This window comes from Heptranchias perlo, chromosome 26 (genome assembly GCF_035084215.1).
Source record: "Heptranchias perlo isolate sHepPer1 chromosome 26, sHepPer1.hap1, whole genome shotgun sequence".
Lineage (NCBI taxonomy): Eukaryota > Metazoa > Chordata > Chondrichthyes > Hexanchiformes > Hexanchidae > Heptranchias > Heptranchias perlo.
In genome coordinates this window covers 24,328,302-24,440,534 of record NC_090350.1, presented here as the reverse complement: position 1 = coordinate 24,440,534, position 112,233 = coordinate 24,328,302, and the positions used below count along the sequence as shown (strand labels likewise).

The 112,233-nt window shown below is 42.3% G+C and overlaps 1 protein-coding gene across 5 annotated transcripts; it reads right to left on the bottom strand.

The window, feature by feature from the left end:
* Positions 1–11,416: 11,416 nt before the first annotated feature.
* adprs (ADP-ribosylserine hydrolase) lies at positions 11,417–92,191 on the bottom strand. Of its 5 annotated transcripts, XM_068006556.1 has the most exons (9): positions 81,172–81,402; positions 79,583–79,854; positions 77,393–77,457; positions 74,387–74,425; positions 36,018–36,114; positions 29,036–29,243; positions 23,195–23,379; positions 15,091–15,185; positions 11,417–14,113 (listed from the first exon to the last, which is right to left on the bottom strand). In XM_068006556.1, the coding sequence occupies exons 5-9, from the start codon at positions 36,083–36,085 to the stop codon at positions 13,800–13,802; spliced, it is 870 nt and encodes a 289-aa protein (XP_067862657.1). In that variant the 5' UTR covers positions 36,086–36,114; positions 74,387–74,425; positions 77,393–77,457; positions 79,583–79,854; positions 81,172–81,402; the 3' UTR covers positions 11,417–13,799. The 5 variants fall into 5 exon arrangements, with proteins under 5 accessions (XP_067862657.1, XP_067862658.1, XP_067862656.1 ...); XM_068006557.1 differs by lacking the exon at positions 79,583–79,854 and having other exon boundaries at positions 74,377–74,425; XM_068006555.1 differs by lacking the exon at positions 79,583–79,854.
* Positions 92,192–112,233: the final 20,042 nt, after the last annotated feature.

Below are 112,233 nucleotides of genomic sequence, written 5' to 3'. Positions count from 1 at the left end.
GGTCAGTGACAGGCAGTTTGAAAACTTCAAGGGTTCAGCCACTTGAACTCGAGCTGCCCATTTCCCCAATGGATTTAGGAGCGCCTAATGTGAATGAATCACAGTATGAGTAATTCAGATCCCAAATCCCACCACTTGACTTAACCGATGGATCAAAAGTTCTTTGATAAAGTAGAGGGTTGATGAGGGTAATATGGTTGATGTGTATTTGGACTTTTAAAAAGGCATTTGATAAAGTACCACATAATAGACTTGTTAGCAAAATTGAAGCCCATGAGATTAAAGGGGCAGTGGCTGCGTGGATATGAAATTGGCTAAGAGACAGAAAGCAGAGAGTAGTGGTGAATGATTGTTTTTGACTGGAGGGAAGTGTGCAGTGGTATCCCACAAGGGTCAGTGTTGGGACCACTGCTCTTTTTAATATATATTAATGACCGGTACTTGGGTATAGAGGGCATAATTTCAAAGTTTGCAGATGACACAAATCTTGGAAATGTAGTAAACAATGGAAGATAGTAACAGACTTCAGGACATAGACAAATTGGTGAAATGAGCAGACCCATGGCAGATGAAATTTAACACAGAGAAGTGTGAAGTGATTCATTTTGGTAGAAAGAATAAGAGGCAATATAAACTAAATGGTACAATTTTAAAGGTTATGCAGGAACAGAGACCTGGGGATGTATGTACATAAGTCTTTGAAGATGGCAGGGCAAGTTGAGAAGGCTGTTAAAAAGGCTTACAGGATCCTTTGCTTTATAAACAGAGGCATAGAGCACAAATGCAAGGTAGTTATGCTCAACATTTATAAAACACTGGTTAGGCCTCAACTATAGTATTGCAGCCAATTCTGGGCACCACACTTTAGGAAGGATGTCAAGGCCTTGGAGAGGGTGCAGAGGAGATTTACTAGAATGGTAACAGGGATAAAAGACTTCAGTTACGTGGAAAGATTAGAGAAACTGGGGTTGTTCTCCTTATAGCAAAGAAGGTTAAGGGGAGATTTGATAGAGGTGTTCAAAGTCACGGTTTCGATAGGGTAAATAAAGAGAAACGGTTTCCAGTGACAGAAGGGTTGGTAACCAGAGGACAAAGATTTAAGGTAATTGGCAAAAGAAAGAGGCGACATGAGGAAAAAATATTTTACGCAGTGAATTATGATGATCTGGAATGCACTGCCTGAAAAGGTGGTGGAAGCGGATTCAATAATAACTTACAAAAGGGAATTGGATAAATACTTGAAGTGGAAAAATTTGCAGGGCTACAGGGAAAGAGCAGGGGAGTGGAATAGCTCTTTCAAAGCATGGCATAGGCACGATGGGCCAAATGATCTCCTTCTGTGCTGTATCATTCTATAATGTTCAGCTGAGAGTTTAGTCACACAGTTGAAACTGCAATGATGGCACCAGTCTTACTACAGCTAGGAAAGTAATGAATATCACAGTAGAAAGGTAAGCAAGAGCATATGACATAGATATGACCCAATAAGATTACTGGCATTTTACCTTTAGCATTAAGTGGCAGGTTGTGCTTCTTTATACATTTTATAATGTTTAACAACAACTTGCATTTTTATATAGCGCCTTTAACATAGTAAAACATCCCAAGGCACTTCACTGGAGCATTATCAAACAAAATTTGCCACCGAGTCACATAAGGAGATATTAAGACAAGTGAGGTAGGTTTTAAGGAGCGTCTTAAAGGAGGAGAGAGAGGTAGTAAGGCGGAGAGGTTTAGGGAGGGAATTCTAGAGCTTAGGGCTTAGGCAGCTGAAGGCATGGCCGCCAACAGTGGAGCGATTAAAATCGGGGATGCACAAGAGACCAGAATTGGAGGAGCGCAGAGATCTGAGGGTTGTAAGGCTGGAGGAGGTTACACAGATAGGGAGGGGTGAGGCCATGAAGAGATTTGAAAACAAGGATGAGAATTTTAAAAATCGAGGCCTGCCGGACCGGGAACCAATGTAGGTCATTAAGCACAGAGGTGATGGGTGAACGGGTCTTGATGCAAGTTAAGATACGGACAGCAGAGTTTTGGATGAGCTCAAGTTTATGGAGTGAAAGGTGGGAAGCTGGCCAGGGGAGCATTGGAATAGTCAAGTCTAGAGGTAACAAAGGCACGAATGAGAGTTTCAGCAGCAGGTGAGCTGAGGTGGGGCAGGGAGGGGCAATGTTATGGAGGTGGAAGTAGGCGGTCTTGGTGATGGAGTGGATATGGGGTCGGAAGCTTGTCTCAGGGTCAAATAGGACACCAAGGTTGCAAACAATCTGGTTCAGCCTCAGACAGTGGCCAGAGAGGGGGATGGAATCGGTGGCCAGGCTTAAATAAAAATATAATTCATTGCAGCACCTTGCCACACAATGCAATGCTTTTCCCCCATTGAGAAAGATCACATCAGCAAGGAAATCAGAAATTGATATGATCTTTTCACTGCTCCTGTAAAAGAAAGTAAGTTTTGTGTCATCTATGCCTTCACATTCCGCTGCTCTCTTCATTTAGAAACTGGAATAAGCAGTACTGTGGAGGTAAAACCCTCACAGTGAAACCCTGTTTCCAGGCTGCTCAAGAAACAATATTGAGGGCGATAGCACTATGGAGTGGAAACTGATTTCCCCACCCCCACCCCCCTCCTCCTCCTCCTGAGCACAGAACACCAAAGTCAATTGTTGTGGTCTTGCTGAATTAGCAAATTCAACACAGCAGGAATCAAATTCGGGGTCTTCCTGGTCGATGTGCTTCTTTGTGATACCATATGGTGCATTTAGCAACTGAGCCCAACACCACTGTTTTCTAGCTAGAAAAAAAGGTATTAGAAGACTTTTTACAACATATAAACGAGGGCTAAAAAAGTCATTGATCTTACATAGTGATGTAGGGCAAGCTGATATTACATCCAGTCATCTCTCGATTTTTTTTCCATTGAAAGGCCTTGTCTGATTGTATCACGATTGTATCTGGTTCAAGAACAGATCCTTGCAAATTAGGAATTAATTCAATAAGGTTGAGCTGTGTGGGTATTGAAGGATATTGTTGGAAGGACGCAACAAGAACGTGCATTTCATATGGATTGTGTCAGAGCACTTGGTACTCTCTTCGTAAAAATTGAGAAAAAAATGCCGTTTGCCAACTTTGTTTCTCTTCACCCATTTAAAAAAAAGTTTAATGTCAATCCCTGAAACTAAAGTCTTCAAGCTGTTTTTCTTTTTAAAAAATACATCATATTTACCTTTCTCCTTTCAGATGATTGTGGAAGATTCTATTCAGACAATGTGACTCCACATCCTCAATCCTCACTGTACTCTATCATCTGTAGGAGAACAGCAAGTACAAACTTCATGTTAATAAATAATCAGAGGATTAGTTCTAAAAGCAAATCTGCATCAGGGTACCTCTATTTAGTAGTATTGGGATAGGTGTTCTTTGTACCTCAGTAAAATATTAATCCAAAATAGAATTTGTGACTGACCTATCACCCTCATAATGTACATATTACATGGGGAGAAAATATCCTCTAATTGCTATGTGTTAGCAACATTGTAAACATAGGAAGATTTTTATCTGTGCTATTTCTAATGCAGTAATAGAAGAGAACACGTTTACGATTTTACTTCAAATGCAATGAAAAAAATCTTCCTACAATGTCGCTGGGATCTAAATTCTTTCAACTGATCTGGAATGGGATTTCAGGTACTTGATTTTATAAAAACATTTCCAAAGGCTTCATTAATAAGGCATGGATTATAATAAAACGGCAACAGAGGGCTAGAAGTGAGCTAAGGTAACCCAGTGAGCCAAAGCTTCATCTTTGGAAGAAAATGGATAGCAGATAGTCAGTAGAAATGTAAACTTTAGTGTTGAGAGCAGCTGGAGTGTTGGATAGGATCAGCTGTATGTGCAGCTTGCTGCTCTGCGACATCACCTTTCCAACTAACATAGTACTTCCAGTGGGTTACAGCTGATCCCAGCATTCAAATTTCTACCATCTTAAAAAGCATAATTTAAGCAGAATTTTTAAAACTCCTAATTGGGTAATTGAGAGATTCTTGCCAGCAAAAGTGCGCATCATTCGATACAATTTTCCTGACTTGACCTGCAACTGCTCCATGATTTTTGAGCACATTTTCAGTGATCAGAGATAAACATAAGAAATAGGAGCAGGAGTAGGCCATACGGCCCCTTGAGCCTACTCCACCATTCAATAAGTTCATGGCTGATGATCGACCTCAACTCTGCTTTCCCGCCCTATCCCCATATCCCTTGGTTCCTTTAGTGTCCAAAAATCTATCGATCTTAATCTTGAATATACTCAACAGCTGAGCATCCACAGCCCTCTGGGGTAGAGGATTCCAAAGATTCAAAACCCTCCGAGCGAAGACATTTTTCCTCATCTCGTTCATAAATGACCAACCCCTTAACTTGAGACTGTGACCCCGAGTTCGAAACTCTCCATCCAGGGGAACCAGCCTCTCAGCATCTACCCTGTCAAGCCCTCTAAGAATTTTATACATTTCAATGAGATCACCTCTCATTCTTCTAAACTCCAGAGAATATAGGTAGGCCCATTCTACTCTACTCCTTATAGGACAACCCTCTCATTCCAGGAATCAGGGAAAAATGCTAAGAAAAAAATTGCTGTTTAGAAGTGATTTGAGTACTATAAATGGAGGGAACACATCTTTACACGACCCAACCTGTGCATCATTCAATTCTGTTGTTTTTTGTAATTCATCAGTCTTCAGCTATGCTAGAGGGTAGCATCACTCTGAAGTGAATTGTTCCAACCTAAAACCAATGCCATAAGTTTATGCACCTCGACTGATCCCTTTTGAAAACCAGTGTTTCACCTAGAGAATAATAATTGGTGCATTTCCTCTATTAATGAAGAGACATGGAGACTGCATCCGTCTGAGGTAGAAACATGATAAGGAGAAAAGATAGATATTTTATCCCCCCCCCCCCCCGAGTGAGAAATGTCACTGCTCAAAAATAGTACGTTCAAAATAAAATGCAGAGTTATGCTGGTCAAGGGTTAATTTTTCTTTTTGTATCTTCTTCAAATACAAGGCTAAGAGAGCTGGCATCTCCTTATTAAAGAAGTCAAAGGGAGTCCAAGGTCTTTTAAGGAATGTTGTAAAGCTCCAGGAAGAGAACATCATGTCCTCAGTAGAACAGATTCAAGCTGTTCCTAGCTACAGAGTAACAATTATGAATGGAGCCAGCCCCTCGACAGTCGCTCCATTTCTGAGGCCATTTTTAACGACAAACTTATTTTGCAACTTTAAACTGAACTAGAAATGCAGTTCAGTGCTCTTACTAATAACCTACGATTAAGACGATTGTATTTAATGTTAATGACCTCCGATTACTGGATTAAGTTTGTATTTTCTTGTTGATTGCCACAATTTTAGTTGCTTTTACTATCACATACAATCTCTCATCATCTTCTCAATACTCCCTTAGTAAGTTTACATTTTCAATTAACTATGAATCTAGGAAAAAAAATCATTATCACATCAAAAATCAAATGAATCTTAGATGGTCTGTAGGGTTTGAAAATATTTTGAGCCCTTAATTTGCTCTTTTTCCCTGTAGACCTCCACAAATTGTACTACAGTATAACATGGTTAATCTAGTCATTATCAAAACACACATGAAAAATGGCACTAGGGTGAGGTACCAGAGACTCCCAGAACCCACGGAACTGTAACTCAGCTAGGAATCCTCAGAAAAGGAAAAAGGGGAAAAATTGAGAAAGTCATAATGTATGAACATTTTTCGATCATTTCTATGACTCTTCCCTTACCTCCCCCCTGCCCTGTTAAGATATTTTGTGGTGGAGGGGAAGAAGAGTGAACTCTGTTCACGACTAGGTCTTTTAGCAGGACAGCATAAGTGCTCGCAGGCCAGGTGTAGCACGGGTTAGATGCAGGGTCAAGTTCAGATGGATGAATGACACTAAATCTATGTGTTACAAAATTGTAAACACACTCTTTGAATGCATTTACACATAAGAACATAAGAAATAGGAGCAGGAGTAGGCCAATCGGCCCCTCGAGCCTGCTCCGCCATTCAATAAGATCATGGCTGATCTGATCCTAACCTCAAATCTAAATTCATGTCCAATTTCCTGCCCGCTCCCCGTAACCCCTAATTCCCTTTACTTCTAGAAAACTGTCTATTTCTGTTTTAAATTTATTTAATGATGTCGCTTCCACAGCTTCCTGGGGCAGCAAATTCCACAGACCTACCACCCTCTGAGTGAAGAAGTTTCTCCTCATCTCAGTTTTGAAAGAGCAGCCCCTTATTCTAAGATTATGCCCCCTAGTTCTAGTTTCACCCATCCTTGGGAACATCCTTACCGCATCCACCCGATCAAGCCTCTTCACAATCTTATATGTTTCAATAAGATCGCCTCTCATTCTTCTGAACTCCAATGAGTAGAGTCCCAATCTACTCAACCTCTCCTCATATGTTCACCCCCTCATCCCCGGGATTAACCGAGTGAACCTTCTTTGTACTGCCTCGAGAGCAAGTATGTCTTTTCTTAAGTATGGAGACCAAAACTGTATGCAGTATTCCAGGTGCGGTCTCACCAATACCTTATATAACTGCAGCAATACCTCCCTGTTTTTATATTCTATCCCCCTAGCAATAAAAGCCAACATTCCGTTGTCCTTCTTGATCACCTGCTGCACCTGCAAACTAACTTTTTGATTTTCTTGCACCAGGACCCCCAGATCCCTTTGTACTGCAGTACTTTCCAGTTGCTCGCCATTAAGATAATAACTTGCTCTCCGATTTTTCCTGCCATAGTGCATAACCTCACATTTTCCAGTATTGCATCTGCCAAATCTCCGCCCACTCACCCAGCCTGTCTATATCCCCTTGTAGGTTTTTTATGTCCTCCTCACTCTCTACCTTCCCTCCCATCTTTGTATCATCTGCAAACTTTGATATGTTACACTTGGTCCCCTCCTCCAAATCGTTAATATAGATTGTAAAGAGTTGGGGACCCAGCACCGACCCCTGCGGAACACCACTGGCTACAGGTTGCCAGTCCGAGAATGTACCATTTATCCCAACTCTCTGCTTCCTGTTAGATAACCAATCCTCCACCCATGCCAGAATATTACCCCCAATCCAGTGATTCTTTATCTTGAGCAATAATCTTTTATGTGGCACCTTGTCGAATGCCTTCTGGAAGTCCAAATACACTACGTCCACTGGATCCCCTTTATCCACCCTGTACGTTATATCCTCAAAGAACTCAAGCAAATTTGTCAGACATGACTTCCCCTTTGTAAAGCCATGCTGACTTTGTCCTATTAAATTATGTTTATCCAAAATGTTCTGCTACTGTCTCCTTAATAATAGACTCCAAAATTTTACCCACCACAGATGTTAAGCTAACTGGTCTATAATTTCCAGCCTTCTGCCTACTACCCTTTTTAAATAAGGGTGTTACACTGGCAGTTTTCCAATCTGCCGGGACCTTTGCCGAGTCCAGAGAATTTTGGAAAATTATTACCAAAGCATCCACAATCCCTACTGCCACTTCCCTCAAGACCCTAGGATGGAAGCCATCAGGTCCAGGGGATTTATCCGCCTTGAGTCCCATTAATTTACTGAGTACCAATTCCTTAGTGATTTTAATCGTATTTAGCTCCTCCCCCCCTAGGCTGGTGTGTGTTACACAACACACACCAGCCAGAGCAATTCTTCCCCAATAATGTTTTGGTTGTGCACCCAATGTTGCACAATTGCTACTAGCCCATTCTATCTATGCTTTCATCTTTCACCAGGAGAATCAAGCTGCTGACTGCCTCTACTGCAGTGAACAACCAAGACAGAAGGTGCCCAGGATTCTTTGCCCTCCCCTCTCAAGACAGAACAGGAAATTCCACGTGGCAGCTTGGGAATGAATAAACTATCTACTATCGCTTGTGGTTTCAAATAATGATCTTGACCTTGGACCCAAATCTATCACTATCCAATGCTATAGCAGCTTTCAAAAAACATCGGCATCAGAAGATAACTTACTACTGTACACAATTTGACTGTATTTGGTTGAGACAATATTTGAAGTTCTGCACTTTTTAAGAAAAGAGCCATACATTTCTGTGTAGCAGCTTTAAATTTGCACTTGACACCCTCAAGAGTCCCTTCGCTCTCTGATGGCTGCTAAACGTGTGAAGAAACAAGTTTCACCAGTCTTAATGCAGGATTTGAGTCTACAGTGCAGAACTGCTCACAAATAATCTGCAAAATTTTCTTTTGATTTTAATTGTGCATCTACCTGACCAAATTTATTGATTACATTTAAGAAATTGATAAATTAACCTTTGGAAAGAGGACTGCCGCTTTCCTCAGGTATAAACCACTATTTAACGTACACATTTAGCACACTGAAATGCATTTTAATAACGAAAGTTATTTTTAGGATATGGTTAAGTTAAAAAAGACTAGCAATCTTACACAAGAAAATATGAAGTTACTGTGCAGTGAAATAAATGAGTTGGCCCAATGGTGCAGCCCACTGGCGTACTAATACACTAGAGATAGATAGATGACCTACCTTGTTGAGCCTTCTTTATTTCTCGAATGATGGGCATCGATCATAGATTGTAGCAACTTCTCCAAGTTTGATTTTTTTCTCAGGAAACTGCTTTGTGAAGCACATCCCTAAACTTTACAGCAAGGTTTTGTGACTTCCAACTCCTGCATCGTAAATCCTCACACTAGCAGTAGTTCTTTTTGATTGGAACTAACTTATGCTGAATTCACTATAATTTCTACGACCAAACCAAAAATAAACTAGCAAGTCCCAAGGGGAATTGTGATGCATGAAAGATACTCATCATTACAATAATTAATGCCCTACAAGTAATCTATCATTCTTTACTCACTGTAGGACATGCTAAAGTAGTACCAATTTAGGAGAAGGAAGGCTAAAATTGTGAAGCTTCAATTCTGCTGCCAAAACCATTATTTTGTGCATTGCCCAAATTTAAAGAGTAGTCTTTCATAAATGTGAGAGAAGTACTCCATGTGGTAACCTAATGCTTAGGAAGTGGCAGTGGAATGAGTGAAATGCCCTAGAATTCCTAACATCTGGATAGTAGCAGTGAAGAATACACGCCATCAACCATTTTGCTATCTGATACATCAGTCATACAATTACGGAGCTGTTGTGTGGATTTTCCATTCATGTGGATGGACTACTGGGCCATTTCCTGCTGTTGGCTGTCCACATTGGCTAGATGCTGAACCAAGAGAGATCACGTTGGCTAGACACCACTGACACATCTAGTGTCCTGAAAAAGCACATGGAAATGAATCTCCTTTGTTGATGTCATGGACCAGCGTAACAGTGTCCCCAAATGTGCACTGCCTTGCTTTGAACTAGCAGTTAAAATGTTGCAGTGAGCTCGAAGAATGCATCAGTTACTGCTGTTGGTTAGCCAGAGATAGCCAAAGGCATTACAGGACATTGTTAGCCTGAGCCTATCATACAACCTCCAAAGCTGATACACTGGAGTTGATACTGACAGCAGGGAGCCTGGCCCGTTGGCCGCACATCAGGAAATTGTGGAAGCTCTGCTCGTGATCTTCCATTCCTGAATTAAAAAATTAAATTGGAAGGCATATCCACTATTTCCCAATATGCATTGCCAGATGAAGTTCTGCCAGCAGCACAAACTGGAGGGGGGGGGGGGGGGGTGAAGGAGGAGGAGTGGAATTCAGTCCACTCATCTACTTCAACCAGATGAGTCAAGGGAAAGTTATGGCGGAATTGTTGGGAGTACATTTAACCAAAGAGCTGTCATGAACAGCCACACATTCAAAATTATGTAAATAATTACTACCATCAGCACGAGAAGCTATGAATAAGTCTGCACCATGAAACGTTAGCCCTCCATCACAGGAGATATGAAATCGCTGAGAAATGTGAATTTGTCTAAGGGTAAGAAAACACTCTTCCAGACTGTGCAAAACTGTGCCCCCAGAAATACAAGGTTCTGTGTGAGGTTCAGTTAAGACTTTTCATGAAACCCTGACTAGTAGTTTATATGTTGGTACAGTGATGGGACATTCACACATAAGCATCTTTCACTGAACATCTTAAATCGCTGGAAGCCCAAGATAACCCAAACTCATCCCCGAGAAATGGAACCTGAGAAATGTTCAATACCACAGTCAAATGCCTCTACGAAAATGAGCATCCGTTTACTCGATGGCTATTAACCAACTCTGCAGCACACTGCATAAATGATGAGAAGGGGGAACATACTTTAACATTTTTTGCTTAAGAATTGGTTTAGCTTTTCAAAATCCAAAATGGAGTAGTACTCAATTTCTTATGGCACAATAAAGTAACTAAAAATCAGAACAGCTAAAAGCACTAAAAATCAGTAAGTCACAAACTACATTGCTTCTTTAAAAATGCTAAAATCTACAGAAATTACACTGGTGGAAGCAGATAACTTTTTTTTTTTAAGAAGCTCCTGAAAAAAAAGGAGCTTTTGCAAAATTTCTGGGGTCTTATGTGACATAGGAATGGGGGTCGTATAATACAGTCCAATTAAGTCATGGCATAAATTTTAGGGGCATGCTTCAGCACATGATTTCCCTAAAACCATACAAACCTAGACGGTGGGTGCCAGAATGGAGGAGGACAGCATCCAGCTCCTCTTCCAAGATTCCCCAGTTAAGGCAACTGCATATTTATCAGACGAGTAACAGTTAGTTTAGGTACATACATTAGGCAAATACATCTTGTTACTCTAATATTACCTTTGGTTAGTTTTAGTTGATATTAAGGCTTAGGCTGCAAAGAACAATACTTTATTCAATAGCACTTAAGTTTATCCAGGCTCATTTTTATCCAACTACTTGTTCCTTTTAAAAATTCCCAAATCTCCTTTAAAAATAAATAACGCTTGTATAGTCAAAACCCAAGTGTCAGTGGGCAGCAGGCACTGCAAGTAGATTACAGGTGACTTTGTATCAGTGTTTCATCAGCTAATAGCCGGTGGAAGAGTAAAGCTCATCAACATTAAACTTTGGTTCAAACTGCAACTGTTTTAAATACATGGAGGAGCACATTTAAAAAAAATAATTCTAAACAATTCAAAGATAAACCAACATTCTCTTGGTATGGGGCTGGATTACATACATTTACCATGAAGTATATCTTCCAGAGACTAGTAAATACAAATTATCTTCATATACATTATTAATGCATTTTTAATATGAAAAGCATTTTCTGGTTTTCCAGTTACTGTCGACTGGAGATGCACTTTCCGACATTTCTATTCATGTTTAGAATTTAACACTTAAGGTAGACAATGGTGCCAGGCTAGACTAACATCTATTCCTTTCTCCCTATTGTTCTCAACTTTACACAGAAACAATCTGATATCAAGCCTGCTTCAGGCAGCCATCAAACTTTATTTTGAAGTATTTACAATCAAAGAAACAACTTGCATTTATATGGCGCCTTTCACAACCTCAGGACACCCTAAAACACTTTACAGCCAATGAAGTACTTTTGAAGTGTATTCACTGTTGCAACGAAGGGATACGCGGCAGTCAATTTGTACACAGCAAGGTCCCACAAACAGCAATGAGGTAATGACCAGGTAATCTATTTTTAGTGACGTTGGTTGAGGGATAAATACTGGCCAGGACACCGGGGAGAACTCCCGTGCTTCTTCGAAATAGTGCCTTGGGATCTTTTACATCCACCCGAGAGGGCAGATGGGGCCTCGGTTTAACGCCTCATTCAAAAGATGGCATCTCTAACAGTACTCCCACAATACTGCACTGGAGTGTCAGCCTAGATTTTATGCTCAAGTCTCTGGAGTATAAACTATGTCTATGAATATTAGGAAACCACAATACTTCCTTCCATTCTTTCAATAAATTTAAGTAATTTTGTTCTGTTAGTGTGAATAATTTCACTCTAAATTTTCTTTATAACTGGGAAGTGGGTTAAATTGCTTTCTAAAGTTATAATCACCTGAATGATAAATAGTTGAAATGTTTTAATACACAAGACAAATCTAGTGATGACCAAACACTTTAAAAGTGAGGACAAGTTGATAAAGCTATTAAGAAAAAGCAGATGAGATCCTAGGTTTTAGAAAAAGAGGCTTAGAGTACAAAAGCAAAGAGGTAATACTAAATCTATACAAATCATTGGTTAGGTTGCAGATAAATACTGTGTTCAGTTTTGGGCACCCTACTTTTTAAGACAATTGTCATGGAGACGGTATAAAAGATACTTTCATGAGAACAGAGAAAGCGAAGAGATATTGATAGACATGTTCCAAATTATTTGAGGGATTTTGATAAGATAAATCAGGAAAAAATATTTCCACTGGTTGGTGAGTCAGTAAGATAAATCAAAACAAAAGAGGGAGAGGTTAGAAGAATATTTTTCAATGCACAAAGTTGATAGGCCATATGTCCCACCAGAAACAGTGATAGAACCAGAATCGAAAATGGTTTTAAAAGGGAAGTGGATTAAATACTTGAAAAAGGAAAATCTTAAAAGGGATGTTAAAAAGGACTAAGGACAGCTCTCTCTCTATATTATATATATAGATATAGAGATATATGTATATATATATATATATATATATATATAGCTGTCCTTAGTCCTATATATATAGATGGATAGATAGATAGGAGAGAGAGAGAGAGAACGAACACAAGGAAAGCCTTCAGTGTTGTGAAACTGATTCTGCAGCAATAATTATAAAAGGAAGCCACTGGTGATTTTAAACCTGAACTGTATTGTGGAATATTTGCACATTTCATTTACATTACAGCCGTAACAATACTACCAACTAAATTACATTTGTCCTCTGCTCCAGGTAACTAAACAGGACTTCAACTAGATCTTTCATTTAAAGATGGAGCCTCCAATAATGCTGTACCTCATAACTCTCCATTATGATGTCCATTTTAGATATAAACTCAAGAAATGCGGGGCTTAAACCTGCAACCTGTTGGTTGAAAAGAAAAGCAGTTCATATCCAGTGGTCATGCTATGTGGCATGGGTGATGTGAAGCAATACTACAAAATGCTGGTCTTTGGTATTGCTTCATATTAGCCATTAGAGCTGTAGGCAAATACACCCCCATCTTGGAGGAGTTCAGGTAACATCTAACCTGAGAATAATGACATAAAACTGAAAAACAGCCAGCAACATTTAGGCAAGGTCAGCAACATCAAGACAACGTTCAGTCTCAGCAGTGGGGTCATCAGATCTTATTTGTTAAGCAAGAAAACTGATGACAAGGACTTTAAACAGAACACTTAAGCAATGATGGATTCACAAATGTGCTATCCTGGCAAATGCAGCTGACTGAAGGACCAAATAAAGCCAAGCCACCAATATTCCAGCACATCCTTAATTTGGCACAGCAGTATAACTAACTCCATTTAATTAAAAAATTGTACTGTTCATATATTCCTTACTCCAACGTGTGGTTGAATCCAGTAGGACATTAAACAATTACAATTGAGGCTTCTTTGATTCAGCTCATTTGCCAGTTAGGATTGTTGAATGACTTTTTAAAAAAAATTAGAAACAAAATTGACAATTTGAAACTGTCACCCAAACAAACTTTGATTACTCAAATGAAATCAGACCAAGAAAGGAGGAAAATATGTTTGTAGAACCAACTGGATTCAGAACTAACCCGTTTCGACACGATCACTATATTTTCATTTGAGATTTCATTATTTATATTTTCACTGACAACAGCACATTGCAGATCAATTTATTTTATCCTGTTTTTAGAGAGGAGACTTGGCGCTCACTGTACAGTTCACACAGTTTCTCCCCAAAATAATCTGCATCTTTATAGGCTTCACAGCTCCTCCGCCAAGACTGCGGTACACGATCTATTCCATAATAAGCCCCAGCAATTGCTCCTGCCATGGTGGCAATCGTATCTGTGTCTCCACCCAGTGAAATGCTGTAGATTATTGTCCTTTCGAGCCCGTTGTACTTTTCTGGAATTTCTGGATCAGGTTCGATGCACCTCAGGAAGGAATAAATAGCAGTTGGCACAGATTCAAAAGCTGCAATTCCATTCCCTAAAGAAAACAAAAATCATAGAAACCTTATGAGCTCAGCAGATACAGAGATGACACAAAGCACTGTACAGAGTGTACCCAAGTGGAGTGTTGTCCTGAAATCTAGTGCACAAACATCAAGTAGCCCATAATGAGTCTGTGCTGAAATGCTTGGTTATGTGACTCCTGTATTTTCAGGGATAAAAAAAAATTACCTCATATGACATGAGGAGGAATATAGTTGTGTATGTTTCTTCACCATATTTATGGCAATTCATTTTGAAGATGCCAACAGAATTGCAGACAATAAAGAACTTTATGCCACAGCTGACCAATCTTAAAGATTGAAGTGAAAATGTGTGTCCAAACACTATTCATATTAGAGCATGACCCTTGGGAGCAAAGTGAATATCCCAGCATACAATACGAGAAAGGTGTAAGCCAGGGTCCAGTAGCCTAATATATGAGAAGACATTGTAAATAATAGGCTGACAAAAAAGGGTGAGATATAAACTGTATGGTTTGTACATTCATGAATATTCCTGGTTCTGATATTCAGTAATTTTTTTGCTCCTTCTGATAATCATAAACCAATAATTGCACCAGACTAGAGAACTGTTGCTATTAGGATAAGGATTTTGTAAGCCTTTAACAAGCTGTTTTCAGGAATAAACAGCATTAACTGTGAACGAAAATTGTGACTGACATTTTTAAAAACAAATCACAAACAGAATGTAATAAATCTACATTAAATTATACATCAAGACATAGGTAGAACAGTCAAATTGGGCATTGCTGTTAAATGCAGAAAACTGAGATTGGCAGGAAACAGCTGCCATCTTGACATCCTGCAACTAATTATTTTCCTTCCAGCTGGCACTGGCCAGTCAGTTCTCTTTTCCTCTCCCTCAATTCTGCTAAAGATACACTGTTAAAAATAAATAAAACTAGGGCCCAGTACACAAGAGTTTCTAGAAAACAGAAGCAGCAACTCTTACCCAATTCATTAACTACTTCTTCCTTTGAAACATCCGTTCGGGATAAAAATGCTTTCATTTTCTTCAGTCTACTGCAGTAGGGAAACTCATGAAAGCTGAAAAAGGAAGAGAATAAAGCAAATATTGAGGGATCAAAGTAGGGAAGAGTCAATTGATCAGACTGGAATTTTTCCAGCTTGACTATTGTGTAGACGTGCTACATTGCACTTGAAACATCAGTTACTTTGTGCCCATCTCAAATATTTAGATTTTCCACAGATGATGCCACAAGTGAAGAAATAAAGACTTAAATGCACCAAAGCCAGCCCATTATAAAAAGGGACCATTTTTAAACTAAAATTATCACTATTCTACATTTCATGAAACTTCTTGGTTGTCCCTTCATTGTTACAACTTCATACTTTAAAATGCCAGCTAGATGGAATCAGTGATTGTTTATAATACTCCCTAATGTTAATGTCATGAAAGGGGGCACCCTGCTTATGACCAATGCCTGTTCAGTATGTTACTGGAACACACCTTTAATACGTCGAAGCAGAGAAAGATATACAACAAATTACAAAACAATTTAAAACACACACACTAGCAAGGGGACAACAGAGGCCCCAACAGCCATTCAGATATCACTGGTAACACTTTGAATTATATGGCAATTCAGTTGAACAGTGAGCGCAGCTTTAAACAAAATAATGCTTTTAAAAAAAATAATAAAAGTCTTATACCTTTTTTGGAAAAGTCCACAAACCTTCAAAACTGGGGTGATCTTTTTTGGATAAGTTTCACACAATTTTATATGCTTTGTTCTATCAAGATGAAAGATGTCAATGTCATGTGCCATATAACACGTGAAGCCACTCCACATTGGCCCAATGTGTTGTTACCCATCGCCAAAGAGCACTCCCATTATACTGGCATGACAATTCCATTTCTTGCACTAACCATCCTTGTTGCTTCTGCATGTAATATTACCACTTCACTATCAGTGGATGATTTTTGTACTGCCTTAAGCAGCAGAATTGATCACACCCAATAGCAACTGGATCAAGACTGTTCAAACTCATTTTATTTATGACAGATAATACCCAAGCAACAAATTAATTTTAAAAGAAAGCACAGCCCCAACAGAAACCATAAACAATTAGTTGGGCTGCAGTACATTTAGGCAAGAATAATCCAATATCAACAAAGGCCACTTGAGCCAATACTTGCACCCTAGCAAGAGCTGCTGCCTTCAGGAGAGATGAGGGAAAAAACTGTAAAAACAATCTCAATAGTCTGACCATACCTGTTGCTTTAATTTACCTCTTGTAAGTTTTATGCAAGTCAAGAAACCTGAAATTGTCCAACAGCTTTGTAACACAACCCAATCTCAAGCATTTTGGTAATATATTTTAGCACAGAAATTTAAGGGCTAAGTTATTTTTTCCATTGTAGGGGTTCCCAGGAAAATGTTTTGCTGGAGGGAAGAAGGGATTAGAATGCAAAACAAATTGCGAATCATGTCATGATCTATTTTTGAGATCTTGCTTTGTAAACTATTCATACCTCCCCACAAACACAACCATCTACCCCATGTTCAACAGCAGCAACAAAGTTAACCAAAAGCAGTTAATTGTTTAAAGGCATTTTTAGAAGGACATCATGGAAAATTAATCATTAAACAGAATTTTTTAGCAAACCATTTCTTCAAGGTTCTTTCAGAACCTCAACCCTGGAAGCTTTGAAAACAGTACATCCTATTCCAAACATTGCTTGGTTCTTTCAAGGCTGACTCCTCACAATTCGTAGTTTTAACAATTTTGTTTTCTTTTAAGTTCTTTAAAGTCTTATCTTGCTTAAGAATTTCTGTAGACCTTTAACTGTTTAAAATAAATCTCAACAAATCAAGATTCAAAATGAACATGAATTCTGTACCGAGATGAATCTTTTTCTCCTTTTCCATGACACACATCATCCCTGCTTGAGGAATAGTTGGAAACTGTTGCTAATTTATTAACTGTATTCTGTCGGTGAGAGTGTCCCTCCTTGTGCAGAAGTAACAAGCATCACGGTGTGTTCCAGAAAGAACAGCTCGCCATGTAACTAATCACGTCGTAACCCTCAAACATGCCAGCTTTTAAAAATAAAGGAATGATGACCACAGTGCACACACACCGATCTCCTTGCTGCAAGATAAACATTTGTGCACTTCAAGAATGAGCAGTACATACTGCAATTTTCTTTTTAGCAGATGCTGTGAATAGTCCAGAGTAATGATTGAAACCAAAATGTTGCATGCATTGCCCAAGTACCAAGACAAAAACCCAAAATTGGATAATCTCTCAGAATCTAGAACTCCCGTCAGCGCAACTTGGTATTTTTTGGCTGAATTCTGCACAAAATCATGCAGCCGAGGTCACTACATCAATGTTTTAGAAGTAAAATGAGCTTGCTCCATTTTCCCGGAAGTCAGACTAGAATTTTTTGAAAAACTCACAACAGGATTACAGTGGTCACATTACTCTCAGCTTATACAGTGGCAGAAATCAAAGCAAACTCAGTGGGCCAGAATATATTGTCAAATAGCACTCAACACTTTTTATGCACAAATTGCACAGCAACTTCAGGCGAGGGCAGATGCGTGGTTAAACGTGAAAATCCAGAAGTTGCTGTCAGATGAACTGCTCCGCCTTTAGCTTTCCCAAAAGTGGAGATACTACTTCTTACCACTAGCAGTAACACGTTCCGTTCGTCTGTGCATCTCTGGTGTACCTTGCACACCTGAGGACACAAAGGGACCTGGGTGTCCTTGTACACCAGTCACTGAAAGCAAACATGCAGGTGCAGCAAGCAGTTAGGAAGGCAAATGATATGTTGGCCTTCATTGCAAGAGGATTTGAGTATAGGAGCAAGGATATCTTACTGCAGTTATACAGGGCCTTGGTGAGATCGCACCTGGAGTATTGTGTGCAGTTTTTGGTCTCCTGACCTAAAAAAGGATATACTTGGCATAGAGAGAGTGCAGCGAAGGTGCACCAGACTGATTCCTGGGATGGCAGGACTGTCATATGAGGAGAGATTGGGTCGACTCGGCCTGTATTCACTCGAGTTTAGAAGAATGAGAGGGGATCTCATTGAAACATATAAAATTCTGACAGGGCTAGACAGACTGGATGCAGGGAGGATGTTTCCCCTGGCTGGGGGGTCCAGAATGAGGGGTCACAGTCTCAGATATGGGGTAGGACATTTGGACTGAGGTGAGAAGAAATTTCTTCACACAGAGGGTGGTGAACCTGTGGAATTCTCTACCACAGAAGGCTGTTGAGGCCAAGTCACTGAACATATTTAAGAAGGAGCTAGATAGATTTCTAAACACAAAAGGCATCAAGGGATACGGGGAGAGCAGGAATATAGTATTTTTTTATTCATTCACGGGATGTGGGCGTCGCTGGCGAGGCCAGCATTTATTGCCCATCCCTAATTACCCTCGAGAAGGTGGTGGTGAGCCGCCTTCTTGAACCGCTGCAGTCCGTATGGTGACGGTTCTCCCATAGTGCTGTTAGGAAGGGAGTTCCAGGATTTTGACCCAGCGACAATGAAGGAACGGCGATATATTTCCAAGTCGGGATGGTGTGTTGTTGGAGCTGCACTCATCCAAGCAAGTGGCGAGTATTCCATCACTTCTGACTTGTGGCTTGTAGATGGTGGAAAGGCTTTGGGGAGTCAGGAGGTGAGTCACTCGCCGCAGAATACCCAGCCTCTGACCTGCTCTCGTAGCCACAGTATTTATATGGCTGGTCCAGTTAAGTTTCTGGTCAATGGTGACCCCCAGGATGTTGATGGTGGGGGATTCGGCGATGGTAATGCCGTTGAATGTCAAGGGGAGGTGGTTAGACTCTCTCTTGTTGGAGATGGTCATTGCCTGGCACTTATCTGGCGCGAATGTTACTTGCCAATTATGGGCCCAAGCCTGGATGTTGTCCAGGTCTTGATGCATGCGGGCTCGGACTGCTTCATTATTTGAGGGGTTGCGAATGGAACTGAACACTGTGCAGTCATCAGCGAACATCCCCATTTCTGACCTTATGATGGAGGGAAGGTCACTGATGAAGCAGCTGAAGATGGTTGGGCCAAGGACACTGCCCTGAGGAACTCCTGCAGCAATGTCCTGGGACTGAGATGATTGGCCTCCAACAACCACTACCATCTTCCTTTGTGATAGGTATGACTCCAGCCACTGGAGAGTTTTCCCCCGGATTCCCATTGACTTCAATTTTACGAGGGCTCCTTGGTGCCACACTCGGTCAAATGCTGCCTTGATGTCAAGGGCAGTCACTCTCACCTCACCTCTGGAATTCAGCTCTTTTGTCCATGTTTGGATCAAGGCTGGAATGAGGTCTGGAGCCGAGTGGTCCTGGCAGAACCCAAACTGAGCATCGGTGAGCAGGTTATTGGTGAGTAAGTGCCGCTTGATAGCACTGTCCACGACACCTTCCATCACTTTGCTGATGATTGAGAGTGATGGGGCGGTAATTGGCCAGATTGGATTTGTCCTGCTTTTTGTGGACAGGACATACCTGGGCAATTTTCCACATTGTCGGGTAGATGCCAGTGTTGTAGCTGTACTGGAACAGCTTGGCTAGAGGTGCAGCTAATTCTGGAGCACAAGTCTTCAGCACTACAGCTGGGATGTTGTCGGGGCCCATAGCCTTTGCTGAATCCAGAGCACTCAGCCGTTTCTTGATATCTCGTGGAGTGAATCGAATTGGCCGGAGACTGGCTTCCGTGACGGTGGGGATATCGGGAGGAGGCCGAGATGGATCATCCACTTGGCACTTCTGGCTGAAGATGGTTGCAAACGCTTCAGCCTTGTCTTTTGCACTCACGTGCTGGACTCTGCCATCATTGAGGATGGGGATATTTGCAGAGCCTCCTCCTCCCGTTAGTTGTTTAATTGTCCACCACCATTCACGACTGGATGTGGCAGGACTGCAGAGCTTTGATCTGATCCGTTGGTTGTGGAATCGCTTAGCTCTGTCTATAGCATGTTGCTTCCGCTGTTTAGCATGCATGTAGTCCTGAGTTGTAGCTTCACCAGGTTGGTACCTCATTTTTAGGTACGCCAGGTGCTGCTCCTGGCATGCTCTTCTGCACTCCTCATTGAACCAGGGGTGATCGCCTGGCTTGTTGGTAATGGTAGAGTGAGGAATATGCCGGGCCATGAGGTTACAGATTGTGCTGGAATACAATTCTGCTGCTGCTGATGGCCCACAGTGCCTCATGGATGCCCAGTTTTGAGCTGCTAGATCTGTTCTGAATCTATCCCATTTAGCACGGTGGTAGTGCCACACAACACGTTGGATGGTGTCCTCAGTGCGAAGACGGGACTTCATCTCCACGAGGACTGTGCGGTGGTCACTCCTACCAATACTGTCATGGACAGATGCATTTGCGACAGGTAGATTGGTGAGGACGAGGTCAAGTAAGTTTTTCCCTCGTGTTGGTTCGCTCACCACCTGCCGCAGGCCCAGTCTGGCAGCTATGTCCTTCAGGACTTGGCCAGCTCGGTCAGATGTGGTGCTACCGAGCCACTCTTGGTGATGGACATTGAAGTCCATTGAAGATTTTGTGCCCTTGCTACCCTCAGTGCTTCCTCCAAGTGGTGGTCAACATGGAGGAGGACTGATTGATCAGCTGAGGGAGGACGGTAGGTGGTAATCAGCAGGAGGTTTCCTTGCCCATGTTTGATCTGATGCCATGAGATTTCATGGGGTCCAGAGTCAATGTTGAGGACTCCCAGGGCCATTCCCTCCTGACTGTATATCACTGTACCGCCACCTCTGGTGGGTCTGTCCTGCCGGTGGGAGAGGACATACCCAGGGATGGTGATGGAAGAGTCTGGGACGTTGGCTGAAAGGTATGATTCTGTGAGTATGGCTATGTCATGCTGTTGCTTGACTAGTCTGTGGGACAGCTCTCCCAATTTTGGCACAAGTCCCCAGATGTTAGTAAGGAGGACCTTGCAGGGTCTTGTCCGGTGCCTAGTGGTCCGATGCCGGGTGGTCCGTCCGGTTTTATTCTTATTATGACTTTTCGTAGCGAGATTTTACAACTGAGTGGCTTGCTCGGCCATTTCAGAGGGCAATTAAGAATCAACCACATTGCTGTGGGTCTGGAGTCACATATAGGCCAGACCGGGTAAGGACGGCAGGTTTCCTTCCCTAAAGGACATTAGTGAACCAGATGGGTTTTTACGACAATCCGGTAGTTTCATGGCCACCACTACTGATACTAGTATTTTAATTCCAGATTTTTATTTTAATTAATTGAATTTAATTAATTAATTGAATTTAAATTCGCCAGCTGCCGTGGCGGGATTTGAACTCATGACTCTGGATTTTAGTCCAGGCCTCTGGATTACTAGTTCAGTAACATAACCACTATTCTACTGTATTGAGATAGAGGATCAGCCATGATCATATTGAATGGCAGAGCAGGCTCGAAGGACCGAATGGCCTACTCCTGCTCCTATTTTCCATGTTTCTATGAGTTTAGCCTTAGCAGTCACAGGAGTGGATTACTCCAAGTGGTGATTGTGAGGTGATGTTTTCTTTCACTGTTTATTTGGTGACCTAGATCTCACTCATACTCTTTTTAAAAGAATAATTAAAGACAGTCACCATGCAAACATTAGGCACTCTGATTGGAATTTCCTCTTGAATTCGAGGGAAAAGCCCCACTATATTTCCTCAATATTTTCTTACCAGAAATCAGGACTGGAGATGTGCACAAATTGCATCCGGGACATCAACATACACACAGCGTGCCATATGTGCCATGTTGATATCACTGATGTAATACACATGTATCCCATGACCCGACTTTTGGATAGAAAATGAAGGCTGTGCAATTTGGATTTTTTTTTAAAATGATGCCTGAATCAGTTAGGTACTGCTGTGACAACTATGCTCTTTATCCTACAGCAAATGTCAGTCTTTATCCTAGTTAGGAATGGACCAAGGACAGCAGTGCACTGAATGATAATCCTCAGAAAACGAAGGTCATCAAAAACTGACTCAGGTCACGTACCAAGTAAAATCACACCAGTTCCCCTGTGCAAATCTCCAACAATTTTTAATATCCCACCAAAGCGGCAGGTAACTAGATGGAGCAACAATAAACATAAGCTCTCAAATTTATTTTTAAACTTAAAAAAGATAGCTATGGATTAAGTGACTATGATAAGCCCCATAAAAGCAGTGCCTATGAATTGTGTAAATTGTGGCAAGATAAAAATCCCTCGAGTCTTAGTGATGTCCAAAATAAAAACTGATTTTTATTGACATTGTTTGAATTTACCTACATTTTTGAGGTCCAATTTTTCTCTACTGATTTTCTACCATCTTAATAATTAAAAAACAAAAATGGCAATTGGCAATAAAAACTGACTTAAAAAAATCCTTAACAACATATAGCTGATAAACACATCCGTGCAGAGTTAGGTGAACTCAGGTACAATGGCAAGATGGGCTGCTACAATTGGCCTCAAGTTCTCCTGGGATCGAGGAGAAAAATCAGTAAGGTCTCCTGAACACTGTATAGTAAATTCTGTTGGGACACATACACTTCCCCCTGAACTCCAACAGCTTGCCAGCAGTCATTGTCTGGGCTTATACATGGAAGAACTCATGACTTGAGTGAGGCACGGGAGCACGAGGGAGGTGGGGGCGCGGGGGGTGTTGTGGAGTGTAGGAGAGAAGCAGAGAGAAAAAGCTTACTAAAAAATACTCCATTCGAGGTCAAATCTGCACTTCTGTGATTCTCTCTGAAGATCTAAATCTGTCAGTTGATTTAACACTGAAAACTAACTATAAATTATAATATCATGGCACCCAATTTCTGCCACTTGATCATACATAGAAACCACTTACAGCCTTTAGTGACAGAAATCAACAATAGATCTGTATTTAATCTTAGATCTTAAATATTCAATGCTATTCAGCTATGATCTATTTACAAGGTTAACCCTCATGTATGTTCACAAGACCATAATAAGAATTTCATGTCAGTTATCCAGAGAAATTAAGCTGTTAGCCACAAGAGGCCACCCTAGACCTGTACTTACTCTTTTGCATCGAACAGAGATTTTTCATCATTCTCAATCAACTGCATTTCCCCAATGAGGTAATCCAAGTACTTGTCCTTCTTCAACTCCCCCTGCAAAGCATGATGAACAGCGAGGGCTTGCAGGATAGCACCGTTGTAGCCCAGTGAGGAGGCATGCGTCACTTCAGCATTTCTCTTTGCGAACTGTCCCATGACAAAACAATCAAGTCAAAATCAGCATTGGGAAATTATTAGATTTGGTTCTTATTTAACCGATAAAGGACTAAATCTTCAGAATGTTATTTCTAATGAAAAGATTGAGCTGGTCTTGTGCTAATTTGCCACTGGCAAAAAAATAGTAGTATGCTTCCTTTTGGATAGCTAAAAGCTGATAAAGTATTTGCTCTCAGCACCTCTTCAAGGTGAGCAGCAAAAGGATGAAAAAGTAATCTTCCACATCAAGCTTAACCCTTGGAACACCACAGAGGTGTCTTTTCAAAGTGCAATCTCACTGCTGGGGCTGCCAAAACAAGATTGGGTTGTAGCACTTTAAGTTTGGCACTTGAAAAACATTTCAAAAGTTGACTGAGACTGACTTATTTGTGTCATAGATGCAGCTATCACTGGCATGGAGATTATTTTGGGTTAGGGTAAGTTTCAAATAATGAAATGAAAGACATTGAATGGGCTAGGAAAAAGCAAGAATGTGATTAGATTTTATTTTGAGGTATGGGAATATTAGTATAATAAAACTACTTCTGACATCTGAACAACATACTAGGGATGGTTTCAGTGCCGTTGCCCATGAGCTGAAAGCATTAAAATAAAGGGAGCCTGAAACTCCTTGAGAGGTGCGAAAATCTAAGACTGGAATTATACCATACTTGCAAACTCAAACCAGAGTGAAATAACATCCTGGAAGGGGACTCATACTTTCAGCCTTTATCATGCTTAGTAGTATTCTGCTGCCACTTTCGCATTACTGCACACTAAAAAATTGCCAAGAAGAGGTGGCAGTATCCACACATCCAAAAGGTTAATCTCAAGGACAGCATTTCTATCTGATATATATGTTGTGACATCGCCAGACCCATTCTTTTTAACTATTTTTCCAGGGTTATTTCAGGAACCACCCTAATGGTATAGATAATCCAGCAATAAAATGTTAATGTAAAGAACTAGCGGATCTCTTGCAGTCGTTTATGGCAAGAGACATTTTTATGGACAAGAGTATTATACCATGTAATGTACATTATTCAGCTGCTAAGAGTTCTTTGCTTAAAGGTAGAAAATCTAATTCCTATCGTATCATAAAGTCAATTAGAGATTAATTGTTCAAAACACAAAAATGTGCACGTGTGACAAAGTGCAACAAGTGGGGTGTAGCACATACATCTCAATACTTGTTTATCTGATGGCATTAGGGATGTCCAAGACATTGCCTGCAGGCCACATGTGGCCAATGAGCTCCCATTATCCAGCCCTTGAAGTTCTGATTTACATTGTTTACTCTGTGTTACAAGTTTCTTCTAGCTATTAACATTGGAAGCTTGATAAGGGTGATCGAGTTATTAACATTTTCACATCCTTTTTAGATTGGATATTTTAGAATTTATGCATTCAATTCTGTCCCGATTGTGGATTTCAATCCTACTCAGTTGACTCTTGTGCCATAATCCTGATTGAATGTTGTGAAGTTCTGCCACCTACTGCAAGCCCAAGGACAAGGCTATGTTGCAAATGTACTAGGGTGGCTTCTGTCCTTTTCACTCTATCATCTGGACAAGACTGGTTCGTCCTTATTATGGTTCCTACATTACAACAGTGACTACACAAAAAAAAAGTACTTAATTGGCTGTAAAGCACTTTGAGACATCCTGAGCTTGTGAAAGGTGCTATATAAATGCCTGGTCTTCCTTTCCTTGACTTGTGTAGCTAGCTCTGCTAATGTCTCATGAGTCTTCCATTATTTCGATGTGCAGATAGGTTCAGCAGATAAAACATGGGAGATGATATGCTGCCTTTATTGCTCCGTTCTGGATGGTTTGTAGCTTATTAATCTACAGCTGACTCACTGTGCACCAAACCGGACGGCCATATTCCAGGCTTGGACAGATGTAGGTTTTGTACAGCCCATCGAAGGTTCATGGGCTGACTCCATGCTGCTTTCCACAGAGAACTTACAATTGTCCCAGCCTGGCTGATGCCCTGGCAGTGGTGTTGAAGTGTCTAAGGCATATTGCCATGGAAACCCCCATTTTTAGTATAGTAATTCATTTTGTTGTATGAAACAAAGATGGGTAAAGTATCAATTCCAACTTTTTTGGTTTAATTTTCTTGGAAAACAAAACAGGTTTCTTATGCAAGGACTTCTTTGCAACATGTTACCTGTGACAATTTCAAAGTAGAAACATTATATTTTGTGATGTATTCTATATTTTTATAGTAGTTCCCCGTTATCTGTTCACATTGAAGTCAAAATCAGTGATTGATCATATAAACAGAATTATCTACCCGCAGTAATTAAAGAAACCACTATTTTTATTTAATTTTTCAGGAACCAATCCAAAATACTTACTTCACTGTCTATGGGGAAATTTCCTACAAACTTTCCAGACTCTTAACTGGAGATATGCTCCCCTCCCCACACCCTCTACCCAATGCAACAGCACAATCTCTCACTCACTATGAGCAATGACACACGAAGTCCACTAATACATAAATAAAAGTATAGTGTATGGCTCACATCCAGATGTCACACTTCGTTACAGAGGAAAAATGGCTTTCAAATTTTAAAAAAAAGCCATCGATCTAGAACATGAAAGTTCAAAGTACCTTCCAATCGGCAATTAGTCGACTTGAAGGTGTTTTTCACTTTCAGGTTTCAAGGTAATGCTTACTTAACAGCAATTAGGACTTAAGAGCTGAAAGCTCCATCTTACAATAGTACTTTGGGCATTACATGAAATAATGCTCCTGTACTCAAAACAGAGTACCATCTAACTTACCATAAGAAATGCCGCAGGAGATCCACTAGTATAGATAAACTCTGGCAGGTGAACAAAAACATAAATGTAAAATTAGCACAAGATTAATTATAAAGGCCAGCCACAGGAGCTTCATTCCTTTCCTGCGGCTGCCACCCTATCACACATGACTTCCATCATTTTGTCAATCCCATTACATATTATGGGCTCGATCTTGAGATCTTCTTCCGTCACCTTTGCCTCTGCACCCACTTCTTTGGCCAGGAGTCTTCACCCCGCACAACAGACCCTCTCTCCTATCTTCAGAATTTTCGTTCCACTTGGATCCCTCCCTCAGGCCTCTTACCCTCTCGATCTTTTCATTATCATGCTGGCAGTTCCTATCGGCCGTCTCAATTTCTCTACCCCCATTGCTTACTCTAACCTACCTCCCTCTGAACTTGCAGCACTCCGTTCTCTCAGGTCCAACCCTGACATTGTCATTAAACCTGCTGACCAAGGGCGGTGCCGTTGTTTGTCAAACAGACCTCTAACTTGCAGAGACTGAACGCCAACTCACCAACACCTCCTCCTACCTCTTCCTGGACCATGACACCACTTCCGAACATCAAGGCATAGCTTCCCAGACCGTCACTGACCTCATCTCCTCTGGAGATCTCCTCCCCCCTCCAGCCTGCCGCCAAAGGCCTTCAACCTCATAGTCCGCCAACTACGCACAACCCGCTTCTACCTCCTGCCCAAGATCCACAAACAGGACTGCCCGAGTAGACCCATCCTTTCAGCCTGTTCTTGCCCCATGGATCTTATTTCTTCCCATCGCGACTATTTTTTCTCCCCTTGACAAGTCTCTTCCGGCCTACATTCGTGACTCTTCCGATGCCCTCCGCCACTTTAATAGTTTCTGGTTTCCTGGCCCTAGCAGTCTCCTTTTCACTGTGGACATCCAGTCCCTCTCAACCTCCAACCCCCACCAGAACGGCCTACAGGCCCTCGCTTCTTCCTTGAATGGAGGCCCAACCAGTCACCATCCACCACCAACCTCCTCCTCCTCCTCCTCCTGGCTGAATTTCTCATTGAACAACTTCTCCTTTGACTCCACTCACTTCCTCCCGATTAAAAGGTGTCGCTATGGGAACCCGTATGGGTCCCAGCTATGCCTGCCTTTTCCTGGGATATGTGGAACATTCTTTATTCCAGTACAACTCAGGTCCCCTCCCTCCCCTCTTTTTCTGGTACATTGATGACTGTATCGGTGCCACTTCCTGCTCCTGCCCTGAACAGGAAAATTTCATCAACTTTGCTTCCAATTTCCACCCCTCCCTTGCCTTCGCATGGTCCATCTCCGACTCTTCCAGTCCCTTCCTTGACTTCTCTATCTCCATTTCTGGGGATAGGCAGTCAACCAATATCTACTATAAGCCCAACGACTTCCACAGCTACCTTGATTACACTTCCTCTCTCCCCACTGTAAGGGCTCGATTCCATTCGCCCAGTTTCTTCGTTGCATCTGTTCCATACCAGTGCTTCCAATATGTCTTCCTTTTTCCTCAACTAAGGATTCCCCTCCACTGTGGCCGACCTGTTTCCCGTGCTTCTGCCTTCACCCCTTCCCCTCCCTCCCAGAACCATGATAGGATCCCCCCTGTCCTCAACTTCCACCCCACCAGCCTCCACATTCAATGGATCACCCTTTGCCATTTTCACCAACTCCAGCGCAATCCCACCACCAAACACATCTTCCCCTCCCCTTGCAGCATTCTGAAGGGACCGTTCCCTCCGTGACACCGTGGTCCTTAATCATCTTCCCCATCCCCAACACCCGTTCTCCTTTCCACAGCACCTTCCCGTGCAAGCGCAGGAGATGCAACACCTGTCCTTTCACCTCCTCCCTTCCCATCATCCAGGGCCCCAAACACTCCTTCCAGCTGAAACATCAATTTACTTGTACTTCTTTCAATTTAAAATTATGTATTCGCTGCTCATGATGCGTTCTCCTCTACATTTGGGAGACCAAACAGAGATTGCAAGCGTGACCCTGACCTTGCCATTTTAATTCTCCGTCTCACTCCCACTCTGACCTCTCTGTCCTCGGTCTCCTACACTGTTCCAATGAAGCTCAACGGAAGCTGGAGGAACAGCATCTCATCTTTCGATTAGCACTTTACAACCTTCTGGACTCAACAATGATTTCAATAACTTCAGATAATAACCACTACGCCCATTTTTTCGGACAGCTACTGCTGGTAATGGTTCTGCTGTTGCCATTTGCAGCTCCCCTGGACTCATCTTTTGTTTCTTTACTTGTCCCTTTGCCTTGCACCATCATCCCTTTTATAATTTAATCACTCCAGCCCTCCACCCTAGCACAGACATTCCCTCCCACCCCTTCCTTGGCTCCGTACTTGCTTAAAAACTGTTAAATCTTTAATTCTTCCAGTTCTGACAAAAGGTCATCAACCTGAAACCTTAACTCTGTTCTCCCGCCACAGATACAACCTTACCTGCTGCGTATTTCCAGCATCTTCTGTTTTTATTACATATTATGGGCTTATTGACTAGATTAGAAGTTTACCAATGATAAGCAAAGACAAAAGCATAGTGGCAAAGTAAACACACAAGGCCTTTTCCCCCCCCCCCCCACCCCTAGGGTTTTTTTTTTGGGGGGGGGGGGGGGGGGGAAGTGTGGGAATAAAGAGTGTCCAGTGGTGATAGAGGAACAATGATCATAAAAATGTTTGTGATGAATTATTTTTTCTGCCCAAGGAGGATAGACCATTGATGCAAAAGGTGTGGAGAAGGAACAGAAAGCAAAAACAATAATAAAACTGTCTTACTTGAACAAAAGTAAATTACGTAAGCTCCATCAATCTGACCTTTTTAACATCCTGAACATCTGGATAAGCCAGTGCAATAGGGGCAATCCTCATGGCACCTCCATTTCCGTAGGAACCCTTTCCCTTAAACTGTTCCCTTGCCGGTTTAAACACGTCGTTACAGTTTGGGCTTAGAAGTTTCTTAAATACACGAATTGCACCACTTCCATACCCACGGTTTGGCTCTTTTTTGTATTCCTCAGCAAACCTAGGAGGATAAAAGGAAAAAAAAAATCATACCATCTTTGCTGGTTCCAACAAAAAATGGTGTCAGACACAGATTACTAAAATCAAGCAGCTGTGTATTTGAAAATTATTAGCAGAAACAAAACGCAAACTGTTTTTCATCTCATCTAGGTGAGGGATACCAACACTGGAAACGGAACACCTGTCTCAGTTTGGTCACATCAGTTTACGCTGCACCCAAATAAACAGTAACGCTCCATCTAGATGTTGTAGCCTGAGTGGCATTTACCTTATAAGGTTACCTCAGACAGGAGGTTAGCCAAAGGCAACCCTGTAACTGTCAGTAGAAACCAAAACTTTTCTTGGGAGTAGATTGCCCTAGGTACCAGGATTGAAAAAGATAAACAGATTCCACAAGTACTTTTGTTGGCTCCATTTTTCATTTAGCTACAGTTAGACTGACCACTTAACCCATCCATACAGACCAGAAATCCACTTTTGTTATTGCTGACTTATGTGGAACATGCCCCATCAGTGGGAAGATTGTAGCCATAATGACCAATTAGTATCTGCCCTTGTCCTTCTAGGTGGTAGAGGTCACGGGTTTGGGAGGTGCTGTTGAAGAAGCCTTGGTGAGTTGCTGCAGTGCATCCTGTGGATGGTACACACTGCAGCCACTGGGCGCCGGTGTTGAAGGGAGTGAATGTTTAGGGTGGTGGATGGGGTGCCAATCAAACGGGTTGCTTTGTCCTGGATGGTGTTGAGCTTCTTGAGTGTTGTTGGAATTGCACTCATCCAGGCAAGTGGAGAGTATTCCGTCACACTCCTGACTTGTGCCTTGTAGATTTTGGAAAGGCTTTGGGGAGTCAGGTGAGTCACTCGCCGCAGAATACCCAGCCTCTGACCTGCTCTTGTAGCCACAGTATTTATATGGCTGGTCCAGTTAAGTTTCTGGTCAATGGTGACCCCCAGGATGTTGATGATGGGGGATTTGGTGATGGTAATGCCGTTGAATGTCAAGGGGAGGTGGTTAGACTTTCTCTTGTTGGAGATGGTCATTGCTTGGCACTTGTCTGCCGCAAATGTTACTTGCCACTTATGAGCCCAAGCCTGGATGTTGTCCAGATCTTGATGCATGCGGGCTCGGACTGCTTCATTATTTGACGGGTTGCGAATGGAACTGAACACTGTGCAATCATCAGCAAACATCCCCATTTCTGACCTTATAATGGAGGGAAGGTCATTGATGAAGCAGCTGAAGATGGTTGGGCCTAGGACACTGCCCTGAGGAACTCCTGCAGCAATGCCCTGGGACTGAGATGATTGGCCTCCAACAACCACTACCATCTTCCTTTGTGATAGATATGACTCCAGCCACTGGAGACTTTTCCCCCGGATTCCCATTGACTTCAATTTTACTTGGGCTCCTTGGTGCCACACTCAGTCAAATGCTGCCTTGATGTCAAGGGCAGTCACTCCCACCTCACCTCTGGAATTCAGCTCTTTTGTCCACGTTTGGACCAAGGCTGTAATAAGGTCTGGAGCCGAGTGGTCCTGGCGGAACCCAAACTAAGCATCGGTGAGCAGGTTATTGGTGAGTAAATGCCGCATGATAGCACTGTCGACGACACCTTCCATCACTTTGCTGATGATTGAGAGTAGACTGATGAGGCGGTAATTGGCCGGATTGGATTTGTCCTGCTTTTTGTGGACAGGACATACCTGGGCAATTTTCCACGTTGTCGGGTAGATGCCAGTGGTGTAGCTGTACTGGAACATCTTGGCGAGAGACGCAGCTAGTTCTGGAGCACAAGTCTTCAGCACTACAGCCGGGATGTTGTCGGGGCCCATAGCCTTTGCTGCATCCAGTGCACTCAGCCATTTCTTGATATCACGTGGAGTGAATCGAATTGGCTGAAGACTGGTTTCTGTGATGGTGGGGATATCGGGAGGAGGCTGTTTAGCATGCATATAGTCCTGAGTTGTAGCTTCACCAGGTTGGTACCTCATTTTTAGGTACGCCTGGTGCTGCTCCTGGTATGCTCTTCTACACTCCTCATTGAACCAGGGTTGATCCCCTGGCTTGTTGGTAATGGTAGAGTGAGGAATATGCCGGGCCACGAGGTTACAGATTGTGCTGGAATACAATTCTGCTGCTGCTGCTGATGGCCCACAGCGCCTCATGGATGCCCAGTTTTGAGCTGCTAGATCTGTTCTGAAACTTTCCCATTTAGCACAGTGATAGTGCCACACAACACATTGGATGGTGTCCTCAGTGCGAAGACAGGGCTTCGTCTCCACGAGGACTGTGCGGTGGTCTCTCTTACCAATACTGTCATGGCCAGATGCATTTGCGACAGGTAGATTGGTGAGGTCAAGTTTTTCCCTCGTGTTGGTTCGCTCGCCACATGCCACAGGCCCAGTCTGGCAGCTATGTCCTTCAGGACTCAGCCAGCTTGGTCAGTAGTGGTGCTACCGAGCCACTCTTGGCGATGGACATTGAAGTCCCCCACCCAGAGTACATTCTGTGCCCTTGCTACCCTCAGTGCTTCCTCCAAGTGGTGTTCAACATGGAGGAGGACTGATTCATCAGCTGAGGGAGGGCGGTAGGTGGTAATCAGCAGGAGGTTTCCTTGCCCATGTTTGACCTGATGCCACGAGATTTCATGGGGTCCAGAGTTAATGTTGGAGTTACATATAGGCCAGGCCGGGTAAGGACAGCAGGTTTCCTTCCCTAAAGGACATTACTAGTATTTTAATTCCGGATTTTATTTAATTAATTGAATTTAATTAATTGAATTTAAATTCCCCAGCTGCCGTGGCGGGATTTGAACTCATGACTCCGGATTATTAGTCCAGGCCTCTGGATTACTAGTCGAGTAACATAACCACTATGCTACCGTACCATCACTTTCCTATTTGTTTAACCATTTTAATGGTACATTAGCACCCTCCCTGTTCAGATGTAACCTAACCTTGAAGAATAGCTCCCATCTGTTCCAGAACCAGTGTCATTGCCCAAGATGGGATATCTTTTCCCAACACCACACTCTTAGCTATGCATTGATTTCCCTAATCTTCCTGTCCTTTTCTATTATAGCACATGGCTGGGGAAGGAATCCTGAGATTACCGCCTGTGAAATCCTGCTCCTGAGCTGGTTTCCTAATCTCCTTTCCTAATCTCCTAAATTCATTTTGCAGGACTTATTTGATGGCCCTGCCCAGAGTCCTAATTTTCCCCCACAGAAAGCAAAAGCTTCAAATCTTTTTGCAAGCCTTACTTGCTCTGGACATTCCTGTTCTAACTTTCCTTCCTGCTTTCCTTTACCCTAAGATAGCCACCCATCTTTCCTCCTCCACTCCTTTTCTCATGGGTGTGACTATCCTCTCAAACTCAAGTTCCAAAAACTGCTCTCCCTCCCTAATGTGTCAGACAATCTCCATCTCCTTAAATTCTGAGATTTTGAGCTCCAGCAATGGGAGTTAGTGATACTTCCCAGACATGTTTGCCCTACAAACTCCCACATCTTGCAGAAATGACACCACTGTCCCTTGCTGTATTGACATTTTTAGGTTTGGTTTGTTCGACTTTAGCTTATAAGTCTATTTAGCACCTCCTTCCACCTCTGCACCCAATTTCTCCTCTCACCAAATTTCCATTTTAGAAGTTCTTACTCTGTTCACACATCATTCTGTTACCAGCTTACACCATGACATGCACTTAGCTCGAGCTCAGCAACAAGAGAACCAGTTTATATTACGGAAAGCAGTCCCATAATATAAATGGGGTACAAATGTCTATTTGTGACTAATTAAATGGAGTAGTTTTATACTGTGGAACCGTACTCACTAGAAACTCTGCTAACATGGCACAAATTCAGTTCTCATGGGACCCTGGCAGTTTGCAGAGATTTTCATCCCATCACTCCACTCAAAACCAGGCTTTATCCTTTTGTCCAGGCTATTCACACAAACGTGGTATCCTGCTGTAATCAAACATTGCAGCACTAGATGGCTACTCTTCATGTCTCAGCACGTTGTAAAGCAAGCAGTCCTTCTTCTCTGGCTACACTCACGTGATTTAGTAGACATGGGGCAGTGCGAATCAACTTCAATAAAAGTCACCCAGACTGCTTAAGGGAGCAACTGACGTCAAACCAGCAGTAGTTGGAAAGGACAAGTGGGTCAAGGATGAGTTTTTTTTTGAGGGGGTGATGATGGCAGTTTTGAATGGGAGGTGGCCAGTGCCTGTGAAAAGGGGACAATTGAAGTTGTCATCTGGCATAGGGGCCAGGAACAGGTGTCAAGTGGGAGGGGATTAAGGGTAAGAGCCTCGGGTTGTCTCTATTCTCCAAGAATATCCTGGAATAATAGGCAGTTTTGGCTGAAACAGCAAACAGTTAGATTTTTTTTATTCGTTCATGGGATGAGGGCGTCGCTGGCGAGGCCGGCATTTATTGCCCATCCCTAGATCTAATGACTAAACTACATGCTCTGTCCTGAGAGATCGAAGATAGGAACTTTATCAGGGGATCGATGTGGGGTTGGGAGGGAAAGACAGCGATTGACAAGCTGGGTACAAGTGTCTTGAAGACAGACACAAGTGACGGAGTTGGGAATTTGAGAGTAAGTTTGTGAGGAAGTCGAGGGAGAGTTTTATCCACAAGAGTTTTGTGAAAAAAAGTGTGACTGAGGGAGGACTGGATGATGTGGTGGCAAAGGAGACAAATAAGTAGTCTGTAGTTCCTTGTTAGTGCTCAGACCTTGGGTGAAGAATGTTCATGAGAGATATTGGTGGGGGAGTTTATATGCAGGATGAGTTTAACTGAAGACAGGAGGGCAGTAAGGTCAGAGAGGAGGCTAGGAGAGTTCAGATGAAGGTTGAAATCACTGAGAACGAAAAGTCAAAGTGCAGAGACTGAGGGAAGAGAGAAGAGAGGGCCTATCAGTAAGGTAGTCGAATTAGATCTTGGGGAGGAGACAATAAATCATGAGTATTTCAACAGAGATGTGAGGGGAACGGAAGAATACATTAATCATTTTGGGGTGTTATTTTACCTGGTCATTAAAAAATTCATTTGCTTTTTAAAAAATTATATAACTGAGTGAAATTATAAGTAATCTTTTAAAGAGATTTCTACCAAATGTAGTAGAAACAGAATACTGTACAGGAGACAGTTGACGGCTTTGCAATACAGCCATCAGAATGACCTGTATAAGTCAGTTATTAGGTTACCCTTGCTTGTATTATATAAATCACCAACTATCTGCTATGCAATATGCTCCATGTACAGTACTTAATCATTGCCTAAATAAGGACACTACAACCTAGTTCTAAGCCATACAAAAAGTAGGCTATAGCCAGGGGTCTTTTACAGAAGGAGTGTTTTACATGGTTTCTCTATGAGAGAGCACCGAAAGCAATGTGTATATGCAGACTCAACATCCAGTTTTATTTTTATATTCTAATGGATCTTTATTCCAAATGTAAAATCAAGTAAAGGGGAAAATCATTGAATCCATCCCTCAATTTTCCTCCCAAAAAAAGTATTAAAAAATTCACTTATTCACGATCTTTTACTGGTTAAGAGTGTAAATACTTGTTTTCCATTATTTTAAAATCTGAAAAATTGAGGGAGGGGTTGGAAGAGAGAACACAAAGAATAATGGGAGGTACAGTGCCTATTGTCATATCTCTAGTTTGTGGTTGTTACCTAAAATAGCAACTTTCAATCAATACTTTCAAATGCAAAGTCCTGCTCTGCAGAGCAGTGGGATGCAAGTTTATGTTTTCAATCCTCCAAATGCTCAGCCGTGCAAAATCCTTATTCTGTCACTCTTCTCCAATTCTTCTAATGAGGGCTAACTCTATATCTTTCTTCACAGATGCTCCCTGACTTGCTGAGTATTTCCAGCATTTTCTGTTTTTATTTCAGATTGCCAGCATCTGCAGTATTTTGCTTTTGGCTCAATTCTTCTTATACTGCTCAGTGTTCTCTGTCCTCTCCTCTCCCACCCACTGAATAACCTTGGATTGTCTACTACAGTAAAGGCACTATAACAATGCAAGTTTTCCTGCTGTTGTAGTGTGCTTTAGGAAGAGAAAACAAACTGAAGGAGATAGTCCTCTAAAGATTACAGGTGAGTGCTTTCAGAGCAGCTTCCAGGGATCTGGGTACAGGTGGCCCATCCTTATCCAGCATCATAGGAAATCCAAGAATGGATAAGACCAGAAAATACCTTAAAGGAGGTAGTCACGCCCTCGAGGAAGTGTAACATAGTAACTTCAGTCTATTATAATGTAGAAATGATAACAAAGCCCTTCCTTTTACTGTTATAAATGAACAATAGGGGATGAGCAAGATGCCAGAATTGAAGGAGTGCAGAGATCTCGGAGGGTTGTGGAAAGGATCTGGTCGCAGTACCAACATTGCAATGTCAGCAAAATATACAGCAGTGTACTTGGCTGTATGACACGGAAACACAAAGTTACTGCAGATAGATGTGATTTGAAAAGACAAAAATTACTTTCTTCTGAGACAAAATGTCTTTCCCTCACAATGTTTTCAGCTCTATTCCAGATTAGAGAATATATACTTCAAAGATCACAATGTCACAGCAACTGCAACAGATCCATATGCAATATATCATACAGACACTGATAGGGAAGTTAGCTATGAGTTTAGCATTTTTACAACGACTTTTGGGGTTTAAGACAGAACACTGTGCCACAGTATAATTTAACAGGATCTTCACAGTACAGTATTTTATCCCTTTAGATACAGTCGTTCATTACCTCTTCGCCATATCCAATTCATCAAAGTCTTGTTTGGTTATCAGTGACTGTGCCACACACCTGGTCATTGCTGTATCATCCGAATACACTAATGAACCTGAAAAATAAATTCAGCGTTTGAAGAAGGAACTAGCTGTGAGAAACCAAAGACATAGGAAATAACATGGATATAACTCTAGCCTCAGCGTACAGCAGCAGCTGGTATATGGCCACGAGCCAAAATGTCTACCACATCCATAAAATGGCAAGTAGGACCTGAAGCATCCATGCAAGTTTAAAATGTGATTTGTCTAACTGCTGGTTAACATGGCTTCTAAGGTTACAGGCCCAATGGCTAGAAACCATTCCATTATTTACTATATCACATTGTTGGCTCTTCACCCACCCCACCCCCTCACCCCTCCTCTCCCATCCCCTCAGCACCACCCCCCATGCAGTATGATTACAAAGAATTCCAACAGTGCAACAACCTGCTCTGCAAACTGGTACATTAAAATTTAAAAGTTTGGCCTGAGTCCTCATGTACTCTAATCTGCATAATCTTACCAATGCAACCATAAGTCAAAATCCATTAACTGTTAATCAGCTTTCAATTGTATCCAACACTACAGTGCCTCAAGGAAGGATTCTTTGACATCAATTTGAAATTATACTGTCTTGCATAATTCTCAAAATATATCTTCTGACCATATGTCATGTGTTACCTTCATTTTTGGATACACGCTTGGTATAAGAAATACAGTAAATCTGTCCTAATTTCCACAATCCCTGCTGGTGAAATGCACTTCCACACAAGATATCTATCACTGGCATATCTAATTTTCAATGATCACTACTGGTAACTCTTTCTGAAGAGTTTAAAAACTGATGGCATAGAGGATTAGCATTGCGAGCTGGATTTATTACCAAACCAGAATGAAAGTTTCCTTTTTGTGGCAGCTGTAAAAGTCAAACATGAAATTAGTTTAGGCAATCTTGAACTAGTTCTTACTGGGTACAGGTCCAAAGTGCAAAACTGCATGCCAATTTGCCACTAAACTGGCAGTCACTTTTCAATATGGTTTATCTTATTTTCTATGCTAAAAGCTGGGAGTACTTTGAACTGAAGTACTCATCTTAGACCTTTCTTCCCATTTAAACATTACTGCCTCATCCTGACATCATTCATAAAAATTTTTATTGAACAGTTGTCCCCCACTAGCCTATCTGTAGATGCACACACTGTTTGGAACAATGCTGGTCATTGCCAACATTGAAATTATACAAGTAGGGCCTCAAGCTCATATACGCTGACATCTTCAGGCAATTTACCACTTTTTTTGAAAAAAGTGTACCATTTGTTTTTCCACACCTGTAAAGTGGGCGTAGCCTTAAAAAAAAGTTGAAGCTGTTCCTTCAGAGAGATAATAAGCTGCTATGGACATATGTAATATTTACATATTTTCCAATCAACATGCCAAAGCTTTGCACATCAAATGGACAGAATATTCATTCACATTTATTAAGCTTAAAGCTTCTACCTTTTCCAAGTCCTAATACAGAGGGCAGACTAGAGGCAAGGCAGGGAATAGACCATGGTTTGAATTCTAATGCTTCCTTTTCTGATGAAAATTCAATCGATACCATTCTTCAGCATAAGGCACAGTAGTGAATAGAAAAAAACAGATTTCCTAAAAGGGCTGTGACCAATTTCCATTGTAGAAATTCTCTTGACACACTTCTCAAAAATTGGACCGTTCAGTCCAAAACTAAACAGTACCAGACGACAAAACAAAACCGCACACAATGCGGTCTCCTCTACAGACTGGGCGACCGCTTTGCTGAACACCTCTGCTCTGTCCGCAAGCGTGACCCTGACCTGCCGGTCGCTTGCCATTTCAATTCCCCTTCCCACTCCTACTCTGACTTCTCTGTCCTCAGGTTCTTACACTGTTCCAATGAAGCTCAACGTAAGCTTGAGGAACAGCACCTCATCTTTCATTTAGGCACTTTACAACCTTCCGGACTCAACATTGATTTCAATAACTTCAGATCATAACCTCTGCTCCCATTTTTTCAGTCAGCTAGTGCTGGTAATGGTTCAGCTGCTGCCATTTACAGCAACTCCTGATCAATCTTTTGTTTCTTAACCTGTCCCATTATCATCTTCCTTGCCTTGCACCATTATCCCTTTTGTCATTTAATCACTCATGCCCTCTGCCCTATCGCAGACCTTCCCTTTTGTTCTTTCTTCCCCTTCCCTTTCCCTGGCTCTATACTTGCTCTAAAGCTTTTAACTCTTAACATCTTCCAGTTCTGACAAAAGCTCTTCGACCTGAAACCTTATCGCTGTTTCTTTCTCCACAGATGCTGCCTGACTTGCTGAGCTTTTCCAGCATTTTCTGTTTTTATTTCAGATTTCCAGCATCCACAGTACTTTGCTTTTGAATAAACAGTGACAATCCAAATTAAACTTCACACAAAACCTATCAATGTTCTATCGGTCAGCAACTTTTATGATGCCAATAGGTATACCTGCCAACCTTTGCACATCAAATGGAATGACAGCCAATGAGAAAAACATTGGAGTAAAAAAAATGGGAATCACAATGAGCCAAATATTCATAGTTGTTACACAGCGATTTGTTTTAAGAGTGGATGTGCTTCCACAAGGAGTTTTAGCACCAGGAGCCCATATTACGTGCTGACGTACACTTGGTGCTCTGCCTCCACTGCCCCATCAATGCGTGCGTGCGCTCCTGCCATTACCTTCTTCCTGCCTCTCCTCCTCCAGGGTGCGAACGGCTTCAATCACGTCCTGCACTCTCACTACCTCTTTCCCCTCGAACTCCCCACCAACACAGTCCCCCAACAGCGCCCCGGCCATCGCCCCGCGAAAACGGGAGAGGCTTGGCGGAGTTAGGACCCTGCTCGCCGCCGACATCTTTGCTACCGAGTAAAACAGGGGAGGGAGGGGTGGGGGGGGGGGGGAAGGGAGGGGAGCGCTGACTGGCGGAGGGAACGTCCAGTCACAAAGCACAGAGAGACGGCACAGTGAACTAATAGCCAATCAGAGATTGGGTTGAGAAATTATCCAATCAGATCTGTAGGAAGGACAAAATAAACCGGCCAATCCCCTTCTGATGCCTGTCGGGGGTGTGGAGCGAGATGCGAATGTTGGAGCGATTTGAATAAAATTCGGTTAAGGTCCGAGAGAGAGCAGCGAGACATCCCGACTGCAATTTAAAAAACGGGACACGCACCAATGAAACACAATCAGCTCCTTATATTTGAAGGGGTTTGTGATCTGCTTCCCCCGAAATTAAATTCCATAGGGTATAATGTGCGGCTACTAGCGGTGCGCTTGCCGTAATTTGCGCGCCCAGCTTATTTGAATGTTCTTTGGCGGTTCATTAGAGTAAATCCTGAGTAACATGAGAGTCTTGTACTGAGGGAGCTTGGAAATGAAGTGACTATTGACACAGCAGTCGCCCCGCATTGAGCTATTGACACCGCGCGAAGTTGGAGTTGGGTTCGATTTTAAAATTCTCATCCTTGTTTTCGAATCCATCCATGACCTCTCCCTTCCCTATCTGTAACCTCCTCCAGCCCTACAAACTGCTGAGATCTCAGCGCTCCTCCAATTCTGGCTCTGACTCTACCTTTTCAATCAGTGTTCCCATCTATCTATCCTCCTTCAATATGCTCCTTACAACCTGCCTCTTTGACCAAACTTTTGCTCACCTGTCCTAGTATCTCCTTATGTGGCTTGGTGTCAGATTTTGTTTGATATCGCTCCAGTGAAGTGGGACTTCCTACTACGTTAAAGGCACTATATAAATACAAGTTGTTGTAGGGTTTAGAGCTTAGGGTTGGGGTTTCGGAGATGTTGGGATTGTTGGCACTGTACACTGAGATGATACCTGGCAGTTTCCTCTGCACTGTCTGCAGAAACCACTATTGACACAGCTATTATCACTAGATGTGCCTGAGCTGTGCATTGCAAGGAGGCAACAAAGAAAGGCTCAAAATTTTCAAGAGCAGCCTCCTGAGTGAGATTCAGCTTAGGAGATAAAGTTTGCTGTATGACAGCCAGATATAATTGATATACTGTGTTCATTTATTGCACCATGCATGTGCCAGGGGAAAAGGTACAACTAAAATAATTCAGAAGAACGCCAAGAAAGAATGCATGTGATAATTAGGTAGTAAATAGAAGTACAGACAGAGTAAATTTAGAATCTATATATGGTTAAAAAGTCAAGGATCCTCTTGAAAATTTCAAAGGAGTATGCAACATGTGTGTAATTGCTGTAAATAATTTATCTAGTAAATACTTAATGGTTTTAAGTATTTAAATGAATTGGATTGATTCCTGATTATTTAGGTAGTGGAGGGATGCTGACTCAGGAAGGAAAAAGATGAAAACAGGGACAGACTATGTCCCAAAATAGGATCTGTGCAACACAGTGAGTTGATGACTTTTTTGAACCAGCCTAAAAAACATTTACTTCACTGTCTGCGTATCTTTCACAAACTTTTCAAATTCTTTCAGCAGCCAAGAACTTCCTGCCTTTAGGAGAGGAGAAAATTAGATTAGAAAATGTAAAATTAATGTTTTATTGTTAGCTGTAGAGTTACAGGGGGCAATTTTAACCTAACCCGCCCGTCAGGAAACTGTCGCGATTGGGTGCAACACTGCTTTTACACTGAATGAAGAGTAAGGAGCTGGGCCTGTTTCTGGCTGGGGCGGAGATCATCTCTGACAAAAGGTAGGTAATGTAATGCATAGAATTCTGGGCCAGAGTGATCTCCTGGGCTAGCTTCGATCGCCAAAGGGGTCGGAGAGGAATTTCCCAGATTTTTCCCCCAAATTGGCTGGGGTTTTTGTCTTTTTTTGCCTCTCCCAGGAGATCACATGGCATGGGGTGGGGAGTGCATATATGTTGTGATTCACAAGATATCACGATTGTGTGAGACAAGCTGGATGGACCAGAGGGTCTTTTCCTGAGCATCATTGTTCGTCTGTAATATTGGGCGGGGAGTAAAAATGACGTTCCACCCAATCCCATGGGTTTCCCACCCAGTAATCTAGCTTAAAATCATCCCCAAAGTATCACTAAGTTTCTTAGCAATAAGCAATAATAACAAATCTACTGTCAATGATATGAAACAAAGGCATTTTATTCCTTTGAAATAAGTTTGCCCTTTGGAAGTTTATAGCAAAAGCTTTACTGTAAAAACAAAATCACCTGCACTTGTTTCCATGCCAACATTGTACTGGCCCATGATAATATAACCATTAGTTGCCAAAACACAGATAAAAGGTGAGAAATATGCCCATCTGGAATCTTAGATATCAGATATGTTAAATAATTACTGGTTTGTTGTTACCCCGCTCCCCACGGAAATATCGTCCACCCCACAAGCACTGGCCCTGGATTTCTACAGTGACCATATTAATCCTCCTCACACTCTGGAAGATGACACATGACAATATATCTCGCAGATTAATTCTGTCATATAATTTGTGTTGAAAGTTGCCATATCACAGGAGTTGTACTAAAGTAGGGTGCTCTGCTAGGAAATTAATAGACATGATTTATTGTGTAAACTTAAAGTGATGGACATAAAAGCACAAAAAAGCTATGAATATAAATATAAATCCTATCCCGTTTTATGCTCCATCTCTTCATGCTTTGATTGAAACAGATAACTGCCACATAGCTCACCTACAGGTGTTTTCACATTACAGTGTTCTAATACTAACTCAGCATTATATTCATGACAGCTTGGTGACAGGAACATGGACAAAGTTTTTTCTTAAATTGCCCTATTGAACTGCATTAGCCAATGCACAGTAGTTAGAACTTAAAGGAACTGTATAATCTTGCAAGCTTGGTGTGTCCAATATAGGAGTAGTTGTGATGTCTATCATCATTTTCCCAATAATTTATGTTCGATCATATTTTTAAAATTATTCTGTAATTGGGACATGTTGGCACGCTGTCCTTTTTTCTCCAGTACCTGAGTTTCTTTCCAGCCCAGAATCATGGGATGAAAATATTCTCTCTGTCAAATACAAAGCTCCTATGTGAAATGAGTTCAAGTATTCTGCAACTCAGTTCCAAGTGGTTATAGGTTCACAGCACGAAATAGGTAACCTCAGCTTTATGACTGAAACTTAAAGTTGAAAGAATAACTTTGATATGATACACAGTGTTTCCTGAAGTTAGGGCTGAGGCATGTTGCTGAAACAGACCAGATGAGGTTGCATCTGACTATATTCTACTTAATGCTGAGTCTGGGTGCACAAGGTGAAAAGTATGCCATTCCTCAGCAAATTACATCCCTCATTGAGTATAAGAGATCCACCAAAATGTACAAAATAAAAAACAAAGTTGCCCTTAATAGCACCGAGCAAGCTATTCCAAACATTATAACAAAAATGCAGCCATGATAGATACCACAAAAGTGGCCCTTTAGACTTTGTCTTATACAATTCCTTTCCAAGACAATGCAACCTCTTTCGGCATACAGAGCATGCAAATGCTCAAACACAGTTTCCAAAACAAAATATACACAGTTGATCCAGTTTTTCGAAGAACAATTCCACCCCATCAGCTGCTTTAAAATCAACCATTTCTTGAAAGATCTTGCCTTGGATGCTATCTTCCGCACAATGTCCCTGAAAGAAGAAAACGATGGGGTAGATACCATTTGGGATTCTTTATTGTTTGTGTGTCATGTATTATGAAAGGAATCCCAGAGGAAATCTTTCCCTTGCATCTATGGAAAATTTCCAACAACATGAGATACTATGTCATAGACAGTTTAGCTTTGTATCAACTTAATCCAAAACAAGCTGGACACCTGCATACCATAGATGCTATGTTGCGACTATGGCCTCAGATGTTGTGAACAGACCTTACATTTTGCCAAGTTTCTGCGGAGGTTAATTAGATAGTAGCAAATTAAGAAAATGCAAGCGTGTGTTTTAATTTGCTGATTGCATTCTGAGTAATGACTAGTCAAATATTGCTGAGTCACAGTCTGACATTCAGGCACCCTATGATTCATCCTATTGTTGCATTCACATTACATAAATTCTACTAGGATTCTGACATCAGGCAAGCAGCTTGCAATGTGACTCAAAGTGTTATTGAAGACATTAGAAAAAAAGCAGTAAATCTCGCCAAGGTCACAGTCTTCCAAAGTTCTTCAATAAAGATGTGCAAACATTTAATATGTAATGTGAACGGGAGATGTTGGGGACAAGGATAACTTCAACCTAGTACAAGAGATGTTAGTCAGATAATGCGATCTTGGCACAGATGCGCTGGGAGCACTGCTCTTCAGCTAATGTGCCTGCTTGTGATGTCTTGTGACCTTGCACTATAATGTGAGGCAAGTCCATTATATAAATATTTACCACTCCCAGCAATCAGAGTATGACAGGATTGGATTGGGGTCAGCAGGCAGATTATATGATACCAGCAGCTCTTAAAGGGCTGCTGTTCATTCTTCAAGCTGTACTCCAATGAAGAGAGAAAAATGCTTTGAGGTAGACAAGAGGGAGAACTGCCCTATTTAATGCCACAGCTTTAAGAGGTCATTCAGAGAAGGCTGGCTGTTTTAAGGGTAGAGCTATCCTGCAATAAATAATACTAGAGCAGCATGAATGGAGGTGAGTTGTGAGTGAATGTCTCACCAGTGGTAAACACATGGGAGCAGTGAAGAAGAAATTTGCTGTGCTACACTAGGTAAATATGAGGTAAATATGCTAGCATGTGGCTTGATTTTTAAATGTTCTTTACTTTGCACTTCACTCTAAACTTGATGCACCACCACAAAGGGACAATGCAGTCCGGAACTGTTCATCGTTCTCAATACTCAAGTTGTGCCTGGGGACAGTGTAATGCCATCATATCAAATTTGACTATGTGGCCCATTACATGTGGCAGACACCAAGTATGCATCCAGCACAAGGAACACAAGTACTGTACATTTACACACTCCCAGAAGGTGCTGGCATGTGCACTTGGGTGGCACATATTTTCTCTCACACTCCTGTTTTCAACATATGTCCCCATTGTATTTGTGTGTAGGAGATGGCTGCACGTAACAAGAGACAATGCAAGCAGATAGAAGCAGGGGGGAGGGGGTACACCAAGCCCCACCAAAGTGGTGACCCCTGACTCATGAGGAAAAAACTATGGAGATTTTGAACATGGAGGGAGTGGGGGAGAGTACGTTGGTGGCCCTGGTGAAGCTCATGGTTAGTATTACAAATTTTGGATCCATACTAGATATTCTCTCAAGTTTAGTGTCACGGTCACTCCCATAAGCAGACCCGACGATCACGATTATGCCGTTACTGCCTAATATCTAGTTTTACGATAGCGTGACTCGGGGGCTATAAGAATATGACCCCTCAATATGTGTACTGCATACTGTGAGCTCGAACATGTTACCACATGTTTCTCTTGTCTTTTGGAAGACAGACTGATCAACACCGAGAAGAGGCCAATTGTAAACCAAGAAAATGGTTTATTTTATATGAAATGCATGAATGAATAGAATATCATTTCACGGTGAGTTTTGTCTATTTCCTGTTGATACTCATAACATCAAAAATAATCACGCAAACTTCACCCTTGATGTGGGTCCATATCACTCTTGATCGCTAACTGGCACTAACTTAGAAGAGCGAGCTCTCTGACTCTCACTCTAGCAAACTCAAAACCTGCTGCAAAATTACAAAAAAGTGGAAAGCTTAACCTCTGATGACCCCGAACTCTCTGTGTTGAGGATTGGGTTGCTGAGGTGCCAATCTAAACTGCCACTTCAATCAGAAACCTCCTGCGTCGCTCTTGATGTGAGAGCTAAATTGCCTATTTAACTAAGAACCTTGCTGTACTCAATGGATGGAAACCATTCTACCAATAACACCTTTAATGTAGAAAAATGTCCCAAGGTACAAATATCTCTGCAAGATGGTGGGTGCTTCCAATTATCTCAAACTAATCTGGTTTGTGAGCCAAGTTTCATTTCATAGCAACATCATAATATAAATGAACCTCAAAATCTAGGCTAAATAGGTAAAAATCCTGAAAAGTGAGAGCGAATATCCTTTGCTTTTTATTCAGTAGCTCCCTATTTACTCATTCATTCCATCACAAATAACTATACGTTGCAGCATTTCAGCCTCACACACTGCAGTCTCTTGTCATGTGAAGCTATGTTTCAAGGGGTATCTTACTGCAAGCACTGTAAAATATATTCTTCTATTTCTCTAGATTCCCAAGTGAAGGAGGTGGCAGAGCCCAGCTTCAAATGAGTACCTCACAGCAGCTTGTGTCACCCAATACTGGAGACGTGAGGAAGAATCCATCTCTGAACACAATGAGAACCTAACAGAAGTTGCCTTCACTTGAGTAATGGAATAAAAAATTCATAATATATGTCCGAACATTCAGAAATCTAAAAACTACATAATTGATGAGAGTCCGCATGGTATAATCTGTCTAAAATCAACTAATGTAAGCAAGACCAGTGGGGGAAGAGCAATGTGAGAACCAATAATGTCTACATGCTGTGTATTTGTCTAGACCACTTAGGGAAATCTTTGGGAAGAGGTACTGGGTGAATTGGAATTAGTGCTGGGTAAGGAAGTGGCTTTTGATGCACATAGGTGCTTTTGAAATTATGGCTGGAAGGAACACATACAGATAAAGGAGAAAACAGACCATTCATGTTAGCAATTCAGCTGACAGAAGGAATTAAAAACTGCTCTCCAGAAAAATCCATATTTTTACCCTTCCCTATGTACAGCAGTGATGAAGCACATTGCTAAATATGAATGACATACAAAGGACATATAAATATTTACAATGGTACTTGTGAGTGGGTGCGGGAGGCAGTTTAAGAGTCATAATACAGGAAGCACCTCACAACTTAGAGATAACAGGAGTAGGGTGAAAAAGAGTTGGGTTCATAGAAGCTTCTGATTAGATATAAAAAAAGTTTAGGCAATGGTTTATGGTAGAAATACTTAAAGAAGTTGAAAAAGAATATGAGGAAATGATGGAATAGATGTGAAACAGACTAGGCTGGTGCAGGGGCAGGATTAAAAGGAGTTTACAGGTATGGATGGGTGTAATAAATTTTACAATTATATTTTGTACTCTATGAAAGTTGTATTACTTATTGAAAATCTCATAAAATTTTGTTTTAAGAAAAGCAATGAGAGCTAACAAACATCCAGGAAGAGAATCAATCAACTGTAATAAACATTCAAATGGGGCTCGATTTTGGGATCGTGTTTCCGGCGGGTTCCCAGCGGGGCGGCCCCGAAAATCCCGATATCCGGTCACGTGACCGGATCGCGACGAAATCCCGGCCACTTCCGGGTACCGCGCTGACGTGCGGGGCTGCGCGCGCAAGCCCCGCTGGTGGGAATCCCGCAGTCAATTAAAGCCAGCGGGGTTCCACTTGAGTGTACTTACCTTGCTTGTTGTGGTCAGTTAATGAGCTAAAGCAGCTGTCAAAAGAGGAAGTGTGGGATTTTAGGTTCAAGGCAGTGAGTTTCACACACTGGGGGAAACAGTCCCTTTCCAACCAGGCGTGTTGCAGCCAGCAGCCTGTGGCAGGTGCCAAGGTGCGCTCCACGGGGGAGAGCCCTCACCCACGCAGGAGGCCACCGCGTCACATAGGGCAACCCCTGCCCTCCACCACCCCCCGCCAAGCCAGAGGACAGACCGACACGAAACCGCAGCCCCAGTCCGAGGACCCACCCACCTACCCTGCACAACCCCTCACACCAACACCTGCCAGATGGGTGGTGCGTTGACATCGTCGGAGGACGAACAGGATGACCAGCCCCAGCAGCCTCGCAGTCCACGCCGTCCGCCTCGGAGACGTGGGGCTCCCCAACACGGTGCTGCGGCACACCCACCTGCACAGCAGGAGGGAGGGCAACCGCAGAGAGAGATGCGTCGCAGGAGGCACTACCCTCCGCACAGGGTGTACAGAGCGAGGCTCAGCTTCATGGACCTCTCCGAGGAGCAGTGCATACGTCGGCTCAGAGTCAATCGCCAGGTAGTCGCCGACATCTGCAGCCTCCTTAACGACGAGCTGCTCCCTGATGGACCAAGCAGCATCTTCCTACCTGTCGCCGTCAAAGTCACCACTGCCCTCAACTTCTTCGCATCCGGTTCCTTCCAGGGTGCCACCGGGGACATCACCGGGGTCTGTCAGTCCTCTGCACACAAGTGCATAAGGCAGGTCACCGATGGGTTGTTCCGCAGGGCCTCGCACTACATCAACTTCGCCATGGACGAGCGCCGCCAGATGGAGAGGGCGGTTGGATTCCATGCCATGGCCGGCTTCCCACGGGTGCAGGGTGTAATCGACTGCACCCACATCGCAATACGGGCACCTCCGCATGAGCCAGGGCTGTTCATCAACAGGAAGGGGTATCACTCCATGAACGCCCAGCTCATCTGTGACCACCGCCAGAGATTCCTACACGTGTGCGCCAGATACCCCGGCAGCTGCCACGATGCCTTCGTCCTCAGGGAGTCCGCCGTCCCGCCCATCCTGCAGGCACCCAACGCCGGCAACGGCTGGCTCCTCGGCGACAAGGGGTATCCCCTACACACGTGGCTCATGACACCTCTGAGGAACCCCATCACCGAGCCGGAGCGTCGGTACAATGACAGCCACACTGCTACCAGGTCTACAATTGAGCAGACCATAGGGCTTCTCAAGATGCGCTTCAGGTGCCTTGATCGTTCTGGGGGAGCGCTGCAATACACACCATTCAGAGTGGGATGAATCATAGTTGTCTGCTGTGCCCTGCACAACATGGCCCAACAGAGGGGGGTGCCGCTGGAGGAGGCCCCATCCACACCCGCCACCCACATTGAGGAAGGCGAGGGCGAGGAGGAGGAGGAGGAGGAGGCGGAGGAGGAGGACGCGCCAGAGGATGTTGGACGACCCATGCGCCGAGCCGCGACTCACCGGGATGGTCGCCGGGCCAGGGAGGCACTCATACGTCAACGGTTCTCCTAGAGTCAGACACTGCGAGGCGCTCGCATCTCCTCACCTGCACATGCGAGCGGCCATACCAGCCCCCTCCACTGAAGAGTGCTGCCAGTAATCCTGCACCCACAGCAGTGTGCCCAATGGGTGGCAGCAGGTGTTCGCCGTCATGATGGCCTCCACGGAACGCACCTATTGCGCAAGCCGCGGAAGAATGGACGAGAGGTGGCAGGAGTGGTGAGAATAGAGTATTTAATATCTCGAATGTGACATTATATAAAAAAAAAAGGACAAATTAATAAACACCCTGGTGTATTGCCTTTGTGATTATGAGGCCTTTGCAATTCTTTTCCGGGAACCCCTACGTGGTGCTACCCCTGTGGCTCCAGCAGAGGTAGTGGCAGGTTGCTCGTGTTCTTGCCTTGACCGGGTAGATGCTTTTGGCGGACGGCCCCTGGGTTTCGGTGCCCGTGACGGCACCTCCACAGACTGCTCCTCCTGCACCGGGGCAGGGGCAGACTCGGCCACCTGGAGAGGAGGCACCATTGCGGGTACTGGTTGAGAGGTGGGCGACGGGTGGGACGTGGGGGCGCCTTGAGAAGCGTCCCCGCTTCCATGTCCCCGGTCACCATCATCCCTCTCTTGGCCTCGGCCCACATCACCCCTTCCACCCTGCTGGACGGCAGTTTGGATGGCATGTGTGAGGCCTTGCAAGGCCACCCCTAGTGTATCCCTCAGCCTGTTGATGGCGTCGGAATGTTGCTCACCCTGAATCCGTACAGACGTTGTCAGGGCCTGCATGGACTCGATCTGGAGCTGTGCGTGACGCTCGAGGGAGGCCAGCCTGTCCTCCACCGCAGACAGTCCCGCACCGACCCGCGACACTGTGTCGCCGGTAGCCTCCTGTGCCTGCGCCACCAATGCCCACATGCAGGAGTTGGACTCCTCCATCGCCTGCGCTATTGTGGACAATGCGCGCGGCACCTCTCCCAGTACCTCAGCAATTAGCTGGTGCCCCTCGACGACTCTCCTTTTCACTGGTGGCCCCCTGGGTTCAGCATCTGGATCCGGCTGAGCAGAGCCTGGAGATGAGTGCTCCCTCCGTCGCGGACCCTCCGCGGCTGCCCCTGCCACCAGGGTCTGCTCATGCTCACTCGTGCGCGGTGACTCACCAAGTGCTACCCCAACTAGTTGGCGAGGGGGACCCACCGAGGTGCGTGTCTCTGCGCTGGTGGATGGTTGGCTCTGATGTGACGATGCACCCTCAGAGACCGCCATGTCCTCTGAGGAATCGCCCTCCACGATCGCTTCACACAAAGACGGACCTGCAAGAGAACAGAGGGCACTTTGAGGCATGTGGACCAACTTGACAGTGCGCCTGATGGCAGGTGATGATACGGTAACTCGCGATCATGGGTGTTGAGTGTCAGCTTTCCCTTACCGGCCGTTTCGGCAGCGACACACTCGCCATCGGCCACCGACAGGCAATGTCGCGTGCGGGCGAGGTCAAGCGCCTCCACCTCGGCGTCGGTCAGCTCCACCACTTGCGGCGGGCCACCTCCGGTGCGTGCCCTTTCCCTATTCTTGCTTCTCTTCTCCTGTGAAGGCAAAACACAGATGTGTGAGTGGGTGCGTATTGCATCGTGAGACGCATCGAGCATCGGTGTGGTTGGGTTGAGCGTGGCGCGGATGGATGGGAGGATGCGTGGGCCACGTGCCCATCCCATTGCATGGGGATTGGGGTGTGTGGTAGTGTTCGGGTGGGGTCAGGGACGGTGGGTACTTGCGTGCACGGCGAGGATGGTGAATGAGTGGCTGTGAGGATTGCTGATGGAGCGCAGTGGTGGCTGTGCAGGAGGGGTTGTGATCTGTTTGGCGTGATGGTGGGGACGGGATGTGGGAGGGTGCGTTGGTGTACTCACCTTGCCAGACCTAGTCAGGTCATTGAAGCGCTTGCGGCACTGCTCCCAAGTCCTTGGGGTGTTGCCCCTGCTGCTCACCTCCGCCGCCACCTCTGCCCATGCCTTCCTGGTGGCGGCGGCAGGGAACTTGCGTCCATCTTCTGGGAAGAGCGTTTCCCTCCTCCTCCTCACGCCCTCCAGCATCAGCTGCAGTGCCAGGTCTGAAAAACGGGGTGCAGCCTTTCCCCTTTGCTGAGCCATCGTCTCAAACCGCTTGCTTGCAGCAGGAGGGGCTATGGGAGACTGCCCCTTTAAGTGGAGCTCCTACATCGCGTCGACGGTACTGCGCATGCGCAGCCGGCCGGCACGCAGCTGGGGAGCGGAGAACCCGGAAGCAGGGCTTAATCAGGTCAATTATCCCGCGATCGCGTGGAGGACGCACACGATTAGCCGTCCGCGTTTTCCACGCTCCCGGAGGACCACCCGCAGGCCTGCTAAATTCGAGCCCATGGTTCTTTTTCCCATTGGGATCATCTCAATAACTTTGTTCATTTCATTTGATATTTCTCACAATACTATTAATCTTTTTCTGGTAAATTATATTTTCTCCCCTTTGACCTCCTTAGAATAGCTTGTGCCATGAACCATAAATTGGCTGAGTGGACAGGAAGGCATCTTTAACATCAGCTGCTGCCAATATTGCTTGGTGCTCACTCCGAGTATAGGTTGGTAGCATCATCCCCCAATGGACTGACTAAGATTGAGAATTCACTCAGTATGCATTCACAATTGCAAATCTGCATCCTACCAACTTATGGAAAATGGCAGGTAAGCATTCTCATTTAATCACATGATTGCAGCCATGTGATCCACAGTCCATTTATAACCTGTTTATTTTCGGAGGTTTACATTAGTGACAAAATAATTGATATAAACAGTGTAAACTAAATATCAGCCTGCATTTCTATGCACAATGTACGGGACTGGTTAATAGGCCAGACACCTTTTAAAGTAAAACTAAGACCTGTTCCACCTGCATAAATTGAGAAAATCTTACTAGCCACTGGGAGTTATTATACCAGAGTAGTTACAATGGTCTTACATAGAGTGAGCATATATCTGGAACTCCCTTTCTCCAGAGATATTGTTCTGTAGGCCTAAATGATCTTTGGATCTTACAGAGGTTGTTAAATTAATTCTAGAATGCTGTAGGCAACTGCCATCTGTTAAGTGATTATTCACATGTGTATATATTATCAGTTTTATTTTCACTTGTGTGAATTGACACTCTACTGGGCATCGTAAATATCACTCAGCCCTGCAGAATTAACTTTTTCTTCCCAATATCTCTGATTTATTCAATACAGGACAGTTACAACAGGGATCGAATGAATCATGTTCCCCAGGAGAGGGCATTTTTATGGTGCTTACATCTCACAGCATTTTACACCAACATGGAAGTCATTTATAGAGTCAGTTCTTCCAGTAACTTTTAACCTTGAAAACAATAAATACTTTTTTTTTTAAACAGTGCAGGTATGGGGAAATCAAAAGGAGCAACTGAGATCCAACTCGTAGAAGCAGCAAAGTGAAGTCATATATAAAAAAAAGCTGCTGATGCTGGAAATATGAAATAAATACAGAAAATGCGAGAAATATACAACATGCCACCATCTGTGAAGAGAAAAGACAGGTTACTGATGTTTTGAGTGTCCAACCCTTAATCAGAACCCACCACCAAAAGTGAACTGGGGTTGCATTCAATGGAGTAATAGCAAAGAGAATGTTTAAATTATTTTCTTCCAACAGTGGAACTCACAATGTGAAAGGAACATGCTCTCCTAATAAAACATTTTACAGGGTGATTTACCAGCTTTGTAAACAGATCTGTACACAATGACAGGACCAGAATGCCATTTCCAAAAAACCCATAAAGAGACACTGGGCTGCCCCAGTGTCATCAAACAAAAAACAAACAAAAGTGCCCCCTTTTTAGAGGGGCTCAACTAATAAGGAACTAAACCATAAAAAGGGAAACTTGTAAAATTAAATAATAATATTATTCCTAGTGTCCATTATGCACTCCAGTACCTGTGGTGCCCACTGGTCGCGGCAGGCCTCAAGCATACTGATGGATACCACGTGCTCCTTCTCCAGGGCCACAAGGGCACGGACAAGCAACAGGACCAGAATGTGATGAATTTTGTGGTGTACTCAATATGGATTCAGCTTGAAAACTGGAATTTGGCACTGATTTTACTGAGATATTTAAAGTGTGTTAAGAGGATGACCTTATTCCTACTTTCTCAGCAAGTTAAGGGACAATTGAGAAAAACACTTTATCCCTGTCTTCCAGTACTCTTGTGACACACTCCAGTCTCTGACCTACAAAATGGGCAGTTGACTCTGCCATTATTACTCTTGAGCTGCCCTATTTTGCAGGAACTGCCTTATCTCCATTTGCTAGCTCCCTCCAGTAATCCAGTTGAGATCAGAAACTCAAGGCAGAGGGAATTACAGTATCGGTGGCAGAAAGTTGTTGTCCTCAACCCCTTGAGCTGACAAAAGTGCTGAATGTTATTGCCAACTGTTAAACAGTCGTTTACGATAAAAAAACAGAAAAAGAAACAAACTAAAATTTGAAGTGCAGTTCTGCTGGATTAAAACTCACTTTATTGATGAATTTTGTGGTACAGCAAGTTCTAAGAAATGAGCACCAATCTGTCAATGTCAGCCTGAGGTTAATCAGTAATAAATCAGTCTAATGGTTTAATTTGCATATTAGGGTCAGCAGCAGTCAGCCTTGTGATTGCAGCAAAGTACCGGTGTGTACAAAGAGATACTCAGTCCTATCTAATTAGGAACATAGGGACAGGAGTAGGCCATTCAGCCCCTTGAGCTTGTTCCATCATTCAATGAGATCATGGCGGATCTGTATCCTAATCCATCCACCCGACTTGGCTCCGTATCCCTTAATACCCTTGCCTACCAAAAATCTATCGATCTCAGATTTAAAATTATTAATTGAGCTAGCATCTACTGCTTTTTGTGGGAGAGTTCCACACTTCTACTACCCTTTGCATGAAGAAGTGTTTCCTAACTTCTCTCCTGAATGGCCTGGCTCTGATTTTAAGGTTATGTTCCCTTGTCCTAGACTCCCCCACCAGCAGAAAAGGTTTCTCTCTTTTTACCCGATCAATTCCTTTCAAAATCCTAAAAACCTCAATCAAATCATCCCTTAACCTTCTATATTCCTGGAAATACAAGACTAGTTTACATAATCTCCCTTTATAATCTAACCCTTGGAACCTTGGTAATATTCTGGTGGATCTGCACTGCACTCCTTCCAAGGCCAATATATCCTTTGAGGTGAAGTGGCCAAAACTGTACTCAGTACTCCAGATATGGTCTAACCAGGGCCTTGTATAGCTGTAGCAAAACTTCCTCCCCTTTATATTCTCGCCGTCTAGTTATAAAGGTGAACATTCCATGAGCATTTTTGATTATTTTTTGTACCTGACTACTACATTTTAGTGATCTTGTGTACATGGACCCCTAAATCTCATTGGACTGCCACTATTCCTAGCATTTCACGATTCAAAAAATATTCAGATCTATCCTTTTTTGATCCAAAATGGATGACCTCACTTATCTGCGTCGAAATCCATCTGCCACAGTTTTGCCCACTCAGTTAATCTATCAATGTCTCTTTGTAATTTTATGCTCCCGTCTACATTACTTACTATGCCACCAACCTTTGTGTCATTGGCAAACTTGGATATATGGCTCTCTATTGTGTTATCTAAGTCATTAATAAATATAGTAAACAGTTGAGGCCCCAGCACAAATCCTTAAGGGACACCACTAGTCACTTCCTTCCAATTCGAGTATATAGCCATTATCTCTACTCTTTATCTTCCACCGCCTAACCAATCTCCTAACCAGGTCAATAATTTGCCTTCAATTACATGAGCTTTAATTTTAGCAAATTAGATTAGGTAACATTTAATATTATCCTGTGTCCCACATGTTGTTCTCATTATTCTTTTCCAGTTATAATATAAATGGAGGATAATAAATAATGAGCCATGAAATGCTGATTTATTAATTTTTTCCAAAGAAACAGTCAACAACAAAAACTTGCATTTATATAGTGCCTTTAACGTAGAAAAACATTCTAAGGTGCTTCACAGAAGCGTAATCAAACAAAAAACAACACTGAGCCAAAGGAAGCGACATTAGGAGGAGGTGACTAAAAGATTGGTCAGAGGTGGGTTTTAAGGAGGTTCTTAAAGAAGGAGAGGGAGGCATAGAAGTTTAGAGAGGGAATTCCAGAGCTTAGGGCCTAGATGGCTGAAGGCATGACCACAAATGGTGGAGTGATGGGAGTGAGGGATTCACAAGAGGCCAGAGTTGAAGGAATGCAAAGTTTTTGGAGGGTTGTAGGGCATGAAGTGATTTAAATCATACTTACGAAAACCCCATCTTCTGTTTGTTTTTTTTCCCAACAATTCACTTTTGATTGAGGGTATCTCAATATGATTTAAGGATATTTTGCATATGCTATCACTATGACTCTTCCTAATCCATGATGAAACTACCATTATTTGAAATGTAAAAACATGTTTGGCTTCCTCACCGAGAGTCATTTGCTTAATATTTTGATGATATGAACAAATAACAATACCATACTTGTTTATGCTAAAATATGGATAAACTGACAGACTTAAGGTCTAGACCTACATCTCACCGTTTAATCTTCTAGCCTACCATCACTTGTGCAGTGCGGACTGATGCTATTGCTTAAACAAATGTTTGTACATTTTTAGTTCTGAAATCAATCGAGCGATAATATCATATTGGAGCTCAGCACAGAACCTAAGAGCATTAAATAACTCATTGAGAATGCTTTGAATGAGAGTTAACATGTTCTTTTTTTAACACACTTAACAGGAAAGCATTATTTTACTCTGTGCAATTTCTGCAAAATGGAATGTGATAAAACTAACACTCAACTGAAGAACCAATTAGAATGCGTCTGCAATAATCTGTTTACCATGCGCCAAGCGAGCTGAAATCTGCAAACCTTCGATACTGCTGGTACTGATGTGCAGTGCACTCACATTCCATCCTTTTCATTCTGGGTGCTCGGATGAAAATGTGGGAAACTCAAAGTACCTTGCTGTTTGTGGTCTACATTAATAACTTGGATATGAATGTAAAAGGTATGATCAGTAAGTTCGCTGATGATACAAAAATTGGTAGGGTGGTAAATAGCGAGGAGGATAGCCTCAGTCTGCAGGACGATATAGATGGGTTGGTCAGATGGGCGGAACAGTGGCAAATGGAATTTAACCCGGAAAAGTGCGAGGTGATGCACTTTGGAGGGACTAACAAGGCAAGGGAATACACAATGAATGGGAGGACCCTAGGCAAGACAGAGGGTCAGAGGGATCTTGGTGTGCAAGTTCACAGATCCCTGAAGGCGGCGGAACAGGTAGATAAGGTGGTAAAGAAGGCATATGGGATACTTGCCTTTATTAGCCGAGGCATAGAATATAAGAGCAAGGAGGTTATGATGGAGCTGTATAAAACACTGGTTAGGCCACAGCTGGAGTACTGTGTGCAGTTCTGGTCGCCACACTACAGGAAGGATGTGATCGCTTTGGAGAGGGTGCAGAGGAGATTCACCAGGATGTTACCAGGGCTGGAGCGCTTCAGCTATGAAGAGAGACTGGGAAGATTGGGTTTGTTTTCCTTGGAGCAGAGGAGGCTGAGGGGGGACATGATTGAGGTGTACAAAATTATGAGGGGCACAGATAGGATGGATACTAAGGAGCTTTTTCCCTTTGTTGAGGTTTCTATAACAAGGGGACATAGATTCAAGGTAAAAGGCGGGAGGTTTAGAGGGGATTTGAGAAAGAACTTTTTCACCCAGAGGGTGGTTGGAGTCTGGAACTCACTGCCTGAAAGGGTTGTGCAGGCAGGAACCCTCACAACATTCAAGAAGCATTTGGATGAGCACTTGAAATGCCATAGCATACAAGGCTACGGACCAAATGCTGGAATATGGGATTAGAGTAGACAGGGCTTGATGGCCGGCGCGGACACGATGGGCCGAAGGGCCTCTATCCGTGCTGTATAACTCTATGACTCTACCCATAATGTGCTATATTTGTTTGAATCCTTAAGAGTCAACTCTTCTGCTATTTGTAAATTAAAAATTGTAGATAGTTTCAAAATTATTCTTTGTGGGGTTTCTTCTTGCTGTCTATTTGATAAGGCTTATTATCAACTCGATTTCATCTATTTCGAGAACAGGTTAGTAATTGTTTAATAGTGAGAAGCAAATCACATCTTATGTCTCGAGAGGCATCACATATTAGCAGTGAAAGTTTTCACAACACAGTACAGGGAAAATTATTTCAGTAGCATCTCTTGAGATTGGGCATGTCTATTCATTCTAAAAATGTAAATTATTTTGCATCCAGCTCTATCTCTCCACTACCTTTCTCAACTACTTGACTGCTTTTGTTCTTTCAGACTGTTTGTTCAACATCCAGTCTTGGATGAATCATAACTCCATCCAGCTTGACACTGGGAAGACCAAAGCCATCATCTTTGACTCCTCGACCAACTCCGCTGCCTTGCTACTGATTCCTCCCCCCTCCTGGCCATTGTTTCAAGGTGATCTATGGGTGATCGAGACCATTCACATGCCGTTCAACACTGAGCTAAGCTTTAAACCCCATATCCTTTCTATCACCAAGATTATTTACTTTCACCTCAGCAACATTGCCCAGCTCTGCCTCCACTTTAGCCCATCTGCCACTGAAACCCATATTTGTTGCCTTCAGACTCTTATTACTTGAATGCCTTCCTTGCTGGCCCCATTCTTCACCCGCCTTAAATTCCAAATTGTCTAAAACTCTGCCGCATATATCCTATTGCACACTCAGTCCCACTTGCCCATCACATTTGCTAACCAACATTGGTTTTCCGTTTCTCAACGCATTAAACTTAAAATCGTTGCCCTCATCTTTAAATCCCTCCATGGGCTCACTCCACCCTATCTAAGCAATCTCCTCCAATCCTATATCCCTCAACTGAATATCTATTCCAGTGATTTTTTTTTTACATGACTCCACTCTTTGCCTCAATATTTGTGGCAGAGCCTTCAGCCACCTAGGTCCTACTTTCTGGAATTCTCTCCCTAAACCTCTTTGCCTCTCCACCTCTTTCTCTTTTAAAAACCTTGTCAAAGCCCATTTCTTTAACCAAGCTTTCAGTCACCTGTCCTAAATCTTCCTGAGAGTCCATTTTTCTGACACCCTTCTGTGAAGTTCCTTGGGAGCTTTTGTCCATAAATGGAACTATATTAATACAAGATGTTGTTAACATTGTAGTGCTGAACAATTCTGTACTGTTACGGTTCTGGTACAATGAAAAGTATGGGTTAATAAATGAAAGCCAGCACAGATTTATTAAAGGGAAATCGTGTTTGACTAACTTGATTGAGTTCTTTGTTGAAGTAACAGAGAGGGTTGATGAGGGTGGTGCGGTTGATGTTGTGTATATGAACTTTCAAAAGGTGTTTGATAAAGTAACACAAATAGACTTGTTAGCAAAATTGAAGCCCATGGGATTAAGGACACAGTGGCAACATGGATAGGAAATTGACTAAGGGGCAGAAAGCAGAGAGTGGTGGTGAACAGTTGTTTCTCAGACTGGAGGAAGGTATACAATGGTGTTCCCAAGGGGTCAGTATTAGGATCACTGCTCTTTTTGATATATATTAATGACCTGAACTTGGGTATACAGGGCAAAATTTCAAAGTTTGCAGATGACACGAAACTCAGAAATGTAGTAAACAATGAGGAGGATAGTAATAGACTTCAGCATATCCTTCTATAACTTTTTCCCTCATGTACTTATCTAGCTTCCCCTTAAATGCATCCATGCTATCCACATTCTAACCACTCTCTGGGTAAAGAAGTTTCTCCTGAATTCCTTATTGGATTTATTAGTGACTATCTCATATTTATGACCCCCAGTTTTGTACTCCCCCACAAAGGGAAGCATCTTCTCTACATTTACCCTATCAAACCCCTTCATAATTTTAAAGACCTCACTTAGGTCACCCCTCAGCCTTCTCTTTTCTAGAGAAAAGAGCTCCAGAATGTGCAGTCTTTCCTGATAGTTATAACCTCTCAGTTCTGGCATCTTTTCTGCACCTTCTCCCGTGCCTCTATGTCTTTTTTGTAATATGGAGTCCAGAATTGGAAAGAGAAAAATTCATATACAAATCCATTGCTTCATTCTACAGTTTTAATGCTGAATCCATTAAATAATCAACCCATTGTCAAATTTTACCCAGAAACAGCAGCACATTTTAGAGTCTAATGCATTTTGTCAAACATGTTTTGTGGAAGTGTTTCCCCAGTTTTGTTTTGAGTGTAGAACTGAATCAGTTATTAAAAGGATTTTGGAACTAAGATTTGCTGATTGCCTGTTATTTATGTGCAGTGTATAAAAATTCTGGTCCAGAAGCAATATTTCATTGCAAATTGTTATCCAGCTGCCAGTAATTAACTATAACAAGTTACAGATTTTAAGGATTATTTAGAGAATTTTTATCAATTCTGAAATGTTCTAAGGTCTGATCTATTTTACTATTTCTTCTTTGTGATCTTCAGCAATGGAAATTTCTATCAAATTATTATAGTGTAAGAAAACAACATGTCCTCACAAAGCTGCAAATGACATTGAAAGGGTTAACATGCAGCTGAACAGTATGATGCCGTTTCCTTTTATTCCACATCCGAGTCATCCATTTCTTTCTTGTGAGTGAAATAAAAGATGACTCACACTGAAGGACCATTTATTGTTTCTTGCCATCTCGTTTTGTGTGACCTTTTCTCACAAATAAAAATGAAACGGTCATTTTAATTTCAAACCAGAGAATGAAGGTTGTCTTTCTCACCATCAAAAATATAAATAGAACAAAATATTAATTGGAAAATGTATTTAGTTCCATGAATTTCTCCATTTCCATTTAATAAGAGTGGAATCCTGATAAATGCGGAACTATTTCCCCAGGACATTTTGAGCATCAATCAGGATTTCTGTAAAGTGCAAAGTGCAGACAAAAATAGCCAATTTGCAAATCTTTGTACCATAGGCCACTTAATCATGTCGCAATTCTTTCAAAACATATCCTTAACAATAATAGATTTTACACAAAGGTGATTAGACTCCTAAAGTGTGCAACTCTTTCTGGAGGATATATGACAGAGGGTTGAGGATAGTGTGCAGAGCACTCGATGCTCACATCAGGATTTCGATGATGTGTTATGCTTGAATTAGAAAGTCCATACTATTGGAGTGAATGCGAAGAGACTAGCTTCACTGAAATTCTATGCATGAATCTGAATTGTGTGGATAAGTTACAGAATTATCTGAAGTTGACTGTTTTTAACAATTGTATTAAAAATTATCTTCATTTTCTGGGTCAGAAAATTTGCATACTACTTCTCCAACCTTAATGCTGCCTTTTGAAGTTATACAATACCACATCATGACGCAGAGCATGTTCTTGAGAGGGGATTTTTGATCTTTATTAATCATGGTGCCTTGAAAAGTATGTGCTACATCAGAGACCTCAGAATGCCATAAAGTGTTGCAGTGAGGAGTTTCTGTGTTATAATGGATATAGGTTTTAGAGTTCCCCAGTAAATAATTGCATATTATTTCTTTATAAGCCTGTAGTGTTTAGTGTTTATTTCACAATCCATAATCCTCTCGAATGAACATTATATATCAATGACATAGGATACATCGATCAACCTGCTGAAACAATCCCAAATGGAAACATTTTCCTCTCCTTCAAAAACATGTTGTAAATAGTAGATTATAAAGCCCTGCTTTGCCTGTGCAGATAAAAGTGAGAGTGGGGCAGTATAATTTTGTGTTGCTAGCTTGCACAACTCTCAGAGCAGATACCGGTGTCAAAATCAGTAACTGCAGTATGACTGCGGCATAAATTGCTTCCACAATGTACCTAGAGACAATACCTAATTAAATCGGGTAGAGCATGGGTCAAACGCAGTGCTAATCTCTTACTGTTTAGCTGTAACACTGTGCTTTAACACCAGTTTCAAAGAGCACCCTTTCGCTATTGGGAGAGTTAATATTGTTTTGCACTGTGATCCCACACAATCTCTTTGAGAAATATTATGCCAGTGATGAATTCAAGGGCAGTTTTACACTGTGAATTTGTGTCTACCTGAAATTGGATTGACACTCACAGTGGCACCTACTATCTCACCAGGGAGAAGAGAACTTCATTTCTCTTATATTAAACTTGAAAGTAAGGAGTCTATAAGTGGAAGAAATGTGTTCTAATATATTGCTCTTTGAAGACACATTTTGTGCCATTCCTGATCTAGGGCATATGTTGGAAGAACAGGTAACCACTATGTTTTATGCCATTCCTGATCTAGGGCATATGTGGAAGAACAGTTAACCACTAATTTGATGTGGCTGCATTATTTTAATAGGAAAGATGAAGTGGGTAGTAACAGCTTACCATAACCTCCATAGTAATGCAGCTCTGTGATTTCACTCAACGCTTAATGCAGTAGTTTTAAAAAAAAATGTTTCAAGATTTCACTCCTGAAGCTCTTAAAACATGATTATAAAAATCCCAGTAGATTTACTACTAATGCTATTTTTCATTTTACAACCTATAGCTTGAATGGCGGTATTGGCGGTGAGGTGACATCATCAACGTCACGACCTTGGAATGTTGTGTAAACAGGAGTTTCTGCTTTGAAGCGACAAACTGCAGAAGATACAGCCTCTTTAATGAGCAGCCAAAGCAAAGTCATTTCCACTGTCTCCTCCGATGGGGCTTAAAGAACCATTAATCATAACTCTAATGATGTGATTTGTGACAATGCTGATGTTGTATTTTTTTCTTTGCTCAGAAGCTGGTGTCTCTAGGGAAATGTGACTTTTTTTATCACAATGATAGCACTCGCAGGCAAAACAACTCACGCCTGACGCAGTCTGCATATTGAGATTTCATCCATAAAGCTCTGAGTTCAAAATGTATTGTCACCTAACGTTTTAATTTGCCTTTTGAAAGGAAAATTATAGAAGAACATATTATCATTTACTTTATTTAATAACTATCTGCTCGAAGAATAATTACGTGAAATGACTAGAAATTGAAGTTGGAAATTTGTTTTCTGTGCAGGCACATTATATTTACTGTCAAAACTAATCAATTTTAGCTCAAACTGCTGATATAAGTGCCTTATTTTTATTCAGATTACACATTTATACCAATTTATAGGACATATGAGATAGAAACTTCTGTATTTGGTGCACAATTGCTAGCCTCAATTAAACTACAATTAAAAATAAAACCAGAATGAAACAGTTCAACAACAACTTACTTTTATATAGCACCTTTAACGTAGTAAAACGTCCCAAGGCACTTCACAGGAGCGATTATCAAACAAAATTTGATACCGAGCCACATAAGGAAATATTAGGACAGGTGACCAAAAGCTTGGTCAAAGAGATAGGTTTTAAGGAGCATCTTAAAGGAGGAGAGAGAGGGAGAGAGGCGGAGAATTTAGGGAAGGAATTCCAGAGCTTAGTGCCTAGGCAGCTGAATGCACGGCCACCAATGGTGGAGAGATTAAAATCGGGGCTGCGCAAGGGGCAAGAATTGGAGGAGCGCAAAGATCTCAGAGGGGTATAGGGCTGGAGGAGGTTACAAAGATAGGGAGGGGCGAGGCCGTGGAGGGATTTGAAAACAAGGATGATAATTTTAAAAATCGAGGTGTTCCCAGGCCGCGAGCCATGTAGGCCAGCGAGCACAGGGGTGATGGGAGAACGGGACTTGGTGAGAGTTAGGATATGGGCAGCAGAGTTTTGGATAAGCTCAAGTTCATGGAGGGTGGAAGATGGGAGGCCGGCCAGGAGAGCATTGGAATAGTCCTGTCTGGAGGTAACATAGGCATGGGTGATGGTTTCAGCAGCAGATGAGCTGAGTCAGTGGTGGAGATGGGCAATGTTATGGAAGTGGAAGTAGGCGGTCTTGGTGATGGAGCAGATATGTGGTTGGAAGCTCATCCCAGGGTCAAATAGGATGTCAAGGTTGTGAATGGTCTGGTTCAGCCTCAGACAGTGGCCAGGGAGAGGGATGGAGTCGGTGGCTAGGGAACAGAGTTTGCGGCGGGGACCAAAGACCATGGCATCGGTCTTCCCAATATTTAGTTGGAGGAAATTTTTGCTCATGTCGGACAAGCAATGTGTCAAACGAGAGACAGTGGAGGGGACGAGGGAGGTGGTTGTGAGGTAGAGTTGGGTGTTGTCAGCGTATGTGTGGAATCTGATGTCGTGTTTTCAGATGATGTCGCTGAGGGGCAACATGTGGATGAGAAATAGGAGAAGGCCAAGGATAAATTCTTGGGGGACTCGAGATAACAGTGCAGGAGCAGGAAGTGAAGCCATTGCAGGTGATTCTTTGGCTATGACTGGATAGATAAGAATGGAACCAGGCAAGCACAGTCCCACCCAGCTGGATGACAGAGGAGAGGCATTGGTGGAGGATGGTGTGGTCAACCGAGTCAAAGGCTGCAGACGGGTAGAGAAGGATGAGGAGGGATAGTTTACCATCCTATGTGACTGTGATTATGTCATTTGTGACTTTGATAAGGGCTGTTTCGGTACTGTGGCAGTGCCGAAAACCTGAGTGGAGGGATTCAAACATGGAATTGCGGGAAAGGTGGGCACAGATTTGGGATGCAACACATTCAAGGACTTTGGAGAGAAAGGGGAAGTTGGAGAAAGGGCGGTTGTTTGCAAGGACAGAGGGGTCAAGGGTGGCTTTTTGAGGAGAGGTGTGATGATGGCAGATTTGAAGGGGAGAGGGACAGTACCTGAGGAAAGGGAACCGTTAACAATATCAGCTAATATGGGGGCCAGGAAGGGAAGTTGGGTGCTTAGCAGTTTAGTGGGAATAGGGTCAAGGGAGCAGGAGGTGGGTCACATGGTCAAGATGAGCTCGGAGAGGGCATGAGGGGAGATAGGAGAGAAACTAGAGAAAGATCAAGTTCAGGGAGAGGGCAGGGGGGAACCATAGGGAAAGTTTGGGGGAAGGGAGGGAAGCGGCAGAGGTAGCTGAACGGATGGTCTCAATCTTGGTGACAAAGAAGTCCATGAACTCCTCGTACTTTTCGTTGGAGCTGAGGGTGGAGGGGGCAGGGGAGAGGGGTTTAAGATGATGATTTGAAGTGGAGAAGAGAAGCTGGGTGTTATCTTTCCTTCCAGGATGATCCTGGAATAGTGAGCAGTTCTGGCAGAGGAGAGCAAGACAGATTGCAGAAAATCATCCATTCCAGTGGGCAAAAAAAACAAGCGACAGAAATGTTTGTCAATGTTTCATTGTAAATCGAGCTTTGTATTCCTGATATGTGAATGTAACTTTAATAGCAAGTTATTGTATTATTCATGTGCGATGCTAACACCAAGTATGTTCCAAATACTTCTTGTACTTAAAATCACAATAAATCAAAGTAGCAATTTCTCACATTAAAAAAGTTGAAGCTATGACAGAATATTTTTCTAATAAACCAGCTTGTCAGGGAGTCCCAGATGGCAAATGGTCCATTTAATCACCTTACAAGAAAATAGAAACTGTGGATTCTGTCAGCAGTATTCAAGTCCCAGCACAAGTGGACCAGGCTAATAGTCACAGGTGCACTTTACCTGTCAAGTGATCAAAAGACCCTCATTGATGACCACAGACTCTACAACACAGACACAGCAACAATGATCTCAGCTGTTCTCTGAGAAGGGGCTTTATATTTGTGCATTTTGGACAAACTTGAAGAGTACGTGGAGAAAAATTAACTTGTGTTCCTGCTTAAACTAATAGTTTTAAAATGGAATGAGCAAACATTTTTATACAGGCAATGTATACACAAATACACATGTGCATAGGCACTATAGGGGTAATATTCCAATTTCACCATCCTGGTAGGAAGCCTTGCCCACCTTGTGTATATTGGACATTCTGATGTAGACTGCGAAATATTGGCTCTCAGCAGACAAGGTTCCCCACAGAAATGCGAACTTGTAAAATTACTCCTTATATATACACGTATATAGAATAGATGTACACATAAACACTCTACACACATGTACACAAATACATGTGCACATATCCCTTTATATAAATTTGGATATACAGACTAGAAATACAATCAAGTATATATATAAAATTGAAATACAAATATATAACACATATATAAATAAATAAAATAAACAATCTATACAAATAAAACTGACATTCAGACTTTGGATATGAAGAACACCCTAAAGTGAAAAGTACAGATAATTGTCAATGTATGACAATAACAATAAATTCCCCATGTCATGGGAGAGAAGCAGACATTATGGATAAATAATACCTAGACCATCATGGAATCGAGGCATTAAATAAAAACGGAATGTTAGGGTTGTTTAAAGACTCACCAAGCAGTCATTCCTTGTTACGCTGCAACAGCGGACACACAGACGTAGGGGATGTAACTATTAGCATAGTAGTCACATGTGCAGAATGGGCAAAATGAGCCATGTGGTCACCCAGCACCATTTACCAAAAGGGGATATTTTAATTTTTTTGAAGCGGATCAAAATTCTATGGGGGTTAAATTGGGCCAAGTAGCGCCCGTTCTGTAGGTGCTACGCGGACACCTAAGCCCCGAAAATGGTATCCGAGATGCGCGCTTACACTTCTGGCGTGATGTGTGCAGGATACCATATTGGTAAAGGTGGGTACCAAACGAATGCTAGCAACATGTAGAGTATGGAGATTATGATGTGAATCATTGTGCAATGCTGATTTAAAGGGACCGCTGCTATTTTGGAACTCCAGCCAACGCATTGTCTTAACTTTGTACAGCTGAACAGGTCTTAAACGGCATGGAGGATCCCCCCACCACTGCTATTTAAAGGGATCATGTAGGAATTACAGGTTAGTTGCTGGATTATTGCTTCTGGCTGCTGATGCACTTGTGCCTCTTTTTTGGAGGTCTCCTATACTTAAATACTAGGACTAGGGGACATAGCCTAAAAATTAGAGCCTGAACTTTCAGGAGTGAAGTTAGGAAACACTTCTACACGCGAAGGGTAGTAGAAGTTTGGAACTCTTTTCCACAAATGGCAGCTAATGCTAGCTCAATTGCTAATTTTAAATCTGAGATTGATAGATTTTTGTTAACCAAAGGAATTAAGGGATATGGGGTTAAGGCAGGTATATGGAGTTAGGTTACAGATCAGCCATGATCTCATTGAATGGTGGAACAGACTCGGGAGGGCTAAATAATCTATTCCTGTTCCTATGTTATTATAATAAAGTTTCAACAATCTACAGGGAGTGGGCTGTCTAGCTGACAGGCAACAGCAAGGGCACTGGCAGAGTGGCAGGGGTGGGACAGGAAAGCTGTCATCCTGAGAGAGGACAGCAGGTTCATGTTCCATGGAGCCACTGTCACTTGCTGCCTTCTGTTATGCACCACCTTCTCCTGCAAGAAAGTGGGAAGTGTGTCAGTGAGTGTCCTGCAAGATGTTTGGGTGATGTGGCTGTCATGGTTGAATAGCTGCCCGTGTGTGTGACCTGTGAGTTGGTTGTGTGCGGCTTGCAGCAGTGGTAATGTGGGAGGGGGAGAGGAAGCATCTGATTGGAAGAGTTGAGTGCTGATTGAAAGAGTTTGTTGGTAGGTGGGTGATGGGAGGGGGGTGTAGCACGTGGAGCAGTGGGTGCGGCTAGTGGTGCAGTTGGTAGGAGATGCCACTTGACAGTTGAACTCACGCACCTTGACCACTCGTGTCAAATCACTGCACTTCTTCCTGCACTGTATCCATATTCACAGTGCTATGCTCCTGGCGTTGACCTCATCCCCTACTGCCTCGGGAGCATATGTGTCAAGGGCCACTTGCCCCTCCCCTTGCAGATATAGAATGCCCCTCCTTCTGTCCACCTCTTGCACCAAGGCCTCTAGTGCGTCATCAGAGAACCTTGGTGCATGCTCTCTCGCAGGCCCAGTACAAACTCAGATCTGCAGACTGGTGGGGTCTGGCGCACAGATTGGTGGATGTGTGATGTAGTTTTAAGCAATCTTTATTCAATATTTTAAAATGAAACAACAGTTTTTAAACATAAGGACGAGACCTGCATCTGTGTTATACGTGTGCGATTTCTGATCACTGTTCAGACCCATATTTTATGTTCTGAAAATATAAGAGTCCCGCAGACTTTGAGCAGCCAAGTTGTTACTCATTAAAAATTCCAGAGTTCCCATCATCACTATATTGCAGAACAGATTCACTTTACAATTGACTCCCACCACTTCCTGCAGACACAGTGCCCCTCCCCTTTAAGAGGTGCAAATTGCCTTTAAGTGGTGCTAGCCACTCCTGATAGCGGGGCCCCTCGCTGGTGCGTGCAGCCACTCAAAAGTGCAGGTAGCACTGGCTGCACGCAACAATCATTGAAATCACCAATTTAACCCCCGGCTTCTTTCTAAATAAATTTGGTGCTCATTCCAAACCGATGCAGTTGTTTAAATTAATAAAGGGCACTTAGTGTTTTAAAGACAAGCAGCTGCTTGTAAGTACAACACATCAAGCAATACAAGTGGAAACTGTAACTTGGTGCAATGGCTTCCCTTATACACAGTGATCATCATGGTTAAAATCTCCGTTGTGATTGGGTTTACCACATCTGAATTTAACAGCTTCTTGTCATAAAGAATCGGTTCAGTCTGGAAGATAACTGCTTCATCAGGGTTTTATTCTACCCAGCTTCTCCGCTCACCTTCAAATATCCAGGCATGATGTTTATTCCAGTATGGCTGTCAATTCTCACTGTGTTGGCCGTGACATTTAGTGGGGTGATGAATGCACAGCTGCAGCTGGTTGAAGGGGACCAAATCCGTGTAAAAGTCGATCTGGTTCTCTTTTACCAGCTTCAGCAAAGCATCTGCTTCTGGTGGGGATGAGGAAGAGTTTTGCTGATAAAAATATCAGCAATACGTGTTTCACGTATTTCACGTATTACACTACACCTGTAAATTAACAGTCCTATGTTACGATGAAAACATAAGATGGGATAAAGCTTTATTTGCATCACATAAGATCCCTTTTAGATAGCTTTATGTTTTGTTATTTTTCTGATATCTCCATCTAATCATTTTCACTCCCACATATTTTAGCAGACAATAATTCTCAGATAAAGGAACAGACCATCTAATGAAAACACTGCTAAAATACAACCGTTGCTTTCAGACTTGGAAAAACCCGGAGGATGGATCAGAAGACACCTTAAAGAGACATGTTCATCCAAAAGAGTTTGATCTTCCTACAATATAACACCCAGCTACAAATTATATGGAATTAAGTTATGGGTAAGGATGTATTACATTATATGCAAGGGGTTTGAATATCATTAACTGTGAACGCAAAAGTTAAACCCCAAGATTATTTTATAGTCTTCCGCACACTCTTAACCATCATCCCATGTGACTGGGCTGGATCAAACTCAAGTTGCAGATGCAAAAAAAACATTGAGGTTGAACGTCCGCAGGGGTTCTCCCGATCGTCCCTCGTAACTCTGGGAGAAGAACCATCGAAAGCCCAGAGGGACGACATAAATGGACGATCAGGAGAACCTGTGCGGAAATTCAATCCCAATGTTTCAATGCAATACATCACCTAGTCTGTCCCCTGAGCCATTTGCAACTCCAAACATATCCTTTATATCCTTTTCAGTTTGTTTAAACTGCTGTTTTGTATTGATGAATCCACGGAGGTAATGTTACCCTAATCCACTTGGCAGGAAACTGACGGTTTTACATCTCACCCATTTTTACTGTCCATTGACGTCAATGAGGACCATATTATAAACTGGATTGAGAATGGCCAAACTTGTTTCATTCAGGACCATTGGCTGTTATCACAGCCAGAAGCCTATCGTCCCCCATGATTTGCCTGGATTCAAACCTAGATCCCAGAGGTAGAACAACAGTTTCCAATGAAGTACATTACCTGGATCCCTCAACAGAGACATTTTAACTGCAAACAGGTCACCTACCCTGACCAATTTCTCCTATTCTCCTGAAGTGCTATTTTGTAGAGACAAGCCAAATGACAAACAGCTTTCTGGGTGCATGTTTCATTTTTGTTTTAGAGGCTGTCACTCACTAACCACTCTGGCATTCGACCTGTGTACCCATCAAGCAGTCTCCAATTAAGACTCAATCATGACGTTTTTTTTCTACCAATTTCTTTCCTATTGATCTGAAGAGATTTAAGCATATAAATATTTACCCTATGACACCCTTTTCTATTACTGAGAGCATTTATTGATCTCACTGTGCAGTAAGTGTTAAGAACCTTCCTCCAGTAGTGAGATTAATTAAGCAGCCAGGAAAAAGAGCGAACACTCAAGTGAAGAAATAGACGGGAGTTTGTAATGCTTGAAGCAAAACAAACATCATAAGGAGCACACATCAACGCAATTAGTACATGAATAATCATAGAAAAGGGTTCTGATTAATTGAACCCCAACTCAAGATACATGAAAACCCACAATAAATCCATTATATAGCTCTGCCTTGAGATCTTGCATTTGTTATGTCATAGACTGCAGTTGAAAGCTAAGTGTAAAAAAAGTCATCTTGGGACTTTGGGAAAAACAAGAAAATGGAGGCCATGTAAATCAGCCGTATTATTATTATACACCTACTAATGACCAATTCAAGAGCAGCATAAGGAGAGAACTAAGATTAAGGGTGTATTTCTCTACCCTGTCCCTCAACACTGGAGAAAATACTTTCCAAAATGGGAGGAAAGCAACTAAACATCCATCCAGTGATCTATATTTAAAAATCTAGTGTGTGGTGTCCGCTTTGTCTCACACTTCAGGGGTCACATGATTGTTGCACTTTTTTGTATGTAAATTTTGCATTGCACTTCAATCTGATCACCTGAAATGTTATATGCCTGAAACAGTCACAAATCATGACCGAAGAGGTGGCAATGAACAAACGGCACATAGGAAAACACCTTCTAATGAAAAAATAACATTAAAACAATCAGTCCAGAATAAGCACTGAACAAAAGCCACCAATAAAAAAGACAACCAATGTCAATACTCAAAGTATTATCAGAAAGGCTTTTCACTTGCCTCTTTGGCTTCTCCACTAAGCTGGGAACATAATACTGGAAATAAGTTTGTAGAATAACAAAGACATAAAAAAAACAAAAATTCTGAGAAAAGTATTAAAATTATAAATACAATTTTCTGTGTTCAAAATACTTCCAGCTGTGTTCACTTGGAGACTTGTGCCTCAAGAGGTCTGTGTTGAGTTTATAGGGGTTCCCAGAGCTATCACTCTCAGCTGAAGAGACTCAACAAGATAGCACGTTACAGCTCCCAACATCCATTTATACATACAGCTCTGGTAATTTTTCTTTTAAGAATTGCCTGGCCATTCACAGTGCAAACCAGTAACTACTGCTTGTACACCCTGTCCCTCCTCTACTCCTGTGTATTAATGGAAAATTAATGCAGACAAAATCTTGCAGCAAAACCATTTTTAGGATCAGTAAAACTTTAAAACAAAGTCAAGCATTAATTCTTCAACATTTTTGAGACAATTCTGAAAACAAAAAATGATGTATCTATATCTCCCACAACCACAGTCAGCAAGATACAATAAAAAAGAGAAAACCAGCTAATGGAGAAACATTCTTATGGCTTGAAGTGAGTTTTTATATTTGGTAATACATTCTCAATAGTTGCACCAGCTGTACTTATTTATGTCATTCGCAGAACTCAAAAATAGGCAGGAAAACAAAATGATTCATATAAAGAGGGCCAAGTTCTAGAATTCTAATGACCCATCACATCTGAAATATTAGCCTGCTGTTCTCTCTTTCAGGTATTGACAGACCTGCTATGCATTTCCAGCATTTTCTATTTTTACTTCAGATTTCCAGCATTCACAACTTTTCTTTTTTTTTCTCTCAAAGGGTTAACATGGCCTTAGCACAACAGTATCAGTTTCAGCACTTGATTCACCTTGGACCAATAGTGAAGGTAAATGAAGTTCCCTTTTGCCCGACAGCTGTGATCTGTCACAAGTGAAATGAGTTTGAATAGTTGCAATCCCAATGGGCATAGGTTCATCCTGTGATGACTAACACATATCCGTATCAAAATGAATTTGAATAGTCTCAATCCCAATGGACAGAGGACCACTGTATGATAACCATTATCAATCCCAAGTAAAATGAGTTTGGACAATTTTTCAATCCCTGTGGAGTTTATCCCATTCCCTTGCCACAAATCCTATTTGAGCAGTTTCAATCCCTGTAGACTCTGAATCTGGAACAATAAAACATGCCTAATTTGATACATGAGAGAGAATGCGGAAAGTATTAAGAAACAGTGTGATTAAATTTTCATTTAACAATGGATCTGTATCAGCAAATTGTAATTTTCCCTCCCTACAGATGCAATTTACTTCAAAGCAAATTGCGTGTTTCAGTCCGTTTCCTCCTGTAAGTTTCAGGTGAATAGATAATAATTGCATGTTAATGAGGCACATGCCAAATTCTATTGCACACCATGCACTTTTTTCTGCTTGAAGCAAGTCAAAGTGACAGAGGGAACAGAACCAATAGCCGAGGGGCCATAGAAAACACAAAATTCAACCATCTTATTGTTTTAAAACATGCAGAAATGTATTTGCCACAGATTACTAAAAAAAATTAACAGTCTCCCAGATCAAGAAGTCGCGAATGAGTATCAGAGGAAATAATAGTGATCATTGGTAAACACGTGCCAAAGAAAAGCAGAACAACAAACAAAAGACCTAGATTCAAACTAGTGAGAAACTCAAGTTAGCTGAACATAGAACAAATTAACAGAACTGTTCACTTAGGAAGGAAATGAAGGTGTAGAACATGTAGAAACTGGTTCAGTAAGATCTCAGAATCATCAGTTGGATAATATACTTATATGCAATAGAAATATACTATAAACAAAGTTTAGGTGTGTCATAAGTCTTACATATTTTGATCATATGTTCACGTTACAAATCTCATGATTGGAATGGCCTATTATCCTTGCACAGACAATATGCCAATCTGTAACAATCAAATGTCTCCCAGTGGACTTCATTAATTACTGCCATAAAAAGAATTAATGATGCCTTTATAATTATGTTTTTAAAACATTAAAGCAATTTACAGGGCATCCTCAGAATTGTCTGGATGAACAAATTCCAGTTTCTGTTAACTGGAAGAAAACCAACTGAGACCACAGAACATAATCCTCTTTGAATTATTTTTGAGGTGATTTTCAGTTGGACTCCATTGTTCAGGAAATGTCAGTAAGTCCCAATATTGTAATTCACTATCAAGGAGAAAGAAATGGGCTCTTGTGCACCTGCAGGACATCACCTAAACACATTCTGAAGTCTACTGTGTACTGGAGTACAATCAAGGCACGATCAAACACAGTCAACTTTGTAAAACCGAGTCCACAAAAGCCTCCCTCTTTGGAAAGCATTTATAATTCAGACAGTGGAGTAGAGTATGAAGCAATACATAGTTGTCAATATTTAACTGATTATGCTCCTGTGAAGCGTCTTGGAATGAAAGGCGCTATATAAATGCAAGTTGTTGTTATCTGAATGCCTGCAAACAGTCTATCCACAGAGCTCTTGGAATTGGTGCAGGGAGTCATTCAGGCTGGACCAGATCTATGCTTAGCAACCTGTTGAATAACTGAACAAAGTCAGCACATAGTTTCACTACTCAATGTATGAGACTTAGCAATAACCTTGGTTTAGAACCACTAATATTGTAATCTCTCAGATCTATTTGGATGATAATCATTGACCTTCAGTGGTTGGGGAAGAATTTTAGATTGTGCCTGCTAATTAGCAGTTCCAGCTACTCAGCTGCCTCTATTTTGAGAGGGGCCTATCAAGATGTAAGGCCAGGCCAGCCCAGCCCCAGATGGACACATCCAAGTGTCACCCTTTAAAAGGACTACTAAAAATCTGGCCACCTGAACTGATATATCAACAAAAATCAACTAAAGTAATAAATTAAATAAATATGGTATGATCAGGCAAAATTAGAACAAAAATTCCATGTGGTGATCATTATTCATGGAAGCCATTCAGCTGTAACCAGAGCTGGGGGAATAATTGGATGTAGCATTAATGTATAAGCTATAACTAACACACAGGCATTAGGGCTCAAGATGGGAATATTAATTAATGTCCAACAGTAAAAAAATAGTATATGTGGTCTTTGTTTTTAGTTGCTAAAGGTCAATTAATGACCATGGATGAGATCTCCTCCATTATTATTGTTAAAACTAGGTAGAAAGTGGAATACATTGTAGATGAAAATTGCATCAACTGATAAGGGAGAACAGCAGTGGGAGTTCACATGGACACTACCACATCTCCTTATTAGAGGCAAAAAATGCATTTTAAGAAAAGTGGTACCTCCAGAACAAAGCCCAATGGTGAAGATGCAGCACAAACTGTTGGATCAAAAAATCAAGTAGAAAATCCCACCGAACATTGCATCAAGATGAAGTAGTAGTAATATATAATTGTTCCATGGAAAATTTATTCCAAGAATTTATCAGCAAGTGGCTCTTTCTGACATGTATCCTTTTTTAATTATATTTCTGCTTTACATTAATATGAAACAGAAAAAATTAAACCTGTTTGAAAAAATACCAATTAATAGTAATTAAAATTGAGAATAAATTAGTTTAGTCAGTCTTATTAACATTTCAAACTGCTGCTTAGGTGCACCCCCAATTTCTCAGCAAGTTTATTTAGGAAGTTTTGATACCCAATCTGTTGATTTAACTGATCTCGGCTATGACAGCAATAGGGACACTACAATTACCTACAGGAGAAATGAGAGGTTACCGTTCCAGATCGAACCCTTCAAAACTTAAAAATAAACCGTTTATTGGTAGAATCTGGACTCGGGAGAGCGCCCTGGACTAGGGAGGGGTAAGTCAGCCAGGGTGTCTGCTCATAATTGTTATCTAGCAACCCATGCTGGAATGCATGTGTGTAGGTATTGGATAAGGACAGAACCTGACCCTGGACTGTAATATCTCCCACAGTCAAAACGCCTACCACTGCTCACTGTCAATGCACACACAGGGGTAATGGCCACTTGGGTGAAGTAGTGGAAGTTGACTGGTGCCTATAGGAATATACCTTAACAAGGAGTCAAGGCCTTCAGGAGAGGAGGAGGGACAGGAAGGAAATTGGCAATAAAAAACAATTTTTAAAAATTCATTCTTGGGATGTGGGTGTCGCTAGCAAGGCCAGCATTTATTGCCCATCTCTAGTCTGATCTGATGGACATCATCCATAAATGGAGAAATGTTACAGAAAATGCATTCATTCGGAGAGAAAAAAAGGCTGGAATCAGATCGGCAATGACAGCTTTTCGTTCCACTTTTTTGGCCTTTTATATGTAAACAACACAAAGTTTTGTATAAGGGGGGGGTAACTGAAATATAAAAATCTTAGAGGTGTGATTAAATAACTGGAGTCGTCAGGGTTTATCCTCAAAATCTTGCAGGGGTGCAAATATCTTTTGTACCTTTTGTGTTTCCTGCAGGGGGGTGCTTGACCTCGGCAGGGTACTGCATTTTCAAACCTCTTCACTGAAGATACACGAGGCTGTCATGCCACTTTGAAACATGAGCTTTATTAAAACTATTCTCAAAACTGTTGTGGACTCAGAGCCTATTTTGTCTTGCTCCATTTTCCTGATGCTCGTTTGAATGGGCATCCAGAAAAAACAGTGGAAAACAGAGTTTTGAAAATATTGATTTGTAAGGAAAACATAAATCTTACCTTACACTCTACCTAAATGTTACAATTCTGGTTTTAAGGGTTGCTCCAAATCATTTTATTTTTAGACCAGGAATATATGTCATATTTTCCTTTCCCGTTGATGGTATTTTATGTGAGACAACTTACACAGCAAATGCATTTCTACCTCTCTGAGCATTCATTTCATAATAATGTAGAAGGAAAGCACAATACATGTTTTTTAAAAAAAGACATGTACGCATTACTGAATTTCCAAATAGGCCAGAAGACTGACAGATCTGACCTTTGAGCTGGTCCTTCAGCTGTCCTGTCTATATCCTGAATTTGGCCAGAGAGTACACACGTGTGCATCGGTGCGAGGGGAATGTGTGTTAGACCTCGTTCATGCAGCAACTAGTTAACCAATGGTTACAGATTAAACTGTTAACTGGTTACCAATTTTGTAATCAACTTACCGACCTATACTTACATTGCCTTCATCTAGTTCTATCCTGATAGAAAAGGCGATCTGAGAACAAATAATTTGAAACAGTTTAAAGCAAGGTTTCAGTAAACCTAATAGCCTAAAGGTTTGATGCAAGCAGGTTTTACCACACTGTCTGAGGCTTTAGTTCCAAAACCCAAATTTCAGCTGTTGAATATTTCAAACATGTATGTTTTCTTCTATTCGGTCATCAAGGTTTAGTTTCCATTTTTATAGGTTCTTTAAACTTATGGCTCATGATCTACTTTTAACTGGATAGGTCACAGGCTCCTCGACAGCTGCCAGTGATCAGCTAACAGAAGGTGTACCCTGTTGAGTTGGACTTATTATGAAAGTTTTTTTTCTGTCATACTTGAAACACATGCAATGGTCTGCACCTAGTAGTTTAGACAAGAACTGGTGACCGCAGCACTGTGAGGGAAGAAGAGTTTTAAGCTCATTCACTGGGAATGGAACCAATGAGGCTTGAGCTGGAAGTATGATGCTTTAGAGTAGAGCAACACTGCTCCAAAAACCTTGTTTTAAAGATGTAATAAACCCTTTCTCAACCCTGATGCCCGATAAATGCTGGATTTTTTCCCAATATATTATGCCGTAAATCTCTAATCAGTGATTTTTAAAAACGTTACCAGTTTATAGTGTGAAAATTCTGTCAGTCAATCTTGAACGCTCTACAGCAGTTGAGTTTTGGGTTAGTGGGTAGCAGTACGAGTTAGAAACTCACCCGTTGCTGCGGAAATTAGGCCTGCGCTATTTTAACTCCTGGGCCTCATTTAAATCCCACCGGCCGACTTCCCACCTGCTACGGATGGGTGTCAGCAGAAAACGGTGGAAAATCGCAGGGGCCTAGAAGCCGCCCGTCGACCCCAAGTAACTGATGGGATCGGCTGCTGGGGCCATCTCGCAGGGTTCCTGCGATCAGGAAGGAGGGCAAAATTAGGGCTGGGGAGGCCTGAGATTTCCTTCTGAGGCGGGGCAGAGCACTCCTGCTCCTCCTGCCTCACAAAGACAGTAAACAAAACTTAACTGTTTAACCCCTTTTGGCCCCGATCCTCTTCCCCACTGTCTTCAACTGACAGGAAAGCCATTGCACCTTCCCACCCAGACCGTATAGTTAAAATTGCAGTCAGGTCCTAATGATGTCATTGGGACTCAACATGCATATGTAAAAAAAGGACTCTGCCGGCTTTGGGGAGTTCTCATGGAGTCCAATGTGGGGAAGTGTGAGGTCATCCAATTTGGATCACACAAAGACAAATCGGAATATTTTCTTAATGGTGAGAGACTAGGAAAAGTGGATGAGCAAAGGAATTTGGGTGTCCAGCTACACATCTCACTAAAAGTGCGCAGGTACAAAAAGTAATCAAAAAGACTAATGGCCTTTATCTCAAGGGGGATGCAATAGAAAGGGGAGGAAGTTATGCTTCAGTTGTACAAAGCCTTACTCAGACCCCATCTGGAGTACTCCGTTCAGTTTTGGGCATCGAACTCATATATTGGCCTTGGAGGGGGCAAAGCGCAAATTCACCAGAATTGTACCAGAATACAAACTTGGCTTGTATTCCCTTGAGTTTCAAAGGTGGATGGGTGATCTAATCCAGGTGTTTAAAATGATAAAGGGATTCGAGTGTAGATCCAGAGAAACTATTCCTCTGCTGGGAGAATCTAGAACAAGAAGGCCTCATTTTAAAATTAGAGCTAGGTCATTAAGGAGTGAAATTAGGAAGCATCTTTTCGCGCAAAAGGGAGTGGAAATCTGGAACTCTCTTTCCCAAAAGGCTGTGGATGCTGGATCAATTGAAATTGTCAAGTCTGAGATAGATAATTTTTGTTATTTAAGGGTATGGAGCAAAGGTGGGTAATAGGAGTTTAGGTACAGATCAGCCATGATCTAATAGAACAGCGGAACAAAGTCAAGGGGTTGAACGGCCTACTCCTGTTTCTATGTTCCAATATTATTATGTCCTTGCTGCTTGTTTGATAGAGCAGATTAAAATTGGGAACGGTCAGCTCCTGGTGGCTCCAGGGTGGGTAAATAACCTGGGCGATTTTACATGTCTGCCCTCCTGGTTCGTCCCCTCTTTCTTATTTACCACAGCACCACATAATTACTGTTAAATTTAACACTTATTTGCTGCTGGAAGACAGGCTGAGAATTGAGCATTTTGGGTTCAAAACCGAGAGTGACAAAATGACCATTCAAAATAGAGTCACAGACTTCAGCTCTGGGTTGACAGAAGTGATCCATGTTTACGCTAGCATCGCGGCAAATGTAAATTTAGTGCTAGTTAGATGTTTGTACCCAAACTATTCAAAATGCAACATATATAATTTGCTATGATATTTGATAGTAGATAAATGGGGAGAGTGTAAATATGGCAATGCTTATGCAGCATTGGAAAGTAGGCTTTCTTTACAGCAATGGAATGGGAACATAATGTCACCAGCGTTTGAAAAAGTCCTTTGGACATTATTTAAACCTTTGGAGATTTGAAAGAAAATGCTTTAACAGTAGCTGTACTATTTCTGACAGCAGTGTGTGGCTGCAGCTTTTAGTCAAACTCTCCAAGAAACAGGATCTGCAGTTTAGCATCTGGCACCTGCTTTGAGTAATCACACAACAACATAGGATAATAAAAACTTACAGCTGTTGCTGCCTAAAATCACTGGGTCCCACTGTGGCAACTAGCAAATGTTGCTCGACCCAAATCACTGTGGATTTGTGAGACACAGTATAGCTTTACTGCTTCTCCTCTGCCCCACCTACGCCTGTTGTTCAAAACCATCAGATGGGAAAATCTATACCTGCCAAGTACCCTCAAGGATGTTACTGGAATCTCCAGTTGTGTGACCCCTTTCGCGTTCTATATGCTGGAATGTTTCTACATACCATACTGATTTTTTCCCCTTCTTGTCTTTCCCCAATGTTTTTGATACAAATTTAGAAATTTGAACGAGCGAATGAATATATATATATTTCAAGTGCCACACCTTCAGTCAGCACGACTTCTTTCCGCACCAGGCGCAGATATGAAAAGGGGGCCTTGTGCCAGCGCCTGCAGGAAAAAAGAAATTGTTTGCATTTCAGTGCCTCAACTGCAATTTAGCATTGCAGCACCTGAAAAGGTAGTGAACTCAGAAAATTCAGGAGGGTGGGTTCAGAATTCTGTGCAGCTTAGATGAGAACATAAAACAATGTAAGACAGTATACAGACAATTAATCAAACAAGCCTCCCCTACCCGGTCATAAAAAATATATAAAAATCAGGTGGGATGCTCAACCTAAAATTAAGTTCAATGGCAAATGCAGTAGATAAATGTAATCATTAACCTTCTGGAAGATGCTGTGCATTTGGTGCAGGACAGGAACCTCTTGTACAATTATTAGTGGCCACTTACACTGCACTGGCAGAGGACTGAGAGGAAGTTGTCTGCTCACCCCTCTTCGCAAGGGAATGGTAAATCCCACACAGAGTCAACGAAGAGAGAAATCGACTAAAAAGTGGGACGGGGAGAATAAAATCTATCAATAATAATAATAATTAGCCTTCTGTTGTCCAAGAAATGGTGACAGAATGCAGGGTCCTCAACCCCCTGCTGATCAGGTAGACCATATATTTTTTAAATAGATGACACTCTATTTTGGGTGCTGCTTAGTGATACAGGTACAGCAGGATTTCTACCACATTGGAATCATGTGCCCTTAGAAATTATGAGCAAGTTTTTTCTTTCAGATCATTTCCCATTTTCAGTGGCAGCTTTTTACCTGCAGTTTAGAGGTAAAATTCTCATCAAAGCATTTTGAAGTATGAGCAAGTTCTTTGTTGGAAAATCCTACCGCTATTTCACAAGAAAGCAACTAGGCCTTGTGTTGGAATTATAGAACCTCGGGTCCTGTCTTTTCACTGAGCGTGGTTTCTTTACGGTTGAAGATATTCCACACCACAAATACATACTTCTTTACATTCCATAGCCAGGCATTTCATATGGGCATATGAAGAAGTATGTGACTCTGGGCGGAGTCAGACACCAAGGCCTGGAGGTTTCTTGATTTGTGGATTGGTCATAAAATCTCATCTCAAAACATTCCATATAACTACATGAAACTGAATCAAGAATTCAACCAGTCATTTTTTTTTAAAAAAAGGCCTGTGGAAAGGGTTCTGCAATCTGCAGACATTCCCCAACACTGAGGATACAGAACAACAAGTCAACAGACAACAAATACACATATAAACAGGGTTTAAAAGAACAGTGATTTGGCAGAGACGCATATCCATAAGCTAGTCTATAACACGACAAAAGTGGATTTCGTACTGGGCTGACGTCTGAAATTCCTATGGCAAGGTTAGCCAATTTTAAAGACTCATCTTAAAGCTGGTCAAACAGTCATATCCAAGGGTAAATAATTCTTCTAATGAATGCTATTTTCTGATAAGCTACAAATGTGCTATTTTTAAAACCCTCAAGGCTATGGTACAAAATGCAGCCGGTGAATATTATTTCCCTGGCAAATTGCACGATAATACCGGAAGTGCAACATTCCCTGCATTACCACTAGTCACCACATCAGGAGGGCGAGGTGCTGTGGGGGAAAGGTGTGCTATCAAACAAAAATTAATTAAAAATTAGATTTAGTGCTACACACTGTTACATGAGCGTCAGAGTATCAAGAGGAATTGCTTGAGGTTTCAACCTGGGGAGAGGGGAAGAAAAGTTGACTTCAAAATGAAAAACTCCCAAAGTAACATCTCTTGGAACAATTGAAAACTGTTCCGTCATTTGCCACATTTCAACCAGTTGTGAGCAAGCCAGGAAGCTGAAATAAAGGATAGAGTCATATCCACACTTCCAAATCTACAAATTAACTTTTGAAAATAAAACTACAGGGAAATTGGCACAAGGGTCAACTTGTGACCGATTAGCAAGATGCAGTGACCTTGCACCAGTGCACAAATTTTTTTTAAAATTGACCCTTTAATTTGAATCTCTTATGTCGTGTCTGCAGACACACCAGCAGAAAAACTCACTACAAATAAACATAGAAAGCGCAAACGTTAGAACACCCTAATCCACATTCAGAAGATGCATGTAAGGAGCAAACACAACTGGATATGACAAACATCAATTTTTCAAATATAGACATTCTGCACATTTACATAATTTAATTGTGCACAGTACCTGCCTGACAACTCTAGGTGTAGAGATCCAGCAAGATGGGATCCCAGCCTTAAAGCTCATGCATATACAGAACCAGATTCAGCAAGTTTGAGCAGTTCTCAGATGGCCTTCACACGGTGCTGTGGAATAGTCCATCTCAGTCGAGCCCTGCACAACAGCACCTCCTACTGACCAATCATAGAACATTGTGAGTGGTGTCCATTGAAGAGGCCAAGAAATCACCAACCAAAATGGATGAAGGACGCACAACATGTGCCAAAAGTGGAAGGAACCTTAGAGAAGGAAAACACGGAAAAATCTGCACCATAGAATTGCATAATGCTATCAACATATAAGTAATAACTATCTAACAATGTTTAAATTCTTTTACATAAAATGACCACAACTAAGATTGTGCTGTAACAGTTAAGGATGATTACGAGGTTGGAATTTGGTATGTCTTTTTTAAGGAGGTAGATCATCATGTAAAAATTCTACAGAGCCAAACTGGTGAGTCTAAGATGGCGACAGTTATTAAGTCTGCTGTAAGTGTTGTTATAGTGACTCAATTCACTGATATCTGGTCTGAGACTGCTTTTAAACTTTAATTGTAACTTAAAACCCTTAATAGCCATCAGACAATGAAGAGTCACTCAATGGTGCCAGTCTCCATGTCTAGCTTAGATTTGTAGATTCTAGAGGTGAAAGGACAGAGTTTTATCACAGTGATACGCAGCCTCTCTCTCCCTCATCTTCTCCTCGGTCAGAGAAAAGTCCTTCATCTGCTCTGTCAAGCCTGGATTCAAACCCAGGTCCCAGAGGAGAAGGAACAGTGTTCTAACTCTCTGAAACCCAGTCCCATGGACAGTTACCATCTTGTAAAAATTGAAAAATCATACACATGACAAAGTACATGGAAATGGCAGGATATGTTACAAGCTCCCACTGACTGTAAATGTCTCTTAAAAGGACATAACAAGTTGGAACCGTTTTCATTTCCTAATACAGTAATAGTCATTTACCCGAGGCACTAGCCTGTATAACACATGTGGGATGACTCAAATGTTGCGTTTAAACTAACATCTGGAGGTGAAAGTTTTTACTTTGGGGGAAGAACATTTACACAGTGCAGGCTGTCTGTTTTAATTCAAAACAGCTGAAAATTTAGACCAAACCTAAAAAAGCAGCCACATTATTAAAGGGACTAAACCGACTCCCAGTTCCAAGCGACCTTAAACTGCAGTTAAATGCAGCTGTTTAGTGAAAGCTGCGCACACCACAATCCTTGACAAAACAAGTAGCTAGGACGCAAACTGTTTATACAGATTTCACGTTTTCGTAAATGAAAAATGGCCCCCTTTATCCTGAATGAGCCCCACCCTCAAAATGTTTCGACTTGGAAAAAGAAACCCCTGCAAGATCTGAATCTGCATCAAAATTTTTCTTTCATTAGGAAGCATGTTAGCACACATGACTCTCAACTGATCTCAGTGCAGCATTCTCTACACTTAGCAAAAATGCTTTAAACAGTATGTTACAGGCACAACTAATTCATATTGAAAGATAAGATCAAGTTGAAAGAGACATAGCTACAATATGGCAAATGTTACCTTTGCAGTTCCTCACTGCTCTCTTATTAAATACACTTCCAACATAGCAATAGCATTTAATTGCCCTGCTCGTGAGAAACAGGACAGCCCAACCACGTCCTTAGCTGGAGGCTTGCAGCAGAAGTTTCAGAGGGTGACTTCTTGAAGCCATTTTTAAAGTCACCCAGTCCTGTTGTGCGCTGCCAGTCGATTTCTGCTGCGTCATCGGTTAGCAGGGGTTAGAGAGAGAGGAAAAAAAAAGAGAAGCAGAGGGGCAGAATGCTCCTTCTATTTTCTGCATTCTGTTGGCTTGGGAGGGGCCTTGCTGCAACTCCCCCTCTCTCCCATTCATGGAAATGTTCCCAATGAACCTGATTCAGCACCTGTCATTAGCTGGAGGCAGCTGACTAACCACAGCCTGCTCGGACACTGTGTCAATCCTTTTGCTTGAACAGTACCTCTCCCCCTTCCCAACTGTCCTTATGGAGCGCCTTCATCGTCCTTTCGCTGACTTCGAAATATCCTCTCTTTTTTTTTCTCCTTTCAAAGTGCTGTATTCCCCAATTAAGGCTGAAGGCTGCAAACAGTCCACTAATACTGACAGCAGTGATGAATATGCTGATGTTATAGGCCACAGATACACGGGATAGTGCGAGGCAGAATCTCAGGATACACTCAAGGCAGCTCTCCTCTCCTTATCATCACATTCTACTGCTGCTCATTCATAGAATGCAAAAGCTGTATCAGCTTTCCCTACCCCCACCCCCTCCCTAGATCAATACCAACTCACTAGCAGCAAGAAAAAACCCTGACCTGAACAGCTATATGATAATGAATTTTCCCTTCTCTTAATTAGCAAATAATACTGCCACTTTGGTGCAAATTATGAGAATCTAACCTTCACAAGCAGTCGCAAAGTCCAGGCAAGTTCTGTCTCCTGCATGGCACCTAGCCTATTTATCTCCCCCTCAACTGCTTAATCTTTAAGCAAGGGCCGGTTATATTAGGATGACAGTTAATGGTCCCAGGACCCTGAATAAGTAATGGATTACGTGCTGAGGCTGCGTCTCCTACGCTGCTGCCATTACTGAAAGTGCTGCAGGTAATAACTCTTTAGTATCTCGTTGTGGTTTTCAGCGATAGACTAGAAATTAGAAGCTGCAAGAGTAATAATGTGGTTTTTAAGCTGAATAAAAAACTATGGAAAGCATCCCCATTTCAAATGATCTTCCCACTCATATGTAAATTAATTAATTATATACAAAATCTACTAGCTGATCCTTGCTGCTGATTGTGTGTGTGCATATGACTGCGATATTCAGTAAACTGTGTACAATGGATTTGTGTAGATATTGCCACTCTCAATCTCGCAAGAAAACTGACAGTGTCAGTGACAGGGTTTTACCCCAGTCTTTTGCAGTTCTGCTCAAAGAAACATCCAAGACTATCCCATTTGCAATAAATTCCCTATTACTATTCACTCACTCTTTGCTGCTACAGTTTGGTGGAGATTTAGATGCTGCTGCCCTGTTCAAAGAGAACTCTGATTATTTCATCCGAGTCAGAAGAAAATAATTATAAAGTGCATATGCACACGAAATAGTTATACATATGTATTTTTTTACAGAAAATATAGTCAACATAAAGGAACAGGCAATAAAGGATATCAGCAGCTTGGAAATAAATGGGGCTCTCGAATAGAAATGGAACTCTAGGAAGAAAAGTGCTGATCAGCAGGAAACAGCAATGACACAGATGACAATAAGCAGATTCACTGTATTAGCTACGAGGACTGTATCAATTACTGCTAATGGTCAGCTCAGAGGCCTAGACTGCAGCAAGCAGCAAGGAATGCCTGGTAATGTTTTGGCGGGGGTGGGGGGGAGGTTGGTAGAGGGATAAAACAAAATTCTAGGCTAGAAAATAAAGACAAACCCCAACAATGAACGGAGAATTTCAATTTTCTACCCTGATCCCTCCCCGTTCTCTAGACAGTCTGTGCTTCACAGCACTATGGTAATAGGCTGAGTGTCAGCATAGCTGGATAATTAAACGTTCTGACCAACATGTGTTACTTTTGCAAGGTCCCAGTCAGGCAGCTTGCAGGGGGGAGGGGGAGTTTGTCTTTTGATTGGTTACTTCAAGTGCAACATTTTAGGATAGGAAATTCCTGCACACGTTTCACCTTCAATCCATTTAGACCACGGCTGTCATTCTCCAGTCTTAAAACAAGCTGCCTGTCTGCAACCAGCCTTCTGTCAGATGAGCTGGCCGTTGCCAGCTGCCATAAAGCACTTTTCTATGTACATGCCACCAGTGAGGTCATAAAACGGCTAAAAAACAATGTGGATCAATGGGAAAAGTTGTGACATTTTAATTTTACTGGTCCCAATGCCAAAATTACAACTGATTTAAAAAAAAATCTAAACTGATACAGCAAATACTTCATCCACGTTGATGACTGATACACCAACCAGATAGGCTGCAGATGGAATCACTTTTATCTTGGTGTCAGGAATCCAGGGCGGGAGCAGGGGTGGGATCTGAATTTCCAAGTACTGAATCCCTGCAATCACCATATTAGGCCAGCTCATAGGCTAGGCCAAAACACTAAATTTGGAATGATCCAGGAAGTTTCAGCAATGGATGGTCATTCTACACACAGGCCTTAGAATACAGTCCTTGTCTTTACAGCCTCGCTAATAAAACATTTGGAAAAGCGGTGTCTGTGGACGTTTCCTCAGCTCTTTACTGCCTGCTTCAGCCCCAAGCAAGGTCAGCTTCTACCAGCTGAACAGCACTACTACTGGAGGTCACAGGGAGTGGCATATACAGGATACGTATAATGCACATTTGGAGTTAGTATGTACGCTCTCAAAATGGCACAGTAGTGCTAGAAGTTTCTGACAATTCAGCAGTTTTTCAGTCAAGTTCTGCTGAGCACTGAGGCAACAAATACAATAATGTAATTTGTTTCTATTCGAAAAATGTTATCAAATCAGAGGCTTCATTTTTCAAGCGCACACCACACACCTGTCACATGTTCACGTCAGCTACTTTTTTCCCCATTTTTCTCACCAATTTTATCCCATCTCTTCCCAAAGACAGTATTCACCCAAAAGGCTATTTTTTCATGCATGAACATTGACAGAGATTATTGGCAGGCTAGTCAACCACAAGTGGTACAGTGGAGTCCAATCTCAATTTCACCTAAAGTCCACACGTACACTTCCAGCAGCGGTCACTGGTTAGTGGTCAGGGCCAGGAATCTTAGCCGATATTCCCCAACTAATTCACAGTTGCAGAGGCAAATAGAAGCATCGCTACAACTGCAACAGTCGAGATCATTTAATTTAGCACAGACTAGAGATCGAACTTGGGATCTTCCATATCTGTATCTATTGAGATATTCACTGGATAAAGTTGCTGACCCAGTGCAAGAAAATGTTAAAAATTTAGAGCTTCTGCATTATTAAAGAACTGTTCAATGTTAATGAATGGCTGGTGATGGAAAAAATACAATTGTGCTTCATTCACACCATTAAAACGATCATTATGGGAGTCAGAACTGGTGAGGAAGTTGTATGGTGGCAACGTTTAAAATTCTATTCATCCTTAAGTTCCCAATTATTAACCTATGTACCATTGAACATATATGTCAGTGATGATTTCATGGTCATTTGGTGACCCTTTAGAGACCATTAGAACTCTGCAGAACAAGGAGGTAAATTTTGAAACAATGTCCTTTAATTAAAGTTTTCCAAAAAATTGATATTTATTAAAGCCATAAGGACATGTTGCAAAGCTGCACGGGCCAAACTGTTTTGAAGATAAGTGGATCAGTTTTTCATATCTGGTTCCTTAACTCTCATAATGCACCATCACTGGTATAATATCCTCTGTTTTTAACACTGGTAGGTTAATGGGTAACACATTCTACTTATTGCCATCCCTCCCCTTCCCTTATTCTAAAACCATTCTGATGGCATATGTAAAGATCAAAATAAAGGGAAGCAATAAAATGGTGGTAGGGTAGGCACCTTGCTGTCAAATCCGTTTGTGCGGGGATGTCCAAATTATGGTCCATGGTCCTTATGTGGCCCCCCGAGTCCTGGGAGATTGTCGGCCTGAATTCCAAATATGTGCTCTACACCCGGAGCATTGAAAATAAAAATTTACTCGTGTCCTTGAAGACTTGAAAGAAATAAAGTGGTAGAATTTCAGCGGGGTTCCCCAATCGCCCGCCGTAACTTCCGCGGGAGATTGGTGGAAACAGCGGAGAAGCAATGTAAATGACCGTTTCTGCCATAGTAACAGCAGGAGATTAGAAGAACCCCCATGGAAATTACTAGCAAAAATCTATACCAAAAGGCATCAAGAGATCAAGAGGTAATAATTTCGCCATTGCACTGCAAGATAACTAAAAGACGTATGTACTAAAGGGGATCAAATGTGAAAGGTACTGCTGAATGTACAGCAATATCTTCAGGACGACGGTTTGGATTAGATGATGAGTAGAGGAGGGCACTGATACAGTGAAGGAACAGAGTGGGGGAGAGAAATAACTAACGCCTAGGGTGATGGAAAAAGAGTCAGAGGATAAGACATCAACTATAACACAGATAAAATGATTTGAGCAGAAACTAAATGGTCATTAAGCCTGGTGAAAGATTTCATGTCTAGAGTGTTTCCTAGAGCTGTCTCTCATGCCTGATGCTGCGTTAGGCTTTATGAAATTGAAGCAAAGTATCACTTTGAAGCCATGCACGAGCTTGCAAAAATGACCATGAAGCACTCAGCGATCAGAAGTAAGCACAACAGTGGGATATCAGACAGCACAGAGGCATGTCCTGTGCTAGGTTGTTGGGGATCAGATGCAAACACAGCACTAAGACACCAGGGAATGCTAACACAAGAATCAAACACAAACATAGCAACAAGGTACCAGAAAGCACTAAGACATACCTTAAAGTAACCTGTTGGAGATCAGACAAATGTTACATTCACCCCATTCAACAACCTACATGAACATGTCATTCCACTCGTTATATAGATGGGTACTTTCACTAATTATGTGATGTCCTTTAACTTCACACAACAGTGTCAAACCACTCCTATAAACAGGATTGTAGCATGACTCAATCACCAGTGAAATAGGGGAAAAAACAATTGGAGTGAGTAATGTATTACACCAATCAGTTTAATATATACAGATTTCCACTAAAGAAATCTGACCCCATACTTTCCTTATTGAAATGAATGGCAAATGACAACAGATCTCATTTAGAACTGTGATATCTTGAGAAACATTACCTATCTATTGAATTGTATTTGTTCTTTGTGTCCAATATTTAATGAACACCCTGCATAAGTGATGGGTCAATGAGTACATGAAGATAGCAGTGTAGATTCACAGTCACATTCAGGTTTATACTGTGACAGACATGATACCAGATCTTAAGAAACCTCAACAAATGGTTTAATGCAGAGAAGTGGGAAGTGATTCATTTTGGTAGGAAGAATGAGGAAAGCAATATAAACTAAATGGTACAATTTTAAAGGAGGTGCAGGAATAGAGAGACCTGGGGGTGTACGTACACAAGTCTTTGAAGGTGGCAGGACAAGTTGAGAAGGATGTTAAAAGGCATATGGGATTCTTGGCTTTATAAATAAAGGCATAGAGTATAAAAGCAAGGAAGTTATGCTAAACCTTTATAAAACAATGATTAGGCCCCAGCTGGAGTATTGTGGCCAATTCTGGGCACTACACTTTAGGAAAGATGTCAAGGCCTTGGAGAGTGTGCAGAGGAGATTTACTAGAATGGTACCAGGGATGAAAGACTTCAGTTTCATGGAGAGACTAGAGAAACTGGTGTTGTTCTCCTTAGAGCAGAGAAGGTTAAGGGGAGATCATGAAAGATTTTGATTGAGTAAATAAGGATAAACTGTTTCAAGTGGCAGAAAGGTTGGTAACCAGAGGACACATATTTAAGGTAGTTGGCAAAAAAAATAGAAGTGACATGAGAAAAAAACTGATTTACTCAGTGAGTTATTATGATCTGGAATGCACTGCATGAAAGTGTGGTGGAAACAGATTCAATAATAACTTTCAAAAGGGAATTGGATAAATACTTGAAGGGGGAAAATTTGGAGGGCTATGGTGAAAGAGCAGGGGAGTGGGACTAATGGATAGCTCTTTCAAAGAGCCGGCAATGGCATGATGGGCTGAATGGCCTCCTCCTGTGATGTATCATTCCATAATTCTATGAATGTTAACAACAGCACGAATCTGACCACATCACTGTCTCTTTCAGGCACTGCATAATGTCCTCAGCAGTGAGTATCCTGCTACAATTTACATTGGAAGTTACAAAAAGCTGCTTTTATACAATTAAAGTGCTTACATTGCTCAGCTTTCGTTCTGTAAACAATGTGATACAATATTTTATGTAACCTGTGGACCCGTCATAATGTGGGTTTGTCAGTTGTATGATAGACAGTTGGTTGCATTTATTGTATAAATAGCACATCACACCTGTAGCCTTCCTGTATACTATAGTGAATACATTTTGTGCAGAGTTTTATGATGGTTGAAAGCATTTATAGGGTATTCTATTCAGAAATCATATAAACCTTTATAGAATGACAGCAGAAGCTCATGAAGTACAAGTTGTGCTCAGTGTTGTTTCGTTGAACCCTCCAGGGCCAATTATGAAGGCTGCAGGATTTTTGCTTCTACTTAAAGGGCCCAATGAGATTCTATATGACTTATTATGCCACATAGAGGTAGAGAGTCTCATCTCTGACTAATGAAAACAGTTTTCATACCTTTTTTTTTCTGCTGTGGTGCAAAACTATTTTTGGAGTGCTTCACGGATTAACTCTTTGTTGATGCAGGGGCCTAACCACTGCAAAACACTTATAAAGACAATGTATTTACATTTGTTCAGTTAATTTGGATTAAGAAAGGTTGTGTTGTTCTATAAGTTTATGAAATCCTTCATCTGAATGTATCAGACAGCACCGGGGAAATGTAAGAAACCCAATTCCCGCAGATACTGCAAAGACCGTTGGAACACTGACAGGATTAACGATGTTTGGAATGGTTGCGACAAACAGAAAGATAAAGATCTGAAATAAAAGCATAACCTTAAACTGGCCATCCACGGTATCCTTTACCTGGAGAAATGGGAGACCGTTGATGCTGCTGTCTGTCATGCCAGAAGTAAAAGCTTCAAACCCTCTGCTGCACTGTTTGCGAGATTGAGGGGCATTGCACAGCTGGTGGTGTGGAGAGAACAGAGAGCATCCCACAAAACATTTATATTTTGTGAATTTTTGCTCCAAAGACAATGTGTCTTGATTTTTCTTTTTTCTTTTCAAAAAACATTTTTTTTTCATTTGTTGATGATTAAATGCAATTCCTAATTAGGACTGGAACATTGTCTTGATGATGTAATACAACACACTGCAGTTTTAAAGAGGTAATACTTGGCAGGATGTGGTATTTTCATCTTTTTATTATCTTCTTTCTATAAATCAAATAGAGGATTTATCAAACTGGCTAAGCACATTCAAAGCTTTACACTTCAAGTATTTATCTCTCAACTAATTAGCAGTTTGGCTCCTGGTGGGCCCCACCTGATCTAATTATTATGATCTAGTGTATGGTTTAGTAAATAATTGTATAATTCATGACCAACTGGGAGCGTATGTTTATCGTACAATTAAACAAATGTATATATTTCCTGGATATCTGTCATTAACTTAGCAACGAGAAATTCAGGCTCACAGTAAAAGACCAATTCCCGCATTGCGTCCGACTTCTGGTCTCTACTAATTAAAGATTTTTATGTCTCTCCAATTGTCTCCTGTCCTGTCTTGAAGGCACTAAACACTGGAGTATGGCTCCACTGGTTCCAGCTGTGCTTTGGTACCTCATCCAAGGAGCCATTTTTCATCTGGAAGCCTAGACATTGAGTTACAGCAGAGTATTCAACATGGGGGGACATCACAAGTTCAATCATGTCTTCACCCAAAGTGCACACATGCACACTTTGCAGCAGAAATCTCTGCATCATAATTAGGAGTTAGTTGGCTTGTTTTTTTCTGATGACCAAACGTGGTGACTGTAATACCACCCCAGCTCACAGGAGCTAATTCAGTACAGAGCAGGGACTGAACCAGAGCTCTGCCTGGTCCATACAGCTCACCATTGCACTGGGCAGTGAATTTACCAATTGGGGAAGCAAATAGAGATTGCTTGAAATATTTTCTAGCACTACTGCGATGTGGAACTTTTTCCTGAACATGTTTCTGTTGTGTAATTGGCAATAGCCTGGTTCTGAATCTCAAGAGGAGTTGCAAAATGAGACAATGTTAATGATAAAAACCTGCAAATGTACGCTAGTGAGCAGTTATGTACTCATGTTATGTTTGATTCCTCAATGCTTCCCTGGGTAGTACCTTATCACTTCATATTACAAAGAGGATTTGGAGGCACTGGAGAAGGTGCAATAAAGATTTACAAGTATGATACTGAGAGGATATACTTATCAGGAAAGATTGAACAGGCTGGGGCTCTTTTCTCTAGAAAAGAGAAGGCTGAGGGGTGACCTAATAGAGGTCTTAAAAATTATGAAGGGGTTTGATAGGGTAGACATAGAGAAGATTTTTCCACTTGTGGGGAAAATCTAAAACCAGAAGTCATAATATAAAATAGTCACTAATAAATCCAATAAGGAATTCAGGAGAAATATCTTTATCCAGAGAATGGTTAGAATGGCTACCACAAGAAGTAGTTCAGGCGAATAGCACAGATACATTTAACGGGAAGCTGGATAAGTACATGAGGGAGAAAGGAACAGAAGGATATGCTGATAGGGTGAGATGTAGTAGGGTGGGAGGAGGCTCGTGTGGAGCATAAATGCCGGCATAGAGCAGTTGGGCCAAATGGCCTGTTTCTGTGCTGTGAATTCTAAGTAATTCTACGTAATAATTCTCTCAGAAAGACTAAATACCAGCCAGAAAACTAGATCTCTAGGTCTCTGCCCCTTTAATGATGCCCTGAGATTCCCAGGGCTTTCCTGTAGGAACAGAGCCTGGCCTGTTCCTGCAGAAGGCACAAGCCAGACAGAGCGATGTAAATGAGATAGGAGCCACCTGCCTCTGTTTCCATTTGCAGCACATGGGGCATCCAGAAAAAGCTGGCGCTGGGCCTGTCCCCAAAGCCCTGATAACCAGAGGCCGAAGATATTAAGGTTGGACTTAATTGAGATTCCCCCCTCCCCCATCAGAAATTTGCATTTCAAATGGGACCAGAAGGTCCCAGTTGCACAGAACTGAGAGACCTACAGCTGCCTCTGAATTTTCAGGCCCTACTGCTGGCACTGGGCACTTCCAGGGAGGCAGGCGTGCAGTGGGGCCAGTCCAGGGCCATTTAAGTGGCCTGGGACCGTAGATAAGGGTGATCCCAGGGTTCAACAGGTTCAGCACACTGTTCCTGTTTCGAGCCCGGGCATAGGGGATCCAAGAAATGATATCCTATAGTGTCTAAACAATGCCTATAATATGCACAATATAAGTCGCGATGTGATTTCTGTAATGTGTATAGGAGGACATACATTTCTATATAATTTATAGTGAAATAACTTCACTGAACTCACTATTTTATTTTTTATTGGTTTTTGGAGAAAATAAACACTTTGCAATACACAAAGGTAAATATGATTGTGACACAATGCTAATATAAATCTTTGTTAAACTCAGCAACTTTCTTTCCTCTTCCATTGCTTCTCATGGTAGATTTACTTACACTGCTCTCATCTATTTTTCCTTGATATCCGTACTCAGGGCTTTACAGCCTAGCTTGTGTCTTGCAGTAAGTAAGATGAACTCTGGCATGGTGTGGGGTGTCCCTAGCCTTTCAGGCCACACAAAATCTATTTGTGACTATTTGAATGCAGCGAACCACCTGTTTATTGCAAGTGTATTGGAGGAAATTAAAGTTTCTTCAGTGATATCAGGGTTAGTCTGGCATTGAAGTTGTATTGGGCGCTACCTTCTGGTATGTCTCCAATTTTTCCATTTTAGGGCTATGCACAAATCCTGTTCCCAAGTTATGCAGGTTTTTAATGTAAAGTCTACCTGGTACTTAAATGGGATACAGTAGGTTGTTGATACTGTTCTTTTTACCTTGATTAAACTTTTGGCAAATTGTGCAATTCTTATCCTTCCCCAGTAATGTCTTCTTCCCAATCATACCTGCATAGTAGCTTTCACTTAGAAGAACTTGGAGACCAAATTTTAGAATTACTCGTTCACAAGAAGCTAAATTATTGTCTGTAATCAACTCATGTACTTGGTTCAGCTCCTTGACTTCCAATAACTCTGAAGACTGTATAATTTCTGCATAGTGAATAGTGTCTGGACTTTCTATATAATGGATGGTGATTGTGGGAATTCTATATTAAAAGAGACTTGCATTTATATAGCACCTTATCACTTCTATCAGAAACACCTCAAAGCACTTCACATACAAATTATTTTGAAGTGCAGTGCCTGGGGCAAATACAGCAGCTGTTTATGCACACCATGATCACACAAAGAGCAATGAGATGAATAGTCAGTTAGTCTGTATTTGGAGGGGTTCATTTATATAATGGATAGTGACTGTCGAATTCCCCAGTGTCTCAACAGCTGTAAATGTACTCTGCCACTGGCCCATCCTGCCATGTGCCATAACATACCCTGACAACCTTCAAATTAACTATTGTTTTACTCCCTTCATCTTGTCACGTGACACAACAACCACCATCACCAAAAGGTTCTCGTGTAAGATGGTTTGCAGACACCACCACTGAAGTAACTGTTACAACACTTTCACTATCTATGATTACAGTCGTAACCTTACCTTTGTACTCTACAGAGGGGTAGCAGTGGTTTTGGTGAGAGTTCCAGGCTGGTCCACAATCTTGGGCTTCAATCAATATTCATAACCCACTCACTCTGGCAGTTTAGAACATCTAAGTCCTTCATTGTCTTTCAGCCCACAGCACACTCCAACACAACTGTGCTCTCTTTTCCATACATAGCTAATCATTTATGAAGACATTCTGCCCATTTTGAACTTACGTTGGTTGTCGTGTGGCCGGCGGCAACAGATACAGCAGCGATGCCAGGACTGCAACCTGCAATTGCAGAGTTCAACGACCACAATCATTTTTGTTTCAAAGGAATCCCAAGTTAAACAATCGCCTACACTGCTACCGTCTGCACACAAGTGGCAGAATTTATACAAGCAACTTTAATTGCACCAGACTTAACCACTTCAGATCTCTTGCAGTGCACAGTCACAGTGTTAAACACAGAAAAGAAGAAGGAAAGTTAAACTCCTCTGTGAAGCTGATATTACCTTATTCAGTTTTGTCCGGAGAATGTTTCTGGGCTGTTGCATAATTGGAAAAAAAACAACAAATCTTCATTCACTTTTAACCAATGACAAAAAGCAATTTTGCTAACTCCAGCTCGATGCACCAGTAAGGGCACGAGCATCTCCTCCAGCTGCCAGCGTCAACCTGTTTATCCTCTTCTCCAGGCCATCATTCCATTAACCCCGTCACTGCTGAATTCTCTACAGTTATCAAACTCTGCTGATGTGAACTGCATTACAAATTCTTCTGCGATTAACTTCTACTCATTGCTATGGCTGATTATTATAGAGGGGAAAAAAGGAATATGATCTGTTTATTTGTGTAATTCTGCAATCTGCGTACTGCAAGTGCATTGGTAAGCTGGGTCCACAGTGTATCAATGCACGTGCAGTATTACACAAATAAGCTGGTACTTTGGAGGATTCAATTCAATTCAATAGCAAAATGTTGACATCAGTTTATTAAAGCATTAGTATGTGTTCTTATGAGAAGCAGCACACACGCAAATATAGCCAGCCATGGCTCAGCAGTCACGCTCCCCCTCTATGTCAGATTGTTATGGGTTCGTCCCACTCCAGAGACTTGAGCACAAAATCTAGGCTGACACTCCAGTGCAGTACTGAGGGAGTGCTGCACTGTCAGAGGTGCCATCTTTCAGATGAGACATTAAACCGAGGCCCATCTACCCTCTCAGGTGGATGTAAAAGATAAAATGGCACTACTTCAAAGAAGAGCAGGGGAGTTCACCCAGTGTCCTGGCCTATATTTATCCCTCAACCAACATCATTAAAACAGATTATCTGGTCATTTATCTCATTGCTGTTTATGGGACCTTGCTGTGCGCAAATTGGCTGCTGCGTTTCCTACAATACAACAGTTACTACAATTCAAAAGTACTTCAATGACTGTAAAGTACTTTGGGACATCCTGAGCGTCAGCAGCCCACCCCCTTTGACGACATGAATATCGGGCCACTTGCCTCGCTGGCAGCTGCTCATAGGCAAGTCCTGGGGAAGGAGGGGTGGAGCAGCAATGGGTGGGGTCCAATCACAAGTGCTGTGAAGTCGGTGAAGAATTGGAAGCAGAGCAGGTCCAACACCTGTTCCGCTGATCACCAAACAATTTTTGTAAGGGGATCGAAAGCAGGCATTAAGCCCCTTATTTACATATGCAAGGGGCCTAACACCTACTTTAGACGGCCACCAGGAATGCCTCCAAAGCCAGTCTTACCAGTATGCCCGTAATACAGGCATAAAACGAGCGTGCAACATTGCACCCGAAATTGGTCAAGGGCCAGTTTCTGTCCCTATCTCTCTTATAGAATCATGCAGACACGTCTTGGCTGCTGCCACCTTTACAGCATCTAGGACCTGAATCGTGTTTTCCGGCTTCTGTGTTCGCCTTCTATATTTTTAATTCGACAAAAGGGACCTGACATAAGACAGAACAGGTCCTTTATAGAACTATGTTCAAGATGTTGGGGAACTGACGTTGCACATTCACATCAGGTCTTTGTAATTTCATGATTCAGTCTCATATTGGTTTCAGGCATGCTGACACCCCCACCCCGCCACAAGCCTGTTTCCTCACAAAAAAATGAACAATGGTTTCCTCTTGGGACCTCAGATTGGGTTGGGATACAACCTGATTGAACTGATCAAATTCAGACAAAGTCTGATTTCAGTTCCAGGTTCATGCTCATATTCCCTACAATTTTGTTAAAAGTCAAATCACTGCAGTTTCAAATGTAGTTCACACAAAGAAATGTTCGCTTCAGAACGGAAATTTCATTTATTCTACCAAGAAGCAGCACAGGTAATTTCACGCAGGAGGAGGCTGTTCAAAGCAAAGATTGGCTTGAGTCTGTGAGTGGGTTAAACTCACTCTCTCTGCTTCAGTATTTGCCTGCTATTTTTGGCAGTGTTGAATGAAGTTCTCCCAGGCTATTAATAATGAGAGTGTGAAATTCAATTGGGCCCTGCTATATAAGGTAATGAAGATGCTATTCAAAGCTAAATATACCCATCAGCCCAGGAATGAAACTTGTGTCAGAAACACTGGGCAAAGTGACTGCTAAACAATGCAAGCACAGAGTCAAAGGTGACAAGAACCAGAATCAGAGCTGTCATTCTCAAGTGCCTACTCACCAAGAGAGATAAAAAATAATATTACATCAGCAGTATACAGGTTGCAAAGCCACATCAGGAGGTTTCCCAGCGTCAGAGCCTGAAGATTTGCACTTTTCATAGAATCACAGAAAGGTTACAGCACGGAAGGAGGCCATTTGGCCCATCGAGTCCGCTCCGGCTCAATGCAAGAACAATCCAACTAGTCCCACTCCCCCGCCCTATCACTGTAGCCCTGCACATTTTTTCCTTTCAAGTACTTATCCAGTTCCCTTTTGAAGGCCACGGTTGAATCTGCCTCCACCAACCCCTCAGGCAGCGCATTCCAGATCCTAACCACTCGCTGTGTAAAAAAGTTTTTCCTCATGTCACCTTTGGTTCTTTTGCCAATCACCTTCAATCTATGTCCTCTGGTTCTTGACCCTTCCGCCAATGGGAACAGCTTCTCCAAATCTACTCTGTCTAGACCCTTCATGATTTTGAATACCTCATCAAATTTTCTCGCAACTGTCTCTGTTCCAAGGAGAACAACCCCAGCTTCTCCAGTCTATCCACGTGACTAAAGTCCCTCATCCCTGGAATGATTCTAGCAAATCTCTTCTGAGTAAATCATTCCTGTATGCTGGAATCACTCTAGTAAATCTCTTCTGCACCCTCTCGAAGGCCTTCACATCCTTCCTAAAGTGCGGTACCCAGAACTGGACACAATACTTCAGTTGTGGCCGAACCAGTGTTTTATAAAGGTTCATCATGACTCCCTTGCTTTTGTACTCTATGCCTCCATTTATAAAGCCCAGGATCCCGTATGCTTTTTTAACCACTTTCTCAACCTGCCCTACCACCTTCAACGATTTGTGCACATATATCCCCAGATCTCTCTGTTTCTGTGCCCTCTAGTTTATATTGCCTCTCCTCGTTCTTCCTACCGAAATGTATCACTTTGCATTTTTCTGCATTAAATTTCATCTGCCACATGTCCTCCCATGCCACCAGCCTGTCTATATCCTCTTGAAGTCTATCACTATCCTCCTTACTGTTTACTACCCATCCAAGTTTTGTGTCATCTGTAAATTTTGAAATTGTGCCTTGTACACCCAAGTCCAAGTCATTAATATATAGCAAGAATTTAAAACAAATCAGATGGTAATTCCTAACTCCCTTTTTAAAAAAGATTCATTGCACTTATTCATAACTTTTTGTCCCCAATAGAACAGATTTTCTTTTTCCTGTAGTTATGTGTTTTAAATAGTGTCCCAAATAACCTTTGATACAATTGTGGTAAAGAAAGAACTTACATTTATATAGCATTTTTTATGTCCTAATACTCTAATGCACTTCACGACCAATGGATTATTTTGACATGTAGACTCTTGCAGCAACCATTTTGCATACAGCAAAGTCTCACAAACAGCAATGAGACGAATAACCAGTTAATCTGTTTTGGTGGTATCGGTTGAAAGGACAAACATTGGCCAGGGCACTTGAAGAACTCTCCTGCTCTTCTTTGAATAGTGCTCAGATTTTAACTCAGGGCGGGAGTTGTGCGGGCAGCAAGCCGTTCGGATCTTGGCGGCGTGAGGCCCGGGAGATTTTAACTCCCAGCCCCATCTGCATAGGCCCAGTCAGTCACCCCACAACAAAATCAGAAGGAGGCGGCTGCTGGCAGGCGGGCGAGAACAGAATGTTGGGCAGCAGGAGGCCGGTTCCTGGCACTCAGTTAAGTGGTTGGGAGAGGGTTCAGGGGGGGCCTTGCGGTCAGGGGAGGGGGAATCCTGGGGTAGGGCAGGCCTAAGCTTTCCTTGTGGGCCCAGAGGAGTAAAAACAAGGCAAGCCAATGACCTTTTTGGGGTCTTTTCTGGCCCTGGTTATTCTTCCCGCTAGGCTGGCCTGGTGAGGAAGTTACAACAGCTTCACCGCACAGGCCTGCAGTTAATATTGCAGTCGGGCCCCGATGGAGTTTTGGGAATTTCTTTCTAAGTTTGACAATATTTTTGGTGTGGATTGGTAGTTCTTGAAAATGATCGGAAAGGAATGCCTATGTTTCCATTTCAATTCACCCATTGCACTCAGTCCTGTCACTCACCAGATGTGGCTGGTTCAGAGTCCTGGATTTAAAGGGCTCTGGCCAATCTGAGGATAGGGTCACAATCCCAATCTGTGGCTATAAACCATAAAAGCGCATCTAATAGCGTTAGCTCTACCATCGTGGTGAAAGATTCACCAGGATAATACCAGGGCTAAAAGAGTTAAATTATGAGGACAGGTTGCATAGACTGGGCTTGTATTCCCTTGACTATAGAAGATTAAGGGGTGATCTAATTGAGTTGTTTAAGATTTAAGATGGTTAAAGGATTTGATAGGGTAGATAGAGAGAAACTATTTCCTCTGGTGGGGAGTCTAGAACAAGGAAGTATAAATCTTAAAATTAGAGCTAGGCCAGTCAGGGACGATGTCAGGAAGCACTTCTTCACACAAATGTTAGTGGAAATCTGGAACTTTCTGCCCAAAAAGCTGCTGAGACTAGGTCAATTGAAAATTTCAAAGCTGAGGTTGATAGATTTTTGTTCGGCAAGGGTATTAAGGGTTACGGAACCAAGGCAAGTAGATGGAGTTATACAGATCAGCTATAATCTGATTGAATGGTGGAACAGGCTCGAGGGGCTGAATGGCCTACTCCTGTTCCTATGTTGGAAAACTTAGAAGAAAAATTGATAAAAAACAAAAATCATATTGGGAGGGTGTAAAGACTGTTATGGCCATGTTGTACATCATTCCCAGATCAATCTCTGATGTGTAAAGGCTCAACAAAATAAGAAGGGGCTCTCCTGTAGAAGTATCCTTTCATAGTGAATGGGAAATATTTAATCCAAAGCAAGATGTGACCTTAGCAGCTTTATTTCCATCTCCATCTACCATTGAACCAAATTAATCAATAATGCAAGAGTTCTTAGACTCATGATATAAATCCATTCAGATAGAAACCACTGGGACCATATCAGATTGTAATTGTATTTAAAAGAGGGAATCTATCCAGTCAGATCCCTTTCAAAAATTAAACAGTTGCAAAGAATCTCTAACTTTAACATACTTTTGGCATTTTTGTTTTCAGATGATTTTTTAAAATATTATTGTTGAATTGGTGAGTTATGTATCAACTGACTACTGAGCCCAACAGCATTGAGTTAACATCTGTAGAGATACAGTCATTAACCCAGAGGTGCTTCAGCAATCCTGTCATTTCAAGCGTGTGTGCGAATTCAGCTGCTCCTCCCCCTCAGTCAGACTCAGTAACCTCTGCAAGCCAGTTCTCCAATGATGTCATCAGCTCTCAGTGTTTAAACAAAAATATTCATAAATCAATACAGACAGAACAGTAAAACACAAGGACATTAGACGCACTCATAATTCTAACCGTTTGATATTTTAAAAGGAGCACTGACAGACAGACTGCCCCTTTAAAAAGCCACCAATAGAGTTTAATCTGTATTTCTGCTGGAGGTTTGTTTGACAAATCTTGCGAGCAATCGTTTGTCAATTTGCAGTTTCCCTGCCTGTATGCTACTGCTTGTGCTGATCAATACCTTAGTCTCTCCTTGGAAACTGCTGAGGAAGCCACTATTTTTAGCAGTGAGTTAATAATTTGAAACACAAGGGTGTTTCTTCTTTTTTTTTCTCTCGCCAGTATTTATCCCAGCAAATCTGCAGAAAGAAATCTCGAGAATGATAAGCAAATGGATTGGAATGGCCTGGGTAGGGAATTATCTCAGGCTGACATCTCACCACTCAGATCCCTTTTTACTGTAGCAGCTCTTTTGTTTGTGAACATATCACCAATACGCCCCCTATTTTAAATACCAATACTCCCCAATTTGGTAAAATTACCAAAGTCACACACATGGTAAATTCGAGAGTTAAGTTAGAAGTAGAAACACCACTTATCCTATTTAATTTGTGTGCAAACTAATATGTGATTTATTAGGAGTACAGAATTAACAAGTCTCAAGCAAGACTGGAGATTAGAATGTTTCCCCTAGAGTACTGGGTATGTGAAACAGACTCCCAGCAAAAGCAGCTAACAGTGTGTTGATAAACTAAATCAGACAGTGCAAATTACAAAGGTCAAGTGTTTGGCAGAAAAGCACTTTGTTTTCCCTCCAAATCCACTCAGTCTGCTCAGGATTTTCTGCCTAATTTTCTGAAAAATGAAACAGACGGAAAGCTCCCCTGATAGCCTAGTTAGTGCACTGACTGGCGTAATACTGCGGCCGTACCAAGCAAGAAAGCCTCAGACTCGATCTGGTGTTTGCTGATCTCCGGTAAAGTGGTGGCAGGAGTGTGTTACAATTGACTCTGAGCTAAGGGACGGAGAAATCCGCCAGGGTTTCCACTGCTGGTCACTCTTCAATGACCACTGCTGGAAAGTGTACTTATGGACATCAAATAAGGACAGAGTTAGGCTCATCTGGCCAAAAAACCTGCCATCGCAGGAAGTACGGCCAATTGGGTGAGGTATCTAGGGATTGATCGTTGATGTGTTGCAAAGAGAAAAAAATTGACTAGAAATACAAACATCCACAACATCAGACACCAATGGTTTATCCAACTGAAAGACCTTAATTTGGGCTGAAAAAAAGGTGGACAATACAGACTACTTGTTGTAACAAGAACCTCTGATTCCAACGATTGTTATTACATTTCATATCATTTTATGAAAGCATGTTCCATTGCATTACATAAAACATCTATTATCATTGCATCTTACATATATTATACCACACTAGTAAATTTCCTGTGACGTGCCCCATGGTCAGTTGATGAATATAAGGTTTTTTTATATACAAGATGGTGACAGTTGGGAGAAACTTCAGAAATTCACTTCACAGAGACTGCGACTACATCATGACTATTGACATAGCAAAAAAAATTGTTCAGGCTGTGGGCAATGCCACGTTTATTTCCCAACCCAGTGAATGGCTTGCCAGGCCACTTCAGAGAGCATTAACAGTCAACCACGTACAGTGGGACCAGAGTCTCAGGTAGGTCAGGGGTGGTAGTTTCCCTGCTGGACATAAGGGAACCAATTGGGTTTTAATGACAATCTGGCCGCTTTCATGGTCAATTGTGGGATGGCACCAGAAAATGATTACCAGATTTATTGAATTTAATTCCTCAACTTGTCACAGTGCGATTTGAATTCCAAGCTCTGGGTTGCTGGTCTGATATCACAATCACTACACTACCATACCCTCAATGCGAAATGTTCATGACGCAATATAAAATGGGCAATGTTGTCAACAGGAAGCAAAGTTGGTGGACAGGAAGTGAATGTGCTATGCAAGATTTTTATTAATAAACAGAGAGATATGCAGTTCATTTAAAGCATGTATAAATGCTGCCAGTCCACAATCATTTTCTCCTTCAAAATTTTGACACAGCCGTGATTAATGTTAATCATTAATGCATCCTTCAGTTTGTTTATAATCTAACATGAATTAAGAAAATTCTTGTCCTCATATTTCCACAGATGGATTTTCCACATGTAGTTCATTCTGGCTCCATTGTCTTTTTTTTTATTCGTTCATGGGATGTGGACATCGCTGGCGAAGCCAGCATTTATTGCCCATCCCTAATTGCCCTTGAGAAGGTGGTGGTGAGCTGCCTTCTTGAACTGCAAGGAATCTTACAACACCAGGTTATAGTCCAACTGTTTTATTTGAAAATCACAATCTTTTGGAGGCTTTCTCCTTTGTCAGGTGAGCGAGTGTGGGATTCCATGGAAGGTTATCGCATTTATAGTCAGAGAACAATACCTGGAGATTACAGATAATCTTTCCAACTGCCCGTTGTCAAGGCAATCAAAGTGTTCAGACAGAGTGATGTTACCTACAGGACCACCGAATACACAAACGGCCAGAACACAAAACAGAGAGAGAGAGAGAAACATCCGAAAGGAAGAGAAAGACAGAGAATGACCCGTTGTGTTAAAAACAGATAACTTTTTTTCCTCTCTCTCTCTCTGTTTTGTGTTCTGGCCGTTTGTGTATTCGGTGGTCCTGTAGGTAACATCACTCTGTATGAAGACTTTGATTGCCTTGACAACGGGCAGTTGGAAATATTATCTGTAATCACCAGGTATTGTTCTCTGACTATAAATGCGATAACCTTCCATGGAATCCCACACTCGCTCACCTGACGAAGGAGAAAGCCTCCGAAAGCTTGTGATTTTCAAATAAAACAGTTGGACTATAACCTGGTGTTGTAAGATTCCTTACATTTGTCAACCCCAGTCCATCACCTGCATCTCCACATCATGGCTTCTTGAACTGCTGCAGTCCTTGTGGTGAAGGTTCTCCCACTGTGCTGTTAGGAAGGGAGTTCCAGGATTTTGACCCAGCGACGATGAAGGAACAGTGATATATTTCCAAGTCGGGATGGTTTGTGACTTGGAGGGGAATGTCTCGGTGGTGTTGTTCCCATGTGCCTGATGCCCTTATCCTTCTAGGTGATAGAGGTCGCAGGTTTGGAAGGTGCTGTCGAAGAAGCCTTGACGAGTTGCTGCAGTGCATCCTGTAGATGGTACACACTGCAGCCACAGTGCACCAGTGGTGAAGGGAGTGAATGTTTAGGGTGGTGGATGAGATGCCAATCAAGCGGGCTGCTTTGTCCTGGATGGTGTCAAGCTTCTTGAGTGTTGTTGGAGCTGCACTCATCCAGGCAAGTGGAGAGTATTCCATCACACTCCTGACTTGTGCCTTGTAGATGGTGGAAAGGCTTTGGGGAATCAGGAGGTGAGTCACTCGCCACAGAATACCCAGCCTCTGACCTGCTCTTGTAGCCACAGTATTTACGTGGCTGGTCCAGTTAAGTTTCTGGTCAATGGTGACCCCCAGGATGTTGATTGTAGGGGATTCAGCGATGGTAATGCCGTTGAATGTCAAGGGGAGGTGGTTAGATTCTCTCTTGTTGGAGATGGTCATTGCCTGGCACTTGTCTGACGCGAATGTTACTTGCCACTTATCAGCCCAAGCCTGGATCTTGTCCACGTCTTGTTGCATGCGGGCACGGACTGCTTCATTATCTGAGGGGTTGCGAATGGAACTGAACACTGTGCAATCATCAGCGAACATCCCCATTTCTGACCTTATGATGGAGGGAAGGTCATTGTTGAAGCAGCTGAAGATGGTTGGGCTTAGGACTACTGCCCTGAGGAACTCCTGCAGCAATGTCCTGGGGCTTAGATGATTGGCCTCCAACAACAACTACCATCTTCCTTTGTGCTAGGTATGACTCAGAAGAGAGAAGACTGAGTGGTGACCTAATACAGGGGCTTAAAAATTATGAAGGGGTTTGCTAGGTAGACATAGAGATGATGTTTCCACTTGTGGGGGAGTTCAAAACTAGGGGTCATGACTATAATCACTAAGAAATCCAATAAGTAATTCAGGAGAAACTTCTTCACCCAGACAGTGATTAAAATGTGGAACTTGCTACCACATGGAGTAGTTGAGGCGAATAGCAGAGATGCATTTAAGGGGAAGCTAGTTAAGTATATGAGGGAGAAAGGAATAGAAGGATATGCTGATAGGGTTAGATGAAGTAGGGTGGGTGGAGGCTCGTGTGGAGCATAAACACCGTTGGGCCAAATGGCCTGATTCCTTGCTGTAAATTTTATGTAATTCTATATAAGATGAGGAACTGCTAAATCACCAGGAATAAGCTGACATGCTGAAGAAAGCAACCACACCTAAATACCATCAACCAGTCAGGGGCCTGCTATCAGACCCCTGACTGTAGTAACATTGACTATGGAATGAGAAAACGCCACCCCTTCCACAAACTTTGCATAATCTACCCTGTTATGAACTTTGTGAGTTCTGAACCATTTAATTAATCTTCTGGAGGCACATTTTGCACAATTTCTCCCCTGACCCAAAGATTGTTTGCTCTCTTTACTGCTGGTACACTGTGTGCTGATGTATCCATTGGTGATCTATCCACCATAGTCGTCTTCTGTGCCATGTTCTGTCGACAACCACCATCTGGTTTATATTCCCACTTCTATTCACTTTCCTCTCATCATTCTGCATTGATCCACATTAAACATTTGCCACTTGCCAGCAAAATTTTCTAATATATCCAAATCCCTCTGTATCTTGTAAACTTGATCCCTGTCATTTGCAACCTCACCACCACCCCCCCATCCCCGCAGTTTGATTTAACGAACAAAGATTATATTGTCCCCACTTCCAAGAAATATTTGATTATTGTTTTTCAGCTGTGGCCACTACAAGTGGTCAGATGGACCATGTTGGTCTTTTTCAGACCTGTACTACACAGTCCTATAACCGTAGCAAGGTTCAATTTGTCATTTGGTCTTTTTCCCTCAGTATTCTTGAATACTTTAACACCCCCCCTTAGACTATTACTGACCCCTGAGGTACCTCAGTAATCGCGCCCTTCAATATCATCTACAACAACTACTTGTTTCCACCGATTCAGCCAATTCTGAACCTCACCCGCTTCCCACCCATTCTGTGTCTTTCAACCTTATGGATCAATTTCCTGTGTGGCACAATTTCACAAGCTATGCTGATATCTAAATCTATGATACCCTCTGACTTCCCCATTCAAGTAAGTACTTTATTTCCTCAATGAATTCCCTACACTTATCAACACGAGCCCTTCTTATTATTCCGGATTTCTCTAAGTGTTTTTTTTTCTCTCTTTCAGAATGCTCTCCAGTATTGTATCCACTACAGATGTCAAGTTTGTTGGCCTGTAACTTCCAGTGTTATCTTTATATTCTTATCCTCTACACCTTTCTCCTCTCCTCTATCCACAAAATTGTATTGAAGCAAAGTTCTCCATTTTTGTCCTTAACCCTCCTATCTCTTCCCCTGTTGTCCACATCACTCCTTCTGCCACACTTCTATCCCAAGAGTATGTTGCTCCTTTTGATTTTCTGTAATTATTCTTGATGGTGCTCCATTTTTCATCCATTCTTCTCTTCTATAACATGATCCAAACCAGCCCTCCTTAGTTCCTTCGTCATTCCTCCAAATCATCCTTCCTCCATCTCTGTTGTACTTCTCCTGTCCACATTGATGGCCTCACTTTAAACTCAATCAGATTGTGGTCACTATTTCTCAGTTGCTGTCTAACTATAATTTCCTCTGCCATTCCCTCGTTGTTATACGGTATCAGTAAATACCCCTCGTAAATATTATTTCAAGATATAAGCCTGGATTTGTACTCCCAGTTGCCCAATTAACTGCCATAAATTGGGTGACCAGTAGCAGAAAATAGAGCTCCATTGGAATTCTACCCACTTTGGCACCTTCCCCATTTTCTGTCATGATTTCTGGTGTCCACTATTGGGCAGGTGCATGCAAATCAGGCAGTAATGATGTGGTGACAGCATATGTCCAATTTTCTATCATTTTCACCCTATTAGCACAAGTTCATGATCTCATCTTGACTCAGTGGTAGCATTCTCACCACTGTCAGAAGGTTGTGGGTTCAACCCCCACTCGAGAGACTTGAGCACATAATCTAGGCTGGCATTTCTGAGGGAGTGCTACACTGTCAGAGGTGCCATCTTTCAGATGAGACATTAAACTGAGGCCCTGTCTGCTCTCTCATGTGAGCATAAATGATCCCATGGCACTATTTGAAAAAGAGCAGATTTATTCTGGTGTTCTGACCAACATTTACCCCTTAACCAACATTACACAAAAAAAAATTTGCACAATAGTCTGGTTTTATTTTGTTGTAAATTTCAAATACTGAGAACTTCTTTAATATTTCAGGCTCCATAAACTTTCTTCAGTCCCCTGTAAGAATGATGAATGGACAGGTTGTTGAGCATAGTGTCTTCCCATGTTACAACAGTGACAATTCAAAAGTATTTTATTGGCTGTGAAATGCTGTGGGACATCTTAAGGTCATGAAAGGTGCTATTTTAAATTCAAGTTCTTTCTTCTTTCTTTTCTTTTGATTTAGATAAAAGAGTTGCCTTAGTTGCTCGATGCAACAGACCAGATAGATGACAATTGAGAGGGATTAGCTGCCAGGTTGAAAGAATTCGCAAGAAAGCTTATTTATGCTTTAATTTTGCTTACTCTTTTGGCTGCTGCATTCTACTATTGTATCTGCCTCTTTGCCATTATGGTACGGTTGTCATTTCAGACAGAGTGTTATGGGTTTCCCATTGGAAATTCTCCTGTATCTTTGAAGAAGAGGAGCAATAGAGAGATGCCAGGCTGATTAGGCACCACCACAGGTGCATTACAGTCACCCCCAGTGACAGAGGCCCTCCTACCTCCAGTTGTCCCGGAAGTGGTGTTTGCAAAGTAAGCCACGTGCTGCAACCAGACCTACAGCCCATCTCCACCATAGTCACTACAGTGAAAATGGCTGTAACAGTCACAATTTCAGTGAATTTTTATGCTATCAGGTTGCTCCAGGCTGCCACTGGGGAATACCACTAACATCAGCAAATTCGCATTAAGTAACTCACAGATGCATTGTTTGCTTGACTATCCAGTTCATCCACTTCCCCATAGACAACCAGAAACACCATGACAGGGCACCACAACTTCACAGAGTGACAGAACTCTCGGAGGACGAAGGAGTTGTAGGTTGCACCCATATATTTTCCATGCTCCTTTGCTCAATGCCACCACCTAGATCAACAGGAAAGGATCCCACTCTCTCAATTTACAACCAGCAGCACTGAGTCACACATATTAATACTCGCTTAGGTGACACCTGCCACAACATATTAATTTTAAGGCAAATCAGCATGCCAATGCTCTTTGAACCTGAATGCAAGTCCCGAGTGGCTCCTGGGAGATCAATACTATCCTCTGCAGCCATGGCTCATGATCCTTGTGCAAGATTCCAGGATGTGAGTTGAGCACTAATATAATGAGATCCATGCAGCGACCAGAGTGATAATTGAGCACACCTCTGACATGTGGAAAGCATACTTCAAGAGTTTGGATCGATTTGGGGGTTCCCTGCAATGTAGCCTGAGTAGGGTCTCAAGTTTTGTGGTTTTGTATTGCCTGCTGCATGGCTTTGCCTTACAAAAAGGCTTTGTCATGGGGACCCAGGAGGAGGAAGGCCCCCAAGGTCAGCAAGGGGATCAGCTAGAGGAACAGTTGAACAGGATGCAAAGGATATCCCATTGCTGTCTGCAAAAGATATTCATGCTATTACTACACAGGAGGTCTTCTCGTGGCTTCCGCATCTGGTTACTGCATTAACAGTCTTCCCCACGTCTTCCTCCTTCTCAGCACAGATATTTTATCATCTACGATTCCTTCTCTGGGCAGAACAACTCAAAGCTTCAAATCACACGACCTCACAAAAGCAACTTCCACACCTTCTCAAATAACATCCGAATGCAGAACTTTAGCACCAAAATATAAACTATAAGGACAATATGAAAATAGCTTTAACAAGGCTATTGACCAAGTCCTCAAGCTCTCATTAACTGGACTATGGCAAATTTATGGTGCCACATACTCTCCATTCATACCTTCTCTTTTTGCGAGCAGGTATGAAGTCAATGCTACTAAAGAGAGGCTTTTTGAGGGGCAAGGTCTTTCCAGGCACTAATTATATATATATATATATATATATATATACACACACACCTCTAATTTCTGTTATCCATCTGAATTATATTCAGCTTTTAGTAACCAAAATTTTTCCAGTGTGGTCTCAATCTAAAACATAGTAAAAATTGTATAGGATTTCAATTCATTATATAAATTCTGTTCGATTCTCATAGGGAAAAAATTCTAACAGGAATTTAAAATTTTTGCATTCTCTATTTTGGCAAGAGACAAGCACATCTGTTATTCAGCACAATTTTACATTAGGCCATGACTGTCACACGATGGCTACTGATGTAACCAGCTCCACCTATCACCAGGATAGTCCCTACTGCCACTTTCTGACCCTGGGACTCAGTCATCACGTTCACCTTCTGCTGTGGGAAAGAGTGCGAGCCCCATCGATGTTACCTCACGTGGCCCGAGGAGGAGCTTTATGAGGCAATCACAATGCAGAGTGGGAAGTTTGAATCGCAAGGATCTTCAGAGGCAAACATGAGCCCATGAACACAGTGCCTGAAATGCAAGCTAGATGTGTAAAACACAAACAGTTGGCATCTATGCTTCTCCTAGGTGGTACCTGAATGACTGAATGTGTGTGTGTGTGGGTGGGGGCGGGGGCGATGGCTGGCTACTCTATTCCAAAAGGGGCATCTTGTGATGAAAGTAATCCTTGTCTCAGTGCAACTAAGTCCTGAGATGGACCTGCTGCAGGTTGTATCTCCTATTGGGCTGCATTGGCAGTGTGGCTCTGCCTCCTTTCTGCCACATGTACTGGTATCAGAGAGGAGTGGCACGAGACCACTCACGTGGTGCTAATCTGACAGGGACACTGATATCAGTGCATATTCCTGATGATGTACTACTGAGCACTGCTTCTGCATGGCCACTGATGGAAAGGGTACCTCATGGTATCAATGAGATGAGTGACATGTGGTCCATGCAATCAGTTACCAAGCCAGCTCAAGCCAGAAGAGACAGCCTTCTCCATCTGGCACCCAGGCCTCTGCAGCAACAATCTGAGCATCCATAAAGGAAGCACAAACTGCTTTTAGGTCCCTGTTATGCCCTGCAGATGTCATGCAAATGCTCTGAAGCATTAATAAACTGTCCTCCAATGTACTGCACATACTGCTAATGGACTCCTCACCACAGCAGTCATCTGCAGCCCCCAGTGCCTACACCAAACTCTGATGCTTTGCCAGGGTTGTTCCTTTAAATGCAGGACATGTAAGCTCCAAATGACCAAACTCTTCAGCTCAGAGATACTGGCTCCTGACCCTCCAGCCAACATGTCTTCCTCCTCATTTGCCACTGCCAATTGCTCCTCCTCACACATGCTGTGTCACTCAGTGCGCTTCCCTCTGGCTCACTCCCTAACTGTTCTAGGCTGGGTGTCTCGGAGATGGAGCTTGGGAGGGATAGAGTAAGTGATGGCATGAGATGTGAAGCACTTGTATCGCCAGGTGCTAAGATGCTTGGTCTTCTTGTTGTAGGACATCTAAAGAAGAAAAAGAGGAACAGATGTTAGAATGGTTTCCTGAGGAGGACGCCTCACATCACTTTTGTACAAAGAGATACATGAGGGTGTGGCGATATGATTCATTGGCATTAATGTAGGGTACAATAGGAAGAAAGGGAATAGGAGCAGAATGCTATGACAAATCCTCAGTGACGCATGTCCTCCTACTTCTCAGCTCTCACGTCCTCTCCATAATTTGCAATGCTTCCTCTTAATAGAGGGCCGGGGGCTGATCTCCTCCTGTCGCTGCTCTCCCCAAGCTGTCATCCCCTTGAAAAAGTGAGAATTGGCTTTTGTTCCTATGAGGTGTAATAAAATCCAGGTTTGAACCAAGTATGCAGGTGAATGAACCAAGCAAGGCATTTGTGGGGTGAATGTGGATATGATCGAAGGGACATTTCCAGGTGAAGGCTTGGGGTGTAAAGGGCATCATGATACTGCATGGGCATTGATGGTAAGCAATTCAGGGACGTTAACACAGTGTGAGTGAAGGTCATTGCACGTGGCAGACACACTTATTACAGTGCATTCCTGGAAGATACCTCTGACTCATCTTACCTGGCCTAACCTGGTACGGCGTAACAAATGTTAAAAATTCTCTCAGGTTCAGCTCCACTGGTCACTCTATGAGTGGCCCCGTGCCTTACATTCAGAGTGTGCCCATAATACCCAATATCTAATCATATAACCTAACCCGGGGGGCATAACAACAGCACCCTCTTGTGCTTTGAACTGGATATCATGTTTATTTGCACACATTCTCATGCATGCTTCTCCAATTTTTTGGTAGACAGACTGAGAACACCTTAGTGAGACCAGACCAGATACGAATTGTTAAGCTGCTTTATTTCAGCAAGAGAACAGCTTAATCCAACTAACTTCAATCTCACCTCGAAAACAATAAAAATAATAAAATACACCACACTATCCCTACTGGCTTCATCACAAGATGTTGACAACCTCAAAACAAGGAAGTGCTGCTGCAATTATACAGAGTACTGGTCAGACCTCATCTGGAATATTGTGGTCAATTTTGGGTACCCTGCCTTGGAGAAAGTCCAGCAGTGATTCACCAGGACAATACCTGGGCTGTAGGGACTGAGTCACGATGAAAGGCTGGGTAAATTCGGGTTATATTCCCAGGAGATGAGGAGGTTAAGAGATATATACATGCCCACGTTTTGATGCAAACAGTCAGCATTTTGGGTTCCCACTCCATGCGCCCACGCTCACTGATGAAAATCAATGAGGACCAGGCCCTCCCCTCTCAGCGCCATTCCAGAATTCCCACCCGAGTCCTGTTGTTCCTGTTTGCAAAAACTGAAGTGATTGGACTCCAGAAGTTCTCATCAAAAGCATGCAGATGTAATTGGTTTGGCTTACACCCACAGCAACAACAGGACTCATGCAGGAGCCCCAGAGCACTGATGGGGACAGTGTAGAAGAGAGAACCCAGAATGGTGAAGGGTGAGGATGGGGGGGTGGGGGAGAAGGAGAGAGCCTGCATAGAATGGGGGAAGGAGAGAGCCTGCATAGACTGGGGGAAGGAGAGAGCCTGCATAGAGTGAGGGAAGGAGAGAGCCTGCATAGAGTGGGGGAAGGAGAGAGCCTGCATAGACTGGGGGAAGGAGAGAGCCTGCATAGACTGGGGGAAGGAGAGAGCCTGCATAGACTGGGGGAAGGAGAGAGCCTGCATAGACTGGGGGAAGGAGAGAGCCTGCATAGACTGGGGGAAGGAGAGAGCCTGCATAGACTGGGGGAAGGAGAGAGCCTGCATAGACTGGGGGAAGTGGGGGGGCAGAAGGAGGATTCCAACAGGATCTGGATAGCAGAAGGAAAGTTCTAGAATGCACTGGAGATGGAAGACAGGTGCTTATTTGGGAGTGTGATATAGAGAAAAAGCGAGGAAGGTGTGATGGTCTACTCCTGTTTTAATGCTCCTACCATCATGACCTCTTTTGAATGAAAAGGCACAACCTCTCAGTTTATACGTTCTGTACCATTACTAAGGGTTCATTAGCATAGTGGTTATGTTACTAGTCAAGTAATCCAGAGGCCTAAATTAATAATCCAGAGAACGTGAGTTCAAATCCCATCAAGACAGTTTTAGAATTTGAATTCAGTTTAAAAAACAAAATTTGGAAATAGAAAGTTAGTACATAAAAGTAACCATGAAGCCGTTGGATTGTCTTAAAAACCCAACTGCTCTCCAGAGGTGAGGTAAGAGTGACTGGCCTTGACATCAAGGCAGCATTCAACCGAGTGTGACACCAAGGAGCCCTAGTAAAACTGAAGTCAATTGGGATCGGGGGAAAGCTCTCCAGTGGCTGGAGTCATATATGGTAGAAAGGAAGATGGTTGAGGTTGTTAGAGGCCAATCATTTCAACGCCAGGATATCGTTGCAGGAGCTCCTCAGGGCAGCGTCCTAGGCCCAACAATCTTCAGCTGCTTCATCAATGACCTTTCCTCCGTCATAAGGTCAGAAGTGGGGCTGATGATTGCACAGTGTTTGGTTCCATTCACAATTCCTCAGACAACATCCAGGCTTGGGTTAATAAGTGGCAAGTAGCATTCATGCCACGCAAGTCACAAGCAATGAACATCTCCAACAAGAGAAAGCGTAACCACCTCCCCTTCACTTTCAATGGCATTATCATTGCCGAGCCTTCCACCATCAACATCCTGGTGGTCACCATTGGCCAGAAACTGAACTGGACCAGCCACAAATGCTGGTCAGAGCATCAGAGGCTCTATATTCTGTGGCAAGTGGCTCACCTCCTGATTCCCCAAAATCTCTCCACCATCTATAAGGCACAAGTCAGGAGTGTGATAGAATACTCTCCACTTGCCTGGATGAGTGCAGCTCCAACACTCACAAAGTTTGACACTATCCAGGACAAAGTGATCAGCATTCCATCCACTGGCTTAAACATCCACTCCCTCCACCATCTGCGCACCTTGGCAGCAGTGTGTACTATCTACTTGATGCACTGCAGCAACTCGCCAAGACTTCTTCGACAGCACCTCCCAAACCCCGACCTCTACCACTAGAAGGACAAGAACAGCAGGTGCATGGGAATACCATCTCCTCCAAGTTTCCCTCCAAGGCACACACTATCCCGACTTGGACGTATATCGCTGTTACTTCAATGTCGCAGCGTCAAAATCCTGGAACTCCCTCCCTAACAGCAAGGTGGGAGCACTTTTATCACACGGACTGCAGTGGTTCAAGAAGAAGGCACACCACCATCTTCTCAAGGACAACTAGGGATGGGCAATAAATGCTGGCCTTGCCAGCGACACCCATATCCCGAGAATGAATTTTTTTTTAAAAAGTACTCGTTCAAGACTGACACAGACACAATGGGCCGAATGGCCTCCTTCTGTGCCGTAAATTTCTATGATTCTATGAAGACAATCTTAACCATTTTACGATTCAATAGACTGATACCAGGCAGAAATATGAAGCCAATATTTGAGGTTCAGAGATAAATGTGTACAAAGTACCCCATGAAATTCTTAACTCAAAAGTGCCTGCCCTCTAAGAAGTAGGATTTTTAAAATCTCATTCGCTCAAAATGGTATAGTGATGCAAGAGAATGAATCATAAAATAATATTTGTTTGGTACGGGCAAGGAATTAGGAAGAGAAGTGAAGGGTTCTCAAAATTTTCACATTTTTCATATCATCAACAAGGATATGACTTTTGGACTTTTATGGCAGAGGACCCAACTGCTGGGTTAAATGTGGAACCCTGCAGACAGGAGATTGGGCCCATGAGGGCCTGGGACTTGACATGCCCGGGCGTGTTGGGTGCAGTGTGGATTGTTGCCTGAAACCAGACAACGAGAGGAGACAGAATACGCATTCTTCACTTTAAAACAATCAACCCAGAGAAAGACTTCATCTTACACGAAACTAAAGCCCATCAAAACCCTGCATAAATAATCACTACGAAGGCAGGAAGGCAGCAATCAAGCAATTATGCGAGCCCATCAAGACTTCACATATACAATGGCTTTCAGTTCAAGACTAGTTAGGGGGGCAGGAAGGCAACGATAAACATTATGAGAGCCCATTAAAAACAAAGAGACAACCGCCCCAAAACCAGTTAAGGCGAAAAACTATAATCACCTGAAGAAGCCCACCTAAATCAGACAAAGAACTAACCTTGATTTGGTGCTCAGATAAGAAATTCAAAAACAGTATAACTGGGCCACCAGTTACGAAGGGGCAGTTTGAGCAGTTTTTGAGCAGGTTTTAAGTAGCGGTTGTAAGCAGGTTTTAGGCGGTTGAAGCAGAGTTTAAGCAGGGAGAGATAGCTGAGCTAAGCGGAGGAAGGAGATCCGGAGGTTCGCAGGCCCGCAGGCAACATCAC

Coding starts and splice junctions, on each gene's coding strand:
- adprs (XM_068006554.1), bottom strand. CDS start 38,940: ATGTCGGCGGCGAGCAGGGTCCTAACTCCGCCAAGCCTCTCCCGTTTT. Junction 36,115..38,765: donor GGAGGAGAGGCAGGAAGAAG/GTAATGGCAGGA, acceptor TTTATTTTTCAG/GTTCATTAGTGTATTCGGAT. Junction 15,186..23,194: donor TCTCTGTTCGATGCAAAAGA/GTAAGTACAGGT, acceptor TTCCTTTTTCAG/CTTTCATGAGTTTCCCTACT.